Source organism: Carassius carassius, chromosome 8, assembly GCF_963082965.1.
Source record: "Carassius carassius chromosome 8, fCarCar2.1, whole genome shotgun sequence".
Taxonomy (NCBI): domain Eukaryota; kingdom Metazoa; phylum Chordata; class Actinopteri; order Cypriniformes; family Cyprinidae; genus Carassius; species Carassius carassius.
The window spans coordinates 2,459,359-2,603,537 of NC_081762.1; the positions used below are offsets into that span (position 1 = coordinate 2,459,359).

Consider the following 144,179-nt stretch of genomic DNA (forward strand, 5'->3'; position numbering starts at 1 on the left):
ATAGAAAATAAACGTTATTGCTCTCCTCTCAAAAAAAAGCTACTTTTTTTTCTTTTTTTTCACTGACATGTCTCTGGTGTTGAGGACCAGTGCATCTTTGAGCCTCTATTTAGAGCAACAAATCAAGGTTTTAGTATTTTGTTTCCGTAGATGTTGAAGAAGTTTAGATGTTGAATCCTCACTCACTACTAGAAAGTTCACACACATTTGGTAAAGTGACATTTCTGTTGTTTTACCTTCTTGCTAACTCTTAAATGTATTAATTCTGTATTAGTTCTGATTGTAACCAGCAGAAAGCAGCATTAACCTGTGCCTGGGAGTCTAGAACCTTTAAGACCTTTATAACCTTTTGTGTCCATGTCTGATCATGTGTGTTTTCTGTATTGCCATGTTAGAACAAAGTTGGATTCATGAAATTCTACATAAGGTCATTGTGCTGAATTCGTGGCATTAGACTAGAAATGTTCAATAATAAAATAAAACACACTGTGTCACCCTTCGTGTAGGCTTTGTGTTAACATCAATGATGCGTGCGTGGTGCTGTGATCCTGTTGTGATCTGCAAACACTGCTCACCCCTAATGCAGTTTATGATTATTAAGTGCTCGTCTCGGTTTACATGAAGCTGATCTCGCTACCGAACTTGCCCCCCTTCCCTCTTCTGCCCCAGGCAGCACATCTATGAACTTTACAGTATGTATGTACTGTACATGTGGAAGAATTGACAATAAATTTTCTTTCGATATTATTATTATTATTAAGTACTGCCCTGCAGAAGCTACATACACCCCTTGTTTCCTTCTGAAGCATCAGGAAACATCTTCTCCATTTGAAACAGTTGTATATGAATCCCTCAGTTGACATCAGTGTGAATAGATGGATCCCAAAAATCATACAGTCACTGCTGGAAAGGGTTCAAATATGACAAAGATGCTGGAAAACCAAAGAATCTGCTGGGTTTTTCTGAAGAACTGTGGACTGAACCAGACTGCTACGAACAAACATGGGAATTGTCATGAAATCATATAGAAACAGTCGTGAATCATCCAGGTATGGTAGATCCGGTATATCACACAGTGATGAGAACCAATAAAGGCTTTTGAGAAAAAGCCTTGGTCTGATATTTACAATGACAATCACATTTTACAATAAATCAGATCTTTTACCTTTTTAGCAAATAAATATTCCTTCCTGAAGAAAACTTTAGATGTTTTAATTGAGGATTTGAGGTTTAGTATTACTTATTGATTTGTTGATTTATGAATTTTTTTTTTTTTTTTTGCCTGTTTGGACCTGTGTGGTTATTAGTGTCTAAGAGCGTTTAAAGAAGATGTTGTTGACCATGACTTTAAATCTACAGATGGAAAACAAAAGTGTAATTTGATCAGCAGCCAGTGAGGGACAGTAATGCGCTCAGGTCACACCTGGAAGAAGAGTTATACACTTTCACTTCACTGTTTGATCTGTTCAGGGCGCGCGCGTCTGAGATAACGAGGACTAAAAATAGTTCACGCGCTCTGGTTTAAAACTGTCTGTGTGTGTGCGTGTGTGTAGACAGGAATGGTTTGGCTAATTTTATATTTTATTTTACTTTTAATTTCTCCTCAAAGCAATGCGAAAGAAGGTAAGTACAAAGTGTTCTGGTCAAATTGGGCACTTATACAGTTACGTAAATAATGTTGGCTACATAGATTTCTGATTGGAATAAAACAGAAGATTAACTGCGTCGATATACTTTAGTTTTACCTGACAGACTTAAGTCCTTTAGACAAATATAATTATGTTGACAAGTGCAATGCTAAAATGTACATTTTATGAGAGAGAACATTATGTGAATAAATGTTAGCTGTCTTTAACGCGAACCTGAGCTAAACAACACTCATCTCTTGCATATAGCAAAATCAATCATAATAATAAAAAAAAATTAAATCGTGTTTTTTTTTTTTTTTTAGTCTATTGATTTGTTGATCATTATTTATGTCAAATACAGTCAAAGAATGTTGCAGATTAAACCCATCATGTTGCTTGTTTCCATTACGTTGTCGTTGTTTTGTTGCTTAAGTTTCCGGTGTGGTTTTGATTCTGCTGCTAGTTTGCTTTTTGTGCACATTTGGCCCACATACACTCTCAAACAAAAAGGTACAAAAGATGCAACTGGCCCCGTACTCTTTCAAAAGTTACTAAATTCCACCATTTGGGTACTAAAATGTACTATATAGGTACTAAAATGCACCTTTAACATACTAATATGTACTTTGAGGGATAAATAAAGAACAAATATATACCTTTTGAAAAGCTAAGACTACAGTGACAGCTTTTTTATCCTTTTTCTTTCTGAGAGTGTAGCTAGCTATGTTTAGGTTTAAGAACAAACGGTGCAGCCAAAGAAAGTACAGAGTTAGTTTCAGACTAGCTAGTAGATAAGTCTCTAGTTTGGATTTTACATTCCAGTTTAAGAACTTACAAATGGCAGGTGCGACCCATTATTTTTTACATCTGGCAGGAGAAAAGTGTTTTTACGGCTTCTTTTATTGTGGTTTGTGCTTTCTATCTTCCTCAGAGAAACACTTCCTCTACTACACATATACAGGCTTAACCAAAGCAGGTCCATTCCCAGTGTTCAGTGCTGAGGCTGAATCTGATGACAAACAAATCGCTTACTACAGTAATGATAGACAAGCCTGGGAAAGATACAATCTGACTGACTGGAACAAAGCTCCTGCAGAACCGCCTGAAACTAGAGAAGCCCTCTTAAATCAACTACATGATCTGTCAAAGTGCACATTGACTGCGGAGTGTTCTGGTGAGTTTAGTGCTTTTCTCTTATATATAATATTGCAATTCATCTCAATCAAACTGCAGTTGGCTTATTCTGATTAAGTAAAAATAACTAGAAAAAAAAACATAACATAATAAACACATGATCAAAAAAATGAGTTTTTGCAAATAAACTCTTCAGATATATATAGAGAAGACTGGGGATGGTTGTAACATTTTGGATTTATTTTAAGGTTGTGTGTTCAAAATGTGACTCAAACTAGTTACAAGTGTCTGCTAATAAATAAAGCGCTTAGCCTTTATCTTTACAGCACAAACTAAAAATGCATGGTTTAGTTTCAAACACAGGGAGTGAAAATGTTACAATTAACCTCATTGTCCGTGTTAGTTGTAACACACCCTGGGCTGAGATGTAACATTAGGCAACAAGGATTATGACACAAAATTGATTCTGAAAGCTTCAACACTGACTTTTCAGCCCTATTGGGGTGTGTGTGTTACATTAGCATCATGATATTAAAACAGAATAAGATTCTTGTATGTGTGTGTGTGTTTAAGCATGTTTGTTAAAGTCAGACTTAGTAAATGGCCATAATACAACTTAGCTTGAACACTTGAACATTTAGAGACACCCCTCACATTGTCTTTTTCTTCCAAGACCTAGGCTTACTGAAGGTCAAAGAAAACATATAAACAAAACTAAAAATTAGCTTGGAGTATGTTATAACATGTTTGTTTCATTAATATTACAATTAACCCAGAGTCTTGTAGCCATGAACTAGCTCAACTTACAGCTAACAGCCAAAACATAAGCTCTAACAACTTGTATGGAAAATACAGACACACAATAAATGTAATTTAACTGAGTTTACTAATCAAGGACTGACATTTTTTATTTTTTAACCTCAAATGAGTTTTTCTCCTCTAAAATCTTAATTCCTGACATGTGGAATGAGGACTAAACTGAGAATGTTTGGCGTGATTTAGGTGATTTGTAACTTGTTCCTTATTTAAGATATTGGTAGTGTGACAGCTGACCCGTGTTACAATCATCCCCGCTCTGCTCTGTATGTACAGTTTAGGTCAAAAGATTACATCCCCCTCTGCAAAATCTTCTAAATGTTTATCAAAGGCATTACTAAATGAAAAAGCTCTTTGTGCATGCGTTATTATTAACTTTGTGTGTGATTTTAGAGTTTCATGTTCTTCAGAAAAGAATTGGCTGTGAAGTGGTGAAACTTCATGATGGAAAAGTGATGAGTCTGAAAGCCTCTGATGAGTCTGCATACGATGGAAAGGATTTTATTAGGCAAATGTACAACCAACCTCTTCCGGGGACCAAAATGGATCATCAAACTGGACAAGATTCCTTCCTCACAGATTTCCACAAAAACTGCATGGACTGGATCTCCACATTTAACAACACATTTAAAAGTAAGTTCGGATTGCAAATACTTTAATTAGCTCTTGTGTGTGTTTGTGTTTTTGACTCTTTCTCATTCTGTCTTGGTAGAGAGGTTATCATCATCATCACCACCATTGAGGACACTTCAAGCATTGTTTATATATTCAAACATATGACATTTCACTGTAAAAAAAAAAAAAATTCCACCTTAGTTAAAATATATAATTTGCAACTTTAGTTTTTAAATATAATCAAATTGTCCGTACAAGTCATAAAATGTATAGGCTGATCTATTTCGATCACATATACCTTAACAATGAAGTTTTCTGCTCAGCTGCACCAGATGTTCATGTGTTTGTGAGGAAATCTCCTGATGATCGCACCAAGCTGAATCTCAGCTGTCTGGCCACTGGTTTCTACCCCAGAGATATTGAGATGAAAATTAGATTGGACAAAATTAAACTTGAGGATCAAATATCGTCTGGAATCAGACCAAATGCTGATGAAACATTTCAGATGAGAACCAGTGTGAAGATCGACAGAAAACACAAAGGATCTTATGACTGTCAGATCATTCACAGCAGTCTGACAGAACCAGCTGTAGTAGAGTGGGGTAAATATCAGCATAAATACAGTCACTCTCATATTTGTAGCAGAAAACATGATAATACTGAAATAGATACATGTTGCTGCAGCCACAAACAATTAAGTGTCTTAATGCATTTCAGTAGTGTCTAATGTTTATTTTAAAACAGTGATTATAAAGTTATTGATTTATTATTTTCATTGTGCAGATGGAAGATGTTCTAACTGTGAACCAGATCATCCACCGTCTCCTAAAACAGGAGCAGTGATAGGAGGGGCAATTATCATGTTTCTCATTTTGATTGTTTACTGCTTCTGCATAAAAAGGAGAAGATCACATGGTGAGTTAGAAATATTCAGCATGATCCTTGTTGCATTAAACCTCTAAATATCCTTGATATGATATCTGTATGTGTTAGAGATGAAGAGTTGATAATATGCTGTATCTTTTCCAGGTCTGTGAAGTTATCAGTGGGATAAATACGATGAGTAGTTGGAGTAATTATTATTTTACATTTAGTGATTTAGCAGATGCTTTCAACAAACGCAATTTACAAATGAGGACAATAGAAGCAGTCAAGCCGACAAAAAAGCAATATTATGTAAATGCTGTGACAAGAAAGATGCAGTAAACACAGCAACAGTATTCTTCAATTCTTGCTCTATTATGGAAGGAAAAAAGGTTTGTGTTTGTTTTTGTTTGTTCAGAACATTTAATCAGAATAGAATATTTGTTTATTATCGTTATTATCTTTCTTTATGCTTAGTTGAAACGTGTTTCCACGTTTGAAAGGTTCTTGAAACATTTCATAAAATGTGTAACATGAAATGTAGTTCTCTATTCTCTGGCAAACTGACATGGTCAATTATGAAATGGTGTATAATAGCTTATAGTACCTGTATATATGCTTCTGAACAACTAATTACTGTACAGATGATGAAGAAATTCATGCTTAACCACTTCTGATCACTGAGCTGTATTTACAGTGATTGTAGTCTAGCTGATGTTCTTTGTAGTTTTAATAAAGTAAGGTATTTTATTTCTGAGGCTCTGAAAAAATAAAAATGACTTTTTCCTGAACACTCCTCTTTTCTGTAATTGGTTGGATGAAGACCTGTAGTCCCACCCCCAAACTCATGCCAACAGATCAATGTCAAACTGTTACAAAGTCAAACTCCCAAAGACTTCTAGTGTACTGCATATAAGTGAAATGATTTCTTATCTCATAAGATATTTTTATTTTGTCATTGCTACTTGAACAGCGTTTCTTTATCCTGGTCCTTGTGATGCCCCGCTTTGCACATTTTGTTTGTTCCATACATGTTCCATTCAAAGACAGTGTATAAAGTACCTGAAAAAGTCCTACTCAAGTAAAAGTACAGATATCTTACCAGAAAATGACTTTGGTAATTTGGTAAAGTAATTTTTTATTTGTAATTTGTTTTTTTTATCTTAAGTGTACGTACAAGTAAATGCAAAATCAAAAAGAAGCAAATATATATATATAATGTTTCATACACAGCTTGAGTAGCAAGATTGTGTTCGGTTTTAACTCTTTCTTCCATTTTGTATTTTTGGGTAAGAATGAGAAGCACTTTACCAGGTACTTAGTGTCTTTCATCCCAACATAAGAAATAACTTCTGGAATCTGCATCTGAAATAGCATTTAGATGTATTTACACAGTTTATGTATCTCAGAGGGGACATGGATGAATTTAACCTGCAATTACAGATGCATAAATAGACAATTTTGTTTTGTTTTTAACATAAAACATTGAATACTGATATTTGAAATAATTAAAAACTTGAAAGAAAATTGTCCAAATTTGAAATTAAAACTGCCAGCAAGTGACTTTTAATGAGTGAGTCATTGAGATTTTACCGATTCATTCAAATACTATATGAATTCACTGGAAACATCTATAAAAAAAATAAATAAATCTAATAATGTACAATTAATAACTGATTGTTGAAAGCTGTGATGAGCTTGGAATTTGTTTTATTATTATTGTCGTTTATGTTCTTAAATAAAGTGTGGGATTTCACCAAACAGGACTGAAAGTGTTAATGTTGTCTTCGGGAATTCTAGCAATGACTTCTTGTTGATTGTGAAAATGAATAAACAAAAATGTACAGTATATAATATATATTTTTTTAAATAGATTTGTAGCTTTTCTCATTTGTACTTGAATGAAACATTACATTTCAGTTCAAGATATATAGCCTTACTATTCTAGACAGTGGTTGAAACTTTATATTATATGTATTTCTTGTGTTTATTGCCTCAAGAAAAAAAAAGCACTTTTATTTCTCTCTATTGACAGTGAAATTAAATGGACTACATTTTTTACGATTTCACTTTTCCCATGACATAATGTGTCATAGCAATGAAGACTAATTTCATCGAGCGGCGAATGAGGAGCAGCAATGCGCTATATAAAGAGAACGAAGTCTTGCAATTTACCACAGAAAGTGTCAACTGGAAGAAATATTTAAGGTGCTTTTAATGTTGGCTTTTTCGCTTCCTTTTAATGTAGGCCAATGCTACAATGGCCCGCCTTGAACTTTTCCGTCTTTGACCTGCAGAGGCGCACTCTTCCATTAATAAAGCGCGCGCGCAACCAGAAACGAGTCAGAACGTGTCTAAAATGGCAAAATGGTTCACACGCGCTCTTCTCTTTATAGGCATAATAACGGTTTGGCTTACTTCTGACACTTGTCTAAGCTATGCGCATCAAGATAAACTAGGTAAGTTTATATGTGTACTTCTGATCTGCAACTGAGAAGTAATTATGTAACAGCCTACTCATTACTCTGTCCGCCGCAGTTTTATTATAAACCGAAAACATGTTTACAGTTTTTGTAAAAACAGGTCTGTGTTGTTTTGCTCTATTGCTTTCGCAAAGCGTGTCAAACGAAGTAAAATCGAAGGGCTTTGTGCCCTTAATGATGAGTGTTTGCACTAGTTGTTTTAAGGAGAAGCGCGCACTCTGCTCACGCGATCAGCTTGTGATGTGACGGTGTTTTCTGCGGCTCGCTTCAGTGAATGCAGTGAAGTCAATCTCTGCATGTGTTGTGAGTTTGGGAACACATCGGACACCAGCATTTTTAGATTCACATAATTTCAAAAGAAAAAGTGTGGACAAATAAGTACAGCGTTTGATTATTTAATGAGACGCGTTTGAAAGCTTCTTCAGCAGTTTCTGTTCGGATTTCATGAAAAGTCATGTTATTTTCTTTGCACTGGTTGCAGTTCGGTTACAGAATTGATTAGCTCTGTTTTCTTAAAAAAATAAAAAAATAAAAAAAATGAAGAAGAAAAAAGATAAAAAGAAGAAAAAAAATTTAGGCTAAGTTTAAGACTGAAACAAAAACAAAAATCTGCCAGTGGGGTTTGAGTTAATTATTCAAGTTTTCTTTGAATTTTTATTCAATTTCAATCAGTTTTTCTCACCACATATTTGTTCTTGTTTTAAGCTTAAACTCTCTTCAATTTTATTTATTTTTCCGAATCTAATATCTTAAGTCGTTTTGATCTCAAGTTAATGCATCTTGATTTAAGAATGTGTAGATAGTGTAGAACAAGACAGAAATATTGAGGGAAAAAAAGCTTTTTGCAGCATATCTGCTTTTGGTCTGAGGTATAATCTCTTATAATTGTTATGATTTCGGGTTTTTTTTTTTCGTTTTTTTTAATGCATTGCGGTCTATAGGCCTATAGTTTTTATGCATTTTCAAATGTTTATTTTTGTATGGTTGCTTTACAAAAGTGCTTTACAATAAGAAATATTGTGGAAAAGAAAATGCATGCATGCATACTCCATCGCCTCCCCATCCCTTGAATTGGCTGACTTGTAATGACTGTAAATTAATCAGTAAAATTACAGCTAACATATCTATTATCTAAACCTAAGCCAAAGGCAGCTTGATTATAAGCCTAAATAATATATTTTTACAATCTCGCCTAAACCCTTTGGAAGAAAAGCTCTGACTCTAAGAGTAACTAACCACGAGACTAACCAACAGCAGATTAACACAAACATGTCAATGAAACGTGGCAAACAAGACAGTGTTAATACATGAACACGGGGAATGTGTGGCAAGAGCAACCCACAAACAGATAAAACCAAGCAATAAAGAAGAACCAATGAGAACACGAGACACATGATGACCACAATAGACCAGGAACTTGAAACCTTTTTTGATTTATGTCTTTGTTTGGTTATGTTTATGTTGTGTTTGTTCATGTTTTGTTTAACAAACATGAAAGCATGACTGTGAAAAACATAAAACACATGTGACATGGTCACTTGACACTTAAACCACAGTTTTACTTACAAAAACTGTGGAAGCAGTGAAAGAAGAAGGGATAAGAGCTTGAGGTTAGCAGTTTTATGTTTTAGCGCCATGTCACATTGATTTTAAGGCTGGTCCGAATAACTTTTTTAAATACAAAACACAAGTCTGTTGAGAGCAATACTTTTAATATAGACAAGTTATTATTAGGCTGGGCTACTGTACATATTTTTTATGACTGCTGAATTCCCAAGTATTTTCCAAGCAAATTAATTGCTCATTTATATAATGTGTAAAATTACTGATTAACATGGCAGATAAAACTGGCTTGTTTGTTTTACACCAACAATATACTATAGGCTTGCTTTTGTCTTGTCCTCACTCAGTGAGATATAGATATAGACACAGATAGATAGATAGGTAAATAGATTTGGGTAGTTGACAAATAAAACAAAATGCTTTTTTGTAAAACAATGTTCCTGGTCCTTCAACTAATTACAATTGTCCATAGAGTTTAATAACAGGATATGGTGTCACACCAGAGGACAAAGATTTTAGTGTCATAATGTATCAATTTCATATGCTTTTAGAAATATAGGGATTAAACAAAAATCTTGAAAAATTATGCCTGAGGTATTTTTATTAACAATCGAATGCTTTTCTCTTAAATTTATAAAAGTTGTAAATTATAGAACATCCTTGAGACACACCATATGACAATTTTGAGATTTAGCAAAAATATTTAAATAATAATAATAATAATAAATCTAATAACAAATACGTTTTTATGACAATGGTTCCATGTAAGACAAAAAAAATTTAAATGGTGACAATATTATTTTTTTTTTGTGACAGTGAAATTTTATGTCATGCAACAACCCATTTAAGCAAACTTTTGAAACTTTTTAATATGTAAAATTAAAGAGTTTAAGAATTGCTTCAGAGAAATGTATAAAAATTTAGTGAGATTAATGCTTAAAACAAAAACACCTGGTTATGAAAATTAAATTAGAGAACATAATAATAATAATAATAATAATGATAATAATAATATTAATAATAATAATAATAATAATAATAATAATTATAATAAATGGGTTGGCATGAAAAGCCAGATTAAAATGCAAAAATAATCAAACATATGTGTAAACATGTTGAAGCAGATTTAAGCAACACCAAAGTGAAAGCAAAAATCTGAGATGAGACACGAAATTCACGAGACTAGACAAGAGTTTTACACTATTTAAAGAAATCTTCACTGATAAAAAAGCATGCCTGGAAAAATAGTCTGCAGGTGCATTCGGAATGTTTTAACTAATCTTGCAATAAATGCCATATCTGCTTTCTGAGAATGAATTATTATATGCAAATACTCAAGCACTGTGAAATATTTTGCCACAAAATCAACTCATGATTTCATGAGTCTCTTCAGACCTATTGTATAGATATTGTAAAAAAATCATAGTTGTCAAAGTATATTGGCAGACCAAAAATAATGTAATAGAAATTTTGAAAACATTCAGGAATGTTTACTAATCTGCCGTTTTTACACTACGATTTTGTATGATATCTGTGTCTCCAATGTTCCTGTAGCAGTTCATCATGATCACAGTGTTATCAATGCCGTTGTCATGCATTTGATTCCCAGAGAAAACATGTATTAAATTTATAAGCTTGAACGCATTGCCCTGTAAAACCCGACAAGTTAACTTAACTCAAACCGTTTGAGTAAACAGATTGCCTTGATTTAAACCCTGTAAGTTTTGAAACTTTGCATTCAAGTAATTAAGTGATTAACTAAGTGCTGATTGTGAATTAGTGATGAACAGCTGCTGTTAACAAACAGAATCACAGAAGAAAAGAGAAACACAAGAACTACTACAACTGACTTCAGACACAGCCTTAGATGAAATCAACTGAAATAAAATACATGAAATCTCTCAAGATCTGATTAAACAACCCCACAAACAGCATCACCAGCTCCACTTATTAATAACCAGACTGACTTTATTTCTGTCAGACGTCTACAGAAGATCTTATTGAGAATGAACTAAGGTTTAGATGTTGATTTATTGTTTCATTTGAAGTAACCATGTTAGAGATCAGTGTTTGCTTTAGTTGGGCTCTTGACCCTTGACTTCAGTCTTTGTGTTTTCTCTGGCTGTTATAACCATGTGTTTCTAAAACACATTTGTTGTATTCAAAAGCCCAGAAGAAATGCCATCAGGTGTTAACCTGTACCTAGGTGTAGGTTGTTATACTTTATATTGGCGATGGTAAACATCAATTATTGAACTCTACGGAGTCTGATGAAGTAGGCATTGTGTAATTTGATTGATTATAGTAAAAGTGATTCTAAGAGCCAGTGGCTCTGTGATAATCAGTTAATATAAAGACTTTCCAAACAGTTTGGACTTCTACAGTGTTAATTAGTCAAACACAGACATCAATAATCAGCATATGAACCTCAACAATGGTGACCATAAAAATGCTGCAGAGCATGCTGGGAGCCATGGATGAGTTTTGTACTACAGTATTACCCAGCATGCAATGCAGCATGTTTTTTTATGGTCACCATTGTTGAGGTTCATATTCTGATTATTGATGTCTGTGTTTGACTAATTGACATCGTAGAAGACAACTCTATTTGAAAAGTCATTCAGATTAACTGATTATCACAGAGCCACTGGCTCTTAGAATCACTTTTACTATAATCAATCAAATTACACGACACTTACTTCATCAGACTCCGTAGAGTTCAATAATTGATGATTACCGTCGCCAATATAAAGTATAACAACCTACATCTAGGTACAGGTTAACACCTGATGGCATTTCTTCTGGGCTTTTGAATACAACAAATGTGTTTTAGAAACACACAGTTATAACAGCCAGAGAAAACACAAAGACAGAAGTAAAGGGTCAAGAGCCCAACTAAAGCAAACACTGATCTCTAACATGGTTACTTCAAATGAAACAATAAATCAACATCTAAACCTTAGTTCATTCTCAATAAGATCTTCTGTAGACGTCTGACAGAAATAAAGTCAGTCTGGTTATTAATAAGTGGAGCTGGTGATGCTGTTTGTGGGGTTGTTTAATCAGATCTTGAGAGATTTCATGTATTTTATTTCAGTTGATTTCATCTAAGACTGTGTCTGAAGTCAGTTGTAGTAGTTCTTGTGTTTCTCTTTTCTTCAGTGATTCTGTTTGTTAACAGCAGCTGTTCATCACTAATTCTCAATTATCACTCAGTTAATCACTTAATTGCAATGTATATCTTCTTTCAGTGAACTCAACTGAATTAAGTTCAGAGTACTTATAACTGTAAGTTTTTTCAACTTAAACGGTTTAAGGCAATCGGTTTCCTCAAATGGTTTGAGTTAACATAACTTAAGGATATCTGTTTACTCAAACCGTTTGAGTTAAGTTTACTTGTCGGGTTTTACAGTGTGTAAATCTATTTCAATTGTTTCAGACAAATGCATAAATGTGCCTCTTTGGACAATTTGATGAGTTCAGTGTGCAATATCGGAAATAAATGTCTTAAGTGTGATTTTGTGTTTATTAAGTGGAAGTGGAGCAACATTATATACACGGTAGAAAGATCTTCACCGATTTACAACTCATTTTAATGCACTGAAAACATATATGAACAAAGAGTAAACCAATCAAATAACTGAAATAAATCATCAAAAAGAAGCTGCGATGAAATCTGTATGTTGTATCGTTATGTTCATGAAGTGTGTGATTTCACCAAACAGGACTTTCAGGTTTTACAATCTTCAGAAATTCGAGCAATGACTTCTTGTTAACTGTAGATTTGTTATTTTTTGTTAATTTCATTTCAATACATGCAGTATTGAATCTTGTGTGTTCTAATTCATATTAATCTAGAGTTTGAAACTTTATATGCATTTCTTGTGTTTATCGCTTCCTTAAATACAAATCACTTATATTTCTCTGAAATTAAATGGACTACTTTACGATTTCACTTTCCCCATAATATAATGTGTCGGGAATGAAGACAAAAGTGTAATGTCATCGAGCAGCCAATGAGGAGCAGCAATGCGTTATATGGAAAACGAAGGCTTGCATCTGAAAGTGTAAGCTATGAAATATTTAAGGTGCTTCATGTTGGATTTTTCGCTTCCTTTTAATTTGTTGGCCAATCGTATAACGGACCGCCTTAAACACTTACTTCTAAATAAAAACTTTTACGTCATTGACCTGCAGTGGCGAACTTTTGCAGAAATAAAGCGCGCACGCAACCAGAGACGCGTTCAGAGCGCGCGTCTAAAATGGCAAAATGGACACGCCCTATTTCCTTTATATGTGTATTAACGGTTTGGCTTACTTCTCACCCTTGTCCAAGCGATGCGCATCAGGATAAACTAGGTAAGTGTATTTGTTTACTTCTGATCCGCAAATGAAAATAAATGATATCCATTTAAAAATACTCCTTTCTCTAGCAGTTTCAGAATAAACTGACAATAGGCCTGTGTTTAGCCTACAGATTTCGTGATAACATAACAGGTCTCTAATGTTTTGCACTATTGCTTGGCAAAGCGTGTCAAACGAAGTAAAATCGAAAGAAAGGCTTTGTGCCCTTAATGATGAGTGTTTGCACTAGTTGTTTTAAGGAGAAGCGCGCACTCTGCTCACGCGATCAGCTTGTGATGTGACGGTGTTTTCTGCGGCTCGGTTCAGTGAATGCAGTGAAGTCAATCTCTGCATGTGTTGTGAGTTTGGGAACACATCGGACACCAGTTACGTATTTTCACATTCGCATAATTCTAAAAGAAAAAGTGTGAACAAATAAATACAGCGTTTCACTATTTAATGAGAAGTGTTTGAAAGCTTTTTCAGCAGTTTCTGTTCGGGGTTCACGGAAAGCCATGTAGCCTATTTTCATTGTACTGGTTGCCGTTTTGTTACAAAATTGATTAGCTCTGACAGGAGAGGCACCACACTATTTCTGTGAAAACAAAGTATAGTTACAACCGGATTTAAATCCAAGATAATAAAACTCTTTTATGAAAAACTGAACAAAATTCTGCAAGTGGGGTTTAAGTTTGTCGTTCAAGGTTTTTTTTATCATCACATTGATAGGCTATTTGTTCGTTTTAAGCTAAAACTTTTCTCGGAAACGAATACAATGTCCATTTTATTCTCATTTAAATGTTTTTTTTTTTTTAAATGGACAGTTTCAATTGTTGCATTAAATTAAGACCTTCTCATGTTGCTATTTTATTTTAGGCGTTTTTACAGTGTTGCGCATTTTAACCAATCACACACAGTTCTGTTGAGTTTAGGAATGCATTGGCCAATCAAAAGCGTTCAAATGAGTCTTCGCTAAAACTCATCAGTTTTGTTGAGCGTGTGGGCGTTTGCTGACTGAATTCCGGACCTTTTGCGAATTCCCTCATCATAAACAACAAAGCGCAGATGTATATACAAAGTAAGAGATTCATTTCACAGTTTATACAGCTTTAGTAATTATAAGGTTAGTTTTTTATTTTTTTGTTTTTTTAAGAGAGAGTGCTTAAACTCGCGATAGATCAATGTTAGTGATAATAGCACTCTCTCTATAATTTATTCTGTTTGAATAATTGTGGAAAGTAGGCTATATCAGTATAGAATTATACATTTCAGACGTTATTGTTAAATTTTAATCTCCTTAAATACAAATTCAGTGCCATTAAAAAAAGTATTTACCCTACACGACACCCATGTCTGGTTCTTGCCTAAAAGGACGTGTCATCTTGTGCCATATCCAGAATTGCAGAATATATTTTAGTACATGCATTTGAGAGACGTTCTTGTGTGCTGTGTACATACAGTTTGCAGTTTGCCTTTTTGGTGATTTCATGACTAAAGGCGGGCATACACTGTGCGATTTCTGTGCGATTTCGGCAAGGTACCAACTCACACTGTACGAGTAGATGGCATGCGATGTAAAGCCAAAGCTCACGATTTTTATGCGCTCACTGTACGGTCCGATCGTTGAGTTGCGATTTGACTGCTCACACTATACGTGAGGAATCAACCGAATCAACACGTAGGATCCCTCAGAACCCGGATGTTTGTGGCGGTTTCTGAATAAACATGCTTTCCCGGGATAAACGCACTGCTTTGGTGATATGCGCAATTCTGTGTGCTGAAACGTCCAAAAAAAAAAAAAAAGGCGTAGGCATATCTAGATGCGCAGGTGGCTCGGAGGCCGTGGCCAATATGGTTTATCCATTTTGCAACGTGAACTGGAGGTAAGCAGGCGTTTTCTTCCCTCTTTTTTTATTTTTCTTTGCCATAACTCCACAAGTTCTCCCTCCATCATTTCAGTCCACACTACACGTCGTGTCACCATGGTTTCGTTTATGGTTTCGCGCACGCGCAGTGAGGGAAACGCGGGAAATTGGTTCGTAGTCCTGCTTCAATAGTGTGATACCTCACGAGAGGCGACCAAAATTTCTGACATGTCAGAAATCCATCCGACCAACCGATTGCCGGTCGGGAGAGTTTAATCGCCTCTCGTTTCCCCTTGTACACTGCACGAACCCAGCACGACAAACGACGCACGAAAATGCTGAAAATCAGCCCGACCCGAAAAAGAGTTGCACGAGTCAGAACTCGGCTCAAAAATCAGATGAAAATCGCACAGTGTATGCCTGGCCTTAGCTGACGACAGAAAGGGGAAGTTGTGGCTAGAGAGTATAGAGATCGCTAACACATGTGACCTACTGGGCGGCAACGTCATCAGAACGCAAAGAATTATGGGTATGTTTGGCCAGTTAACATGGTCTGGCATAGCAGGCTAGTGTTCTGGCATGAAAATAATGAAAAATTAGCGTAAAAAACAGAATATAATCCTACAAAATGCAGCGTGCTAAAGAAAACATTGTCAGACCATACCGCCTAAAACTAAATCCTAATGCAAAGATAAGATATGACGAGAAAATAAAGAGAATCAAAGGACTCAATCCTTACGAACAGAGCGACTGGTCAAGGTAACACCCTCCAGCCCAAAAGAAGGGCATGTGAAAAGGCTGTGTTGTGGTGCTTTTGCAGACAGCCTGAAGAGCTTGATGACATGTTAGCTTGCGATAATCAGAACTGTCCTATACAGTGGTTCCATTTAGACTGCGTGGGACTCAGCAGCGCGGCTTGGGCCGGCAATACCATGATAGAGGTGCCAAATGCATTTCTTGTCAAGAAATAAAGGGAACAAAAATTGCAGTTTTGAGTGGGATGGCCAAAGGAGTGGCCACAATTTCATTAGTGGTGGTCATGGCCACCCCCTGGCTCCGCCAGAGCCTTACCCTGGAGTTGGTTCACCCTTCGCCTATGAGTGTGAGGTAGAATCTCTTATAATTGTTACGTCTCTTTTATCCATTGCACTGTAGTAAACTTGTAGTTTCTATGCACTGCCACTTACCCAAGTTTTTTTTTTTTTTTAAGTATGGTTATTTCACACAGTGGTCAACTACTGATGTTTTTACTGTGCTTTAAAAATAAAATCTGTTTTAAAATCATGTCAAACTATATTCATAGAGCCCATCTGCAGTTAAAGGCGCAATATGTAATTTTTCTGCTTTAAAAATAGCAGATATCACTATATCTATGTTATATATATTTTTTTTATATTTATTTGTTTGTTGTATATATATTATCCCGACAGTTTCCACGAACTTTCAAATCCGGAGAAAATTATAGTTTAATTAGAAGACACGGCATGTTTCTTTATTTCCGTTTTGTCGCCCGTCTATGGCGTCATATAAACTTTGACCCCTCTAGTTTATCTAACTTCCTGCGGAACCGCCAAATACAAAGGTGAACAGAAGTAAAGACGAGACGAAGAAGAAAAAGTAGTAGCTAGCCTTGATCGAGACTATTATATTTTATATTTATATTGTTTATATTCGTATTTATACCTCAATCAATAACTTAGTTATGGATCATGATTATGCTTTGCCTGCACGTTCTGTGAAGCGCAAACGTACGGGTGAAATAAATGACCTGAGAAGGTTTTGGGACGAAGAAGAAACGAGACACGGGTAAATATTGGAGTTGCATTTCCAAGATAGAGAGAGCTTCATGACAAGCTGAAACTACAGAGAGATTCTTGCATTCTAATAAACAGGTATGCATCCATTCAGCTAACTATATCTATCCGTATATTTTGTGAAACGATGATGTCTTGTGTAAAACGCAGACGGACTAGCTCTCATGTAGAGTATAATGTAAATCTACATGTGTTCTATTTCTAGCTGGATAAAGTAGCTTCAAATGCAGTTCACTATCTTGTTTGATATCATAGTATAAACGTAGCCTAATTATAATTATTAACGAAAGGCAACCGTGTTTTTTTTAACATATATTACTACTAGCTAGATGGAATATTGATTTGATAGGGGTCTGATAATTCATATATCTCTCCGTTCGAAAATACGTGATTGTCAAAATACTAAGGCCGGTGACACACTGGCTGCGTGGCGTCTCTGCTGCGTGCCAGAAGCGTGGCGCGCTGCTGCTGCTGTAGGTGACAGGGAGACTGCCGACAGACCAGGCTCTTGTCTTCATGACAACAATATCTATACTTCATGTTGAACATAAATATAAAGCCTACTGATAAAAGGACACCATCAACAGTATTGACGGCAAAATAGATGATGTTTGACAGGTGCAATATTTGAAAATCAATAATTATTTATTTATTTTTTAAATTACATTTGTATCTGAATTTATGTCAACCTATAGAATTTCAAACATCAAAATGTCATGAATTAATATGTATTTGTGTACAAAATTACATATAAACATATTTTCCTATTTTATTTTGCCTGGAAACGCTTCCAACACGCGCGCGTGTCGCGTGAAAAATAGGCGTCGGTTCTATTTCTAGCATGCACACGTTTTCCGAGCAGCTCGAGCCGCGCCTGAGACACGCGTCTCACACAGGCAGTCTGCAAGCTCTAACCTATTAACATGGGAGCCGAATTAAAAACTGACACGCCACGCAGCTGAGACGCTTGCGCCACGCATCCAGTGTGTCGCCGGCCTCAGTTAAAATGAGTGAGGAATGTGGGGAGCGACAGAGCGCGTGTTCCAATGAACAACAACTCCCATGAGCCTACGCTCTTTCCCGACGTCATCAAAGTACGTCTCATGTTATTGTTTTGATTGAGTGACCCCTGGTGGCCAAAAATTCCATACTGCACGTTTAACCCAAAGTACTTTACGGTAAGTAATATAGGAACAAAAAACACATACATGCATACTGCAGTGCCACCCGTCCCTTGAATTGGCTGATTTTAATGACTGTAGATTGCTTGAAATGTGAAAGTGTCTAGCATCTAAATCTAATCAAAATGCAACAACCAACCAACAGACAGAACTAATCAAAGAACCAACAAGAACACGACACATAAAAGTACATGATGATCACATGAGGGAAGAAGAACTTGAAAAAAGTGCTTTCATGTGCTTCAAATTGTTTATTCACATTTTGTTTTATAGGCATGAAAACAAGAACCATGACATGAAAACAAATGTGACAAATGTCACTTGACACTTAAACCACAGTTTTACTTATGCAGACATTGTAACATTGTATTTTGTGCCACAGATTTGGCACAAACCAGAACCGAAATCACAATATGGCTTAGTGCACAAACTTAGTATCAAATCACAAAAGGTCAAGTAATTATATTCAATATATCTGTCTCCCTTTATGACAAGAGTTTTTTGTCCCATTAAAAAGTGCTTTATTGTTTGTGTTGTTTATGTTCCTCAGAGAAGCATTACCTGCACTACATGTTTACAGTCCTGACCAAAGCAGATCTATTCCCAGAGTTCACTGTTGTGGGTGTTGTTGATGACAGACTGATCTCAGACTACAGTATTGAAGTTCCAGATTGGACAAGACTAATTCTGATGGAGGATTATGGGGTTATGACTCTTGTACAATCATGTGACTCTGCAGACTGGTTTATGGATCAGGTACACATTCTGTCAAACTGCACAAATTGTTCTGGTGAGTTTAATGATTTGTTCTTATTAATTATCAGACATGTTGTGACAAATTGTGTGTATGTCCTACTGTAAGCTTCTCATCACTGTTGTGACTCTGTGATTGTAGAGCTCCATACATTGCAGAGAATAGTTGGTTGTGAAGTGGAGAAGTTTCCTAATGGAACAGTGAAGAGTCTGAATGTCTTTGATGAATATGGATTTGATGGAGAGGATCTTATTGCCTTTGAAAATGACACAATGCAGTGGATTGTTAAAAGTCCCAAAGCCAAAGAAATGAAAAAGAAATGGGACCTTCAGATAGGACGAAACCAGTTCATCAAGGATTATTTTGGGAAATGCATGGACTGGATCTTAACATTTAACAACACATATAACAGTATGTTTTAATCAGATCACTTTATTTTGACCCTGTGTGTTGTTCGGGTATAACCTACTGTATGTTATAAGGACAAAATGTCGGCAATATCCAAAAACATGAGGAAAACGTCTTGCAAATCCAGATTAAAATGCAATATATATATATGCGCAAACAAACATGTAAATGAAAACATGTTAATACTGTTTTGACTTCCCTTCTCTGTGATAAGCTAGTAGACATGGAAAGGTGCTTCTCTTTGCTAGAGGGGTAACTATGGTAAACACTGTATTTCTGGGCTTTCATAAGCGCCACCTCCTGTCAGAGAATGAAGTTGCATTTTTATTCAGGTCTTTTAAAGTGACCTTGATAAAACCGTGCACTGTTGTGACACTGGCACAGCGTCATTGACTACGTTTACATGCAGCCAATAACCCGTTCAAAACCGGGATATTAGCAATAACCCGGTCACGCACAGCCAAGTAAACACCGGCAAAAACCCGGATATGCTCATATCCCGGTTTTTAAAAACCGGGATATTATACCTGGGGTACCCCTTTTCTAACCCGAATATTTGGTCTTGTAAACGCATTTTGGCATATCCCCATCAAAATGTGTGTTCTGCGCATGTTCTATTCGCAAGGAATCTTGGTCTTTTGAGTAGAGACGGCGCATAAAAAAACCCCGCGTGCAGTATAGAGGCACAGTAGTGTCAAGTGCTGCTGGTGGATCAGTACCAGCGCCAAAGCGCAAACAAAGACTATCGCTATCTGCCCCAAACTATTCAGTCTTTGGATACAGGAAGAAGAATCGGAAATGACGCATATTGCGTCTTTTTGTCCGTACGTCCAGACGCTAACCGTGCGTCGCCGTTTACATCGGGATTGGCGACTGATTACACATTCCATGCATACAGGAGTAACTCTCTCTGCTCACGCATGTAAACGGGTTATCCCGAATGTTTCAGAAACCCGAATAGTGACCTTAACCCGACCATAACCCGAATTTTAACAGCATGTAAACGTAGTCATTGAAACTCTCACAAAATGCTGAATCGATTCGACAAAACACGATGCAGCAGACACCATTTCTGCATCACTCTACCTTCATGAAATTTTAACCAAAGAATGTTATAGACTTTTCATTAACCCTTGTGCGTTGTTGGGGACGTTTTCGTCCACTAGGGGGTAAAGTTGAGTCTTATTTTGGCCACAACTTCCTCTGTGTTTGAGCTAATGGAATGATTTTTGGTGACAAATCTTATTTTGAAATTTTTCAAAAACTCAACGGTACACTGTGGGCAAATTCACTACCCTTTTGGGATGTTCGTGGATGAAAACATCCACTAAATTAAACTGCTGTAAAAATGTATCAGATAAATATTCTTTTCAATTTGTTTGCATAAATCTATTAATCAACCTCAGTCTTGATCAAAACTACCAATTTTTTAAAAAAAATTCCAAGATTTTAACTTTTTAATTACCAAGTTCATAAATGATGTCACTGATTTGGAAAAATAAAAACACAAAATTACATATTTTCAATATAAAAAGTGATTGTGGACTGGATTTTTTTAACCTTTTATCACAGTCTTGGGCATGTCAAAGATTAGTAACAAGATTGGCTTTGATGCATTGTTAGTTTTTGTGCAGCATTAGATTTAAATTTTTTCTCCCTAATTTGCTGTTGGTGGCTGTTTTTGCCCCATTGACTTCCATTATAACGACATTTTTTGATTGCAAAGCCATGACACCATATAATCATGCATTCTTGATTGTTTGTGGTTTTCACTTTTAGGAAGAGGTAAAAAAAATGTATTTTTACAGTTGATCACTAGGTGGGACCATTAACCCTTTAAATAGGCCTCTGCAAAAAAGGCTTGGTTTCTGGCTTGTATATGGAGTTATATGGAGTATAACAGCAAATTATAGTGTTTGTGTGTGTGTGAGATTCTTGATTGTTGGTGGTTTTTCCTGTTGGGAAGAGGTAAAATTTGTTATTTTTACAGTTGATCACTAGGTGGGACCATTAACCGTTTAGATAGGCCTCTGCAAAAAAAGGCTTGGTTTCTGGCTTGTATATGGAGTTATATGGAGTATAACAGCAAATTATAGTGTTTGTGTGTGTGTGAGATTCTTGATTGTTGGTGGTTTTTCCTGTTGGGAAGAGGTAACATTTGTTATTTTTTACAGTTGATCACTAGGTGGGACCATTAACCGTTTAGATAGGCCTGTGCAAAAAAAGGCATAGTTTCTGGCTTGTATGGAGTTATATGGAGTATAATAGCAAATTATAGTGTGTGTGTGTGTGTGTGTGTGTGATAGAGAGAGAGAGAGAGAGAGAGAGAAAGAGAGGGTGTGAGAGAGACCTTTGTGCACTTACCTTGATGTACAGTATTTGAAAAAAATCAAAATATGCACCTCATGCTCTCAGAACTACATGGAGTAAACAATAAAAAAAGAAGTGTGTTTATGCACCTGCTTCCTTTTGATGGTGAAAAGTACAGATGGCCTATATGTGAAATGCTCCTCTTTTCTTGATGGTAAAGCCAGTTTAAAACCTTAAAATCCTGTAAAAAAATCTACTTCGCATCAAATTTATGAACATAATGTATTATGAACCAAAATGCAATACTAACTTCAAATAAGCTGCAGCTCGCTGGAGGGGTCACGCTACATAATAATTTCTAAAACTTTGGTACAAGTCAAGCCCTTTCTCGTGTTGCTTGCTGCTCTTCTCACCATTAAATATCCAGCACGATGGCATGCAAGTGTTTAAATCCACGTACTTTGCTTTTGTTTAGTCTATTCGCTTGTTAAGTCTGACGTCATGTAGCAGCGCTTCCGTGTCCAAACGCTCTATCAGTTACCACGAGAAAACAACAAAAGGTGCTAATATAAACTCACAATGTGATAGAATACTAGCGAAAAAGTTATAATATTAACCTTTAACTCCATACCGAAGTACCAGATAGCTAGACAATGAAAATATAAATATAAAAAAAATATCTAAAATTTATTTGTGTTTGGGACGCTGTGAGCACGGAGACTGTAGTGTATATCGTAAGTTTGAAAGCGTTCGACTTAAATTATCAATATGAATAAACAGTGCTCATAAACGGCTGCTGAGGTCATATTCTCAAGTGAAGCGAGTTGAGGCCTGGACCCGGAAACAGTGCTTCTTACGTCATCACTTAACAACCGAATACTTTCACCACCATTAAAAGGCAGCAGGTGCATAAATACGCTTTTGTTTACTCCATGTAGTTCTAAGAGCTGAGGTGTACATTGTGATTTTCTGAAATACATTAAGGTAAGTGCGCAAAGGTCTCTCTCACACACTCTCTCTCTCTTTCTCACACACACACACACATACACACTCAATATAATATGCTGTTATACTCCATATAGCTTCATATACAAGTCAGAAACTAAGCTTTTGTTGCACAGGCCTATCTAAATGGTTAATGGTCCCACCTAGTGATCAACTGTAAAAATAACAAATGTTACCTCTTCCCAACAGGGAAAACCACCAACAATCAAGAATCTCACACACACACAAACACTATAATTTGCAGTTATACTCCATATAACTCCATATACAAGCCAGAAACCAAGCCTTTTTTTGCACAGGTTGATTAACAGATTTATGCAAAAAAAAAAATTAAAAAAATATGAATCTTGATACATTTTTACAGCAGTTTAATTGAGTGGATGTTTTCATCCCGAACAACTCAAAAGAGTAGTGAATTTGAACAATCCACAAGGGCTAAGACCTTAAAGAATCCTATCAACTTGGGCATCCGATGACACCTTTAATATGGCCGCTCAATCACAGGAAGCCCCGTCTTCTGAATGGAGCTAATCACTAATCTGTAAAGTTAGCGTATCACTGCAGCTGTCATTAGAAAACATGTTAATGCTATAGAAACAGTCAGTGTTCTGAGATGTGCGCATGCACACTGGCTGAAAAAAAACAGCTTTTAAACAGATTGCAAATGTTTTATTTAAAGTATAATTAATTAATGCAATAAAAATAATAACATATGAAGTGTCTGTATGATATGCTTTATATTAATTTTGAGAGCTTGTATATAGAAGCCAGTAAGAGACTATAAACTAGCCTACTTCTCACCCTTTGTATTACACGTCTCACTAAAAATGTCTACAAATTGATGAAACTTATCGGAGATCAAGCCATAGACGCTGGTTCAATGCTTTGCCACAGGGGCTATCTCAATTAATGAATTAATTGCATGATTCACAGGTTCACAGAGATTATTACCCCCCAATGGCGGAGATAGTATTAAAGAAAGAATTACAAAAGCAAAAATGCATAGGCTTACTCATGTCTTTCAGAATGCATTTGATGTGCAATCTTCTGTGGAATATAACCCGATTTCTTCACTGCATAAAAAAAAGGTTTGTTAATTGCATTACCTATTTCTCCAGATTCACCAGAGGTTTACATCTCTGCAAGGAGAGATCCTGATGATCACACAAAGCTGAATCTGAGCTGTCTGGCCACTGGTTTCTATCCCAGAGATATTGAGATGAACATCAGATTGAAGGAATCTGTTCTTGACAACCAAACATCTTCTGAAATCAGACCAAATGCTAATGAAACATTTCAGATGAGAACCAGTGTGAAGATCGACAAAAACTCTGAAGGATCTTATGACTGTTTTATCATTCACAGCAGTCTGACAGAACCAGCTTCAGTAGAATGGGGTAAATATCACCAGAAATAGAGTCAAGTACATACATTTGTAACAGGAAAATATAATTATGCTAAAATAGATTAATGTTGCTGATCACAAACACGTAAAGTGCCTCACCTCAGTTTAACAGTTTACGGTGATTATATGTAATGTGTATTTATTATCTTTATTTTCATTCTGCAGATGGAAAATGCTCTACATTTGAGACAGACTCTGATCAGACCTTAATAATAATACTTTCGGTTTCAGTTGTAGCTGTAGTTTTTGTCATGATCTGTTCTGTTGTGATTTTTTACCAGTGCAAGAACGAATCCAATGGTGAGTCATTCAGCATGATCACTGCAGCTTTAAATGGCTTGTTTTTAATATTTTAGTTTAAAAATAATTTTAAATACATGGACAGTGTATAATGGTAGAAATATGTAAACATTGTGATATAGATTTTTCATTACTGTTTTTTAATTTGACACGAGTATGGTTATCCATAATATTTATCAAACAAATGTGAAGTGTGGATAAATATATTTACATGAACATTTGATCTGTTTTAATACTGTAGAATCTTTCCCTCCTCTGCGGAGAAGTCGTCATCCCGATTATGGTTCAGTGAAGGAGCAGATATCGATGAGGACTGCTGCGAGTGCTGGTTCTTCTGAAGAAGAGCTCACTGTTGATGAATCTGCAAACTAGACTGGAGTGTGACCGAACAGGTGTTTCATTTCTGTTCATTCAGAATGGAAACTGTATTCTAGTTATCCAGCTCTGTTCAGAAAAACTGTTTTTGTGGGTTTTTTCTGTCAGCAGGTTGTAATCTGAGTCAGCTCTGATCACAGTTCTTGTTTATGAGGTTGTTTATGCTCACTCGAAGTATGACACTGCTTTTCATAGTTGAGTCTGCTGCAGCTGATCTCATGAGAATACGTGTGTATTTTTACGTTAAATGTGGTTCTACCACATGTACATTTACTTACGTTTTCACGCACATAAAAACGTACAACAGTGACGTATTTATAGCAGTAAAACGTACAAATACTTACGTAGCAGCTAAAAAACTTAAATAATCTAACGTTAAGTGTGAATGTATATGAATTCCCATGTATTAATATTAAAATCGTGGCTTTAATGATTTAAATCTGTTGTATTTAATTGTCATATCAATACATGTTTTTATTGAATTTATTGAAAGCATTTACTCATTTACTTAATAGGAAATAACATTTCTGTGCATGCTGCAAACTTGTTTCGGGGAATTACATAATGTTAAACGAGACTACACTTTGAAACCTTAAAATAAATACAATTTATGTAATTGTTTAACCATTTTGTAATATTTTGCTGTGCGATTTTCTTTCAATTCAATTCAATTCAAGTTTATTTGTATAGCGCTTTTTACAATACAAATCGTTACAAAGCAACTTTACAGAAAATTATGTTTCTACAATATTTAGTAGTAGCTAGTAGTTTGTGCACGTTTGACAGGATTTTAGAAAAATAAAAATAATAATAATAATAATACAAGACGTAGTCAGCTAGATGATGAACTATCAATATTATTAATTAATAGTAATTTATAGGATGCAGTCACACATGTAGCAATAATTGTTAGTTCTGTTTGTTGATTCAAGGTTAGGATCATCTGGGGTCCTCTGAGGGTCAGCATCATCTCTTCTCAGGTGTTCTGGATCCAGACTGGAGCTTGTGTAAATCCTAGTTACCACGGGATGTAAATCCCGTGGCAAAACATAGAAACAAAATAGAGACATCATTAGCATAGCTGCTGATCCAACAAAGTAAAATTAGTTTAACCCAAGCTAAAGAATAAAAATGCAGATGCAACTACACTCACAATTTAAGAGATACATTATTCGAATGCTTGGCGAAAGAGATGCGTTTTTAATCTAGATTTAAACAGAGAGAGTGTGTCTGAACCCCGAACATTATCAGGAAGGCTATTCCAGAGTTTGGGAGCCAAATGTGAAAAAGCTCTACCTCCTTAAGTGGACTTTGCTATCCTAGGAACTACCAAAAGTCCAGCGTTTTGTGACCTTAGGGTGCGTGATGGGTTGTAGCGTGGTAGAAGGCTAGTTAGGTACGCAGGAGCTAAACCATTTAGGGCCTTATAGGTAAGTAATGATAATTTGTAACTGATACGGAACTTAATAGGTAGCCAGTGCAGAGACTGTAAAATTGGGGTAATATGATCATATTTTCTTGACCTGGTAAGGACTCTAGCTGCTGCATTTTGGACGACCTGTAGCTTGTTTATTGACGAAGCAGGACAACCACCTAGAAGTGCATTACAATAGTCCAGTCTAGAGGTCATGAAAGCATGAACTAGCTTTTCTGCATCAGAAACAGATAACATGTTTCGTAGCTTGGCAATGTTTCTAAGATGGAAGAATGCGGTTTTTGTAACATTGGAAATATGATTTTCAAAAGACAAATTGCTGTCTAATATAACACCCAGATTTCTGACTGTAGAGGAAGTAACAGTACATCCGTCTAGTTGCAGATTGTAATCTACAAGATTCTGTGTGGTGTTTTTTGGTCCAATAATTAATATCTCTGTCTTATCCGAATTTAATTGGAGAAAATTATTTGTCATCCAATCTTTTACATTTTTAACACACTCTGTTAGCTTAGATAATTGGGAAGTTTCATCTGGTCTTGTTGAGATATATAGCTGAGTATCATCAGCATAACAGTGGAAGCTAATTCCGTATTTTCTAATAATATTACCAAGGGGCAACATGTATATTGAAAATAGAAGGGGACCTAGGACGGATCCTTGTGGCACTCCATATTTTACTGATGATAAATGAGATGACACCCCATTTAAGTAAACAAAATGGTAGCGATCGGACAGGTAGGATCTAAACCATCTTAGAGCCTGCCCTTGAATACCTGTATAGTTTTGTAATCGATCTTTGAGTATGTCATGATCTATGGTGTCGAACGCAGCACTAAGATCAAGTAAGACTAGAAATGAGATGCAGCCTTGATCTGACGCAAGAAGCAGGTCATTTGTAATTTTAACAAGTGCAGTTTCTGTGCTATGGTGGGGCCTAAAACCTGACTGAAATTCTTCATACAGATCATTTTTATGCAGGAAGGTGCTCAATTGAGCAGACACAACTTTTTCTAAAATTTTAGACATAAATGGAAGATTTGAAATAGGCCTATAATTTGCCAGTACACTAGGATCTAGTTTTGGTTTCTTAATAAGAGGCTTGATAACCGCCAGCTTGAATGGTTTTGGGACGTGACCTAAAGATAACGACGAGTTAATGATATTGAGAAGCGGTTCTTCGGCTACAGGTAACAGCTCTTTTAGTAATTTAGTGGGTACAGGATCTAATAAACATGTTGTTGGTTTAGATACAGTGATAAGTTTATTTAGCTCTTCCTGTCCTATATTTGTAAAGCACTGCAGTTTATCTTTGGGTGCGATGGATGAAACTGAAGTGTTAGACGCTGTAGAATCTACATTTGCTATTGTATTTCTAATGTTATCTATTTTATCAGTGAAGAAATTCATAAAGTCATTACTATTTAACGTTGGTGGAATATTTGAATCAGGTGGCGTCTGGTAATTTGTTAATTTAGCCACTGTGCTAAATAAAAACCTTGGATTGTTTTAGTTATTTTCAATGAGTTTGTGGATATGCTCTGCCCTAGCAGTTTTTAGAGCCTGTCTATACCTGGACATACTGTTTTTCCATGCAATTTTAAAAACTTCCAAGTTAGTTTTTCTCCATTTGCGTTCAAGACTACGAGTTACTTTCTTGAGAGAGTGAGTATTACTGTTATACCATGGCACAGTACGTTTTTCTCTAACCTTTTTCAATTTGATGGGGGCAACAGCTTCTAATGTATTAGAGAAAATAGTGCCCATGTTGTCAGTAATTTCGTCTAATTCATGTGTATTTTTGGGTACAAATAGCAGTTGAGATAGATCAGGCAGGTTATTTGCGAATCTGTCTTTGGTGGCTGGAACAATAGTTCTGCCCAGACGGTAACGCTGAGACATATAGTTAATATCAGTTATACGCAGCATGCATGATACAAGGAAATGGTCTGTAATATCATCACATTGGGGTACAATATCTATAGCAGTAAGATCGATTCCATGCGATATAATTAGATCTAGTGTATGATCAAAATGATGAGTGGGCCCGGTGACATTTTGCTTGACTCCAAAGGAGTTTATTAGGTCAGTAAACGCAAGTCCTAATGTATCATTTGCATTATCAACGTGAATATTAAAATCTCCCATGATTAGCGCCTTATCAACTGTAACTAGAAGGTCTGAGAGGAAATCTGCAAATTCTTTTAGGAATTCTGTATACGGCCCTGGTGGTCTATACACAGTAGCCAGAGCAAGAGATACATTAGATTTCTTTTGCATGTCTGACAGTGTAACATTAAGCAGAAGTATTTCGAATGTGTTAAACCTGTATCCTGTTTTCTGGGTAACATTGAGAATATCACTATATATTGTTGCAACACCTCCTCCACGACCAGTCTGACGGGGCTCATGTTTATAACAGTAGTTTGGTGGAGTAGACTCATTTAGACCAAAATAATCATTTGGTTTTAGCCAGGTTTCAGTCAAGCAGAGTACATCAAAACTATTTTCTGTGATCATTTCATTTACAATAACTGCTTTGGGTGTGAGTGATCTAATATTTATGAGCCCAAACTTTAAAAATTGTTTTTGTTCATTTACTTTACATTTTTCTGGTTTAATTACGATGAGATTTTTTCTAGATCCTACATTATATTTTGACCTCACTATTCGGGGAACAGACACAGTCTTAATAGTTTTTACAGCACAAGTACTTTTATCATTTAAGCGGGTGGAACAAAACTCATCATAATAGTTATTAGAGAATTGTCTTACTAGTCACATGGAGCGAAGTGTCCTGGAGATGTTGTCAGAGAGCAGCTCCGCTCCGATTCTGCTGGGGTGTAATCCATCAGCGCAAAACAGCCTAGGACGCTCCCAGAAAAGATTCCAGTTATTAACAAATAGCAGTTTCTGTTCTTTACACCATGATTTTCTCCTATCCAAAGACTGACAATACAACCATAGATACACAAAAGCACAGCATACAATTACAAATCACATCCATTTTATTTGTTTGCTGTACTCCATATCTTTAGAATCCAGATGTTTGCAAGGAACATATCCAAATTCAGCCCTTTATCAATCGATCTTCAATCTTCATTCTCAGCAACAGTGATTGTCACAGTCAAAGCCCGCGCTCGTTATAATTTGAATTTGAAAAAAATAGCGCCAGTGCGCCACCCTCGAGAAACGTTACGACATGGTTTATGGCACTGATATCGAAATCTCATTGGTTCTCACCTAATTCGTCACAGATTGCGACATGCTGTGTTTCAGTTGACAGACATTTGAAATCAGATTCAGTACTGCGCCAGTGCGCCTTCACGGAGAGAAGACAGATTCATAATTTCACGGATTAATAAATTAAATTTTGCTCTGTACCTTATAAAAACTATTACCTCCAGAGAGGACTGCGACTGGAACTCATTATCATTTGAACTACTTTTGGTACCACTTTTGATATTTTCGAAAAAATAAATGATTAACTTTACGTTTGTTTGTCTGTTATTCGTTTATTTATAACAGTAACGTTATGTAGTTTTAAGAAATGGTTATGGGTAGGTTTAGGGGTAGGTGTAGGATTAACGTTAGTGGCTCAAAATAACGTTTTAATGTTATATTTTTACTAAAATTGTCATTTTCCTACAAATTTCTGTACATGTTTTATTCTTTTAACATTCTGTATAAAATGGGTAGGTTTAGCTTCAGGTGGGGTTTAGGGATCTTACATTTATCAAAAAAAAATTATAAAAAGGGAAAATATACATAAGTATTAAACAAATTAATCAGATACGCATTGAAAAGCAGCTTCATGAGAAAATTTCTATGGATAACTGACTGGTCAGAGAACACGTTCTATCTGTACGTATTTGAGGTTGTTTTTACGTAAATTTAGATACGTATCGAACCTGTAATTACGTCCAGATAATGCGTAAACGACACTGTAAATACGTAAAGGCACATACGTATTGGACAGTTTTAATTTACGTCTAAATATGTACGTTTTGATTGTGAGATCAGGCTGAGTTGAGAGATTCTTGAAACATTTCATAAGGTCAATATCACATGATATGTGCTACATCAAACTCAGTTCTCTACTTGTTTCTATTGTTTATTTTTATTTAGATCATTACTGAAAAGCTAATCAAGAATTTGTGTTTTCTAATACTTATTGCTCTTAGATATGATAGTATTTTTATAACTGGATGGTCTTCTCCATTTACTGTATACTGCAATACATTATCTACTGTAAGTTATACTGTGATTTTGTTTTAACTTTCAGTGGTCATGAATAAAGTCTGAATTAAAGTTGGAATGTTTTTAAATCCAGTCAGAAGACAAGTTTTTTAGTTTTTAAAGTAAAACATGTTGTCTTGGGTAAAGATGCATTGATCAAATGTATGCACTGTAAAGGCTGAAATACACTACATGACTAATGCTCAGATTTGTGTCCCATTCTAAAGTTTGGAGAAGTCAGCGCTACCCAGGGGCGATTCTAGGATTTTGATTTTAGGGGGGCTCAGCCCCCAATAAGGGTATGATTAAAAAAATATTATTTGACTATTAGGGTAGGGTGGTATGCTACTAACCTTACTGCAATCCACTATTCCATTGTATTCCCTGTATTTCATATATGGGAGTAGGAGTACTGACTGAGCCATATACAACACTGTAATAAAAAAATTATTATTGGATGTGACCACTAGAAAATAGGGAATGTCGATTTTTTTTTTTTTTTTTTACAATGAAGACCTCCTGATTCATTCACTGTAGAAACACACGCACACATGTTTCCAGTACAAACACAACATTTTACTGTTTGCATTTCTATGCTCACATACAAACCTCAGATAGGAATTTTTTCCTTTGACGATACCACTGCTTTTTCTTATAAAATGTACAGGGAAATTGGCAGAAAATTAAAACAATGTCAGGGTTCAATGACTGAAATGAATCTTGGGAACACAGTGGTATTGTGTGTGTGAGAGGCTGTCTACGTTCTGTTCTCACCTGACTGTTGCTCATTTGCAGACCTACTCCCGCACGACAAGAAAAAATGTCATATATCCATCTACAATGAAATATAAATTATTTTAGTTTTTTAGCTTTTTAGCCTTTATAATCAACAATACGGTTGGATATTCATAAAGTCAACCCATGAAAATTGATGTCATTTTATGTATTTTAACTAACCAGCTAATATTCATTAAGAATATAGACAAACCATGTATTAATGTAATTGTCTATTGGCAATATGATTAATCTGTTCTATATTTATTTCTATTTATTAAAAATAACAACATGAATTATCAATTTGCCACTTCTATAAATCAAGTACAAATCTAGTATAAATCGTATAAATCAAGAAAATCAAAAATCCCTTTACTCTACGCTTACTCTAATTTATGTATCATGACACTCCTCCTGATTCATTATTACTTAATACAAAACTATATTTAATAATACAAAACAAAATAACTCCACATTCTCTCTATGGGCCATCTAGTGCTTTCAGACAATGATGTGTGTCTTTAATCATTTCTGTGTATGGCTGCATAATGTAATGTCAAAATACATAATAATATGTCTGTAATTTTAAAAAGTAAATGCAAATAAATCATGATCGTTTTCTGAATTTCCATGGGTGTTAATCACTTCATTTTTGTAGGAATAAAAAACAACTTTCACACAAGGGCTGAAGGTGAACGCAGCGAAACGTATTATTGGATGAGAAACCGAGCCGTCCCGTGTGCTCCCAATGCTCCAGTAACATTACATTATGTAAACTGCAATGCATTTATGACAAAGAACTGCACCGATGCAGATGTATTATCATAGCATTAGCAATCTATCAATAAATGCACGCGCACACGACACACACCTTGTGCTCTCTGATGTTAGCTCTGCTCGGCGCCCCTGCAGATTGAAAAATGCTAGTGATGTGTCGTTCGTGAACGAATCGTTCTTTTTGAACGAATCTTTTAGGCGAACGAATCGTTCTCGTTCACGTAATCCACTGACTCATATTTCTCGTTCAGTGAAGTTCCTCCCTCCACAACAGCGTGGCGCTATTAGCAACGCATGCGCAGCTCAGTGAACCGGGTAACAACCATTTCATCCTGTCAAAGAGTTACAACCTCGAGCCAATAGCCTTTGAGTATGAGATGTAACAGAGCATGTGATTTGTTGAATGTAGTGAACGAATACGCCCTTCAGAGAACGAGTTTCATATGAGTCTGAACTAGATCTAGAGATCTTATCGTTCGTGAACGAAATGACTGAACTGGTACCCATGTCTATGGAATGATATTGCGGACATTATTCAAAAGGCATTGCAAATTGTATTTGCAATTGCGTTTTCAATTTGTGGACGCATAAAATGTGACATAATCCAAACGCAAATGCAAATCGCGCATTACCGTTTTCATTTTCGATTAAGTGAACGCACAGTGTCTGCCAAATTTAAAATGGAAATGCAAAGTCCGTTTACAATTGTGTTTTCCATATCTTACGAGCTATGAGCCTGTCAAATTTAAATAGCAATATTAATTACCACATTTGCCTTTTCACTCTCTCTGCACTGTGCATGTAAACTGCCAAAACTCAAATGGAATCGCAATACCTTTTGCATTTAAATTCCAACGTCTACATGGAAACCTGTCAATCAAGTGACAGGGGTGGGGCCATTTTATTGGGCGTGTTTGCATTGGGAAGTGACGATCGTACTAAAATGTACCATGTTTTTACTAGGGTAAATATGAGTTAACGATAGTGTTTATAATTAAGCCACAGTAGCCACAAATGTACAGTTGTCTGAGACGTTATGAAATGTTCTTTAACATCATGAACCATAAAATGTAGTCAGTGTAGTTTGGTAGCTCAGTGGTTAGTGACTGTCATCTCTAATGACATACTATCTTTTAGCGCGTGTTCGAAACCCGGGCCAACACAGACGTTCTTTATTTTTTTGTTTATCCTACTAACTTCAGCCGCTGATTTCGGACTTGCATCCTCAGTAGTTCAGACTTTGTGCATTCGACTCGGGAGTGTGATGTCTGCGAGGACGCAGGTCCGGTAATTCTGCAAACAGCAGCGTACTTGATAACATGTCAGCTCGCCTTGACTACTGCAATTTTCCTCACTGTATGATCGCCCGTTTGGCGGCTGAAGTTAGTAGGATAAACAAAAAAGTAAAGAACGTCTGTGTTGGCCCGGGTTTCGAACACGCGCTAAAAGATGGTATGCCATTAGAGATGACAGTCACTAACCACTGAGCTACCAAGCTACACTGAAGTACCAGATCTGTGACCATCTTAAGGTGTGGCCTATTATGAAAATAAACAATAGCAGAACACTGACTACATTTTATGGTTCATGATATTAAAGAACATTTCATAACGTCTCAGACAACTGTACATTTGTGGCTACTGTGGCTTAATTATAAACACTATCGTTAACTTATATTTACCCTAGTAAAAACATGGTACATTTAAGTATGATCTTCACTTCCCAATGCAAACACGCCCAATAAAATGGCCCCACCCCTGTCACTTGATTGACAGGTTTCCGTGTAGACGTTGGAAATTCAAATGCAAAAGGTATTGCGATTCCATTTGAGTTTTGGCAGTTTACATGCACAGTGCAGAGAGAGTGAAAAGGCAAATGTGGTAATTAATATTGCTATTTAAATATGACAGGCTCATAGCTCGTAAGATATGGGAAACACAATTGCAAACTGACTTTGCTTTTCCATTTTAAATTTGGCAGACACCGTGCATTCACTTAATCGAAAATGAAAACGGTAATGCGCGATTTGCATTTGCGTTTGGATTATGTCACATTTTATGCGTCCACAAATTGAAAACGCAATTGCAAATACAATTTGCAATGCCTTTTGAATAAAGTCCGCAATATCATTCCATACGAGCTCGCGCATAAAGCAATCCCCTCAAAGCACCGGCAAAATGATTATGAACGTCTCAGGGGAAAAAAATACATTTAAATTATTTATTATAGTTTATAGTGCTTTGAGAAAAAGAACGGGTTACAAGTAACATTCAAGTTAATCAATTTCGTTTCCATATAAATAAGCAACGATAAAAGTTCATCAGCATGTATTGATTAACAGCATGTTGTAGCAAAAAAAAAAAAAAAAACCTCTTTGCTGAGAAAGTTAGTTGCAAAAGAGCTACCAGTGAGAAGGATGAATCTGGAGCCCTAAATTGCCCAGCTCCCCCTGTGAATGATCCCCCTTCAGCACCTGCGATCAAAATGCTCTGGAGCCAGTGTCCTGACATGTGATCCTACCAGGGTTTACTGCGCATGCGCACATCAATACTGCGTCCTTATTCTAATGCTGAACAACAATATTTAATGTATCTGCATTACTGTAAGGGTAGGTTTAGGGGAGCTGTAGACTTTAATAAAACACAATCTAATAGGTAGAAAAACATTATTTATTGTTGGTTTCCTGTAGCTGTATCCCACAACCGCGAATATATCACATAATTACTGTATTTGAATTACTGAAAGGGTTAATAAATTATAACTTTACAGTAGCATTTTTCATTGTTAAACTGTAGCTACTATATCCAATGTTTTAATGGGAGGTAGTAAAATCTGACAGAACACCGCACCTGGATCGATGTATTTTTGAAAAGCAAATTAAGCTTTTCCAACTCTAAACCCAGTCCAAAGTTAGGTTATTAATTAAAAACTAGCAAAACGAGTTGCGTGGTGTCTCCACCACTTTTCAAAGCTCACTGCCAGTAACAAGTATCCTGCACGTGTTCACACATGACACATGTACCCACTGAGACCTGAGGGGTGTGGTACTTTTCAGGGATCTTTCCTGTACCGAGTCTATTTTGTTATTGAAGTGACTAAGAATTAAATTGACAGCGCATTGTTCATGTTAAAAATTAGCATGGATTAATACGAAATGTATTAAATATTCCATAAATGCACATAATTAAAGTATGTCTTTCAGAGTCAACACATGGCTTTTTAGCTATGAGTAAAGAAAGGAAAAGTAGCCTACCCTTTTAGATAAACACGATTGCACTCGTGGAGTTAGAAAACAAAGTTATTTATGACCTGCGGGATTACTTGTATTAGTCCAACCGCCAGAAAAAAAAGAGAAAAAAACCATGCATTAAAGTCATAATTAATGACTTACCAGAATAAACGTAGCGTAGTACTATGTCTGCAAACAGTACAATGAGAGAGAACATCAAATCCATTTCAAGTTTAGAGGAAACTGCACCGAACACGCAACACCACATGGACATTAAAAGCTGCAAATATTTCCGGAAAATCGGTGTTCACAAAGGTGCGTGGTCTGGCAGCTGCCAACACAGCTGCACATTTGCCCTTGAACTCTCAAACTTGCGCTTCTGCTGGTGACATCCCCTGCAGTCTTTTTTATTTTTATTTATTTTTTTGTTCTATTTATTGATTATTTTTTGTTTGAATCTCTCGACATTTTACTGCAGTTGCCAGGTGGTGAAGATAAGAAAAAATAAACGGAACTACGAAGTCACTTGCAGTCGACATAAATCCCGCGTGTAACCATGGAGACAAGATCCTGTGGTGCTGATTAAACTATTGAAACTAGTACGCGGCCACAGAACTGCAGAATATGAATGCAAAGTCTTAAGCGTTTTTGTCCCCTTTTTTTTCTTGACAAGAAATGCTTTTATTAAAAAGCCGAACCAGCATATCTCATTATGACCACATTCAATTCATTCTGATGAGATGTGGTTAGACTAGCTATATGTCAGTAAAACACTCTCCTGTCCCATCTGCCATTTTACTGTGCTCACAGTGTAAAATACCAAAAGTAGCAGCCTCATGACATGGGGTTGTTTTTCGGTGGCAGGAAGTGTCTTACCACTCTGTAAATGTTAACAGCCCATAAGAACATATAACTCCATAAATACAAATAATTAAATTATTGCGCTAAACAAAGTGGCCCAGCCAGAGCCTGGGATTGAACCTGATCAAATATTTCTGGAGAAACCTGAAAATGTGTGTCCACCCCATCCATCCTGACAGAGCTTGAGAGCAGGGGCGGTTCCAGACCAAAGTAACTGGGAGGGCCAGACAGGGGCCACTTGTGCTTTTAGGGACACAATTTAAAAAATGTATCGTAATCTACTTGGAGTATTATTCACTCAGTCATTTGTCACCATGTAATGTATCACTGCAATCTCTAGAAGTAATCTATAACAATTTAAACTAAATGAATGTTTCATCAGGTTTCATTTATTTGACAAATAATGTTTTGTTGTGTCAGGGGCATCATGCACTCATTATTTTTGAGTGAAGTGTGTGTGGGGGTGGGTGGGGGTTCTCATGCTTGTCATGTGACACTCAGCAGCCACAATACCACTGTATAACCGATATAATGGTTAATATAATGGTTTCCACTACACATAACCACAACAACCATTACAAATCTTTAACTTTTAACCATTAACCAAATGTAGTGTGTTTTGGGACATATTGAATTAGGATTTATTGGTTTTAATAAGCCACCAAAAGAAGGCAACTACGAGTAGAGACCTACAGGGTCCATTACAGTTTTCAGTAAAGCTAATACAAGTCCCATTATAACCAGTAAAACCATTACACATTTTTTTTCAGTAAGGGTTTTATTTATTATTATTATTGTTTTATTCTAAATATTCCTAAAATATATCAAGGAATATCTTGATTATCAAATATGTGTAAGTAAATGCATTTTGCACCTTTATAGAATATGTTAGTTGATCTATAATGGGCGATGGGCAAAGTAGCTGTGACCGTATGAATGAGCTAAGAGATGGTGATTGACTCTTGAGATAACCGATGAGGGACAAGTGCTTCCTATTTTATTGCTGGTTGGTTGCAGCCTATGATGCGTCACATTCTGTTCCTCACCTTTGTTTAGTGTGTTGATGGTGGTTTCAGCCGGTCTTTTCATCTGTGTGCATGTCTCCTTTGGTTGCTTAAATAGATGACTGCCCACATTTTAGGTATGCAAGCTGAAGCTGTTTTGTAGAAAGCATATCGTCTGCCTTTGGTTAAAGTCTCGACGATTGGTGGGGGGTTTTAACAAGTAATATTACTTAAGTAATATTACCTATCACCATTGTGTCGTCAGCGAATTTGACGATGACGTTGGAGCTGTGTGTGGCTGCATGTCTGTACAGGGAGTACAGGAGTGGGCTGAGGACACAGCCCTGAGGAGCACCAGTGTTGAGGGTCAGCGGGGATGAAGTGTTGTTGCCCATTCTGACCACCTGACTTCTGTCTGTCAGGAAGTCCTGGATCCAGCTGCACAGAGATCTGTTTAGTCCCAGAGTCTGGAGCTTCGCAACAAGTGTGGCAGGCACTATGGTGCTGAATGCTGAGCTGTAGTCCACAAACAGCATTCTCACATAGGTGTTCTTACAACCCGAATTCCGGAAAAGTTGGGACGTTTTTTAAATTTGAATAAAATGAAAACTAAAAGACTTTCAAATCACATGAGCCAATATTTTATTCACAATAGAACATAGATAACATAGCAAATGTTTAAACTGAGAAAGTTTACAATTTTATGCACAAAATGAGCTCATTTCAATTTTGATTTCTGCTACAGGTCTCAAAATAGTTGGGACGGGGCATGTTTACCATGGTGTAGCATCTCCTTTTCTTTTCAAAACAGTTTGAAGATGTCTGGGCATTGAGGCTATGAGTTGCTGGAGTTTTGCTGTTGGAATTTGGTCCCATTCTTGCCTTACATAGATTTCCAGCTGCTGAAGAGTTCGTGGTCATCTTTGACGTATTTTTCGTTTAATGATGCGCCAAATGTTCTCTATAGGTGAAAGATCTGGACTGCAGGCAGGCCAGGTTAGCACCCGGACTCTTCTACGACGAAGCCACCCTGTTGTTATAGCTGCAGTATGTGGTTTTGCATTGTCCTGCTGAAATAAACAAGGCCTTCCCTGAAATAGACGTTGTTTGGAGGGAAGCATATGTTGCTCTAAAACCTTTATATACCTTTCAGCATTCACAGAGCCTTCCAAAACATGCAAGCTGCCCATACCGTATGCACTTATGCACCCCCATACCATCAGAGATGCTGGCTTTTGAACTGAATGCTGATAACATGCTGGAAGGTCTCCCTCCTCTTTAGCCCGGAGGACACGGCGTCCGTGATTTCCAACAAGAATGTCAAATTTGGACTCGTCTGACCATAAAACACTATTCCACTTTGAAATAGTCCATTTTAAATGAGCCTTGGCCCACAGGACACGACGGCGCTTCTGGACCATGTTCACATATGGCTTCCTTTTTGCATGATAGAGCTTTAGTTGGCATCTGCTGATGGCACGGCGGATTGTGTTTACCGACAGTGGTTTCTGAAAGTATTCCTGGGCCCATTTAGTAATGTCATTGACACAATCATGCCGATGAGTGATGCAGTGTCGTCTGAGAGCCCGAAGACCACGGGCATCCAATAAAGGTCTCCGGCCTTGTCCCTTACGCACAGAGATTTCTCCAGTTTCTCTGAATCTTTTGATGATGTTATGCACTGTAGATGATGAGATTTGCAAAGCCTTTGCAATTTGACGTTGAGGAACATTGTTTTTAAAGTTTTCCACAATTTTTTTACGCAGTCTTTCACAGATTGGAGAGCCTCTGCCCATCTTTACTTCTGAGAGACTCTGCTTCTCTAAGACAAAGCTTTTATAGCTAATCATGTTACAGACCTGATATCAATTAACTTAATTAATCACTAGATGTTATCCCAGCTGAATCTTTTCAAAACTGCTTGCTTTTTTAGCCATTTGTTGCCCCCGTGCCAACTTTTTTGAGACCTGTAGCAGGCATTAAATTTTAAATGAGCTAATTAAGTGGATAAAAGTGTAAAATTTCTCAGTTTAAACATTTGCTACGTTATCTATGTTCTATTGTGAATAAAATATTGGCTCATGTGATTTGAGATTCCTTTAGTTTTCATTTTATTAAAATTAAAAAAAACGTCCCAACTTTTCCGGAATTCGGGTTGTATTTTCAGGTGGGAGAGAGAAGTGTGTAGGGTGAAAGCAATAGCATTGTCTGTAGAACGTTGCTACAATATGAAAATTGTAGTGGATCCAGTGAGGCAGGCAGCACAAAGCAGATGTAATCTCTGCAAGTCTCTCAAAACACTTGCTGAAGATGGGTGTGAGAGCACTGGGCCTCCAGTCATTTAAGCATGTGATTTTGTTTTTCTTTGGTATGGGCACAATGGTGGATTTTTTTGAAGCACGAGGGAACCACAGAAAGACAGACGAAGAGGTTGAAAATGTCTGTGAAAATACCGGCTAATTGTTGTTGAGTTGTTTGCGATCATCTGCAGTCCCGGATTTAAAAGCGGATGTCCGTGCTGACAAGGCTGCTCGAACATCGCTATTACAGTTTTTTTCGATTGCTACACGACAGTGAGCACAACTGGAGCTACATGTGCAAAACTCTAACTACAGTCTGCACTAGAGGTCTGCACTCCCGCGGGAGTTCAAATTTTGAAAGGTCATTGCGGGCGCGGGCGGGGTGATCCGGTGCACTTGCGGGTGCGGGCGGGAGGGATGATACGCTGCACTCCCGCAAATTAAATATTAGTGTAAAGTAAAATATATAAATGGTTAAAGTAGCGTTCATAATTTGTACTTGTGAGAGAGATTCTGTTTGTCAGCAATCAAAAGTTTTAAGCAATCTAAACTTGTGGATGTTGTCGTTTGGGGTAGAGGGGGCGTAATCTCGCGCACACTTGTTTAGAGACAATTCCTTCCCGCTGCTTCGTGTTCGAATACTTCATTCAAGTTCAAAATAGACATCATGGACGAGGAACAGACTCAGAGCACCTCTAGTGCTTCAGATATAGCCCTAAGCGCTTCAGATGTAAGTACTAATATAAAGAAAGGCACATTTACTACAAAAAAATCACGAAACCTCAAATCAGACATTTGGCAGTCTTTTTCGGTTGTGCACGATGGAGAGGGGAATCAACTACCTTTTGCCTGCTGCGATAAATGCCAAAAGGTGTTAACATACAACGGACACAAATCTGGAACATCAGGCCTGAAGCGTCATGTATGTACAGTCTTGAAAGGACAAAGATTGTTGGAGTTTAGAGGAAACACGCCGAAAGTGTCAAGTGCTCTAAAGGCGAAGACAATAGACAAATGTGTGGACTTTGTTTCTGCTGACCTCCGTCCATATGACAGCATTGCTGGTGAGGGATTCATTCAGTTGACACAACATTTGGTAGACACGGCAACCACAATAGGCAGATATGATGTGAGAGATATTCTGCCTCATCCAACAACTGTGTCACGCCATGTAGATGACAGGGCACACAGATTTAGAAGGGCTGTTGTCGATGACATGACTGAGACAATTATTAAATATGGATGTGCTGTGACAACTGATATTTGGACAGAGACATACCGCAAAACCTCTTTCCTGTCAGCCACCATACATTACGTCGATTCAGACTACAATTTAGAATCTCGAGTGCTATTTTCTGCCCCATTTGATGAATGCACTCCAAAGACAGGTGAAAATATTTGTGCTTTATTATTTCAGAACTTAAGAGTCTTTGGAATTGATTGTTCACTTTTGGGAAAAAAAATTGTTTTTGTTACGGATAGAGGAGCTAACATGGTGGCCTCCTTACGTGGGTTCACTAGACTGAATTGTAGTGCCCATGTACTGAATTCAGTTCTCGCACATGCTCTCTCACCTGCTGTGATGAGCCAAGTCCCCGAAGCGGCCCAGCTTATCACCAACATGAAGAAACTGGTCAGCTATTTTAAACATTCTGGCCTGCAAGTCAAGCTGGGGAAGTCTCTCAAACAGTCAGTGGAGACACGATGGAATTCGACTGTGGACATACTGAATTCTGTCTCACAGCAGTATGATGAGGTCACAACAATACTGCTGGAAAATAAGCAGTATGACAAAGTAGGCTGCATCAATAAACACACTCTTGAATCCCTGGTGGCGTTTCTCAAACCCTTCAAAGACGCAACGAATGACCTAGAGTCGGACAATACGGCATTAAGTGCGGCGCTTGTTCTGCCTTGGTCCGTGAAGCAAAGAGAGCATTGCGAAGTGGCCAAGGTTGACCCCCTACTCAATGTTATCGCATCTGCTTGTGTACAACGTCTAGACGAACTGTTGTCACCGAGTAGCCTTGCTCCAAATGGAATTAACATGCTCTATAAAATAGCAACATTCCTGACTCCCAAACTGCGTCAGCTTAAGATGGTCGATGAAAATGAAAGAAAATATGTGACTGAAGCTGTGAAAGAGCAGATTGAGGACTTGGGGTTTGATGTCCAAGCTGAGGAAAATTCTGAGCCACCTCCACCTAAAAAGGTGACATTTCGTGATTTTGAAGAATGGGAAGATTAAGGTGCTACCTGTACTGACTCGCAGAAGTCTTTAGATTCCGAGATAGAGGCGTATTTGAAAGTAAAACTGGATGGATCCGAATCACACCAACCCAAAGATATCCTCCCGTGGTGGAAGAAACATTGCTTTGAATTTCCCAAACTTTCCAAACTGGCACGCCATGTACTATGTGTCCCAGCCTCCAGCGCACCGTCCGAACGGGCTTTCAGCATTTGTGGTCGCATACTGGAGCAAAGACGCAGTGTGCTGAAGCCCTCATCAGTAAACAACCTACTTTTCCTTCATGGTTATTCAAAGAACCCGATAGCCTAAGCAGCAGCTGATTCTTTTACCTTTATTTTTATCATTTTCATTTATGCTGGTAGCGACCTGCTGAGTTTTTATTTTTATTATTATTATTAAAAGGTAAGCCCAGGCTATTTTCAGTTTAACACCTGTACTCAAAGCCCAAATAGTTTTTTAGTCTCAATGTTTTACGAATGTTCATGGCTAGCCTATATTGTGACCAGAACGTTATCTAATATAATTATATATATTAGATAGATAATAATATTTCCTAATCGAACAGATTTTATATTTTTGTTTTTGGTTACGGTTCGCCTAGGCTACTATTGTGAATATTATGCTGTTCGTAATACGGGACCGTTTCGTGTTTTGTATGTTTTTAAATGTTTTTATGTTTAAATGTTTTAAATGTTATTTTGTTTTTCAAATGTTCGTGTAGGCCATGCCTTTTTTTAAGTTAGACTACATAATTAAGCCTATTGGAATCTGGGCCGATTGTGTATCTTTGTTGGCGTTGGTTACTGAGGCCTATTTAATGTTTTGTATGGTCATATGCAGGCTTACCAATAAATATGTTACCAAGGAATTATGTGTGCACGCATTTTTTTTTTTTTTTTTACAAGACCTTTCGTGAGACAGAAAGTGAACATCCATCCTGCCCAGGGGCAGTTCTAAGGTCATTGGATATTCGGGTCTTCAGCCCAAACTAAAATTGGGTATTTTTATTTAAAGGAATTAATTAATATAAATGCGATTTTAAGGGAATTAAGAAAAAGAAAGGCTTAAGTTGTGTTAGTGAAATAATTGTAACTATTTGCAAATAATATTTTATTTTTAATTATAAATGAATCAAGGAAATTATAGCATATTTTCAATTAAAAAAAGCAAAATTTAATAAATAAATTAAAAAGTTGAGTAATTTGCGTCACCGGATAAGCTACTGTCGGTAGTTGATCATTTCTATTGTAAAACAGTCAAATATTACATTTTTATCTACTTGCATTTTACCAGGCATTCGTTCGCTTCTTTAATCATTTTGACATTGATGAGCTAGACCGCTGAACTTTTAGTCATCCTAACAACAAACAGAGCATTGCGTAATGTAGTGCATCAGAGCAGCATCAAGAATATCAAGTGCGCAACGCTGCTCAACGCTGCAAAAAAGCACATCGCTTTAATGCAAAATGGAAAAATATAAATAAAACTGTAATATGCACATGATTAGGTAATCACGGCTGCTGCAATCTTATTCACATTTCTTTTTCTGATTAATTGTTTTGCTCTATGAGAGACACAATTTAACAAAATTATTCGGGGCTGAAAACGTCCTAGCGCTGCCCCTGATCCTGCCTGCCGTCTTGCGGGCATTTGCGGGCGGGAGCGGGACATAATATCACAGATGCGGGCGGGAGCGGGACTAAAAATGACAAATCTTTGCGGGAGCGGTACTAAACACTGCGGGTGCGGGCGGGAGCGGGACTGAAAATTGTGTCCCGCGCAGGTCTCTAGTCTGCACTAGCAACAGTCACCTGAGCTAAACAGTTAACATCACCTGCAAAACTCATTCAAAGCAACACAACTCTTAACACATGGCTCAAAACAGGCTCAGTGCAGCCAAACACTACAGACGACCCTCGCTGAGATAACACACACCGTCACTCAGAACACACCGAGAGGAGAAACACTACACACGGAGATAACACACACCGTCACTCAGAACACACCGAGAGGAGAAACACCACACACAACCCTCACTGTGATAACACACACCGTCACTCGGAACACACCGAGAGGAGAAACACTACACACAACCCTCACTGAGATAACACACACCGTCACTCCGAACACACAGAGAGGAGAAACACCACACACAACCCTCGCTGAGATAACACACACCGTCACTCCGAACACACCGAGAGGAGAAACACCACACCACACACAACCCTCACTGAGATAACACACACCGTCACTCAGAACACACCGAGAGGAGAAACACCACACCACACACAACCCTCACTGAGATAACACACACCGTCACTCAGAACACACCGAGAGGAGAAACACTACACACGGAGATAACACACACCGTCACTCAGAACACACCGAGAGGAGAAACACTACACACAACCCTCACTGAGATAACACACACCGTCACTCAGAACACACCGAGAGGAGAAACACCACACACAACCCTCACTGAGATAACACACACCGTCACTCCGAACACACACACGACCCTCACTGAGATAACACACACCATCACTCCGAACACACCGAGAGGAGAAACACTACACACAACCCTCACTGAGATAACACACACCATCACTCAGAACACACACACGACCCTCACTGAGATAACACACACCGTCACTCCGAACACACCGAGAGGAGAAACACTACACACAACCCTCACTGAGATAACACACACAGTCACTCCGAACACACAGAGGAGAAACACTACACACAACCCTCACTGAGATAACACACACCGTCACTCAGAACACACCGAGAGGAGAAACACTACACACGGAGATAACACACACCGTCACTCAGAACACACCGAGAAGAGAAACACTACACACAACCCTCACGGAGATAACACACACCGTCACTCCGAACACACCGGGAGGAGAAACACCACACACAACCCTCACTGAGATAACACACACCGTCAGTCAGAACACACCTAGAGGAGAAACACCACACACAACCCTCACTGAGATAACACACACCGTCACTCCGAACACACCGAGAGGAGAAACACCACACACAACCCTCACTGAGATAACACACACCGTCACTCCGAACACACCGAGAGGAGAAACACTACACACGACCCTCACTGAGATAACACACACCGTCACTCCGAACACACAGAGAGGAGAAACACCACACACGACCCTCGCTGAGATAACACACACTGTCACTCAGAACACACCGAGAGGAGAAACACCACACACAACCCTCACTGAGATAACACACACCGTCACTCCGAACACACCGAGAGGAGAAACACCACACACAACCCTCACTGAGATAACACACACCGTCACTCCGAACACACAGAGAGGAGAAACACCACACACGACCCTCGCTGAGATAACACACACCGTCACTCCGAACACACAGAGAGGAGAAACACTACACACAACCTTCACTGAGATAACACACACCGTCACTCCGAACACACAGAGAGGAGAAACACTACACACAACCCTCACTGAGATAACACACACAGTCACTCCGAACACACAGAGGAGAAACACTACACACAACCCTCACTGAGATAACACACACCGTCACTCAGAACACACCGAGAGGAGAAACACTACACACGGAGATAACACACACCGTCACTCAGAACACACCGAAAGGAGAAACACCACACACAACCCACGCTGAGATAACACACACCGTCACTCCGAACACACCGAGAAGAGAAACACCACACACAACCCTCGCTGAGATAACACACACCGTCAGTCAGAACACACCGAGAGGAAAAACACTACACACAACCCTCGCTGAGATAACACACACCTTCACTCAGAACACACCGAGAGGAGAAACACCACACACAACCCTCACTGAGATAACACACACCGTCACTCCGAACACACAGAGAGGAGAAACACCACACACAACCCTCACTGAGATAACACACACCGTCACTCCGAACACACAGAGAGGAGAAACACCACACACAACCCTCACTGAGATAACACACACCGTCACTCGGAACACACAGAGAGGAGAAACACTACACACAACCCTCACTGAGATAACACACACCGTCACTCCGAACACACAGAGAGGAGAAACACCACACACAACCCTCACTGAGGTAACACACACCGTCACTCCGAACACACAGAGAGGAGAAACACCACACACAACCCTCACTGCGATAACACACACCGTCACTCCGAACACACCGAGAGGAGAAACACCACACACAACCCTCACTGAGATAACACACACCGTCACTCCGAACACACAGAGAGGAGAAACACCACACACAACCCTCACTGAGATAACACACACCGTCACTCGGAACACACAGAGAGGAGAAACACCACACACAACCCTCACTGAGATAACACACACCGTCACTCGGAACACACAGAGAGGAGAAACACCACACACAACCCTCACTGAGATAACACACACCGTCACTCCGAACACACCGAGAGGAGAAACACCACACACAACCCTCACTGAGATAACACACACCGTCACTCCGAACACACCGAGAGGAGAAACACCACACACAACCCTCACTGAGATAACACACACCGTCACTCCGAACACACCGAGAGGAGAAACACCACACACAACCCTCACTGAGATAACACACACCGTCACTCCGAACACACCGAGAGGAGAAACACCACACACAACCCTCACTGAGATAACACACACCGTCACTCAGAACACACAGAGAGGAGAAACACTACACACAACCCTCACTGAGATAACACACACCGTCACTCAGAACACACCATGAGGAGAAACACCACACACAACCCTCGCTGAGATAACACACACAGTCACTCCGAACACACAGAGGAGAAACACTACGCACAACCCTCACTGAGATAACACACACCGTCACTCAGAACACACCGAGAGGAGAAACACCACACACAACCCTCACTGAGATAACACACACCGTCACTCCGAACACACAGAGCTGAAACACTACACACAACCCTCACTGAGATAACACACACCGTCACTCAGAACACACAGAGAGGAGAAACACCACACACGACCCTCGCTGAGATAACACACACCGTCACTCCGAACACACCGAGAGGAGAAACACCACACACAACCCTCACTGAGATAACACACACCGTCACTCCGAACACACCGAGAGGAGAAACACCACACACAACCCTCACTGAGATAACACACACCGTCACTCGGAACACACAGAGAGGAGAAACACCACACACAACCCTCGCTGAGATAACACACACCGTCACTCAGAACACACCGAGAGGAGAAACACCACACACGACCCTCGCTGAGATAACACACACCGTCACTCCGAACACACCGAGAGGAGAAACACCACACACAACCCTCACTGAGATAACACACACCGTCACTCCGAACACACCGAGAGGAGAAACACCACACACAACCCTCACTGAGATAACACACACCGTCACTCGGAACACACAGAGAGGAGAAACACCACACACAACCCTCGCTGAGATAACACACACCGTCACTCAGAACACACCGAGAGGAGAAACACCACACACGACCCTCGCTGAGATAACACACACCGTCACTCAGAACACACCATGAGGAGAAACACCACACACAACCCTCGCTGAGATAACACACACAGTCACTCCGAACACACAGAGGAGAAACACTACGCACAACCCTCACTGAGATAACACACACCGTCACTCAGAACACACCGAGAGGAGAAACACCACACACAACCCTCACTGAGATAACACACACCGTCACTCCGAACACACAGAGCTGAAACACTACACACAACCCTCACTGAGATAACACACACCGTCACTCAGAACACACAGAGAGGAGAAACACCACACACGACCCTCGCTGAGATAACACACACCGTCACTCCGAACACACCGAGAGGAGAAACACCACACACAACCCTCACTGAGATAACACACACCGTCACTCCGAACACACCGAGAGGAGAAACACCACACACAACCCTCGCTGAGATAACACACACCGTCACTCAGAACACACAGAGAGGAGAAACACTACACACAACCCTCACTGAGATAACACACACCGTCACTCCGAACACACAGAGAGGAGAAACACCAAACACAACCCTCACTGAGATAACACACACCGTCACTCAGAACACACAGAGAGGAGAAACACCAAACACAACCCTCACTGAGATAACACACACCGTCACTCAGAACACACCGAGAGGAGAAACACCACACACGACCCTCGCTGAGATAACACACACCGTCACTCCGAACACACAGAGAGGAGAAACACCACACACGACCCTCGCTGAGATAACACACACCGTCACTCCGAACACACCGAGAGGAGAAACACTACACACAACCCTCACTGAGATAACACACACCGTCACTCCGAACACACAGAGAGGAGAAACACCACACACAACCCTCACTGAGGTAACACACACCGTCACTCCGAACACACCGAGAGGAAAAACACTACACACAACTCTCACTGAGATAACACACACCGTCACTCCGAACACACAGAGAGGAGAAACACCACACACGACCCTCGCTGAGATAACACACACCGTCACTCCGAACACACCGAGAGGAAAAACACTACACACAACCCTCACTGAGATAACACACACCGTCACTCAGAACACCGAGAGGAAAAACACTACACACAACCCTCGCTGAGATATTTTACTTTTCAAGAGTGTAAAAAGCTTCTTTTTTTTTTTTTTTTTTTACAAACAAGGTACAATTTAGATTTGTATTTAACTGGTTATTTGATTAAGTTAATCCAAATAGATTTATACTGATAATTTGTGATACAATCATGTATAGTTTAATTTGAATTAAGAAATTTGATTTGGTCAAACATATTATCTTTTTTTTCAGTTGAGAAAAAGTAAACTGATTAGAGAGAAAAAAAAACATCTGGAGTTTCAAAGATATACGTTTATTACAAAATATAAGTATAATAACTTAATCTTTTAAAATAAAGAATCTCAGTATAATTGTACGTTTAAGCGAGGGAAGTCCATTAAAAAGAATAATACAAATGAGGAAAAGTAAAACCATAGTAGATGAAGATGATGAAGACACTTTAGGAAAAGTTAGGACTCTTCCATATTGCAATATTAAATATAAATGTAACAATATAGATACAATACAGATTATATAATTAGATTGCTTCAAAACAACTTTATAGTGATAAATATAAAAGAAAAAAACATTGATGCAAATTATGCAAACAAACTTCAATATTTCAGACATATGTTGACAGAATCCTTTGCAGATCTGTTGATCTGGGCTGTGTCGTGGCTGTACAGATAGCGATGACGATGCTTTTTGGAAATACACGATCACCCAAAGCAATTTCCGAGTAACCAGTGACTAGCGTGGAGTTAGAATTACTTAATTCCAAATCAAATGTACAAATTTTACATTCACAAATAAATAGAATGAGATCCACAAATATATGTTAGGAGCTTCACAAAAATAAATTGTTCACAAATAAAATTTGATTCTCAAATAAAAACATTCACAGATATTCACAGTTTAATGGTCTAAAGAAATTAAATTAAAATAAATAATCGGTTACACTTCGCTTAAAGGGATACTCCACCCTATTAGGCCTATTCTGATAATTTCTTTTATACTTTTATGGACCATGACACTGTTATTTACTTGTCAGTCTATGGGACAGCATAGCAGCAGCCCCGTAGCTAAATGTGAAGCAATAGGGCATGATTTAGAAATGAGCATCCCTCCAAAAACATCAATAATAAGGGGGTTATTATAGAAACCTGGGGGTAAGTGAATGACAAAATTTTCATTTTGGGGTGGAGTATCCCTTTAAAGCCTGTTTTTTATACTTAATGCATTATAAAATTCTAATTATCAATAATGTGTGTTGCAATACATTATATCTTATCTGTAATCATAACCAAATTTAAAATACATATAGCGAAATATTCTGTGATTCCTGGTCAAAATTAAAATCAGAGTCAGACAAAGCACAACCAGAGAAAAACCCATTCCATTAGGAATCATCCAACCAAGTACAGCTGGAAGAGAGAAATTGGGAAGATAAAACATTTTTTAATGTTCTTTAAACTCACTACTCAAATAATCTGTAAAGCTCTCAATGTGTGGGATTAATTTTCCAGCAAAAGTGTTCAGTCACAGATAAAAAATCAGATCATTAAATGAAATATTTTAATACACACCTAAATATATATTGCAAAAACTGTAAAACAAATGCAAAACTGAATAGCAAAAATAAATGAATCAATTGTGAATGACGCCTTTGACAATGCATTTTAAGGGTGAATATAAGGTTTGGATGCCTTTGAATAAAAAAGTCTGAGAACCCCTGCCTTAGTCCAAACATTCACATGTCATTATACAGAGTTGTGTCCTGATATGTCACAAAAACAAGAGCACACACACACACACACACACACACACACACACAGACACAGACACAGACACAAACACACACACCCGCGCACACACACACACACGCGCACACACACACACACGCGCACACACACACACACGCACACACACACACACACACACACTCGAATGCTCAAATATTAGAATAGTTCTCTTGTTTCAGGTTTCTTGATTCTATGTTTATGTTTATCAGTATATGTCATATACATTTTTTATAAATAAAATAATATAATAATATAATAATAATATAAAAATAATATAATAATAATAAAATATATATATTTTCAATCACTATTGGTTTTGTGGTGTTATCTGCCATAAATGCGATGTATTGACTGTTGTAATATACAGTGAGATATTAGTGGCTGGTGTATTTGTGGTGAGGTCTATTTGGGGGGAAATCCAGGGCCATATTTACTCTGAGTCAGTCCCTATTCAGATGCTACATGTTTCAAAGACAACAAAAGTTAAATTAACCCTGATCTTCAAATTCAACATTTCACCCCCAGCTCTTAAAACATTGTGTTTTCTTCTGGATCATCAGCAGTGAGTGTTTGAATCTTCTGTAAAAGTTGCATTTGAGTCCCTCAGTTGTCTTCAGTGTGAAAAGATGGATCTCAAAATCATACAGTTATTGTTGGAAAGGGTTCAAATACACAAAAATGCTGGAAAACAAAATTATTTGTGAGACCTCAATGATTTTTCAGGTCCCACAAATTAGTTAGAAAACCAGAAATCAGGTTTTCTGAAGAACAGCAGACAGTTTAATTGTTCAGGACAAACAAGGAACTCATGAACAACTATCACTAAACACAAACACACAGCTGCGGATCATTCAGCTATCAACTCAGTATTAAGAGTCTTGAATGGGGTTATTTTAATAAATTCAACTATTATTCTATCTTGTGGACTATATGTAAATGTATTTTATGTGTAATCTCTTTTTCAGGTGAGTACTAATTAAAAAAATAACATTTTGTATGATCTCTCTTATTTTGGTAAAATAATGAATATTTTGCAGATTCTGCAGGGTGTATGTTAACTTTTGACTGCAACAGTATGAAGATATATCAATCTTCTTTATTGAAAAATTATATTGAAAACACTAGCTTTTAGCTTTTTACCTCAAAATAAAATCAACAGATATCGCTGTTAATTTTGTAATTGTGGCAAGGGGGGCGTGGTTTAGCGAACCCTGCAGCGGGGGAGAGCGTCAGGAGACGCCCGGTGACTGAGTGGGTTAAGCGCAAATAACAAACACCTGTCTCTTGTTGCAGTAATTGGCGTTGAGAGAGTATAAAACACCAGAAGAAACAGGAGCAGGGGAGAGAGAGAAGGACTACTGGCTGCTACCTGTGGACTGGATTTATGTTGATTGTTTTGTCTTTTGTTGGTGCATGTTTTGCCCACTTTTTGTTTGAAAATTTATAAACAGTCAGTAGTCACAACCGACCCTGCTGTCTTCCTTCCTACATAACGAACATTGTTACAGTAATGCTGTTAACACTTTTTCTGACGAGCGGAAGTAATGAGTTTCTCATGGTTAAGTGCAGACCTTTTAACAGTATCTGCCACTGGAGATAACTTCCATCAATATAACTGCAGTCTATATTCCACCGGATACTAATGCCATTGATATCTACACCTCCTCTGTACTGAATTACATCAACACCACCATAATGTCACAACACAGAAACAGATCACAACATACCCTAATCAGAAGCCATGGATGAACAAGGAGGTGCGACTTCTGCTGAAAGCCCGCAACACTGCCTTCAGGTCAGATGATGCTCAGGCCTACAGCAAATCCAGGGCTAACCTGAAAAGACCAAGTACTGCTACAAGCTGAAGGTAGAGGAACACTTTCCAATTTAGACCCCCAAAGCATGTGGCAGGGCATCCAGAACATCAGTGACTACAAATCAAGAAACTCCACTCCAATGGTCACGGACGTCTCCTTCCTTAACGAGCTAAATGACTTATATGCATGTTTCGACAGCGACAGCAAGGAGACAGCTACCAAAATCAAACCCTCAGCAATTTGCCTACCGCAGAAATAGCAGCACAGAGGATGCAGTATGCACAGAGCTGCACTCTGCACTCACACACATGGACCATAACAACATGTATGTTAGGATGTTGTTTGTTGACTTCAGTTCAGCATTTAACACTGTCATTCCCTCCAAGCTGACCACAAAACTTGGAGACCTGGACATTAACACCTCCCTTTGCAACTGGATTATGGACTTTTTGACCAACAGACCTCAGCATATTCGGTCAGGTCACACCCACTCCACCACCATCACACTTAACACTGGCGTACCACAGGGCTGTGTGCTGAGCCCATTCCTTTACTCCCTTTACACCCACAACTGCAAGCCTGTGCATGGATCCAACTCCATCATCAAGTTTGCAGACGACACCACTGTGATTGGCCTCATCAGTGACAATGATGAAACTGCCTACAGGGAGGAGGTACAGCACCTGGCCGCATGGTGCGCTGACAACAACCTGGTCTTTAACACCAGTAAGACTAAGGAGCTCATTGTGGACTTCAGGAAGAAGAAAGGAAGCACGCATGACCCCATCCACATTAACGGGATGGTTGTTGAATTTGTCTCCAGCTTCAATTTCCTGGGAACCACCATCTCGGAGGGCCTGTCCTGGGCCACAAACACCTCCAGCCTGGTCAAGAAGGCTCACCAGCAACTTTTCTTCTTCAGGACACTGAAGAAGAACCAGCTGTCTCCAGCCATCCTGGTGATCTTTTACCGGTGTGCAATTGAGAGCATCCTGACCAGTTGCATCACAGTCTGGTATGGGAACTGCTCAGCAGATAACCGCAAAGCACTGCAGAGGGTGGTGAAAACTGCCCAGCGCATCACAGGGAGACTACTTCCTGCCATTGAGGACATCCAGAGGAAACGCTGTCTACAACGAGCTCGCAGCATTCTCAAGGACTTCTCTCACCCTGACCATAGACTGGCATTTCAGGAGCCTCCGGACAAGGACCAGCAGATTCAGGAACAGCTTTTTCCCTACAGCTGTCTCCTTGCTGACCTCTGCCCTCTGAGCTTATTCTTTTTTCAGTCATTTAATTTAGATGTGTATTTCTATTTTTCTGCCCTTTTTAATTATTTAATTTATAAATTAATAAAAAGATAAAGAAAACGAGTTATAAAGTGTAAAATAAAGCACAATCAAATCCTTATTCAACTTTGTTTGAAGTATATCGGGACCTACAGTTTGAAAAGAATATCACAGCAATGATCTTGTAATATGGAAATTATAATGAACTGTAATAGAGACCATCTGAGACCATTTTTTCTTATTCAGCTGGATTCATGACCTCATTCATACCAGCAAGGCCAAGTAAAGGAAGTAAAAGAATGGATATGTAAAATTAATGTGGATAACAGCTGAGATAATGTGGTCTTAGATGAACTGAATAAGAATTACATTTTTATATTAGTATTTGCAAAGATGGCGCCGCACATGGCTGCTTCAGTGCTTGGCTCTCCAGTGTTTGTACTGTTTTTGTTCGTTTTTCCTGTTTTTTGTTTAACAAACACGATCAGTTTCACCAGGGATGAACTGCTGAACATTCGGCAGAACACACCACATGATATTTTTCCGGATTTCTATTATACAGACGTTTTACTGAACATTGTTATCGGAGGAGCAGCGGCGCTGATCAAGCGCTTCAGGACGCGCAGACGGGGAAAGCGAGCGGGAGCGCTCGTCAGACTCAGGAAGCGCGGATTTCGAACGCCGTTGCCTAGCATCCATCTCGCAAATCTCCGCTCTCTACCCAACAATACGGACGAACTCCTTCTGCTCTCTCGGACAAATAAGGATTTCTCTCACTCTGCTGCTCTGTGTATACATCTCTCACTCTGCTGCTCTGTGTATACATGTGTATACATGTAAAAGCATGTCCCGCGCGGCGGCGGGACATGCTTTTACATCAATGAACGGTGGTGTACAGATGTAACTGTATTAAAGAAGATGTGCTGTCCTGATCTAGAAACGCAGTTTATCAACTGCAAGCCGTTCTATTCGCCGCGGGAGTTTCACTCGTTCATTCTGGTTAGTGTTTACATCCCTCCTCAAGCGCAAGTAAGTCTGGCTTTACAGAAACTCGCTGATCAGATCACAGAAACAGAACAACGACACCCGGACTCTGTTTTAATCATTCTTGGGGACTTTAATAAAGCCAATCTCTCCCGTGAACTGCCAAAATACAGACAGCATGTTACCTGTCCCACCAGAGACAGTAATATACTGGATCACTGTTACACCACAATAAAGGATGCATATCACTCTGTTCCACGAGCAGCTTTGGGACGTTCTGATCACTGTCTGGTTCATCTTATACCGACCTACAAGCAGAAACTTAAATCTGCTAAACCTGTAGTAAAGACTGTGAAGAGATGGACCAGCGAAACAGAGCAGGATTTACAATCTTGTTTTGACATCACAGACTGGAGCGTTTTTGAAGCTGCTACCACCGATCTGGACGAACTCACAGAGACCGTAACATCCTATATTAGTTTCTGTGAGGATATATGCATTCCTACCAGGACTTATTTAACATTCAACAATGATAAGCCATGGTTTACAGTAAAACTCAGACACCTTCGTCAGGCCAAAGAGGATGCCTACAGAAATGGGGACAGGGTCTTGTACAATCAGGCCAGGAACACACTGAACAAAGAGATTAGAGCGGCTAAAAAGACCTACGCTAAAAAGTTGGAAGACCAGTTTACTTCCAACGACTCTACTTCAGTTTGGAGAGGACTGAGAGCCATCACAAACTACAAGACACCATCCCCTTGCACTGAGGCTAATCAACGACTTGCTAACGACCTGAATGAGTTTTATTGTAGATTTGAAACCCCCAACACCCACTCTGACCATCTCCCTACACAACCATTAACACCTCCTGCAATCCCCCTCTCCATACCTCCTGCTCTTCAAATCTGTGAAGATGATGTGCGCCAGGTCTTCAAGAAAAACAAAAGAAGAAAAGCACCAGCCTGTCTGAAAACCTGTGCTGACCAGCTGGCCCCCATCTTTTCACAGATCTTCAACAGATCTCTGGAGTTGTGTGAAGTGCCTTCCTGCTTCAAACGCTCAACCATAATCCCCATTCCAAAGAAACCCAAGATAACAGGACTTAACGACTACAGACCTGTGGCTCTAACGTCTGTCGTCATGAAGTCGTTTGAAAAACTGGTTCTGGCTTATCTGAAGGACATCACTGGACCCTTACTGGACCCCCTGCAGTTTGCGTACCGAGCAAACAGGTCCGTGGATGATGCAATCAACATGGCATTGCACTTCATCCTGCAACATCTGGACAAAACAGGGACTTATGTGAGGATCCTGTTTGTGGACTTTAGTTCGGCTTTCAACACCATCATCCCAACAACCCTCCAGACCAAACTGACCCAGCTCTCTGTTCCTAGCTCTATCTGTCAGTGGATCACCAGCTTTCTGACTGATAGGCAACAGTTAGTGAGACTGGGGAAATTCATGTCAAACAGCTGCTCCACCAACACTGGTGCCCCTCAGGGATGTGTTCTCTCCCCTCTGCTCTTCTCCCTGTACACCAACGACTGCACCTCTAAAGACCCCTCTGTCAAGCTCCTGAAGTTTGCAGACGACACTACAGTCATCGGCCTCATCCAGGACGGTGACGAGTCTGCTTACAGACAGGAGGTTGAGCAGCTGGCTGTCTGGTGCAGTCTTAACAACCTGGAGCTGAACACGCTCAAAACAGTGGAGATGACTGTGGACTTTAGGAGAAACCCCCCTGCACTTTCCCCACTCACCATCATGAACAGCACTGTGACTGCAGTGGAGTCATTCAGATTCCTGGGAACCACCATCTCTCAGGACCTGAAGTGGGACAATCACATTGGCTCCATTGTGAAAAAAGCCCAACAAAGGTTGTACTTCCTTCGCCAGCTGAGGAAGTTTAACCTGCCACAGGAGCTGCTGAAACAGTTCTACTCAGCCATCATTGAGTCAGTCCTGTGTACCTCAATTACTGTCTGGTTTGGTTCAGCAACAAAATCAGATATCAGAAGACTACAGAGAACTGTTCGGACTGCTGAAAGGATTATTGGTGCTCCCCTGCCCACCCTCCAAGAACTGTACACATCCAGAGTGAGGAAAAGGACTCAGAAAATCACTCTGGATCCCTCACATCCAAGTCACCCCATCTTTGAACTTTTGCCATCTGGCCGGCGCCTCAGAGCCACAAATACAAGAACAGCAAGGCACAAGAATAGTTTCTTCCCCCAGGCAATCTACCTCATGAACAGTTAAATGTTTCCCACTTAAACTTATGTAAAAATGTGCAATATCCTTATATTTATTTGTTACCCCTCCATCCTAGAACATTCCTGCATCTCACTCAATCCTATTCCATTATCATTTATAGCACAATTGTTTATACACTTATTTATTTGCCAATTTGTAAATCTCCTGTAAATTTTTTTTTTTTTTTTTTTTTTGTCTGTGTGTTGTTGTCTCTGTTTACTGGAAGCTTATGTCACTAAAACAAATTCCTTGTATGCGCAAGCATACTTGGCAATAAAGCTCTTTCTGATTCTGATTCTGATTTCTGATTCTGATTCTGATTCTGATTCTGATTATAATCACATTGAACTTAAAGGTGTAATCTGCTGATTGTCCTGCAGGTGACCGCATTAATCTGTCTTCTTGCGATGGATTTAGGGCTTCACGATTAGTCCAGAGCACTCATAGAGCTACGATGATTTTCAAGTGCTACTTAAGTTACGATGCTTTTGGGAAACAGACCGTAATATTAAGATCAGTGGTACGATCATTTTTGTGAACTTCTTAGGCTTATGAAGCTTTTGGGAAACTTAGCCCTGGTTTTGTGAAATATAATTTCAAATCTGTTTGAAGTTTTGATTCACATCTATTGTTTTTTTTATCTGTGACCATAAAACATTTGTCAGAAAATGAATCCCTGATTACCGTCTCCTGTTTTACTTACAAACTTGTTTAGTGTCATCAGTTTTGTCATCTGTGTGGTTTTCCTTTGAGTCTGTACCAGATCCTGTGAGAATATCAAAGATTAGTTATACATTATCAGTTTTCTGTTCAAATCATGAATTAACCTCAGCTGTCCACTTTAAGAATAATATTTCTTAACATCTACTGTCACCTGTGACTGTCACTGTGATCAAGATTTCATCATCAAAGTCCAGAACTCTGTATGTTCCTGCATCAGTGACTGTTAATGCATTAATGTTCAGGTTTCCATCTCTGACAGTCAGTCGATCGCTCATGACCCCAGCTCTTCTCTTCCAGACCACCGTCCACTCTGTGCTGATTTTGTTCTGATGCACAACTTTTTCAGTATTGGTCAACAGAACATCCAACTTCAGCTCCTCACCCATTTTCACAGAAATCTCATCTGAGGACAAACAGACAGTTCATCATTAACCATTATTATTATTATGGTGGAATCAATCAAGACTATAATATTAGGGGACACAATGTAATCATTTAAAAATCAGCCATTGAACAGCCTATTTAAATGAACTAATCTGAATATTGGATTAGATGCATCACTTTAAATGTCTTAGATGGTTATGGCTCTGCATGCAACACCAACATTATTACACTGTTGTTAGGAAAACCAGAAGACACATGCTTTGATGAGTTTTGACTTTACCCTGAATATGAAGATAGTACTCCAGGGTTAATCGCTCCAGCATTGACTGTGCATTATTGTAATCGACTCTCAAAACATATTTCCCTGCGTCACTGAAATTCAGATCCTTGATGACGACGTCACAGTTTCCTGGTTTAAATACTCGTCCATTTTCACTTTCACATTCTTCATTCTGACAAACATAGGTAGTTTTTGACCAACTGCTTAAATGATAATGAGAAATCTGTCTGGCCTCAGATTCACACGGCAGGATGACGCTGTCTCCCTTTTTTCCTGTCACATGGAGAAGTTTAGTTCCTGCACGAGCGGTTCCTGCAATTACAGACAGTATAAAATTATTTTAATACAAAGTATCAATACTGAAAAATTAATGAATCTCTGTTTATTATTTGTTATCAAGGTCAACTAAATATTTTAGTTAGCTGGTTTAAAAAATTATATAAATAAAAGTAATAGGGAGCCACCAATATTAACTCTCCCACATTTCAAAAGCTGCAAATGTTGATGACAAATACTAAACTGTATCAGATGTGTCAGTGCAGCTGTAGTGAAATCCTGCAATAATAATTATAACAATATACCATGGTGGTACATTTTCATAATCAATCTCCCACAGTCACTTGACTAAATGACATGAAAGTGAAACAATCAACTACAACATCTCAACATGCAACTGAAAACAAAACAACAATTGTAAACCGAGCTGATACTTACCACTGTAATATATAAAGCAGAACAGCAGCAGAAGATTTGAAAACCTGACGAGAAAACAGAAGAGATGTTTTATGTGACAGATACATCAATACATCACAGACATATTTATAAAACGCCCCCTGATTGGTCAAATATCTAAACATTCACTTTCGTTCTATCTGAATATTTAACACATGGATATTGATGTGACATGATTAAAAAAAGTCGAATAAACATTTACATTTACATTTAATCATTTAGCAGACACTTTTATCCAAAGTGACTTACAAATAATAGAAGCAATCAATAAGAGCAATGTACAGTTCACGTAGCAAGGGCTTCATAAAAAGAAAACAGATAGAATAGAAAATAATAGCGCAAGCTAGTGTTAGAGGTCTTTTTTATTGTTGTTAATTGTATAATGAATTAAAAGAAAACTGATAAAATGATAAATACAGAAAGATAAGAACGCTAGGGTTAGTTTTTTTAAGGAAAAAAAGCTGCAAATTAATAGGGTGCACGTCTCAAAGGGACAATAAGCATCAAACTATAATCTTAATCGTTGGTATAATTAATGAAAATTAATTATACCTTTCTCAAAATGATTAGTCAAATTTATTATAGCTACACAAAAAAACCTAGTTACTAAGATAATATAATAATAAATAAATAAATAAAACATCGTCATAATCATACATTTAGTGTAAACATGTTGAATCATTTCCGGTTAGTTCCCTACAAATAAACAACAATATAGTATAATATAATAGCACAAAAACACACAGCTGTGTTTATATTTTAAAACATGAACACTTACATGGTTAAAATCATGAACGATTCCTCCGTTCAGGTTTGAAAAGCACTGCGTGTTTATCCAGCTTTAAACAACAACAAACCGAAAGTATTCACCTGGTGAGCTATTTTCATAAACCTATTGAACATTTTCATTTTGACGTTTGTTTACTGAACATTGTTGAGCTAAAAAGGGAGTGTCTCCAAATGTAATGTATTGATGTAAACGAATCGTAATATAAAAGAATCAGTGTAAAGACGTAAATGGCAAATTAATTATGAATTGTAGCATTGTAAAAACATTGCAACATTTTGTTCAGAAAATGTCCTTTTCATAGAGACACGATCACACCAACTACAATGTTTGACAAACACCTGCCGCATATCTTACAAGGTCTTTCTTTCTTTGCCTTTCTTTTTTGAAGACTACATGAATGCAAATAGAATATATATATATATATATATATATATATATATATATATTTATATATATTTATATTTATATATTTATTTATTTATTTATGTCCCTATTATGCCAATTTCTTTCGCACAGTTTTGTTTGTATAAATCGCGTATTATTTATTATTTATTCAGATGTCACCTGTACCACTTGTGCTCTCTGAACAGACTCATTACAGTTGGTTTGATCACTTCATTAGAAACAAGTGTGAAAATTTTTGAACGGTTGTGTGCAAACGATAACAACATGTGTTTTAGTTGTGTTTAACTTTTTAAGTGTTTAAATCGACATTGTGTTCCTATAGTGCAATGCGTGTGGGTTCGATTCCCAGGGACCACATGTTCGGTAAAAAATGTTAGCCCGGATGCACTGTAAATCGCTTTGGACAAAACCGTCTGCTAAATGCATACCTTTAATTTAATTTTAAATGAATGAAAATGTGTTTAGAGATTAGCAAATAGAGCTGAACTGCCTGAACGTGTTTAAGGTTTATCAGAAAGAGTGCTTTATTTTACAAATTGGTTTAAACTTGTGAGAATTTGGTTCAGAGGTTTTGTGTTTTAGCAATTCAGAAAAACTGTAATGTCTCTTATTCCGTTCAATTTCTGATCATTATCGCCCGTGATTTTTGTGCCCAATGCTCCCATAGACATTATATTATTGCATATATTTTTGGCACATTAGGGAGCAGCTGTCAATATGCAGAGTATTTACATTTCTTTTGAACGAGCGCTCGTGGTTCACTTTCACTTTCGATTTAACGATCACGCGCTCTGTGTAAAGGAAGATCAGATATCTGTCAGTGAGCTCAGTATCTGTTGTGCACGATCTGTCTGCTATCTCTCCTCTCAACCTGTGATCAGTCAAATCTGTTGTGTTCTTTGATGGAATGTGGCTGCTTTTAAACTCTTACCGTCGGTTTATTTTCCCCGTTTGAAGTGTTCCATTAATTACATTTAACTGAAATGCTTGTATTGAAACATTTTGAATTCTGGGTTAAAACTGTGCTAGATGTTCAGTTTTGTGAAGGATGGCCGCTGATATTAAGCTTTTAATCTGTGTGTATGATAAATATAACAGTGACTGTATAAAATGTGTAGGCCTATTTTAGGTATGGAAAAGACATATTTTGAGTTTTGATATTTGGGATATGATCATTGCGCTACTTTAGGCATTACTTTAACCACCAGCCAACCACACATTAGTGTCAGGGAATTCTGGGAATGTCAGTTCACAGTTTTTCACTGTAAATTATACAATTACTTTCTCTTTTTCACTTCCAATTTTAGCATTGAAGCTCTGAGCTACGAGTTCAAGTTCAGATTTCTGACAGAACTGATCGAAATCTGATTCTGATTCTGATCTGATTCTGAGCTAACAAAACAAGAGAAAGGAAGAAATAAAAATATGTGTAACTGAATTATGAATTACAGTTCTGAAAAAGAGTAAAGGAAATTCAGAGAGACAGAGAGAGAGAGAGAGAAAGAGAGAGAGAGAGACAGAGAGAGAGAGAGAGAGAGAGAGACAGAGAGAGAGAAAGAGAGAGAGAGAGAGAGCTTCATAAAGAGCTGCTGGACACTGAATGTTGTTGTAGGAGCTGGAGATGTATGTGATGAAGAAACTGCTAAACAGAAAAAGAAACTTTAAATTACAATTATATTTCACAAAGTTATTAAGGACATGGCGTTGTGATTAATGTGCTTTAATTACAAAAACCACAGTAAAACAGTTATTATGGTAAAAAAAAAAAGTGTTGTTGTTACTGCTTACTCGAGCTAACGTTACAGCACTGTGGTAAAATCACATTCGTTCAGGCATTCACAACACATTTGTAAAGAAAACGTCAAACTGCACTTACTTTCACTTTAATAGCATACAATCAGAACAGTACCCTAAAAACCAAACCATAAAATAGAAGTTTACACACCTGGACAACGACACTCGACACTGAATTGCTTGGTCAGTCCTCCTTTTTTGACTGGTAACAATGGTAACGACAGTCAAAGGTCAGATGATGACGCCACACCTGACAAACGAGACGAGTGCTGTGTCCCAAACCTAAGTGCATGGACTCCGAAGTGCGCATTTGAAGTGCGAATGCGTCACAGGAGCGCGACGAAGGCTGACGAATTTCGAAAGCGACTTCAAATGCTCGCTTCAGTTCCCATGAAAATGAAGTGTACATCTATGGACTCTTCGCACCCTTCCATATCCCAGAATCACTTGCGTGCATATGACGACGGAGTTCTGTGGAGGACTTCACATTGATATGTAAGTAGGCTATTGTATTTTCATTCACACAAATACCTAGCGAAAGTTTATAAAGCCAGGGTTTTTTTATTTATTTATTTTTTTACATAAAGCCCACAAACAATAAGACAGCCGCTATATAATACAATGGTCTTTCTCTTTGTTGTGTTTTTGAAGTGCTGTCATGCAAGAGATGTCTACAAATGTTTTAACCAAACTTTAGCACTGCAGTATTTTGTATGCATGGCCTGCTGTGTCATATTTTCTATTGTTAAGATTACAAACCTGTCTTTATATTTTTCATAAGTGTTTCCATTTTCTCTTGTTTTATTACTATTCGGAAGCAAGTGAGCCTGCTGGGAAAGACTTAAAAATACAAAGTTAATAGTACATTTTTAGCTGAAATTCCTTGTGCTGTCGTTGTTAACAGGTACAGTTTATTTGCTAAGTGTCCTGGGACAGGTGAGGGAGCGAGTGGAGCTGCTCAGGGAGCACATCAAACTCCAGAGAGAGAGAAGAGCGCAAGTTTTCTCTTCTTAAGAGAATGCATAACAAATACATTCTTCATTAGCCAAGAGATAACAGTAGGAAAAAATGCGTATATAACAGTTTTTCAATATCTTTTTTTAAATATCATATTGTCAATGGAAAAACCTAATTTCTCTAGTTTATTTTTGTGATGCAAGTTAAAAATGAAATGCATAAGTTGTATACATTTTTCTTTTTTAGTGTGTAATTACTTTCTGTACATTTTGTATTTTTGTTTTTCATATTCACGTGTAAATAAAAGAGAAGTACTCATGTACATTGTAATTTTTTTTAATGCAGCTTAATTTTTTTTTCTTCAAAAAACATTCTTTTATGTGTTTATTTTTTTGGCCTGTAAATTTTTTTTACACATTAAAACTAATTGTTCTATGCATAACTGAAAGTACTTTTTACAACCATTTACAGCATAGCTTAGGTTTAACATCAGAAAAACACCATCAGTTTGAGCCCAGCACTGCCTTCATGTGTTCTGGGGTCTTCAGGAGGTCAATCTCTTGGTGAATGGCCAGCAGCTCCTCAGAGACTCGGAGGACAATGGGGTGACAGTGGAACGAGGCACATGTCAAACACTGGAGAGCATCTTTATGATGTACCACTGGCAACAGATAGAAGACAAACACCAGGGTCTGAATTGTGGCACTTCTCTGAAGATCCAGCAGCTCTGTCAGGGCCTCGCTGCTCAGAACAAAACCAACTATGTTTGTAAGTTTGTGAAGACTATAGCCATTATAAAAATCTGTTCAGAGCCTGGACAGATGTATACTATAAAAGCCTAATTAAACAATGTGCAATATTAGACTAAGAAATAAATGAGTCTTGACTAAGTGTGATTGTGTGATATTAAATATTATATATATTATATTATTAAGATATTAAATAATATATATATATATATATATATATATATATATATATATATATATATATATATATATATATATATATAATATTGTTTAATATCTTTTAATATCACTTTTAATAACACGTATATTCGTCCCCCACACTTTTTCGGGCAAGTGTGTTTTCAAGTGCTAGCTTGAATAAATATAGATTTCAATTAAAAGATACAGGATAGTCTGCGCATGACCTGATGTTTTTTTCGGACCCAGAATAAAGGCGAGATGAACAACACAGCGCGCTAAACTCTCCTGCAGAGTGTGTTTCATTCATACTCGAAGCCAGAGGGCGCTCTCGCGCAGAAAGTCGTTAACTAGGAATTTCCTAATATGGGCAACAGCGTCCGGCTATCGCTGTATTTTCACAGACACCATAAACGTTTGGAAACACGAAGACATTCGATTGTGACAAGATATGGTTTATTTGTTTTTCAAGTCATATCCAGGTAGCCTAATAAATAAAGTAGCCTACGGTATATGAACAATGCAGTGCTAATTGACATAGGCCTAGCATTTATTACATTATAGAAACTATTCTGCTTTATGTGATTGTAGAAAAAAGTGTTTGTAGTATATAAACAAATCATTAGCCTATTATTGGTTATTGTCCAGCAGTTATAGATTTCTAAGCCAATTAAAAGCTAGAAGTTAGAGAAAAATGAAAGTTGCCCATAATAGCCACTAGCACTTTTTAAACAGTAAGATTGTTAGTTTTTTTACGAAGTCTGTTCTATCCACCAAGCCTGCATTTATTTGATCCAAATTACAGCAAAACTTTAACATTTAGAAATATTTTCACTTAGGCCATTTAAATTAACGGTTTTCTATTTGAATCATAGGCGGAAATCGCGGGGGGGTCGGGGGGTCCGGACCCCCCCCCCCCCCCCCCCTATCTGAGGGTTGTACCCCCCTAAAATATAATTGAAATATGTGTATTGTAAATAATGTAATGATATATAGTTAAACTAATTCTGTAAGTAGTAAAACAATATAAATGCAAACGGAGCAACAACAAAAAAAGTTTTAAACATCTCGAGTTCCCCCTGCTTTGCCTCACATTGCTTTGGTCCACTTCCTGCTCCCATTTTTAGCTCACCTCACCACCGACACACACGTTAGATTAGATTAGCGCGGGTGCGCATTTAGATTTTCCCGCGTTCATTATGATTTATTCGGTTTCAGTGCGGGTCGTCGGTTGAGGCAGGGGAGACAAAGTTTTCCCCCAAATTTTGAGGTGAAAATGAGGAAGATTTAATGTTAAAAAAATTCACTATTCATTTCAGTTCATGTCTCAGAATGTATATAATTTTGTTAGTAATTTCACAGTTGTAATACCATTACATGAAAGCTCCGCTTTTCTATCGCGAATGTGGCGAATCTGCTGATGTAATTACAACCGCTAAGTGAAACAGAAGGGGAGGGGGAGGCCAGGGGAACCAATCAGCATCGAGTGTTCACTTTCAGCGCTGAGGAGTGCTGAGAAAAGTAACATAGAGGATGCTAGCCTCCCTTCTGGAATATCAACCCACCATCATAGAGACACAAATTACGTGCTATTCGTTTGAACGTCTCCCGGAGCGGCTGGGCTGATAGAATATATATTTATAGAATATATTTTCTTTACGGTTTCTGACTAAAAGCCACCAAAAAGGCATTTTAAAGTGGTTAAGCAAATAATAATAATAATAATAATAACAATCGGCAGGGATCCCCAGACCAATACAATTAGTTTGCCTCCTCTATTTTAAAATCCACGAGCCGCCACTGGTCGGTTTACTTCATTTAATATAGTCAATCTAATGTAACATCATACTAAGAGTGCAGTTGTTCTCCAGATATTAGCATAACAAATGTGATTTATTTTTTATAAAAATTGAATAATCAAGAAGTTAATATTAAGTGCATTTTAGGCACCATATTGCCTGTTTTAGCACTATTTCACCAACGAAAAAAGTTGAAAACTTATCTACAGCAGTAACAGCACTAATTTTGAGAAACACAACGAGGAGGTGTTTCCTAACTGAGTGAATCCACTTTTTGAACAAATCAGTCATTGATTTAATAAATTATTATTTTTTGTTTTTTCCCCTCTCTTTCACATCTATACCGATCTCACTATACAGTTGTGTGAGGGTGTATGTCTAAGAGTGTGTATGCCTTCATTTTGCTAGGCATGGCAAATGTTTTTATATATGCATGTTTTAATTATAACTGTGAAGCAACAACATCGCTATTAAATGTGCTATACATATTAATAAAAGTTGAAGTTAAGTTCAAATTCCATTGTATTTTGGTGGCTTGATTTTGTAAACAACTTCAAAAACATTGCAAAAAAAAAATGTTTTGCAGAATGTTTTGGTCAATTTAGTCAGCTTTTTCATTGAACCAGAAAGAAACTTTGAGAAGAAGGATAATGGAACGGTCTCCATGCAATAGTAAGGCTTTCCTCTCTGTACACATATCCTTAAGTACAATTTTGCCTGTTTTATTGGTGTACCCTTCAAAACTTGCTCGTGAGAAATGTTATGTTTATTGTCCCCCCCAACATTTAGATGAGATTTTTGCCCCTGATTTGAATATATTTTAAAATATAATTTATTGTGATTTCAAAGCTACATTTTTCCAGTCACACAGTCCCACACAGAAGAGAATTTATAAAACATAAAAAAATCTTACTGTTCAGAAACTGTTGACTGGTAAGGTTATATAGACTACAGAAATGTTGTGTAGTATTTTAATGTTAATATATATCATTCCTGCCCCCTCACTTCTGAAATGATGGCTACGCCCCTGGCTCCGCGTAGCATATGTCATCAAAATATAATAAAAATATAATAATGATTTTTGTTCGGGAGCTTCTATAAAAATAGAGAGTCAGCGCTGCGGATCATCTCAGAAAGCTAATAGCTATAACACCAGCATTAAACACTTTTTTTTTGCTCAAAACTCACTTTCAGTCAGCAGCGAGTGTTTGAAATAACGAGATCCGATCCGATGTGGATTATAATCACTAAACAAGGCAGAAATATTTTAAGCGATGTAAAAGACTATGCACGCTAAACATGTTACCATAGTAAACATGGTAAATATGACCGCTTAAAGAAATCAGATGTCAGCTTCTTATTCTCCATCACAATAGTGTATTTATTTAGTAACTTACCGTATTTTCCGGACTATAAGTCGCACTTTTTTTCATAGTTTGGCTGGTCCTGCGACTTATAGTCAGGTGTGACTTATTTATCAAAATTTATTTGACATGAACCAAGAGAAATGAACCAGGAGAAATGAACTAACAGAAAACATTATCATCATTCATTCTAAATGTGGCTATATACTGTGGCTACAAATAAACAGAAACAGACTCGACTGATTGAGCAGGCTATTTTCATAAGCGTTAAAAATTAATAAATAAAATAGAAATAAGTGTGTGAATTTGTAAATGTCTGAGTGATTAATTTTGAGTCCTGATTAATTAATTCATTGTGATCAATGTATCACTTATTCTATAGTAAAACATCAATGCTTTTGAATTTGAATATTTACCAAAGCATGCAAACAAACGGACACTTTTATCATGTTCGTGTGTGATCCCGCATGTTCCAGTGATTTATTTCTTATTAGTTTTCTGATAACTTGTCTTTGTTGGTGAAATGATGGGGTTTCGTGACGTTGTTCCTGAGAGGCGTGTAAAGGGCGTGTTTTAGTGACGAGCACCGGATCTTCAGGCCCTGACTGTGGAAACCCTGCACTATTAGCCCCGTCCTGCCCGGTTTAAGCCCTGGCTCGCACTGGCCCGACAGTGGAAATGCGGCTAATGACGCGTGTTGGCACGATGCTGTTGTGATCTGCAAACACTGCTCACCCCTGGTGGAGTTTATGATTATTACGTGCCGGCCATTCTATCTGACGAAGAATTATATAGTGCCATAATGGTCGTCTCGGTTTATGAAGCTGAACTCGCTACCGAAACTTTTTTAATTCAAATTAATAAATGGATGCCACCTTATTGGGACAATAAAGCCCTCCCTCACAACCTTTTGATTATTTCCTTAATTTGTAATGAAGATAAATGCTGTTCTGATGTGATATGAAATTTAAAAAGGGAGAAAAAATATTTTAACCCAGGTGGATCACATCAAATTGTGAACAAAACACGTTTTACCATCTGTGCCCCTAGAGTTGACAACTGCTCTTTATCTGTTGTAATGTTGACTAGCCCAATAAGAAATATATAAGGTGCCATTAAAGTGTAATATTACAATATACACAGTGAAGTAAAGTGCAACAGAATGTCAATATATTGTACATAAAATACTACACATGTACTACAGAATAAACTACTGTTCTGTATAATTTTACCTTAGATTAAACCATTTGCTATATTACACTTTACTGTTGTTTTTCCCTCTTCTGTTTTCCACCTTAGCGTTCTTTAATACTTTTACATTTTATAAGAGTATGCGCATTCTTTTTAATGACGTGTTACTTCACGCACAATGTGAAAAAAAAACAGAATGTCAAAATGCAAATTAACCAAGTGCCAAGTGTTCGCGCATGCGCAGTACAGACCACAGAGACATTTTCGACTCTGAATGCTGCAAATAAACTATTGGTGAGAATGCACGCAGTCCCGTTGGGTGCTGACAACAGTACAGTACGGTTACAGACTGCAGTTTGCCACTTCTCCACCGCAGTTCAAAGGAATAATTTATTCTCAGGTGCGGGAAGCATTAGTAGGCCTACATGTTCTTCAGGACGAGATTACCTCCCTGTTGAAAAAAAAGGCAATAAGAGTGGTCCCACCCGAGGAAAGTCACAGTGGGTTTTACTCGAGATATTTCCTGAAAAAAAGGGACTCAAGCTCTCCAACCCTTATTAGATCTCTGTGCACTGAACAAATACCTAAGCAAGTACAAGTTCAGAATGCTCACCAATTGTACACTTCTGAAACTGGTGAGCCCAGGCAATTGGTTTACATCAATCGACCTGAAGGATGCATATTTTCAATTGAGAATATATTCACCCCACAGAAAATTTCCGAGGTTTGCATTTCCAAACGGTGTACATACTGTCTCTCTCTCTCTCCCTCCCTCTCTCTCTCTCTCTATATACAAGTATTTACACACAAACACATTTGTAGAGAGTATTCTGTATTCAAATTCTGTAAAAACAACAAAATCACTCAGTTATTTATACATTTTTGTTACTTTATTTTGGTACATTCATTTAAAATTAATTAAATTAAAAATTAATTTACTATACAAATACTGTGATTTGAGTGTTAACATTTAATATACGAAACAATGGCTGCGTTCTAATCGTTCTAATAGTTTCAAACTTAATTTGTAATAATATTTAAAAAGGCGAATTATGTAATAAACCTAAACCACAACTCTAAGTCTTTTAAATCACTCAAAGTGGATGGTGAAATCTTCTAAAGGAATAGGGCATAGGGTCGATAACTCTGAATAGAACACAGCCCAGGTGCGGCGCAGTCAGTGACGTCGACACAGCAAACTAACGACGAACTATGTTTCTAAACCACAAGTTTGCGATGCAGTTTGCGAACTATGGTTTCGGGAAACACCGAATAGTTGAACTACGTTGGTAACGACGGAACTTGAGACCATAGTTGGCTAACGATGCTTTTGGGAAACGCACCTCTGGTCGTTTTTTATATATTTTCTAGCGCAGTATTTTTGTTTATGTGTGTTTCTTTGTGTGTGCTGTTGCGCTGATAGTGTTGATTCCTCCGTGAGTCAAACCGGCTCACGAGCCTCAACTGACGTCACCTTGATACTGTCAATACGTTATCCGTTATTAGTCACCATTAACACTGAAAGTAATAAAATCAGAATCATATCTCGCCAAAGTTTCGGTGCTGCCTTAGTTATTGTTTGTTATTAACATTTTGATCCAGTTACTCGTCCAGTCGAGCAAATAGAATTCTCTTTCACTTGCCCCTTCACAAAATCGTTAATGTCGAGCCCTGGAATATAATAATTTTCATATGTGATAAATGACTTGAGCTTCAGGTAGAGCAGACGTAGCACTATAAGTCATAAATTTTAGAGGTGGATGCTGCTGTTTGGAAACGCAGTCATGTAGCCTAAAACAATTATACAGAAATAATTGATGAAAGACTCCTCATATATTTCAGAATGACCAAAACAACATATAGGTCATCTACGCAATTCGGAAAAAGAGACGGCTTTTCTGCATTAGGTGTTATTAAGTGTTTTTAAAGTCATACAAGTGAAACACCGCCAGCCTTGATTCCCTTCACCGTCCGCGTTTCCATTTAGCCAATTCAGTTTGGACGAATGCAAACATCATGAGCGCAACATCCAGCAAAACATTCAATCTACCTGAGGGAAGACGTCTTTCACTATTGTAAGTTAATGCCGTGAAATAAAGAAAAAAATATATACATTTTAAAAGATTAACTTCACGCGTATTCTTAAATTTGGACCTTATTATTGGAGTACAAATGAAAGTTTTTTAATTGAAAAAATATGCATTTTTATTTATTGATATGCTATAATGTTGTAATGAAATTTTTGTGAAAAAAAAATAAGTGCCATTGTGTGTGTGTGTGTGTACAAATATTTTGAGCGTCCCTTTATGCTGTCCCTTTATTATTTCCTTTAAAAAAAACTCTTAATTTAAAAGTCACTTAATTTCCATTTCTGAAGTTTTTTTATGTTGCAGACTTATATAGCCTACTGATGTTTTAATTACATTATTTTAATATAGTCAGTCATGAAGTCGGCTGGTCTAAGGCATGAAACGCAGGGCTGAAAATGAGTCCCACTCCGGCCCTGTTTAGTGATACAAGTGATTGATTATTTATTGTTAGGCTATGGCCTATTGGTCTTTTTTTAATTTATGCAATATACTGGAGCCAAACCTGAAAAAGTAGACCAGAATATTGATTATAAGAGGAGTTATTAAGGCAGTGATAATATTCTTTAATCTGAATGTTCTTTTTCCGCTTTTTCTCAAATTTACGCACTGTTTGAATAACCGTGAAAATTAAAGCATTATAATTAGTGACTTAGTATTATAATTAGTAATTATAACTAAGAATGTTTTGATTAAATTGTGATCACTTTAAATAGCCTACAAATTCAGTTATATTAAAATATTTCACTAGAACTTATCTGGTACACTCCATAAGGTTCTTTACTCAACTCCAAAGAACCTTTTATGCTAAAAAGGTTCTATAATGACAAGAAAGAACCCTTTTGGCACAAAGGTTCTTTAGGCTATTATTCATTCATATATTACATTATTCTGCAACATTTTGTATTTGTAATTAAATTATTGTTTGTAGTAACTTAATATCACATTTTAATCATGTTCATTTTTGGAGAAAAACTGTAATGGCACTCTTTGTGTGATATTGATTAACTACATAAAATGATATAAATATATACATTTTCTAACCCTCATATCTTGAATTTTGTGATCATTCACATGCATTCATAAATGCATTTGAATACACCGAATAATGCAGTGAAAGAACGCACTCAAAATGCACACGCGCACTAGTATGACTTCATCATGTAACTTTACATTAGCCTAGATGCGTGCACTTTTTAGGCGCGATTTGTTTAGTTTTTGAATATACTTGATACTGTTAAAAGGCACATCATTAAAACAAAAAATACAGTTCACATATCACACCTAAACACGCTTGGAAAACGTAATTAGAACTAGCTACTAAATTAGTTAAAAATGCCTATCCATATACAGCTATGATGCGCGAACCCCAAACTCCCGATCCCGCTCCGAACTCCCGAACTGACTCAAATGATTCGCAAACCCGCTACGAACTCCCGAACGGATTCAAATGATTCGCGATCCCCAAACTGACTCAAATGATTCGCGAACCCGCTCCGACCTCCCAAACTGACTCAAATGATTCACGAACCCCAAACTGACTCAAATGATTCGTGAACCCACTCTGAACCCCCAAAATGACACAAATGATTCGCAATCCCCAAACAGACTCAAATGATTCGCGAACCCGCTCCGAACTCCCGAACTGACTCAAATGATTCGCGAACTCGCTCCGAACTCCCGAGCTAACTCAAATGATTCGCGAACCGGCTCCGAACTCCCAAACTGACTCAAATGATTCGCGAACTTGCTTTGAACTCCAGAACTGACTCAAATGATTCGCGAACCCGCTCCGAACTCCCGAACTGACTCAAATGATTCGCGAACCCGCTCCGAACTCCCGAACTGACTCAAATGATTCGCGATCCCCAAACTGACTCAAATGATTCGCGAACCCCGAGCAGACTCGCGAACTGACTCAAATGATTGAAAGAAAGTATGCAAGATTGTAAGTTATTTCACAAATAATTTATATGTTTTTCCAACTTGCAGGACTCAGTAAAGCCAACTCCGACTATAGTTTTTCATGAAGCTTCAAACCCCCTCCATGCAAAAAGAGCCAGCATCAATATGGAGGGTGTCAACATTGTGAGCGCAGAAATGGATGTGATGGAGGCAATGGAGTGCCTCTTTGCTACTTACTCACATGATGAATTTTGTTGAGCAATACCGGTTTAAACTCTCCATTGAAGTACTTGATGTTCTGAAATGTTGATCTGAATTTTAATCTATGTATTCACATTCTTCATGAGTGATATTAATATGAATTTGTAGATTTGAAGTACCTCTATATCTGTATATTTCCATTGTGAGTTATATTAATATGGATTTGTAGTTTTGAGGTACTTGATGTTGTTCTAACCCTGATGGGAATTTAGATGAATCTGTATATTTGCATTATTTATTAGTGATAGATTAATATAATTTTATAATGGACTTATTTTGTAATATGCAGATGTAGGTGAAACTATATTTTCATCATTTATGAGATTTTTTAAATGGTTGGTGTTTTAAGGTTGATTTGTACATTTAAAGCCTTGAATATTTGAAATTACAGTAGCATTCTAATAGTAATTATTTTTGTTAATATAAATAAATGACTAGTTCTATGCACTTTGGGAGTGCTTTTTTCAGTATTCATGGGTGTATTTTCATGTAAATTACATTTTTACATTTTAGGGTCTTGATGTTTGTCAATTATATGAAATATTTAATCCGGAAAGGACCCTAAAGGGTTCTTTTGATTGAACCCTTAAAAAAGGTTCTATATAGAACCTTTTAGGGGTTCCAAATACGTAGCGCCTGATAGAACCTTTTAAGGTTCTCTATAGAACCTTTTCTTCTAAGAGTGTACTTGTCTAAATAAACGGGTTTATGATATGAATAGATTACAGTAACATTAGATATTTAATTCTTCTTAGTTTAGTGATTGTTTGGTACACCTATGATATTGAATAAGCTTTTATTTTAGAATCAAGTTTTCTCAATGATAACCAGGACAAGACAAAATATTATTAATCATCACATGATTGAAACTGATAAATAAAATTAAACCTGTTAAACAAGTGGCGCAACTACAACTAAGATAGATCGCTCCCATTTTAAGCAATATAGCTGTATAAATAGCACTGGGAAGGTAGGTATGTTGGTGCTTTTGGCATTTCATCTGAACATATGAACATCTCCTGAAATATCGAACACCCTGGGAGAACAGGTGTAGTAACATTTTAATTGCTCTATTTAATTGTACAGCTCTTTAACTACAATATCTTACAGTAGTAAATAGACATCTAACATTCAAAACCAAATACAGAGACCCATGACCGGTAAAAATGAATTATTAGACATAATCCTGGAATTTTCACTAATCAAAATTGCCTTTGATTTATTAAAACATTGTAAACATTCAATGTGGGTGAGACTTAGATTAAACATTAAACAGCAAATAAAGGGGACAGCAAACAGACATTTTCAGAGACTGTTATCACACCTTAATTCATATTCTAAAACTAGCAAATATTTTTTCCTTTTCTTTAATTATTCAATGTACCCCTGGTATATAGATTACTTCCATGTTCCAAATCCAGAAATATGAAAAACGTAGCGTAGGTACATTAGAGCACTGTAAATACAGAAGACTTGAGAAATAAACAAGACACACATTTTCACAGAAAAGGCTGGTCACGGTCGAACCATTGAAAGCATGCACAAAGATGAAGGTTCCTGTTAAAATATGTTCATTATGTCCTCAGTTGTATGTTGATGCTGTACTGTTCTGTGTTATGTATATGTGTGTGTCACAACTAGGGCACTAAAGTTTTAGCTACAGAAGACACGTTTGTGTTATGTTTGTCCCGGTTGATTTACGGTTCTCTCTTACTGAAGGCTGTCTGACCGTGAGACTGATGTGTTGGCAGCTAGAAAAACAAATATGCCAAGAACGGTTAAAGATGATCCATCTCTATCGTCCACTTTTCCTCCGAATGCAACGCTAACTGAAACTATGAGTGTAGCACAACTCAACAGTTCAGAAACTCTTTATTAAAACACACAGGACATTCAAACACGTGGGTATGGTTTCAGCAAAGCACTGACAAGACTGGACAGCTTGAATTGAAAATACAAAGACTGAAATACACAAGCAAACAAGGTGACACAGCTGAACATGCCAAGAAATCATGTTGGTAATCATAGTAACAGACAGGTACAAACACAAACCAAGTCCAAACTGAACTAAAACCATGACAGAATGTAGCCTTACCACATTCCATTCCTTGTATTAAATAATGACTTCGATTTAAATGAAAGAACCTGCGGGATTAGACTGCTGAACGCTGACAGTTTGGTCAAACAGGTTCTTAACAGAAACATTCTTGTCACAACTAGTGAGACAAAATAAATATCAAAAATAAGATATTAGATTTAGTCAGAGGATTTTAGGGGTCATTCTTATCTACATCTGAAACACTCTTGTCAATCAAACAATCATGGGAGGTGCCTGAGATTGGCTCATTTGAGAAAGAGAAAAACATTTAATGAGATAAAAAAAACACTGTGTGGATCTTTATCATTATAGGATGGTTGTGTACTACACACACTGCCAACACACATTACAGTTTAAACAGCTTGTAAAAGTGCACGTCGCATCTGATGACCCTTTAATCATTATGCTTTACTGGAGAAATTATTTCAGTGCCATACATAGTCCACATGCAATTAGTAAGGGGAACTGGCATACACACACATTGAGATCCTACAGTGTTTCCTCTACATTCCCCCAGTGTCCCCACAAGATTTTCTGAGACTGTGATGGATGCACATTTGGTTCCTCTAGTTAAGAGGGTTCTGCAGGCAGGCCCTATAAGAAAATGTTGTTAATTTTAAATTTTAATGCATAAATCTGGTGAATTCTGAGAGCAGAATCAAGTGACTATATAAATTAAGAAATTTAGTGCGAACAATACTCTCTCTATATGAAAATTAAAGTGCAAATAGAGACCCATTTTTTTCTAGCATGTTGCAAAGCTATAGACAACTACAAAACCTGTTATAGCCTTCATACTAATAACAGCCTATATATGTTATGAAGCCTAATTTGTGCGTGTGAGGGAGTCGCTCTCAGAACATGGTGTATTCAAAGCACTTTTTAGTGCCAGCCCCATAGTTGTCACAATCACCAACTGACATCCCTGAGCTTTGCCATTCAACCTGGACTACATTTCCTTTTGCCGGACGCATCATCTATTGCATCACCTGTCTCTCATTAGGTCTCATTATCAGTTTACATCCGTCTCACATTAGAATGACTTTAAACGATGCACACACACTCGGACACTTTGCTGTTGTCACTGGGTTGTGAATGAAGCAGAGATTGGCGAAAGTGGATTAGAGTCCGGCAGTGATCTGGAAATGGAAGATGAATTAGATATTGGGGAAGATAAAAGAATCATATGTAGTAAGTGGACTTTAGTAGAAAAGTGGAAAAGAAAGTTCAGGAACTGAAAGTTAGCGAGAGTGCCATCAGGTTATCAGCGTAAAGGAAGAGTACTTGTTATTAGTTTAAGTTTATGTTTAAGTTTAAGTTAAGTATATTTTTCTGCAAAGATAGTAAACAACAAAAGGGATTAAGTCCATAGGGAAAAAGTCACAAGTCAGGTTATGGGTGGTGTGTGTTCATTGTGTGTTCACTGCTCACTGCTGTGTGTGTGCACTTGGATGGGTTAAAGTCAAGTCACCTTTATTTATATAGCGCTTTAAATTAAAAGGATTGCGTCAAAGCAACTGAACAACATTAATTAGAAAGACAGTGTGTCAATAATCCAGAATGACAGTTAAAGGCAGTCCATCGTTAAATTCAGTGATGTCATCGTCACAGTTCAGTTTAAATGGTATCTGTATAATCATCTGAAATCAATTCAATGATATCACTGTAAATGAAGTGTCCCCAACTAAGCAAGCCAGAGGTGACAGTGACAAGAAACCAAAACTTGATCGGTGACATACTGGAGAAAAAACCTGCATTTTGGACTAGTTTTTTTCTTTTTGCAGAACAACCACCCAATAAAGCATTACAATAAATGATGTTTTTATTAACAAGATTCGGGAGGAGCGCGTCAGATACTTAGCCTAATCAACACAGGTGGACCATAATCAAGTAATCAATACCATAGTATAAATATCGCTGACTTCCCTCTATCCATTGACGGTTTATCAGCATCCCTCCTCCACCCCATCTCCTCACTTTGAGTTCACTTTATAAAGGGGGGGGGGGGATACTCTGGGTTCGGGCCATTCCCGAGCTCGGAGCCCTTCCCCGGACAGCACGGCAAATATGCGTACCATACCTCAGCTAATTATATATAAGCGTGAACTCATGAATCTAACCTTGAAGTCATAAACTCATGGATTAACATTTCTGCATTTGACATTGAGAGCATTGGCCGTAATTTAGACATATTTTTGAGATGGAAAAATGCTAAACAAAGTTAAACAAATTAGTTTTCTAAGGGAAGATTGCTATCAAACAGCACACCTAGGTTCCTAACTGATGACGAAGAATTGACAGAGCAGCCATCAAGTCTTAGACCGTGTTCTAGGTTATTATATGCAGAGTTTTTAGGTCCTATAATTAACACCTTTGTTTGTTTGTTTTTTTCAGAATTTAGCAGTAAGAAATTACTTGTCATCCAGTTTTTAATATTGACTATTCATTCCGTTAGTTTTTCAAATTGGTATGTTTCGCCGGGCCGCAAAGAAACATAGAGCTGAGTATCATCAGCATGACAGTGAAAGCTAACAGCATGTTTCCTGATGATATCTCCCAAGGGTAACATATAAAGCGTGAAGAGTAGTGGCCCTAGTACTGAGCTTTGAGGTACTACTGCACTTGTGAGCAATATGATACCTCTTCATTCACTGCTATGAACTGATGGCAGTCATATAAGTATGATTTAAACAATGCTAATGCACTTCCATTAATGCCAACTAAGTGTTCAAGTCTATGCAAAAGAATGCTGTGGTCAATAGTGCCGAACACAGCACTAATATCCAATAGAACTAATAGAGAGATACACCCACGATCAGATGATAAGAGCAGATCATTTGTAACTCTAAGGAGAGTAGTCTCAGTACTATGATACGGTCTAAATCCTGACTGGAAATCCTCACATATACCATTTTTCTCTAAGAAGGAATATAATTGTGAGGATACCACCTTTTCTAGTATCTTGGACAGAAAAGGGAGATTCGGGATTGGTCTATAATTAACTAGTTCTTTGGGGTCAAGTTGTGGTTTTTTGATGAGAGGCTTAATAACAGCCAGTTTGAAGGTTTCAGGGACATATCCTAATGACAATGAGGAATTAATAATAGTTAATAATAAAATTAATTAATAATAAAAGAGGATCTTTGACTTCTGGAAGCACTTCTTTTAGGAGCTTGGATGGTATAGGGTCTAACATACATGTTGTTGGTTTAGATGATTTAACACCTGTTGATGCTTTATTTTTCATTAATTTAAGCTAAATATGGTTAACTCCCCTGGCTGTAAAGCTTTTGCAAAATAAAGAAAACTACTTACTACCATCTCACATCACAATAAACCGAAACTCAGCACGTTTTGATAATCTGTCAATGATTTAAGTGAAATGTAATTTGTGTATAGACCTATGTATTCCTATTTTATGTAAGTCTAGTTTTATTCTGTATTATCCATCCACAGAAGCCCTGCAGGTGCTGTGATCTGTTGAATCCATCTTACACTATCCTTGGATAAACTCTTACTCTGGTGCATTGCCATTGCGACTAACCTATGATGAGTTCACAGCTGATTGAGGGCATTTCACTCATTGGATGTGTCAGAGTCACATTTGCATAGGTAATACTACTTGAATTTGTGATTGGATGACAGCAAATTTCAGATGTTAAATGTAACAAAATAATGTTATTAACTGGTTCATGACCATTTCAAATGTTTGATTCTCTTGTTCATTTCTGTTTTTCCGTATTCGTTCCTTAAGCCTTAGAGCCCTGTACAGCAGTACATCTAACCTAATGATTTGTTTGTATAAGCCCAATACTGTTGTGATGAATTATGTATTTATTTTTATATTTTATTTACTTCACTTTAAAGGAGGTATCCAAAATAACAGAGCAATCTAAAGTTTCATAGAAGACAGGTAAGAATTTTTACAACTTTTTAATTTCAAATTTATCTAAGGTAACTTTATAAATAATACAAATAATGAGAGTCTGAACAAATGTTTGGACCTTTGTTTATTGTGTCTACAGATAATTTAAAAGACAAAAAGAAATGTACACCACTGCGCAAGAAAATCAAGCTCGGCTCAATGTCATCTCTTGGAATATCAATGGACTGAAAGAAAAAACAATTACTGAACATTTTTGGTAAATATGACATTGTCCTGCTCCAAGAGACCCACTTAGGTCCAAAAACAAAGACAGTGGATTCAGAAAACCAGGATGAGCAAATCAGCATTTTTTTAAAAAATAGTGGTTATATTGTAAAAGTGCTACAAAATCAGAGATGCATAAAACCTAGGAAAATAGTTGAGCGCACAATCTATCGAACAAAATTCAGTTCAAAGAGCAAGGGTGTTGCCATTCTGGTGAATAAGCAGCATAAATGTCTAAAAGCATTTTGCGACGGAGGAGACTATGCTTGGGTTTATGTTGAGATTGATCAAAAGAAGTACACATTTGTGAGTGCTTATAACCATCCCGAAGAAAGGTCTAATCTCATGTTGAGGATTATCTGCAGCTTCGTAAAACAGGAATCAAAAGCTTGTAAATGGCCTGTCATTGGTGGAGACTTTAACACAACACTTAATCACAAATTGGACAAAGGTAGCACAACAGATAGCAAAAAGCACAAATCACACAGAAAGAAAATCCTGGAAATCATGAAAATGACAGAGCTAAAAGATGTCTGGAGAGAGAAACATCCAACTGAAAAGATCTACACATATTCATGTAAAACGCCTGTGTCAAGATTAGACTATGTGTTCATGTTTCAGAAACACATGTCTTGTGTGCAACATTGTGATATATGGCTGGATAAAGACATGGTTTCAAAACTGTCTGACCACTACCCTGTGAGTCTCACTCTGACTAGGAAGAGTGTTTGGAGACCATATATCAGATAATTATTCTAGAACACTTATTCAATTAATATGAAATGCCGAAATACTGTGCAAACTGTGATCATATACATTGTATGTAACCAACTGTCATTTTTCAAATACCAATTTTTATCATGTGTATTATAATAGAAGGATTATTTATGTAGTGTTTTGGTGATGTGATTTACCTTTTCTTCATTAAATTCTATTGGTCATTTTATAATCTAAAAAAATAAATGAACAATGAACAAAAAAGTTGTTCAGTGTTAGTTCATGATATCTTATTAATGATCATCAATAAATTGAATCTTGTTGTAAATATGTAAATGAGTTAAATGTTGCATAAAAAATAAGAATCAAATAAAATATTCTGTATTTAGAACTGTATTCAACCAAAATAAAATAATTTGCATATAAACAGTACTTGTGTAGTGCATAAGGTTACGAAAAATCTAAACATAACCACTAAACCCAAAATCATTATGATCCACAGCAAACCCAGTATGGTCCCTATTTAATCTGATCCCCATCTACAAATTGAACCAGCAACTCCCGGCACCTATAGGAAAAGCCACGGTCAAAACGAGAGAAGAGCAAAAGAAACAAAACATCTGAATTAGCTGCAAAGAATCTCACACGGGGCACGAGATAAGGCATCAGCCAGTACATTCTCCACACCCCCTTATGTGTCGAATGTCCAAAGGATAGGGTCGTAGAAAGAGAGACATTCGAATAAGATGCTGGTTTGGGCTCTGCAAAGAATGCAAAAAAGTGGATTGTGGTCCAAGTATACCACAACTGGAAAAATACCACTTGCTAGATAAACTTAAAAAAACAAAACTGCAAAGCCCAAATCAATGCTGATGATTTTTTTACATGTCTATGAAATCAACACGTATTCATCAGCAAGGACCACCGCCGCCGTTACAGAAACTAACTCGTATGCCTTCAGCACCACGTCTTTTACCCTACTATAAACTTGACTGTGGCGAACACTAAGCGTCAAGTAGGCTTCTTGAGCTTTACCACAAAACACACACTAAGTAGCAGCGTTCTCTCACAGTCTTCCCATCTCATAAGATCAGCCAACCATTCAAACAGAGTAAAGAAAGTATCTAAATCGTCCTCATCAAATTTTGGCATGAGGTTAAGAGAACGAGAAACATCAAGAGCTTTTGGAGCTGTACTAACTATTGAGGCCTGCAAATTCCCTGAATGACATCTTAACTTACCTTCTCTAATCGGAGCAAACCTTTGAGATTCAATATCCAACTTATGCAGCTCAACTTCTTGACTTATTCTACTCTTCTCCATTTCCAAGAGCAACAATTCCTTCTGCTCTTCAAACAAGAGATAAAAGTGTACAAACAGGAACATCCTTTCTTCCTTGATCTCCAGTCACCCCTGATTCAGATACAACAGGAATACCCAAATCAATAAGAGCAGTTTTAACAACAAATACCACTCCCTCTTTTAAACTCTTTTCTTTAGTGGTAAGGCTGATTTCATACTTTTCTGCTACTTCCAATAACTTTCTTAGAAAGTTTATAAAAGCTCTCCTCAGGGATGCTAAAAAAACGCATCTAATAACATAGTCATCTTAAAAAGCTCAAACAACCTCTAGAACATGAAGTTCAACATCAACTCTTTTCAAACTTCTCAGACTTAGTGACTTTCCCCACTACCTACACACAACACTACCTCAAGCCTAAGCTTCGTGCTTCCACCAAGAGCTAAGTGACTTTAAGCACTGGAATACCGTCAGTACAGACTACTCTCAGATAAACCAGAGAGAGACTGGTACAGCGGCAGTGCCCTCAGCCCAGCGTCAGCACAAAAACAACAAACTAAAATAATAAAGAATCAACGCAAGCGTTGCTTCAACCTAACAAGGGAAAAGCCACTAATATGAGAATTTATATGTAATAGGTAAAAATAATCACAGCTTTTTAAATTTGGAAATATTTTTATTGTTTTTAAACAAGAGTTCTAACAGTGGATGGGTCAATGACATGACGTCTAAATTTACGGTCCGATTGCATTTTTTTTTAAAGATGCCATATATAAGACCCTTATCACCCTGCAGCCCAAGACTGGTCCCCCACTGAAGCCTGGTCAGTACCTGGATGGGAGACCTCCTGGGAAAACTAGGTTGCTGCTGGAAGAGGTGCTAGTGAGGCCAGCAGGGGGCGCTCACTCTGTGGTCTGTGTGGGTCCTAATGCCCCAGTGTAGTGATGGGGACACTATACTGTCAAAAAAGCACCATCTTTCAGATAAGACGTTAAACCGAGTTCCTGACTCTCTGTGGTCATTAAAAATCCCATGGCACTTCTCATAAAGAGTAGGGGTGTAACCCTGGTGTCCTGACCAAATTCCCCCCTTGACCTTTGTCAATCATGGCCTCCTAATAATCCCCAACCACTTGATTGGCTCTGTGTCTCTTTCTCCTCTCCAGTTGTAGCTGGTGTGTGGTGAACGCACTGGTGCCGGTGTCCTGTGGCTGCCGTCAGACCGTCCAGGTGGATACTGCACACTGCTGGTGGTTGAGGAGAGACCCCCCACATGATTGAAAAGCACTTTGGTGTACACCAATACACAATAAAGTGCTATATAAATGCATCATTCATTCATTCATTCATTCAAGTAAATGTACCTATTAAGCTCACAAAAAAATATAAATTGAGTTTTTTTTAGTGCACAAGATATTGGTTTCAGTACAAAAAGATGTTACAAAATATTAATCTCTCACACAAACATATTCATTTAAAAGCATTTAAATTAAGATATACATCATTAAATGCAAAAAGTTTGTCTGTGCTCAATGAGTAAATTTTTGTATCCTTTAAGCTTACCCCTGTTCCCATTAAACTCACATCACAATTTATCAAAAACTGTTTATTTTAAGATATAACTTTCACCCCTTCAAGCGAGTGAACAACGTGGATCAAGTTGGGAATTTTACATCACTATTCAAGATAGCCCATCGGGCAGCAAAAGATTGACTCAGAAGAATCATCTGTTCACGAAACGGATCATGAACTTGTTTTAAAGAGTCAAAGGTGATTTATTGAACATTTCGAATAAATTAAGACTTGAAGTTCATCTGTAAAGCACATAAAGCTATCGTTTGAGTTTATAAACTTCTATTTCATGCATGATTCATATGGATCTGTTAACTGAATGCAAAGTGTGAGTTCTAGGAGAATGTTTGTGTCTTGATGAGCATTTATGATGCTAGGAGTTGCTAAATGTACAGCTGCTGCACGCTTTTTTTTTTTGTTGTTGTTGTTTGTTTCAACGGAGAATCAGTTGCCCTATTGGTTAAAATCCCCAAACTGTTTACTTAGATATTAAATTAATAAATTACATCAAAACAGGAGCGGATGTGTTATGATGTGGTGGGCTGCTGTGGGTCAGAAAGACCAGGGCCACTTTTTGTTCCCAGTCCGCCGCTGTTGTGAGCAATGAACTGCTGCGTAACTAATTAAACAAAGATAAAAATACAATAGCATCTTTACAGCAGAAACTGACCTGCACCTGAAACCCTGAACAGTAGTTTTCTGCTCCAGCTGTGCGCTTCAAGAGTCCACTTCATTCTCTCTCACATTGATTACTCGGAGTCTGATCCAAACCGTTTGACGGAGCGCTCGAGCCAAAGCATCGACGGTCACGACTAACCGATTCATGATTGATTAGAGATTTAATTATCGAATGACGGACTCTGAAATTATCATGTTCTGTTTATGTGGGTTATAAAACATCAGAGGAGAGCACTGTGACTGTTGATCAGCTTTAATACCGCCACACACACAGACCGGAAGCAACAACTTCTCCACATCCACAACAAAACACACACTGCCCTCTAGCGGGACCTTAATGTAACTAGCATCAATGCTCACTGACTTGCGTTCTTTTAATTACTTATATGCAGCCGCATATACTACAGAAATAATCGCTTTAGTACATGTGATATGCAATTATACAATAATAATATTAAAATAGTGAGCCAAATCGGCTTCCAGTCCACCGGGAATTGTCCCTGTTCTCCCGATGTTCAGCCCGCGCCTGATTTCCGGATTTACATATAAAGTCACATTTATTTTGTAATTAAATTATGTTAACGCCTTAAAACAAAAATGCTTTATCCATCTCTGATCCAATGTTATATGATCATGCAGGTTGTTTATGCATGATTTACATTAGAATCAGAAAGAGTTTGATTGGCAAGTATGTTATTGTAGCAAGGCTAGGATGAAAAGGCAACTAAGAAATAAGAGCTGAACTACACTCTGATATACTTTCAGATGAAGCTGTTTATTAATGTGAAAATACTATCTGAATATACTGAGTCTATTGATTCACAGATGAATGTTGATATCATTATTTGTTTATGTGGAAGCATTTCTTCAGAATATTAAAGATCAATACCCATGTTCTGCATCCCATTGTGTAAGTCATTATATCATAAACCTGTCATAAAATGATGAATGTTTGTAAGTGTTGTATTTTCATTGACTGCTTACAAAAAGAATATGGTGTGTAAGTTCATTAAGCTTTGGTGTGTTGTGTTATTAAATTATACATTATTTTGCTTTTGCTTGGGATGAAGACAGATTTAACATGTAGAGAAAACTGTTGCTGGCTTGTTAACCAGCAAACCAACCAAGAGATCACAAAATTAGGAAATTAATCATGTTGTGGATGTGATTTTCCCCCATTTTACACTTAAGTCTGTAAAACAAAAGATGTTTATTTGAATTTGTCTGCACTCAAAAACTGTTCATATACTGCAATCAAAACCCTTTTTTTTCTTCAGGTCAAGTCAATGTATCCAAAATCAGACCAGCAGGAAATGAAAGCAATGTGTAATTTCAGACAGGAGTAGTTCTAATCCACAATAAAGGATGCTTTTACAAATTTAGTTGTTTTGTTTGTAAAGAAAAAAGAAAAGAAAAAAAACACAAAACAAAAACAAAACAAATTTAACATCAGTGAAAGACAACAAACAGCATATTACACAATGTGCATATTTTATTCATTTTGTTAATGCTATCATTTTCAAAAATAACACTGATAAAACACTGATAAAATAAAAATGATACATGCCATGCATTCCCTGAAACAACTGTAAAGTGCATTATGTAACAAGGAACAACCATGGACATACAAAAAGGTAATTATCACATATTTTATACAAATAGATGCAAATTGATACAAAAGAATTTGATTAAATTAATTTAACACATTGCACAATTTACTTCAAGACCAGGGTTGTTAAACACTGGTTTAACGTCCAAAACAAAATCAAGAATGGGGGGGGGGGGGGGGGGGGGTTCTACTAATAATAAAAGCATAAAAATTAAAGTTAAAATGCACTAAGCCTTTATTATTAACTTATCTGCATATTTAAAGCTGAACTATTGCAGTTTTTCTCAATTGCTTTGGCATATTTTTCGAAAGCCTTAATCTCTAAGTGCAATTGTCACAACGATTTGCTAAAACCACACAACTGCAACGTCTGCAAAAGGTAGTAACTCACCCAAAACATTTAATTCATGCTTTAAAATCTAGTTATTGTTTCAGTAACTTGACCAATGCCACCAAAAATAAGAAGAGTTTTTATCATTGTTTGATCCATGGTGGACAAAATGTTTAGATGTCTATTCACCATGGAAATATTTGTTATATACAATTTTAATTTTATAATCTAAAACACTTTCAGCCGGTGTCCATTATAACACACTCTTGCCTTTAGGCCAAATAATTGACTGACATCTGGACATAAGTCACTATTCTCTGTATTAGTGCTGTTTTGAACGTATTACTTGAATTTGTTTACTGGATCCTGGACTTTCCATGAGTTTACTGGTTAAAAATGATCCGACTGCAAAAACCTGCTTCTTTTCATTTGTGTTGTTTTTGTTATAATGTAGAACGATAATTAACTGTTATGCCTTCGTAGCCCACACATTGACAACCCTGAGGTAAACCGACTACGGTTACATTCATTCACGTGGTTTGTCAAGATGAGAGGTGACTCCTTCTGGTAGTTTGATTTATATAATGTAGTGTCATTTCTAACTTTGGTAATTTCACTGGGAATCTACTTGTCAGTTTTCATCAAAAAACCCTGTGCATTTAGTAATTCTGTGAATTTTAGACAATAGCACTTACCCATTTGCACACCTGCCAAAATATGTGCAATCTGCTTAAATCAATAAGAAATTCAAATCTGATGTGAACAAGAAACTATTTGTTTAGACTTCTGAACTTACGGTTTTGAAGAAAAAAACTCTCATTTGAGGACTGAGCCACAGCGACTGAGAAAAACTGTAGGTAGTTTGAGGTAACAATTAGTTTGAGGCTGTCATGTAATCCCAATTAAAAAGCTAATACAATACTGCAAAAAGCAATTAAAAATTAATGAGCTTAATGAACTGTGTTTGTACAGTATCTAGAGTAAGTGAGTAACATACTCACTCATCATGACATGATATGATCGTAGATGTCACATCCAGGATCCTGCTTGTCAGTGTGTATCTAGTTTAATACTCTCATATGAATCACTTCCAGTGAGGGGATCCGCTGATCTTGAGGTATAATGTTTTCATGATGTTCTGTGGTAGAACTATTGGGCTTCATCTGGCCTAGAGATGATACAATATATTATCAGAAAACTTTAGAATTAGCATCAGATAGATTTAAAAAAAAAAAACACTCTAAACTAACCCAACCGTTGGGTTGTAACACCCAGCATTTTTAGTGTGTGTGCATATTAAACTCATAAGCCTTTATGGTACCAGACTTTACAGCATGGTCTCCATATTTAAATGCTGAATAAATATTAAATTAAATAATTAATCTCAGGTTAAAGACAATTGAGAATGAGGAAAATTAAATTTGAAACATGCTGTTATAGTGTTTGTCCTGTTTGGAGTTGATGGATGGTCATTTTTGTGTATGATATGAATAATATGGAATAATATTGTGGGTGAGTAAATAATGGGTCAATTCTGATTTTCTGATTCTGAATTAGTCCTTGAATTAATATGAACTCACCGTTGAACCTTCTGTTTTTGTAGAGTAAACACATGATGTATAGAACTGCAATCACAAGAGCACCTGCAGCTACTTCTGCCCAGTGATGACTTCTAGATCCCAGACTTCCATCTGCAGGAAAAAAAAAACAATGTTCTAAACATTCTATAAAGTCATGCAACAAGTAAATACAGTTTCTTGACTAATTCTGAGCTGCAGCTGGAGTAGAAAGCTACTGTAAAACAATTTTGAACACAATTTTGCTCGGTGTTCATCTTCAGTTCTCTCTTCACAGCAGTTCAGTCAGTGTACTGTTTGAGTAAATGAATTACTCCGGGATATTGGTTTGTTTGAACTCAGAGGGAGTGTCAGCCACATTAAAAAAGTTAACAGCTTAAGTCATTTGTGGATTAATGCGTATTGGAGACGTGAACCGTTTAAAACAATTCAGTTCGATTTGGTGAACTGGTTCAAAAAGATCCGGTTACATCGAGTGATTCGTTCGTGAATCGGATATCACAAACTGCTTTGTTTTGAACTCTCTCTCTTACAACAGACACAGAAGAGAAGACAATGCTGAATAAAGTCGTAGTTTTTGCTATTTTTGGACCAAAATGTATTTTCGATGCTTCAAAATATTCTAACTGACCCTCTGATGTCACATGGACTACTTTAAAGATGTTTTTCTTACCTTTCTGGACATGGACAGTAGACCGTACACACAGTTTCAATGGAGGGACTGAGAGCTCTCGGACTAAATCTAAAATATCTTAAACTGTGTTCTGAAGATAATCGGAGGTCTTACGGGTTCGAAACAACATGAGGGTGAGTTATTAATGACATAATTTTCATTTTTCGGTGAACTAACCCTTTAAAGTCTGACTGTTAATATGGTCATATTTACCCCATGATGTTGTAAATGTCTGACCGCTGTGAAGGACGTGACACTCATAACCCCGTTTCTCATCTCTGTGTATCTTCACACTGGTTCTCATCTGAAAGGTCTGGTTATCGTTGGGTCTGACTCCAGAAGAGCTGAAGGGTTGGACTGTGATGTTGTTTAGCGTGATCTTCATCTCTATGTGTTTGGGGTAGAAGCCAGTGGCCAGACAGGTCAGATTCAGCTCGCTTTGGTCATGAGGAGCTGCAGATCCAAACATGTGAAGAACTGGAGGAGCTGCAATAAGAAGCAGATGATAGAGGAACTGATTCTGAACAAAAAGACATAAATGATTGAGTTTGAAACACTGAAGTCATTAGAGAAACACATACTGTTAATCGAAGCATTATATGTGGAGATCCAGTCCATGCAGTCTTTGAGGTAGAACTGGAGATAATGATTGTGAAATCTGTCAGCGTCCCATTTCATTTTGGTTTCTTTTGCATTTGGATTTTTTTCAATCCACTTCATTGTGTCATAATTAAAGAAAATAAAATCCTCTCCATCATATCCGTACTCGTCAAGTGCGTTCACATTCATCACTGCTCCATCTGGATGTTTCTCCACCTCACAGCCGACTCTCCTCTGTAGTGTATGGAGGCCTAAACATGTCAATTCATAAATAAATAAATAACAACAACTAATTATTACAAGTTTAAAAATATGTTGTAACTGAATAAATACAATGGCCCATAAACCTCATACACGGTTTACCTCATACACTTAAAAATATATCAATGTCATTCCAGTAAAACCCAATGAATTCACCTTCACATCTGGAGCTTGTGCAGTTTGCCAGAGAGTTAACCAGATTTATGAACCAGTCTCTAGATTCATGAGGTTCTCTGGTATATCTCCAGATTTCTGCAAACAAACGATATCTTTTCCAGGTTCCTTCTTTAATACTGTAGTGAGAGATCCATCGGTCGTCATACACACACACTGCACTGAACACAGGACCAGAGACTCCATCAGGTTTGCTGAGGACGGAGTAAACAAACAGGAGATGGTGTCTCTCTGAGGAAAGATAAAGATAAATGCAAGAGAATAAAAGTGTTAAGGTCATGTCAACATTACATATAGTCAAACTGCCTGAGAGTCCTCCAGTTAATATCTTTATTTCTCTCTTGAATAATTCAGATGCATCTCTAAGACAGGTCAGTTCACTCAAGCTTATTAACACTAATATTATTTACATACCACAGATTTATTTTATAATATGTAGTACTATAGTAACTGTAACCATGGTATTGTTGCAGAAATGTGAGTCATTCACATCAAATTTTATTATGTTATCAACATACACTAGGCTTGAATTAAACATTAAGGCAGTAATGGGTTTGAACTGCAATGTTTTTAACCTCTTCACTGTCACCCACCCTTTTTAAACATAGAGAAGTGAAAGTACACAATTCAAAGTTAAATTGTTATAATTCATAAACGCTTTTGAATACAGAATAAAACGCTCCAACACTCATATTACAAAATAAGAGCAAGAATATTAGCTTGCTGCATCATTTAAAAATCTATTAAAATGAAAGTTCTGGATTGCACAAGACTAGTTCCACCTCAGATTGAGAGTATACCTTCCCACAGTGTCAGAAGCTTTCAACATCAGACGGTCCTGAAACAATTACAAAATTTAGAGCCCCTTCAACTTTCATATACGTGTTGTTTTGTTTCTACTTTCAGAAAGCTATAAAAATAAAAGTTGTGAAAGTTGTGACATTTGCCAAGTATGGTAGCACATACTCGGAATTGGTGCTCTGCATTTATCCCATCCAAGTGCACACACACAGCAGTGAGAAGTGAACACACCGTGAGCACACACCCAGAGCAGTGGGCAGCTATATATCCAGCGCCTGGGGAGCAGTGTCTTGCTCAAGGGCACTTCAGTCATGGGTATTGAGGCTGAAAGAGAGCGCTGTTCATTCACTCCCTCCCACCTACAGTACAACTCCTGCCAGCACAGAGACTTGAACCAGTGACCTTCTGGTAAGTAGTTCAACTCTCTAACTATTAGACCACAGTTGCCCCAAGTTATAGATTGTTCCACATCATATTGAGAATACAACTTCCCACAGCGTCAGCTGCATTGTTTCAGGAATGTCTGATGTGGAATTACAAAATAAGAGCCCCTCAACTTTCATATAAAGGTGAATCTCAATAATTTAGAATGTTGTGGGAAAGTTCATTTCAGTAATTCAACTCAAATTGTGAAACTCGTGTATTAAATAAATTCATTGCACACAGACTGAAATAGTTGAAGTCTTTGGTTCTTCTAATCTTGATGATTTATGCTGCGGTGCCCGGGGAGCAGTTGGTGATTCGGTGCTTTGCTCAAGGAAACCTCAGTCATGGTATTGAGGGTGGAGAGAGCACTGTACGTGCACTCCCCCAACCTACAATTACTGCCGGCCCGAGACTTGAACTCACAACCCTTGGATTGTGAGTCCGACTCTATAACCATTAGGCCACGACTTCCACGATTTTGCTTGACAATCCTCATAAGGCTGTGGTTTTCTTGGTCAGTTGTGCATTTTTTCTTCCACACTTTTTCCTTCCACTCAACTGTCTGTTAACATGCTTGGATACAGCACTCTGTGAACAGCCAGCTTCTTTGGCAATGAATGTTTGTGGCTTACCCTCCTTGTGGAGGGTGACAATGATTGTCTTCTGTAAAACTGTCAGATCAGCATTCTTCCCCATGATTGTGTAGACTAGTGAACCTAACTGAATGACAATTTTGAAGGCTCAGGAAACCTTTGCAGGTGTTTTGAGTTGTTTAGCTGATTGGCATGTCACTTTATTCTAATTGGTTGAGATTTGGAGGGTTTTTGTGAAATGTAAGCCAAAATAGTCACATTAAAAGAATCAAAGACTTAAACTACTTCAGTCTGTGTGCATTGAATTTATTTAATACACGAGTTTAACAATTTGAGTTAAATTACTAAAATAAACTTTTCCACATCATTCTAATATATTGAGATGCACCTGTACATAAAAGTTAGGGGTCTCATATTTTGTAATTCCACGTCGGAAAGTCCTGAAACGACACAGCTGACACTGTAACAAGGTGTACTCTCAATCTGAAGTGGAATGGGTTAGTGCAATCTATAATGAAATCTATAACTTATTTTTATATATATTTTTGTATAAATGCAGCAGCATATTTTTGAGATTTGGAAAGCTCTTACTTTGTAATTCAACATCAGAATTACAGAACATAATACGCAGTTTATGCGCGATCCTCGAAATAACATGGCGGGTAGATTGACCGCATCTTTCCTGCACCATTTATTTTGTTGTTAAAGTGACTTAACATTAAATTGACAGTGCATTGTTCGATCATACTGATGCTGATACGAAATGTATTAAATATAAATACACACAATTAAAGTATGTCTTTCAGATCACAATAAATGCACATAATTAAAGTATGTCTTTCAGAGTCAACACGTGGCTTTTTAGCTATTAGTAAAGAAAGGAAAAGTAGCCTACACTTTTAGATAAACATGACTGCACTCATGGAGTTAGAAAAACAAAGTTCTTTTTAACCAGCAGGATTACTTGTATTAGTCCAACCGCCGGAAAAAATACATTAATACATATTGAATACCTTACCGGAATAAACGCAGCGTAGCCTGATGTACACAAACAGTACAATGAGAGAGAACATTAAATCCATTTAAAGTTTAGAGGACTCAGCACCGAACAAGTGTAGCAAACACCATAGACATGTCTATGACAAACAGCACATGGTGACCAACTTCCTGGTTCAGGTCTCCTGCTTGTAAGATGTTTCCTGTCAGATGTCAAACAGACATTTATTAGAATGCATGTAAAACTGCTTCTAAGACCTTTATCAGAGTACACAGCAGATGATTCCCAGATCTTGGCCTATAAGTACTTCTCTGCCGCCATAGTGGTCATTTAATTATTTTTTTTTATTTTTAAATAATTTTTTACTTTACTATATTATGAAACTTTTAGTTTTATACATGGGGGAAAAGCTATGAAGGATGAACAAATATCGTCACATTAAAAATATCTTTCAAATTCGGTAATACTTAAAGCATTAAAGTGCTGGGAAAAGTTGTGTGAAGCATTTAAAATCACTCGAAAACATTAGAGCATTTCTGCCACAAGTTGCCCCTGTAGATTTGTTTATTGAACAATGTTTTTCCTGGTTTCCACATCAGGGGCGTTTGTTCTGATATCAGCTTTAACCGAATTCTTGTACATCGGTCATGATGAGAACACAAGGCTCTTCATTCAATTTTTGGATCAGAGAACTTCCATTCATTGCAAAGATCACTACTTCCATTCATTGCAAAGACACTTGAGTGAGCTGTGTTCAACCAGCTTTCTATGTTCCTTGTACAGAACAACCTCCTGGACAGCAACCAATCTGGCTTCAAAAGTGGCCACTCAACTGAGACTGCCCTGCTCGCGGTTACTGAAGCCCTGCGACTGACAAGAGCAGCTTCAAAATCCTCAGTACTCCTCTTACTGGACCAGTCTGCTGCTTTTGACACCGTTAATCACCAGGTTCTTCTGTCCACCCTCAGAAAGATGGGCATCTCTGGAACCGCACTCCTGTGGGTTAAGTCCTACCTCTCTGACAGATCCTTCAGTGTGTCTTGGAGGGGTGATGTTTCTAAGTCACAACACCTTGCTACTGGGGTTCCTCAAGGCTCAGTACTTGGACCACTTCTCTTCTCAATCTACATGACATCATTAGGATCTGTCATTCAGAAGCATGGATTTTCTTATCACTGCTACGCTGATGACATCCAACTCTACTTCTTATTCCAACCAGATGACCCGACGGTAGCTGCTCGCATTTCAGCCTGTCTGAGTGACATTTCTAGCTGGATGAATGACCATCACCTTCAGCTTAACCTTACGAAGACAGAACTCCTGGTGATTCCAGCTAACCCATTGCTTCATCACAACTTCTCTATAACACTGGGTTCGTCAACCATTACTCATTCAAGGACAGCCAGAAGCCCAGAAGTTGTGATGGATCATCAGTTAAGCTTCTCAGACCACATTGCTACAACGACCCGGTCCTGCAGATTTGCCTTATACAACATTAGGAAGATTAGACACTTCCTGTCAGAGCAAGCCACCCAACTTCTTGTCCAAGCTCTTGTTCTCTCCAGACTGGACTATTGTAATGCTCTCCTGGCGGGCTTACTGTATGTACTATCAAGCCTCTGCAACTGATCCAGAATGCAGCAGAGAGGGTTGTCTTCAATGAGCCAAAAAAAGCTCACGTTACTCCTCTCTTCATCAGGTTACACTGGCTACCAGTAGCCGCTCGCATCAAATTCAAGGTACTGATGCTTGCCTACAAGACGACCACTGGCACGGCACCAACATACCTAAACTCACTGGTTAAATCTTATGTGCCCTCCAGAAGTTTGCGCTCTGCAAGTGAACGACGCCTTGTGGTGCCATCCCAAAGAAGTTCAAAATCACTCTCACGGACCTTTTCCTGGACTGTGCCCAGCTGGTGGAATGACCTCCCAATCTCAATTCGTACAGCTGAGTCTTTACTAGGGATGGGTATAGTTAAGGTTTTAACGGTATTACTACTCTAACCGATACTGCTTAACGGTCCGGTACTTTAACGGTATTCTTATCGGTACTTTGTGTTGTGTTACTTTGTGTTGTGTTAGGCAGTCAAAAACTTTGCATTTCTCTGTCTGCACATAATGCACTTTTGAAAGATGCTTTGGCCGATTGCTTGTGTTTCCGCCCTTACATGCAAAAATGTTGTTGCACTTATGACAACCAGCATTGTCTGCATCAACTCTAGTGAAGTATAACCACACTTTGGAACGTTTTACTGTCTCCGCCATCGTCACTCTTTGTATTAAGCTGGAGTTTTCGTAATGTAAGGGGCTGTTCACATATCGCGTCTAAAAACTTGTGGAAAATGCTAGGCACGCCGCTTTCAGATTTTTTTCCCCAAAGCCTTCGGGCACTTGCACTCCTGAGGAGTCTGCCATTGCTAAGCAACCATGACCTGCTCTCTCCATGAAGACGCGGACATTTCAGCAATAGATAAATGGATTTGCAGCACTAAAAACTGCTTGCAGTAGCTCTGCTACTAAATTAATTTAAAGATCCACATACAGCTATCAGCTGTTCCTTCATCTTGGCTGAGCTTTCAACGTTGTTACGGAAAAGGTGAGGAAGCTACATGACCTGCGGTTCGCTTGCGGCATTCTGAAAAGTTGAGATGTTTTTAACTCAATGCGGTGCGGATGCGCCTGGAAAAAACGAGTTCGTCGCACCGCATGCACGTCGCGAACAGGTCGCTTCCATTACCGTGCGCCTACATTTGAAATAAAGCACTTGAGCGTGCAAAAGATGTGATATGTTAACGGCCCCTTATCCGTGTGTGTGCGCCACGCTCGTTCTTGTTGTGTGTGTGTGTGACTGACAGACAGCCTCCGCGGCGCGCATGAGAGATCTCGCAGATCTCACAGACAAACGTCTTAATAATATCGCAAATTAGAAATGTTTGGTAAGACAAAATGTGCACGATAACATTATTAAGCAAATCTCTTCGCCATTGTCACTCTTTATTATTAAGCGGGAGTTTTCATACTGTTATGTCTGTGCATGCGCCGTGCTCGTTTTGGTGTGTGTGTGTGACTGACAGACAGCCTCCGCGGCACGCATGAAAGATCTCGCAGATCTCACAGACAAACGTCTTAATATGATCGCATATTAGAAATGTCTGGTGAGTTATAATGTGCACGATAACATTATTAAGCAAAAATACATAGTACTTTCATTTTTTTTCCTCCAGTACCGAAAGCAGAACCGGTAGCGTCAGATCTTACTGATACTACGGTCTTTCATAATTTAGCCCCGGGGCCATTTTAATATAGGACTTTGGTTTGTTTTATCCCAAGTTTGGGTTGAAAATTGGTCTCGAAATTGGAGCGCGGACGGGAAGGAGAGCACGCACGTCACGTTAAGATCGTACGTCTCCAGTGCGAGCAGCCGCTATTTTCTCAGTGAGAAAGAAGCGAGAAGCGAGTGAAAGTTTACGGTAAGTAAAGATTCAAAATGTAAAGTTGTCGTCTATTTTTTACCCAGTTATATGAATAGCGGAAGGTTTTATGAAAGGTGAACCTACCGAGTCCGGCAGCCCGGAAGACGGAGGGAAGATCAGATATACCACGTGAATCTCCTGAAGCGCTGGGTCGGGACCGGGTTCCCAGCTCTCTGCCCTTGCTCATCTACCTCCCGTGGCTGTCGACATGAACCCCCGCCTCTCGGACGCCCAAAATTCGGAGCTGCAACACCTGGTCTGTCAGTTTACTGATGTGTTCTCTCCCCAGCCTGGACGGACCCACGTACTCAAGCACGACATCCACACAGCACCTGGAGTTATTGTCCGGTAGCGGCCCTATCGTGTCCCAGAGGCTCTGCGCCACGCCATCGAGGAAGAGGTACAGGTGATGCTGAGTTTAGGGACAATTGAGCCATCACGCAGCCCGTGGTCCAGCCCCATTGTCATGGTCCCGAAGCCCGACGACACCTTCCGCTTCTGCAATGACTTCCGCCACCTAAACGAAGTCTCTGAGTTTGATAGCTACCCGATGCCACAGGTTGACAAGCTGTTGGATCGCCTGGGAAGTGCCTGGTTCATCTCAACCATCGACCTCACCAAGGGCTACTGGCAGGTCCCCTTAACCGAGCAGGCCTAGCTGAATACAGCTTTCTCAACCCCAAGTGGCCACTGGCAGTACCGGGTCCTTCCCATCGACCTGCATGGGGCCCCCGCCACCTTCCAACGCCTCATGGACGTCCTCCTGTGGCCCCACCAGCTCTATTTGGCCGCCTACCTCGATGACGTCATCGTTCACTCAGAGACTTGGCAGGACCACCTTGAGCTGCTGCAGAAGGTGCTGTTGGAACTCCGCCAGGCTGGGCTGACCGCCAACCCCCGTAAGTGTCACCTGGCCCTCGCTGAAGCCAAGTACCTGGGCTATCAAGTGGGCCGCGGCCTCATCCGACCCCAGGAGAAGAAGGTGGCAGCTATCCTCTCTGCGCCGCGGCCCTCCACCAAGACACAGGTACGGGCCTTTTTGGGGTTGGCAGGATACTACCGCTGTTTTATCCCTAACTTTTCCTCCTCAGCCTCTCCCCTGACAGACCTGACCAGGAAGGGGCAACCGGAGAAGGTCCCTTGGAACCCGGAGACAATGAACGCGTTTCAGCGGATAAAAACAGCACTCACGTTGGCGCCCGTGCTCAGAGCCCCCGACTTCAACCGCCCCTTCCTGTTGCAGACAGATGCATCCAATACCGGGCTGGGAGCTGTCCTCTCCCAGGCCCTCGACAGCGAGTAACACCCGGTAATTTATATCAACCGAAAGCTGTCCCCAGCGGAGCGACGGTATGGGACTGTAAAGAGGGAGGCATTGGCCGTCAAGTGGGCAGTCCTAGAGCTCCGCTATTACCTCCTCGGCCACCAGTTCACCCTGGTCACTGACCACGCCCCTCTAAAATGGATGGCCCGAGCCAAGGACACAAATGCCAGGGTGACTTGGTGGTTCCTTGCGCTCCAGGATTTCCACTTCACCGTAAAACACCGAGTGGGGACGGCCAATGCGAACGCCGACGGTCTCTCAAGGATATGGGCAGCTTTCGCAGGTCTGTCAGACTCCACTCCCCGCCCTCCCCCAATCTCCCCGCTTCTCCACAGGGATAGGACGACGCTTGGGGGGGGGTGTGACACGTGTCCTGAGCTCTCGTCAGCATCGCCCTGGAAACAGAGGAGGCACACCTGCACCTGCTCATCACGGGCTGAGCAGCCACGCCTGCGCCTCATCAAACGCTGGCTTCATAAGCCTCACCAATGAACACAGAGGTGAGAGATGTCTCCAAAGACTCGGCTAACCTACCTCTGTATTTCCCTAGACAGCAGTGTGTGACCGCCAGCCCTCACTACGCACGGACTTCACGGACCCACACAGCACTGTGCACGGAGAGAGAGAGAGAACCGAGCACCGGAAAACCACACACGTTGGCTATTTCCCCCACTAACTTGTTCCAGATAACGAACAAAAGACTGACTCTTTCTCGAGTCAAGAACCGTTTCTGTCAGACGCGTCCGATTCGAGAACCGAGGAGCTGATGATACTGTGCATGTGTGATTTAGTGTGAAGCAGACTGACACACAGAGCGTCTGAACCGAACTGATTCTTTTGGTGATAAATTCTGAACTGATTCTGTGCTAATTTTATGAGCCCAGGTAAACCGAAGGCTTGAATCAAGGGCAATCATCGCCAATGATGCCATTACATCGAGCGCAAAACAACCGGTGAACCGTTTTCTTCAACCGGTTTATTGAATCGAACTGTCCGAAAGAACTACTGGTGATCCGAAAACTGATGCAACCTGTTCTTGACTCGTGAACGAGTCAATGTTTTGTTCATTATCTGGCTCAGCTCTGTGTTCATCTTCAGTTCTCTCTTCACAGCAGTTCAGTCAGTGTACTGTTTGAGTAAATGAATTACTCCAGGATATTGGTTTGTTTTAGCTCAGAGGGAGTGTCAGCCACATTAAAAAAGTTAACAGTTTAAGTCATTTGTGGGTTAATGCTCATGGAGACGCGAACCATTTAAAACGATTCAGTTTAATTTGGTGAACTGGTTCAAAAAGATCCGGTAACATCGAATGATTCGTTACTGAACCGGATATCACAAACTGCTTTGTTTTGTACTCTCTCACAACAGACACGGAAGAGAAGACAATGCTGAATAAAGTTTATAGTTTTTGCTATTTTTGAACCAAAATGTATTTTCGATGCTTCAAAAAATTCTAATTGACCCTCTGATGTCACATGGACTACTTTGAAGATGTTTTTAGTACCTTTCTGGACATGGACAGTATACCATGCACAGTTTCAATGGAGTTGGATTTTTGAAGGCACATTAGCAATTTGCATGTTCTAAACAAAAATCTTCAAATTGCCAGCAGGCGGTGCATTTGGACCAGTACAAACAGTTTGTATGAATGTCCTTACATTTGAATGTCCTTAGACTTTAGTTACAATGACGATTAATGTTGATTATATTTTTGGTGGGGGGATGACACGTCATATTCATACATCCTTCAACAGGTAATTTTACTAGCATGAAACAAGATTGTAATTGAGGTTTCAAATTGTTTAACTGATTCAGGTGGATTCGAACCCCTGCAGACAGTCGGTCAGAACTGTTTAAATATCTTCTAACTTGAGGAAATCACCCCAGACTTTTGAGTCTCATTAAGGAGTTTACTGATGGCAAAGTTGTGGTTTTTATATGCACGCACAACTATATTGCATCAGTATGTTTGAGATATTGCAGACGAATGTGAGATAAAATGGATTGCTCACGGAAGAAGTTCGCGTTCTGCATGTCTGCTCAGCGCACCTGGTCAACTTCCTCATGGCACATGATACACATGATGGTGACGTTGCATATGTTCATTGGTCACAGGAAGAAGCCTTTTGAACAAAGATGTTTATTCAAAATATCAAAGAAAAAATTGTTTGCCGTTATATGCTCAAAGCGCACGCTCTCCCTTAACAAAACCAAGCAGACTTAATAGGGGGTTACTCAAGTATTTAGTTCTTGGTTTACCATAATTTGTCATTTTCGAGCCATCGCTAACTGAAACAGCAACCTCCGGCAAGGAGGGTTTTTTTCTTCTTCCCTCTCCTCTATTGGAGGGCGCGCATAAATAAAGAGCACACTACAGCCACAAGCGCAAACTCGAGCAGAGCTGCTTATTTTATGGAACCATGATTAACCATTCAGTAAGAAAGCAAATTATTATGACCCAATGCACTGCATTTTCAAGCACTTTATTTAAATTCAATCCAGGGTTTTTAATTAAACCTTGAACACACTGCATTAAATTTCAAGCAATTTCAAGGATTTCAAGCACCCGTATGACCCTGTACGAGGGTGCAGTCAGCAGAGGCTCGCAGTGGAGCCAGCAAAAGCATAAATCCCAGGATTTCACCAGCAGTTAGGGAGAGCAGGGTGCTCAGGGAGAGGAAATCAATGTGTTCAGCAGTTTAGCTCAGCCCCACAGTGAACATGGTAGTGCTCTGAGCTGTCCTAAGTGCACAACATTTTATGATGCCTTCATTAAACTGAACCCAGATCACGTAGTTGAACTGGAGAGAAACGCAAGAAAACAGAGCATAGAACCACTCTGGCATGATGCACGCAAGCTGCGAATAACAGCAAGCACAGCCAGCAAAGTGGCTCAGCATGAGACAACTGACCTGGGGAGCGTTTCCCAAAACCATAGTTGCTAACTAAGTTAGCAACTTTTTTGGTTGCAATACAATTTCCCATTGCCAGCCAACTAAGTTGCTAACAGGTTAGCAACTATGCTTTTGGGAAACGCACCCCTGGTTAAGTTTTTCAATGAACACCTATACCCAAAGTTCCAGAGCAGTGTGGCCACAAGGTATGGGAAAGAATGTGAGGGTCTTGCAAAAGAGCAGATTAAAGAAAGGGGCTGTATAGTGATGGACAGAGGGTTGGTGGTATGTGCAGGAGACCCATGGCTGGCAGCAAGCCCTGATGGTATCGCTGATAACAAGCTGCTAGAAGTAAAATGCCTCATCACACTCAGTGCTTGCACAACCCTTCATGATGCACTCACTGCAACAAACCAAGACATCAGAGTAGAGGGTGGGCAGTACATTTTGAATCCAAAAGGCCCCAGAGGTTACTATAAGCAGGTACAGTAAGGGATGCGCTGTATTGGGCTGAAAACATCCTGTCTTGTTATTTGGACCCCAAAACAGCACCTGGAGCTTGATATGCCTTATGACAAGGGTTTTGTCAAAACATATACGCAAAGGCTACGTGTAACGACTGTGTAAGGAGTGGCAGGAAGCAAGTGCGAGGTTAATGAGATTTAATGAGAATAATGAGACAATACAAAACGGAGACACAAATAACGCTGGGAGGAATGCACAGTCCAAGATGGTGGTGAGGAATGATGAATCCGGAAGGCGGAGGGGAGTTGGCAGCAGGAGAGGGTGACACAGGAACTGCAGGGAAGCGAGCCGAAGGTAAGTGGTGTTGCTTGATGGTGGTTGCGTAGAGTGGACGGGGTTCTGGGGAAACACGGACATCCCACGCAGAAACACACAAGAAAGCAAAGCACAGGTCACAAACATGAAACAACGCTCTCACAAACACAAGAAGACAAGCCATATATATAGGGATGAGTAATGAGTGACAGCTGTTGCTGATGACAATTAACGGAGACGCCCACAAACTAATCAGTGCTGACGCGTAACACACAGACTTCACCCACAAAGTGCAAAACCCAGAGATCACGGTTTACCAACCGTGACACTACGTAGCACTTACTTTAAACACATGCTGCCAAAACTTGTGGATGAATTTGTAGAGGGAAGACTGCAGTTGAGTGACAGCTACATGAAAATGATTTCAAAAGCAGCTCAGTAGTGCTGATCTAAAATCAGTCTAGCAAGAAAGGGGTGTTGTCTAAAAGAAAAGAAAAAAATGCTTTTTCACTTTTTACATTATATAAATACATTAAAAACAGCAGAAATCGAATTCTACAGTACTTTATTCATCAGTCAATAAATCAGTTAATCAGTATTTGTTAGTGTTCATTACTTAGTAGTATATAATTTCATTTTTTATTTAAAATCCAAGTGCAACATTAGAAATATTATAATTAAATTTTATTTTGGTACAAGTGGTTTCTCCAAATTTGAAAGTGCTGCACAAACAATAAATATTTTATCTATTGTGCAAAGACTGTTATCATTTAGAAGGTCGATCAATCCAGAATTTTTTGTTATAACTTTGTCACTAGCACGACCACCCCAGACTTTTGACAAAAATGGAATAGTTCCTGTTAAACTAATACCAACAAGGAACTTCACAGTATTATGTGATTTGTAGTGGGAGTATGTGATTGCTCATGTTTGCAAACTAGTTGGCCTCTCAGAGAACATTTTCACTACAGTCTATTATACATCTAACTTTATTGAAACATGTAGCCTAGTCTTGAAGAGGGTGAGGATATTTCTTCTGATTTCTTTTCTGGATGGGCACCGGACAAGGCATTGTAATTCTTTAGCCATCACATTGAGCCACTCATGAAAGATGTTTGAGACAGGTCCACAACTCACTTTGAAGCGAAAAGCTAGGTCTTGATGAGTTAAGCCTAGCCTATTGCAGCAATGTTTCTTTTACGCGGCTGCAATGTTTCTTTTTTGTGCTTTCTGTTACTGAGCCTGTGTCTGTCACTCGTCCTCTTAAAAGTGGAAGCTTGTGCGTAGCTTTGTTGCATTATATTGAAACTTTGTTGATGTTTTATTGTCATGCGTGTTCTGGTTATTTGCGCATGATTAAACATGACTCTTTATATGGCGATAAAAGAAAGCTTTGTTGCGTTTTTTTTAAAAGTGGGGTTTTGGGGGTGCGCCAACCCGGTTGGGACATAGAAGGGGGTGTGCAGGAAAAAAAGTTTGGGAAACGCTGCTCTAGCAGTTTCAGAATAAACCGAAAATAGGCCTGTGTTTAGCCTACAGATTTCGTGATTACATAACAGGTCTCTAATGTTTTGCTCTATTGTTTTGGCAAAGCGTGTCAAACGAAGTAAAATCGAAAGAAAGGCTTTGTGCCCTTAATGATGAGTGTTTGCACTAGTTGTTTTAAGGAGAAGCGATTTTTGGGGGCCGATGCCGATATTAACTCGAAAAAAGCCGATTTATAAGCCGATATTTTGATTTTAAAAATAATCTGGATATTAGACCCATTTCCTATAAACTGCATTTACACAACATTCAATAGCAAAATATCTGCCTGTTCTATGTATGTGGGCTGTATAAACCATTTTCCAGAATGGATTATGTTAAAAAAAAAAAGCCTTAGATTACAGTCTCAATGACTAAACAATTGCACATCAAAAGTATATATTTTTTAATGATCAAAAAACAGTCTGGTTTTAAACATTTAACACTTTTACTTTCTTCCAGTTGAAGCTGGTTTTAACAGTCTGTGTGTTTACTGTAAATAAATTATAATACTAAAGTTAAAGTATTTGCAGAAGTAGTCCCACACTTTGCTGCTACAGCATTCACCTTTTTCAGCCATCTGTAGGCAGAAAGAGAGACGGAGAAAGAATAAGCATGTGTATTAATAATATCACCATGTATCATGACTCATGTCATCATTAGAATTATAATAATAATAAACTGGGATCTCCTACATAGGCAAAAATGAGAAATATATATTTTGTTTTATTTGTCAAGCAATAGGTATTACCTACTTATATTTAACAATATTATTTCAACATTTTCCTGTTATGTCTGTAAAGCTGCTTTGAAACAATATGTAAAAAAAAAAAAAAGCGCTTGTTCAGCTCACATTTATTTACATGTCCCCTCTGGTTTAATCATTTCTGACGCACCTACTGTAGTTACTGTAACTACACTATATTTGCTCTCACAGACACATTCACAACAGACCCGTATATCTTCTCCTCTTCTCTTTGTGCAGTCTGAATCAAAACATCGTCTTGCCTACTATTACCGGAAGATTACGGAATCAATTTGAAGTTGAATGGTTAACGTTAGTGTCATGAACACACCGCTGTCAATTTTGAGAAGAACCACCTTCAAACAAGTTAATAGCAAGCATTTAAGGGGCCTGCTAAAAAGGAAGCTATTAGCGTTAGAGTAACGTAACCAGCCTGAATTCACCAAATTGTTCTCTGGACCTGAGAGTAGCCTCTTCTTCCTTGCTTCTCTCTTAATTCTCATCAGCAGGACTAGCGCTATCGCTCGCTTCTTACAACGGGACAGATACATGTTTCCTGCTGACCGAAAGGAGGAGGAACAGACTATGAAAGAGCTCCCGCTAAACGTTTTTAAAACTCCGCCTATGCCATAGCGCAGCGCAAATCGCGTTGTATCTGAAGGGCAACGCTGAGCCCAGCGGCAAGCGCCGTGCATACCGCGTACTGTGTGAAAGGCCCAATTACGCGGTCATTATGTGGGAAACACACCGCAATAGAATAAGAATAAGTTAAACGCTAACGTTATAGTTTGACCTCCTATTAACGTTCGCGCTCTTCCACTGATAAACATGGTATTAGCTTTGTGGCTAATCTAATATAGCAATGCATTAGCGGCTGTAAGTGATGTTACAGAATATTTAGAAGTAATAATGATAGGACCGTTAGCTAGAACTACCACACAGTTTTTATATACAGGGTATGAACTAAATCTACAATCATTTCACATGACGAACGACAGACTCACCGTCAAAACAGTTGATCGCTTTCTTCTGTAGTGGACTTCTGGCGCTGTTGTTAACTCTGGAGCTGCAGAGCTCCCTCTGGTGGGCACACTATGCAACACTCATAACATGAGTGAAGCATGAGACTCTGTTTCTCATGTTTCATCGGCCGTTATAAATGCCGATGCCGATTTAAATGCAATTAGCTTATATCGGCCGATAATATCGGCCGGCCGATATATCGGTCGGGCTCTACTGCTTACAGTAGTGATGAGATGCATAGCAGATTGTCATCACTCAATGGCTGGATGTCTAAGTGGTGCCCACAGAATAACATAGGTTTCATAGACAATTGGATGAGCTTTTGGGGGAGACCTGACCTGTTTAAAAGAGATGGTCTTCATCCCTCCTGGGGTGGCGCCACTCTTCTCTCTAGAAATATGGCAAATAGTCTTAGTGTTTATACTTGACTAACTGGGGCCCAGGTCAGGAAGCAGACAGACTGGCTAAACCGACCATCTGCTAGCTGCCTCCCGTCACAGAGGTCAGTTAATTCTCAGCACATAGAGACTCTTTCACCTAGATATCACACTATAGAGACTGTGTCTGTTCCCCGAACTAGAAAATACAAAAAAACGTCCAAACCAAGTTAAGATTAACAATTTAATTGAGGTTCAACAAATAAAAAACAGAAGCAATATGGATAAACAAATGATAAAGCTTGGCTTATTGAATATTAGATCCCTTTCTACGAAAACACTTTTTGTAAATAATATGATCACTTATCATAATATAGATGTACTCTGTTTGACAGAAACCTGGCTAAAACCTGATGATTACATTATTTTAAATGAGTCCACCCCCCAAGATTACTGTTATAAACATGAGCCACGTCTAAAAGGCAAAGGTGGAGGTGTTGCTTCAATTTATAACAACGTTTTCAGGATTTCTCAGAGGGCAGGCTACAAGTATAACTCGTTTGAAGTAATGGTACTTCATATAACATTATCCAAAGAAACAAATGTTAATGATAAATCCCCTGTTATGTTTGTACTGGCTACTGTATACAGGCCACCAGGGCACCATACAGACTTTATTAAAGAGTTTGGTGATTTTACATCCGAGTTAGTTCTGGCTGCAGATAAAGTTTTAATAGTTGGTGATTTTAATATCCATGTTGATAATGAAAAAGATGCATTGGGATCAACATTTATAGACATTCTGAACTCTATTGGTGTTAGACAACACGTTTCAGGACCTACTCATTGTCGAAATCATACTCTAGATTTAATACTGTCACATGGAATTGATGTTGATGGTGTTGAAATTATTCAGCCAAGTGATGATATCTCAGATCATTATTTAGTTCTTTGCAAAATTCATATAGCCAAAATTGTAAATTCTACTTCTTGTTACAAGTATGGAAGAACCATCACTTCTAACACAAAAGACTGCTTTTTAAGTTATCTTCCTGATGTATCCAAGTTCCTTAGCATATCCAAAACCTCAGAACAACTTGATGATGTAACAGAAACTATGGACTCTCTCTTTTCTAGCACTTTAAATAAAGTTGCTCCTTTACGCTTAAGGAAGGTTAAGGAAAACCGTTTGACACCATGGTATAATGAGCATACTCGCACCCTAAAGAGAGCAGCCCGAAAAATGGAGCGCAGCTGGAGGAAAACAAAACTAGAGGTATTTCGTATTGCTTGGCGGGAAAGTAACATATCCTACAGAAAAGCATTAAAAACTGCTAGATCCGATTACTTTTCTTCTCTTTTAGAAGAAAACAAACATAACCCCAGGTATTTATTCAATACAGTGGCTAAATTAACGAAAAATAAAGCCTCAACAAGTGTTGACATTTCCCAACACCACAGCAGTAATGACTTTATGAACTTCTTTACTTCTAAAATCGATACTATTAGAGATAAAATTGCAACCATTCAGCCGTCAGCTACAGTATCACATCAGACAGTGCACTATAGACCCCCTGAGGAACAGTTCCACTCATTCTCTACCATAGGAAAGGAAGAATTGTATAAACTTGTTAAATCATCTAAACCAACAACATGTATGTTAGACCCTATACCATCTAAGCTCCTGAAAGAGGTGCTTCCAGAAGTCATAGATCCTCTTCTGACTATTATTAATTCCTCATTCTCATTAGGACATGTCCCCAAAACCTTCAAACTGGCTGTTATTAAGCCTCTCATCAAAAAACCACAACTTGACCCCAAAGAACTAGTTAATTATAGACCAATCTCGAATCTCCCTTTTCTGTCCAAGATACTAGAAAAGGTGGTATCCACACAATTATATTCCTTCTTAGAGAAAAATGGTATATGTGAGGATTTCCAGTCAGGATTTAGACCGTATCATAGTACTGAGACTACTCTCCTTAGAGTTACAAATGATCTGCTCTTGTCATCTGATCGTGGGTGTATCTCTCTATTAGTTTTATTGGATCTTAGTGCTGCGTTTGACACAATTGACCACAACATTCTTTTGCATAGACTTGAATACTTTGTTGGCATCAATGGAAGTGCATTAGCATGGTTTAAATCGTACTTATATGACCGCCATCAGTTCGTAGCAGTGAATGAAGATGTATCCTATCGATCACAAGTGCAGTATGGAGTACCTCAAGGCTCAGTACTAGGGCCGCTACTCTTCACGCTTTATATGTTACCCTTGGGAGATATCATCAGGAAACATGGTGTTAGCTTTCACTGTTATGCTGATGATACTCAGCTCTATATTTCTTCGCAGCCCGGTGAAACACACCAATTTGAAAAACTAATGGATTGCATAGTCGATATAAAAAACTGGATGACGAGTAATTTCTTACTGCTAAATTCTGAAAAAAAAGAGGTGTTAATTATAGGACCTAAAAACTCTGCTTGTAATAACCTAGAACACTGTCTAAGACTTGATGGTTGCTCTGTCAATTCTTCGTCATCAGTTAGGAACCTAGGTGTGCTATTTGATCGCAATCTTTCCTTAGAAAGCCACGTTTCTAGCATTTGTAAAACTGCATTTTTCCATCTCAAAAATATATCTAAATTACGGCCTATGCTCTCAATGTCAAATGCAGAAATGTTAATCCATGCATTTATGACCTCAAGGTTAGATTATTGTAATGCTTTATTGGGTGGTTGTTCTGCACGCTTAGTAAACAAACTACAGCTAGTCCAAAATGCAGCAGCAAGAGTTCTTACTAGAACCAGGAAGAATGACCATATTAGCCCGGTCCTGTCAACACTGCACTGGCTCCCTATCAAGCATCGCATAGATTTTAAAATATTGCTTATTACTTATAAAGCCCTGAATGGTTTAGCACCTCAGTATTTGAATGAGCTCCTTTTACATTATAATCCTCTACGTCTGCTACGTTCTCAAAACTCAGGCAATTTGATAATACCTAGAATATCAAAATCAACTGCAGGCGGCAGATCCTTTTCCTATTTGGCGCCCAAACTCTGGAATAACCTACCTAACATTGTTCGGGAGGCAGACACACTCTTGCAGTTTAAATCTAGATTAAAGACCCATCTCTTTAACCTGGCATACACATAACATACTAATATGCTTTTATTATCCAAATCCGTTAAAGGATTTTTAGGCTGCATTAATTAGGTAAACCGGAACCGGAAACACTTCCCATAACAACCTATGTACTTGCTACATCATTAGAAGAATGGCATCTACGCTAATATTTGTCTGTTTCTCTCTTGTTCCGAGGTCACCGTGGCCACCAGATCCAGTCTGTGTCCAGATCAGAGGGTCACTGCAGTCACCCGGATCCAGTACGTATCCAGACCAGATGGTGGATCAGCACCTAGAAAGGACCTCTACATCCCTGAAAGACAGCGGAGACCAGGACAACTAGAGCCCCAGATACAGATCCCCTGAAAAGACCTTGTCTCAGAGGAGCACCAGGACAAGACCACAGGAAACAGATGATTCTTCTGCACAATCCGACTTTGCTGCAGCCTGGAATTGAACTACTGGATTCGTCTGGTCAGAGGAGAACTGGCCCCCCAACTGAGCCTGGTCACCGATGGAGTTTCGGTTCCTTGCCGCTGTCGCCTCTGGCTTGCTTAGTTGGGGACACTTCATCTACAGCGATATCGTTGACTTGATTGCAAATAAATGCACAGACACTATTTAACTGAACAGAGATGACATAACTGAATCCAATGATGAACTGCCTTTAACTATCATTTTTGTATTATTGACACTGTTTTCCTAATGAATGTTGTTCAGTTGCTTTGACGCAATGTATTTTGTTTAAAGCGCTATATAAATAAAGGTGACATTGACATTGACTGGTTGCCGTTTTGTTACAAAATTGATTAGCTCTGAAAGGAGAGGCGCCTCACTATTTCTGTGAAATGAGTGCAAATTGGTTTAATTCAGGGTAATTGTGACTTTCCCCCAGTTTTCTCAATGGCACAAGTGTCCCAATTAACTCGAATTCACCACATCTGTTCGAAGTACACAGTATGGAGTCATCTGAACAGAGATTATTGGTCCGAGACCTTCTACATTGCTTGAAACTTGACAGAACTGGAATAGTCTTCTAGCTTCTCTCAAAGTATAGTTACAACCGGATTTAAATCCAAGATAATAAAACTCTTTTATGAAAAACTGATTAAAATTAGCTTAAATCAGGAACAAAATTCTGCAAGTGGGGTTTAAATTTGTCGTTCAAGATTATTTTTATCACCACATTATTTGTTCGTTTTAAGCTAAAACTTGTTCGGAAACTAATACAATATGTCTATTTTTCTCATTTAAATGCTTGTTTGATTAAAGAATTTGTAGATATTTGTACTCGAAATCAAGACCGAAATACTGAGGAAGAAATTCATATTTACAGTGTAACAGTTTTTGGTGTGAGCATAGGGGGAGCGTTGGCCATAGGGACTTGGGTAAATAATGGCACTTAATTGGACAAAAATGCCCCTGCACAAACAAATATAATTACGTCTGTTGCTTACAAATAGAATATAAATAGACATTAAATCAAGATCTTTTCATGTTGCGTCGTATTTTATTTTAGGCGTTTTTACAGAGTTGCACCTTTTAACCAATCACACACAATTCTGTTGAGTTTAGGAATGTAATGGCCAATCAGAAGCGTTCAGATGAGTCCTTGCTGAAACTCATCAGTTTTGTTGAGCGTGTGCGCGTTCGCTGAGTGAATTCCGGACTCTTGCGAATTCCCTCATCATAAACAACAAAGCGCAGATGTATGTACAAAGTAAGAGATCTGATTTGATATAATTTATACATAAAGGTGACTTGACAGACATTGTTACCACAGATTTGGCACAAACTAGAACTGAAATCACAATATGGCTTAGTGCACTTCCACGTCCACGACTTCATGGGGAAGAGAGTCGGACTCGCAATCAAAGGGTTGTGAGTTCGAGTCTCGGGCCGGCAGGAATTGTGGGTGGGGGGAGTGCATGTACAGTGCTCTCTCCACCCTCAATACCACGACTGATGTGCCCTTGAGCAAGGCACTGAACCCCCAACTGCTCCCCGGGCGCCGCAGCATAAATGATGCCCACTGCTCCGGGTGTGTGTTCACAGTGTGTGTGTGTGTGTGTTTACAGTTCACTTATCACTTAAACTTAGTATCAAATCACAAAAGGTCAAGTAATTATATTCAATATATCTGTCTCCCTTTATGACAAGAGTTTTTTGTCCCATTAAAAAGTGCTTTATTGTTTGTGTTGTTTATGTTCCTCAGAGAAGCATTACCTGCACTACATGTTTACAGTCCTGACCAAAGCAGATCTATTCCCAGAGTTCACTGTTGTGGGTGTTGTTGATGACAGACTGATCTCAGACTACAGTATTGAAGTTCCAGATTGGACAAGACTAATTCTGATGGAAGATTATGGGGTTATGACTCTTGTACAATCATGTGACTCTGCAGACTGGTTTATGGATCAGGTACACATTCTGTCAAACTGCACAAATTGTTCTGGTGAGTTTAATGATTTGTTCTTATTAATTATCAGACATGTTATGAAATTGTGTGTATGTCCTACTGTAAGCTTCTCATCACTGTTGTGACTCTGTGATTGTAGAGCTCCATACATTGCAGAGAATAGTTGGTTGTGAAGTGGAGAAGTTTCCTAATGGAACAGTGAAGAGTCTGAATGTCTTTGATGAATATGGATTTGATGGAGAGGATCTTATTGCCTTTGAAAATGACACAATGCTGTGGATTGTTAAAAGTCCCAAAGCCAAAGAAATGAAAAAGAAATGGGACCTTCAGATAGGACGAAACCAGTTCATCAAGGATTATTTTGGGAAATGCATGGAATGGATCTTAACATTTAACAACACACATAAGGGTATGTTTTAATCAGATTACTTTACTGAAGATTCTTGTAAATCCAGATTAAAATGCAATATATATATATATATATATATATATATATATATATATATATATGCGCAAACAAACATGTAAATGAAAACATGTTAATCCTGTTTTGACTTCCCTTTTTCTCTGAGATAAGCAAGTAGACATGGAAAGGTGCTTCTCTTTTCTAGAGGGTACTATGGTAAGCGCGGTATTTCTGGGCTTTCATAAGCGCCACCTCCTGTCAGAGAATGAAGTTGCATTTTTATTCAGGTCTTTAAAAGTGACCTTTATAAAACTGGCACAGCGTCATTGAAACTCTCACAAAATGCTGAATCGATTCGACAAAACACGATGCAGCAGACACCATTTCTGCATCACTCTACCTTCGAGAAATTTTAACCAAAGAATGTTATAGACTTTTCATTAAGACCCTAAAGAATCCTATCAACTTGGGCATCCAATGACAACGATGACAAGTATAGCGTGTCACTGCAGCTGTCATTAGAAAACATTTTAATGCTATAGAAACAGTCAGTGTTCTGAGATGTGCGCATGCACACTGGCTGATCTGGTCAAAAGTGTGTAAATGAAATGAAAACTCAAACTAAAACATGCAAAAAAAAAAAAAAAAAACAGCTTTTAAACAGATCGCAAATGTTTTATTTAAAGTATAATTCATTAATTCAATAAAAATAATAACATATGAAGTGTCTGTATATGCTTTATATTAATTTTGAGAGCTTGTATATAGAAGCCAGTAAGAGACTATTAACTAGTTTACTTATCACCCTTTTTATTACACGTCTCAATAAAAATGTCTACAAATTGATGAAACTGATCCGAGATTAAGCCATAGACGCTGGTTCAATGCTTTGCCACAGGGGCTATCTCAATTAATGAATTAATTGCATGATTCACAGATTCACAGAGATTATTACCCCCCAATGGCGGAGATAGTATTAAAGAAAGAATTACAAAAGCAAAAATGCATAGGCTTACTCATGTCTTTCAGAATGCATTTGATGTGCAATCTTCTGTGGAATATAACCCGATTTCTTCACTGCATTAAAAAAAGGTTTGTTAATTGCATTACCTATTTCTCCAGATTCACCAGAGGTTTACATCTCTGCAAGGAGAGATCCTGATGATCACACAAAGCTGAATCTGAGCTGTCTGACCACTAGTTTCTACCCCAGAGATATTGAGATGAACATCAGATTGAATGAATCTGTTCTTGACAACCAAACATCTTCTGAAATCAGACCAAATGCTAATAAAACATTTCAGATGAGAACCAGTGTGAAGATCGACATAAACTCTCAAGGATATTATGACTGTTTTGTCATTCACAGCAGTCTGACAGAACCAGCTTCAGTAGAATGGGGTAAATATCACCAGAAATACAGTCAAGTACATACTTGTAGCAGGTAAATATAATGATGCTGCAATAGATTAATGTTGTTGATCACAAACACGTAAAGTGCCTCAACTCAGTTTAACAGTTTACGGTGATCATGTGCAATGGGTATTTATTATCTTTATTTTCATTCTGCAGATGGAACATGCTCTACATTTGAGACCGAATCTGATCAGACCTTTATAGTAATACTTTCGGTTTCAGCTAGCTGAAACCGAACTAGCTGTAGTTTTTGGTATTTGGTAAAAACTAGCTGTAGTTTTTGGTATCTGCTCGATGGCACCGCGGATTCACCACAGCGGCTAGGGATCTTCAGCAGCGCGTCCCTCCTTCTCCCGGGTTTTGGCACCACTGTAACAATAAAACCTTCATATTCATCCGGAAGGAGGAGGCGGGAACCGGCGGACAATCAAACAAATACTTTAATAACAAAATAAACACAAAACAGCGCATCAGCCCCTCACGGACGACTGATGCGCACAAATAAAAAACAAAACATAAAATAAAGCCCAGGCCTGGTCCTCTCTCATCCTTCACTGTCGTCGCTCCAGTTTTATATCCTTCCATCTCCTCTGTGGGACTCGAGACCGGTGGTGGGTCGCAGGTGTCGCTGATTTCCCAATCAATCCACCGGCCTCGCTCGTGTTCCCACATTCCTTGGACCCGCCCCACTCGTCACATACGTGGACAGTGTATAATGGTAGAAATATGTAAACATTGTGATATAGATTTTTCATTATTGTGTTTAAATTTGACATGAGTATGGTTATCTATAATATTTATCAAACAAATGTGAACTGTGGATAAATATACATTTAAACCTATTTACATGAACATTTGATCTGTTTTAAAACTGTAGAATCTTTCCCTCCTCTGCGGAGAAGTCGTCATCCCGATTATGGTTCAGTGAGTGAGCAGATATCGATGAGGACTGCTGCGAGTGCTGGTTCTTCTGAAGAAGAGCTCACTGTTGATGAATCTGCAAACTAGACTGGAGTGTGAACGAACAGGTGTTTCATTTCTGTTCATTCAGAATGGAAACTGTATTCTAGTTATCCAGCTCTGTTCAGAAAAAGGTTAGCAGGTTCTAATCTGAGTCAGCTCTTATCACAGATCTTGTTTATGCTCACTTAAAGTATGACACTGCTTTTCATAGTTGAGAGATTCTTGAAACAATTCATAAGGTCAAGATTATATGATATGTGCTACATCAAACTCCGTTCTCTACTTGTTTCTATTGTTTGCTTTTATTTATATCATTACTGAAAAGCTAATCAAGAATTTGTTTTCTAATACTTATTGCAATTAGATATGATAGTATTTTTATCACTGTATAGTCTTCTCCATTTACTGTACACTGCAATACATTATCTACTGTAAGTTATACTGTGATTTTGTTTTAACTTTAACGTCTGAATTAAAGTTGGAATGTTTTTAAAGTAAAACATGTTGTCTTGGGTAAAGATGCATTGATCAAATGTATGCACTGTAAAGGCTGGAATACACTACATGATTAATGCTCAGATTTGTGTCCCAATCTAAAGTCTGGAGAAGTCAGAGCTAGTTGCCTAAAGTCTGATCCAGTTTGCAGATTTGAGATTTCATATAGAGTCACGTAGTGCATGATGGTCACAGACTGATTTTTTTGCTTCAGACTGTGATTCTATCCAGTCGGAGGGTATCAGATATGTTTAAAATTTAACTGATTTTAGAGCACACATTGTTTTCACGTTTTATGTGAGTTTGTTGTGACTGGAACAACTTAAAAGTCTGTGTGATCCTGAGTCGTTTAGTGTATGATTGTCAGTTTTAACTATGTTTGTAAATTTGTGAAGAATAAAAATCTGTTCAGAGCCTGGACAGATGTATACTATAAAAGCCTAACTATATATTCAAAGAGACAGAATAGTCTGCGCATGACCGGATGTTTTTTTCGGACCCAGAATAAAGGCGAGATGAACATCACGGAGCGCTAAACTCTCCTGCAGAGTGTGTTTCATTTATACTCGAAGCCAGAGGGCGCTCTCGCGCAGAAAGTCGTAAACTAGGAATTTCCTAATATGGGCAACAGCGTCCGGCTATCGCTGTATTTTCACAGACACCATAACATTTACATTTACATTTAATCATTTAGCAGACGCTTTTATCCAAAGCGACTTACAAATGAGAACAACAGAAGCAGTCAGGTCAACAAGAGAACAACAACAGTATACAAGTGCCATGACAAGTCTCAGTTAGTCTAGTATAGAACGCATAGGTAGGTTTTTTTTTTTTTTTTTTTTTAATTAAAAAGACAAGAAAAGGAAAAGTGCTAGTGTTAGTTGGTTAAGTGCAGGCGAAAAAGATGAGTCTTTAGCTGTTTCTTGAAAATGAGTAAAGACTCAGCTGTACGAATTGAGATTGGGAGGTCATTCCACCAGCTGGGGACAGTCCAGGAAAAGGTCCTTGAGAGTGATTTTGAACTTCTTTGGGATGGTACCACAAGGCGTCGATCACTTGCAGAGCGCAAACTTCTGGAGGGCACATAAGATTTAACCAATGAGTTTAGGTAAGTTGGTGCCGTGCCAGTGGTCGTCTTGTAGGCTAGCATCAGTACCTAGAATTTGATGCGAGCAGCTACTGGTAGCCAGTGTAACCTGATGAGGAGCGGAGTAACGTGAGCTTTTTTTGGCTCATTGAAGACAACCCTCGCTGCTGCATTCTGAATCAATTGCAGAGGCTTGACAGTACATGCAGGAAGGCCCGCCAGGAGAGCATTACAATAGTCCAGTCTGGAGAGAACAAGAGCTTGGACAAGAAGTTGGGTTGCTTGCTCTGACAGGAAGGGTCTAATCTTCCTAATGTTGTATAAGGCAAACCTGCAGGACCGGGTAGTTGTAGCAATGTGGTCTGTGAAGCTTAACTGATGATCCATCACAACTCCTAGGTTTCTAGCTGTCCTCGAAGGAGTAATGGTTGATGAGCCCAGCTGTATAGAGAAGTTGTGATGAAGCAATGGGTTAGCTGGAATCACCAGGAGTTCTGTCTTCGTAAGGTTAAGCTGAAGGTGATGGTCATTCATCCAGCTAGAGATGTCACTCAGACAGGCTGAAATGCGTTAAACGTTTGGAAACACGAAGACATTCGATTGTGACAAGATATGGTTTATTTGTTTTTCAAGTCATATCCAGGTAGCAGTGGCGGATCTAGAAAATTTTGCATGGGGGGGCAAAGGGGTGGCAAGAGGTCTTGGCAGGGTGGCAGGGGTACATGGAATCCCTATATATGAATTGCTTTAAAAAAACACTTTTAAACTACAGTAGTTATTGTTTAATCATGCCCTTACACACTACAACGTTTTTTAATTCACAACACACACACCAGTTATGTTTAGACTACTTAATTCTATTGTATTTGTTATTTCCCCAGTTGTAACCTGGTTTCATTGCTGTGATATCTGAGAGGAATTGGATTTAATAGGACTGCTAACACGGCATTAATCAGTTTTTGTGTTTAATTTTGGAGGGAAGATCGGGCGGTAACGACTATATTACAGAATTTTCCGGGCAAATATTAACGCGTATGAACTGATTACTATGTTTACTACACTTAAAGTGTGTTCTCTTTTCCTAAATACGATCCATAACATTACCGTTAACGGGATTCATTTCAGTATGGTTAACTCCTTCATCCTTCCCTAAACATAGGCTAAACCTTCCCGAAACATAAGTGTACTGTTAATATTAACCTACAGTATGTCTGTATACTAATAATATATACACATCCAAAAAAAAAAGTTATCCTAAGAACTAATTTGTCCTAATAAGAAGGTTTTAGGACAACTTTAAATTAATTTCAAATGATATATATATATATATATATATATATATATATATATATATATATATATATATATATATATATATATATATATATATAGATAGATAGATAGATAGATAGATATACACACACCCACACATGCATATAGATATATGTACATAAACACACATACTTTACTAATGAGTTTGTGTGTACACACACACACACACACACAGATAAACACTATATGTAATGTGTTTATTATACACACACACACACACACACATACATATATATATATATATATATATATATATATATATATATATATATATATATATATATATATATATATATAATTAAATAAATGTATATATAATATAGAGTAGTCAAAATTAGAAATGGATCAAAAAAGTGAATCAAAGTTGTCTTAAAACCTGCTTCTTAGGAATTGGTCAGCCACTTCGGACCAGACTTCTCCAGACGATAGATGGATGTACTAGGGTCCAACAGTTTTCTGCAGCTCGGAGCTGATGGTACTGCTGGACATCTTCTAATTGCAGGGCAGGTAAGCATGATGTGCCTTTCATCTGCTGCAGTAAGTTTCTTTGGGTGACACTGCTGACCAGTCCTCCATTTCTTTGTGCTTCTTCAACAGAGCTTGGGCAGCACATCTGAAGCAGCGCATCCGTCTTGTGTCTTGTTGCTGCGTCTTGCCATGGTATATGTTTGTTTTTTTTAGCTGAGTTTGGCTGTTCCTCACCCAGTTCTGTTAATGTTAATATTACTGTATATATTGTGTGTATTTAAAATTTTATTTTGATGCTTTGGAAATGTTCTTATAACGTTTATGCCAATAAAATTGAATTAATTTTTGTGTGTGTTTAATTTTGAAGGGAAAAGGGGACTGCTCCGATAAGGTATAATAATTTACAGTATATGCTATATATATTTTTCTTGTGCTTCTATGGTCATAATTACTAACATCCTAAAGTTATGTTAAGACACATTCACATAAATATATACACATGCACAACAAGTGAATATCAATGAATGCCAGAAGCTGCTCAGATTAAGTCAAGAAAAAATGTCAACAGTGAAAAATATACAAGGCAACCAATTGCATTCAACAAAACGTTTAATTAAACATTACATCCTGTGAGAGGGTAGATACATTTTCCTTGAATGTTCAGTCTTCAAAGAGACTCGCTTGATTTCCAACAAGGAAGCTGTAAGTAATGCATTAGTTACTTGAATTTATATTTACAAAGATGTATTCTGCTTTCATGTGTATACATTCCATTACACAAACGGGACTGTTAGATTAAAGTTCAATGTGTTACCAGAGCAGCAGTGTACATGTGCTTCTTTCATCAAAAATTTTAAGAGCCATGAACATGAGTTATGCAGCTGAAATTCTTCACTGTATTCTAAATAACTATTAAAATCATGACTTCAGTTTTTTGGTCAAAAGTCAGTCTCAAATGGTTTCACATGTCATCCTCTTCAATTTAAAAATAGATTAATAATCTTTCTTTTTGCAATTATACTTTTTATTTGCTGGGATCATCCACATTTATGCTACATATCCTATCATCACAATGCACTGTCTAACAAACGGTGTGTGTAACTTTAATTACTAAATAAACCAAAGAACAACCTTGCAATATACAAGTTAGCTATGTTATCTAGTTGAGCTAGTAAAAATAAATACAAAACAAAAATTCTAGTTAAACTAGCTAAAGTTAATTGTAATCAGGTGTACTAATACAGTCGCAAACAAGTGTTAATCACTTTAACAACAAATCTAATAACCGACGATAAACGTTGTATGCCAACGAACTTGAAGAAAATTTGAGGTAAATGTAGCCCATCATCAGATTATGGTAGCTAATATTAGTTAAGTGTTTGTTACTTAAGCAGCGATTAATAAGAGTCTACCTACCTCAGGCTTCAATAAACATTAATAAAGCTGGCAACATGAAATACAACTATTATATAGATTCATGAGAGGTCGGCTAATGCGTTCAAATGTCGAAAATACAGTGATTTCATCAATTTACCAGCGAGCGTACTTCAGAAACATTGAAAATGTGTGGAGTTCAGCGCTGGAACTATCAGTGTTTGGAACTATTGGCGGCTCCACGACACGCGTTACTTCCGCATTCCAAAGTTCCTATGGCAGTCTATGGGAGTGTCGCAACTCTGTTTTTCAACGGCTCTGGGCTTAGCTAATCAAATGATCGATCTCCTAACTGGCACTGTATTGTGTGTTGTAACGTAACAGCCCAAACTAAAATTGGGTATTTTTATTTAAAGTAATTAATTAATTATTAAAGCGATTTAAGGGAATAAAGAAAAAGAAAGGCTTGTTGTATTAGTGAAATAATTGTAACTATTTGCAACTAATATTTTATTTTTAATTTACATAAATTAATCAAGGAAATTATAGCATATTTTCAATTCAAAAAGGCAAAATTTAATAAATAAATAAAAAAAGTTGAACTTTTCTATTGTAAAACAGTCAAATATTAAATTATCTACTTACATTTACCAGGCATTTGTTAACTTATTTAATAATTTTGACATTGATGAGCTAGACTGCTGAACTTTTAGTCTTCCTAACAACAAACAGAGCGTTGCGTAATGTAGTGCATCAGAGCAGCATTAATAATAATATCAAGTGAATCTCTTATCTGCATCTTAAGTTTATTGCCAATAATAATGACAGGTTTGCGAACGTGAACTCGGTGAGCTCGCGCAAAACACATCTTCAGCACAGCGACTCATTTAAACGCCTCTGATTGGCCGATGTGATCAACAGACATGTCTGTGATTGGCTACAATGCTCAACGTTGCAAAAGCACGTCAAAGTACCTTTAATGCAAAGGGAAAAATATAAATAAAAATGTAATATGCACTGTTCATGATTAGTTAATCGCGGCCGCTGTAATCTTATTCACATTTGTTTTTCTGATGAATTGTTTTGCTCTGTGAGAAAGACAATTTAACAAAATATTCGGGGCTTTACTAAAAACTTTCGGGGCTTAAGCCCCATTAGCCCAGCCCTAGCGCTGCCCCTCAATATTTTATATTTTTTATTAAGCTGTTCTTGTCTTTACTAAAATCAAAATCAGGCTAATCAAAGAGAAGAGTGCTCTTACAAATCACGAGGGAGCGATTTGACCGCTTATTTTGCCTAACGTAATAGACTCGCTGTTTTTGCTGATGCTGAATCGTCTTTAGCATACAATACATTCATTACAAATGTAACTTCAAGTTAAACGTGTGTTTAAACTACACCTGGGGAAACTCACTTCACCTTCATATACATAGGGGAGTCGTGGCCTAATGGTTAGAGAGTCGGACTGCCAATCGAAAGGTTGTGAGTTCGAGTCCCGGGCCAGCAGGAATTGTGGGTGGGAGGAGTGCATGTACAGTTCTCTCTCCACCTTCAATACCACGACTTAGGTGCCCTTGAGCAAGGCATTGAACCCCCAACTGCTCCCCGGGCGCCGCAGCATAAATGGCTGCCCACTGCTCCGGGTGTGTGCTCACAGTGTGTGTGTGTGTGTTCACTGCTCTGTGTGTGTGCACTTCGGATGGGTTAAATGCAGAGCACAAATTCTGAGTATGGGTCACCATAGTTGGCTGAATGTCACTTCACTCACTCACTTCAGAGGATCTGTCCGGGGCAGCTCAGTCTCTGGTTGCAGGGCCACCGCACCGAAGCAGACTCGCTGTGTATGAGCCAGACTGAGCGTACGCCGCTCTGCACGTTTGAATCAGGGACGTAACTTAGTATTTGAGGGGCAGGGGGGAAGGGCGAATAATACATTTAAAATTAAAAATTAAATTGTTCACTTTTGGTAAATGTATTGGACATAGTGGTGGGTTGTTTTTGTAAGTACAGTTTTTGGATCATTAAAGTTAGGGGGGCAGCTGGGGGGGCAAGGCTCTAGATCCGCCCCCCTGTAAATCCGCCCATGCCAGGTAGCCTAATAAATAAAGTAGCCTATGGTATATGAACAGGGGGGCAGGGTTTCATATTTTTTTGAAGCACCCCTGGGTGCCACCATTGGCTAGCGTTAGCTGTTAGCATTCCATTGACTCCCATTCATTTTGGTGTCACTTTGACAGCGAATAATTTTACATCTGAGGCATTTAAATACTCCATTTGTCCATTAATTATTTCTAAAGAAACACGAAAATGTATAAAAGGCTCCATTACCTTGTATCTTACGTTATGGTCCTGTATAAGCAGTTTTTGTAAAAATTAAGCTAACGATTGCGTCATAACCAGCGACTCTCTGTCCCATAGTAGAGAAATTACCGTATGGACAGGAGGAGAAGCTCGCAGGCAATCTTTTACTGTCTATGAGGCTATCGGGTGGACGTGGAGGCATAAAGTCAAGGAAGATAATTAATCAGAATACTTACCAAAATGTGCTCCTGTTCACGCTCGCCTTCTCTGCAAGATTCGGTGGGTGATTCAGATTTCTCTTGGCACAGCGGTTAGAAGACTTACAGGTTGCTCACATGACTTCTACGTCATCAAGCTCAGTTTGAGTCTGCGCAGTACACCCGACCCCCAGGAAGTGCGTGCTTCTAATTGACTTCATTTTTCTCCGTTGAATCCAATGGGGTCGCTGTGTCCATTTCTTTTACTGTCTATGTATATGAACAATGCAGTGCTAATTGACATAGGCCTATAGCATTCATTACCGTATAGAAACTATTCTGCTTTATGTGATTGTAGAAAAAAAGTGTTTGTAGTATATAAACAAATCATTAGCCTATTATTGGTTATAGTCCAGCAGTTATAGATTTCTAAGCCAATTAAAAGCTAGAAAGTTAGAGAAAAATGATTTGCTGCTCAAAAAACATTATGATATGAGTATATTTTTTTCTGGTTTTTGTGATAAATAGAGAGTTCAGAAGAACAGCATTTATCTGAAATATAAAAAAAAATTGTAACATGTCTTTATCATCACTTTTGATCAATTTAAAGCATCCTTTCTAAATAAAAGTATTAATTTCTATAATCTCTTTAAAAAAAAAAAAATTCTAGCTTTTGAATGGTGTAGTATATAATGTTATAAAAGCTTTTAATTTCAGATAAATTCTGATCTTTGGATCTTTCTGTTCATCAGAGAATCCTGAAAAATGTACTCAACTGTTTTAAATATTGATGATAATAATTTAAAAAGGTTTCTTGAGCAGTAAATCATCATATTAGAATAATTTCTGAAGATCATGTGACACTGAAGACTGCAGTAATGATGCTAAAAATTCAGCTTTGATCACAGAAATAAATTACATTTTAAAAGACATTCAAATAGAAAGCAGTTAATAGTAAAACTATTTCACAACATTACTGTTTATGCTGTACTTTGGATCAAATAAATGCAGGTCTGGTGAGCAGAAGATAATTTATAAAACATTAAAAATCTTACTGTTCAAAAACTGTTGACTTGGTAAGGTTATATAGATTACAGAAATGTTGTATTGTAATACATATATATATATATATATATATATATATATATATATATATATATCATTCCTGTCCCCCTCACTTCTGAAATGATACGCCCCTGGCTCAACGTAGCAAATGTCATCAAAATATAGTAATTTATGATTTTTGTTCGGGAGCTTCTATAAAAATAGAGAGTCAGCTCTGCGGATCATCTCAGAAAGCTAACAGCTATAACACCAGCATTGAAAACTTTTTTAAAGAAGTTGCTCAAAACTCACTTTCAGTCAGCAGCGAGTGTTTGAAATAACGAGATCCGATCCGATGTCGATTATAATTACCATACAAGGCAGAAATATTTTAAGCGATGTAAAAGACTATGCATGCTAAACATGTTACCATAGTAAACATGGTAAATATGACCGCTAAAAGAAATCAGATGTCAGCTTCTTATTCTCCATCACAATCGTGTATTTCTTTAGTAACTTATATTATCTCTCATAAGTCTCGTCTCGAGAGTTTAGCTCCACGTAGCATATCATAAAAATATAATATGCTATTATTTGTTTTGTTTTCTTTTTCTTCCTTAAAAACTATCTTTCTTTAATGTATGGGCACATGGATGTAACTTTGCAATGGGAGAATCATTTGGCTGCGGCTCCATTGTTTACACACGGGAACAGCTGTTAGCACTGAGGCACACTAGGATATCTTCTACTGAAAGACAGGAGATCCCTGAGGATTTATTTAAAAGAAGAAGAAGGGGATGCAGAGGTGGAGTTAAACGTCGAGAAAGGAAAAGACGGTACAAACCATGCATCCCATCTGTTATTATGGGGAATGTGAGATCTCTCCCCAATAAGATGGAAGAGCTAACGGCCCTAACCCGGCTGCAGAGGGAATACAGGGAGTGCAGTGTCATGTGCTTCACGGAGACGTGGCTGAATGAACTCATTACGGACTCACTGGTTACACTGGATGGCTTACAACTTGTGAGAGCGGACAGGAGAGCAAAGGAGAGCGGTAAGAGGAGGGGTGGGGGAATTGCGATGTTTGTGAACAATAGATGGTGTAACCCTGGGCACATCAGTGTTAAGGAACAGCTCTGCACTAAAGACATTGAGTTGCTAGCGGTTAGCATGCGGCCATATTACATTCCGAGGGAGTTTTCACACATTATTGTGATAACGGTCTACATCCCCCCCTCGGCTGATGCTTCAGCTGCATGTGAGCTACTTCACTTACTTGTGTCGCAACTGCAGACATCAAACCCACAGTCCTTCTTCCTCATCTCCGGAGACTTTAATCATGCTCTCTTGTCTTCAACACTTCCTACCTTCACCCAGTATGTTAAATGCCACACAAGGGAAAATAAAACTTTGGATCTGCTGTATGCCAATATTAAAGAGGCATATAACTCTTTACCCCTTCCCCCGCTGGGCCGCTCAGATCATAACCTGGTCCATCTTCTGTCTAATTACATACCTTTGGTGAGTAAACAACCTCCCACCACTAAGTATGTGAGGAAATGGTCTGAGGAGGCCAGTGAAGCACTGAGAGACTGCTTTGAGACCACAGACTGGGAAATGCTCTGTGATTCTCATGGGGAGGACATTGACACTCTTACTCATTGTGTTACTGACTACTTAAATTTCTGTGTGGAGAACACCATACCTAAGAAGAAGGTTCGGTGTTTCTCCAACAACAAACCTTGGGTGACTTCAGAACTCAAAGCCCTGCTGAATGAAAAGAAAATACTTTTTAAATCTGGGGGAAAAGAAGAGTTGAAGACGGTCCAAAAACAACTAAGATGGGAGATTAGGAAAGGAAAAGACAGTTACAGGAAGAAGTCGGAGTCATGCCTCCAACAAAACAACATAAGGGAGGTTTGGAGGGGTCTGAAAACCATCTCTGGTCAGAACAAAGTCAGTGGCAGAGGCTTTGTTTCTGGTGACTGTGACAGGGCAAATGAATTAAATCTTTTTTTCAATAGATTTGATTCTAGCCCCTCTCCTCCCACCTCCAACCAGACTTCAGACTTGTCGGGAGCTTCTATACCTCCCTCTAGCAGCCTCTCTCTGACAGTCAATCAGGTGAGGATGGAGCTAAAAAATATCAAGGCAAGAAAGGCACCAGGCCCGGATGGAATCTGCCCCAGAATGCTTAAAGATTGTGCAGATCAGCTCAGCGAAGTCATCTTCACATCTTCAACTTGAGCCTGAGTCTGGAGCGAGTTCCAGTTCTTTGGGAGACTTCGTGTGTTGTTCCAGTTCCAAAAACTGCACATCCCAGGGAGCCCAATCACTTCAGACCAGTTGCCTTAACTTCACACCTGATGAAGACCTTGGAGAGGATTGTACTACAACATCTGAGAACCGTGGTGAGTTCAGAACTGGATCCCCTACAGTTCGCTTACCAACCAGGCATAGGGGTGGAGGATGCCATCATCTATCTTTCACACAGAGCACTGTCACATCTGGAGAGCACTGGGAGCACTGTGAGGGTCATGTTTTTTTGATTTTTCCAGTGCTTTCAATACAATTCAACCATCACTGCTCTGGGAGAAGCTATTGGGGGCTGGTGTTGACCAACACCTGTCTGCATGGACCATCAGTTACCTCACGGACAGACCACAGTATGTGAGGCTCCAGGACTGTGTGTCTGATGTGGTGATGAGCAGCACAGGAGCACCACAGGGGACAGTGCTTGCTCCTTTTCTCTACACCCTGTATACAGCAGACTTCAGGTATAACACAAGCAGCTGTCACATGCAGAAGTTCTCAGATGATACTGCCATTGTTGGGAGGGTTGCAGAGGAGAATGACCAGGAGTACCGGGAGGTCATCGGGGACTTTGTCAACTGGTGTGAGTTAAACCACCTTCACATCAACGCCAGCAAGACTAAGGAGATGGTAGTTGACTTTCGCCGGAGGCCACCTGGTGCTACACCGGTGAACATCCAGGGTGTTGACATTGAGATGGTGGAGACATACAAATACCTGGGTGTTCACCTTAACAAGAAACTAGACTGGTCCACAAACACAGATGTCCTGTACAAGAAGGGCCAAAGCCGTCTCCACCTGCTGAGGAGGCTGAGTTCTTTCGGTGTGTGCAGGTCTCTGTTAAAAACTTTTTATGACTCTGTGGTGGCATCTGCAATATTTTATGCAGTAGTATGCTGGGGAGCTGGGAGTACAGAAAGGGACAGGAAAAAGCTTAATAAACTGGTGAAGAAGGCTAGCTCTGTTCTGGTCTGCCCTCTGGACACCATAGAGGAGGTGGGGGAGAGGAGGATGTTAGCCAGGTTGACATCTATTATGGGCAACACTTCTCACCCCCTGCATGAGACTGTGAGCTCCTTGAGCAGCTCCTTCAGTAGCAGACTGCTGCACCCTCAGTGTAAGAACGAGCGCTTCCGCAGGTCCTTCGTTCCAGCAGCAGTCAGACTTTTTAATGCAACATCATAATGCAGCACTGCAAGCTGCTTCTGAACTTTAAGTAGCACCGGACAATTATTCTGCATTATGTGTATTTCTTTATCTATTTATTACGTGTGTCACCTACAAATTAATAAAATAAAATGTCCAAAGTTCTCCTCGTTCCTTGGAAAATGAGTGTGTGTGTGTGTGTAAAGTTAATTATGTTTAAGGCCTTTTTTCTACTACTACCCGGGTAGTGTGTGTATAAAGCAACAGCTTAGCTGTAATTTCACAGAATCCCACGATGCAAACAGATGCAAACTGGTCCGGGTTGGACGTCAAGTGGAATGCAGTAGGGCCTTCTCTAAATCACGGGACTGGCTCGCCTTGGCTCACTTCACAGATCTTTTCACAGGATCGAATCAGGCAACAAAAAAAACAGTCTACACTAAACACAATTTACAGTTCACAGTTAACATCTCTCAAAAATTCAAATATGTTTTCTCTTCTTTTCTCATTCAATAAACTCCTTACGAGATCGCAACAGCACACTCACATGTTTATACACGTGTTAGCTCAGCTAATTAACATCAGTACACGTGAGATTAACGTCAGTACACGTGAGCGGAGGTGGGTAGAGTACCCAAAAACAATACTCAAGTAAAAGTAAAAGTACTTCTAGAAATATTTACTCAAGTAAAAGTAAAAGAACTAGTCTTGAATAGTTACTTGAGTAAGAGTAAAAGAGTATCAGATAAAAAATCTACTCAAGTAGTTAGTTACTAGTTACTTTGGGTCATATATACTGAGCCTATTTTTATTTAGATATATAGATAAAATGTATGTAATATATGTGTGTGTGTATAAATGTATATATTTCATCAGCCTTTACTCCAATTTATGTAATTTATTATAAAACCCTGTCTGTTTACTTAAGTAACAGATATAGGTGTCATGCCATAACATTTTTAATACGACTGACTTTATATTAAATGTGAATTTAACATTGAAAGTTAATGTGATATAAATATTGCTACTAATCTTTCATTGTTCAGAAAGAGAGCAAATAACATTTACATTATTAAAGATCATGTTCACTGACGGTCTAGATTTCAATCACTCTCAGAAACTCCCATTAAAATCACTGAAACTGTTAACACTGTGAAATCAATATCTTAATTAAAGATTCGTACACACATATGCACTTTGTTGTTTCTGACGAGAGAATTCGCCAGAAAGAGGTATTCAGTCAGTGAGCGAGTGAAGGAAGCACCGGAATTTCAGCGATGACTCATCGGAACACCTCTGATTGGCCAATGCTTTAATAAGCTCAAAGGAATCATGTGTGATTGGTTATAATGCGCAGCGCTGTAAAAACGCATCTATCTCTGGCTCAGCGCCAGCAAGCAATCACAGATCTGAATTTAGCAACTGATGACATGACTTGCTGAACGTCCTCGCGCCGGTGTGATTGTATTAAAATTAATAAAATCTTAATCGGCTATGTTTTGTCTTTTGGAAGCTGCATTCAACTTGACTCCCCTCTGTTATAAGCCACACACGTACAACAAACTAATGTCACAGTGGTATCGTGTACTGTAATCGAATGTAGCCCAAGTTATTACCTGTTAAACAGTAGACAGCACACGCGGTGTTCATCTAATACAGATCTTCATCGCAAGCAAATAATAGCCTTTGCAGATTTGCTTTCAATTCAGTGCAGTTCCATAGCCACGTTTTCAACGCTGCTGATGTTAAACGTTACAACTCTGAGTGAACCGCTTCAGACGCTCAGCGCGTGCGGCAGGGAACTGAACGACTCATTCAAACTGATTCATGAACCAATTCACTCGTTAGCCAATTGGTTTGATCAAGCCTTTGAACAGAGTTGACTCAAAAGAATGAATCATTCGCGAATGGGCATTGCTGATTGTCCAGAGAAAAGTAGACTGCGGGTTTGGAATAAACTGAAGCATTTATAACATTTATTGCATTAAGATAAAGTAACGAGAGGAGTGTCGCCCACAGTAATGAAGTAAAAGTACAGATTTTTCCCCAAAAATTTACTCAAGTAAGAGTATAAAGTACCCATCTTTAAATATACTCCGAAAAGTATTAGTTACCCCAAAAAATTACTCAAGTAAATGTAACGAAGTAAATGTAACTCGTTACTACCCACCTCTGCACGTGAGCATACTAATTAAGCACAAATAAGTCTACTCAACGCACAGATTTATCATCTGCAACTTCAAAATACACTTTCATGTATAAATACAATATTTGTCCTCCATATGTGTACAGGAAACATCATAAAATAAATGCATCAAGAATCAAATCTATCAGTTTTCCCTATCTCCGTTTGTATAATGTGAATTCAAATACAAAAAACCTTTTGACTTTCAATAAACATCACATTTTAACTCTGACTGTTTTTTTTTCTATTCAGTATAACATATATACAATTCTGATCATTAATCAGTTAAAGCACATCAACTAAACATTTCTTTAAACACAGAAACTCACCAGAGTTCGCAGAAAATTCTCACTAGAATCAAATGGAATTCCTTTTGGACTCACGAACATACTTCACAAGACTTATGGAAAGTTTAAACTCTTTTTGTTCAGAAAAATACACTTTTTTTCAGTAATTCAAAAGCAGCGCTTGATCACCTCATGCTCATAAGCTATTCAACAGTCTCCTTCTCTCTATATTTTCTTCTCAGTCTACTCATTTGTATAGCGGCCCCTACAGGGAAACTACGGTACTGCATACAACTAAACAGATTGAAACAGTGTTAAACTCTAGGGGGTTACATCCTCCCCTCCTGAACCTGCATGCGTCTCTGCATGTAGTGCATTTATAAGAGTTCAGATGTATCAGGCGTTAGTGCTCTAACTTGAGGGAAAGTATCAGCTTCAAGAGCTCGTGTGAAAGCTTGGTTTAGACCTTCAAATAGGGAATGCATAACTAATACTAAAGGGTTTCCTAATGACTTATAGTTCAGTCTATCAGGTTGTTCCCTATGTTGTGTAGAACGTCTGAGCTCTGGCATCTCTTGAACAGGTATTTCTTCATTTCCTACATCACAATCCTCATTCACAGTTTCGCTGTTGTTTTGTTTATTTTCTCTTGCTTCATTCTTTTTCTCTACAGGTTCAGTGTCATTAACAAGCAACTCCTGATCGGACTCATCATCACTGCGATCCATGGACTTTGAATCCAGTTCCTTGACAGGTGAGTTATTCATCATCACTTCCAAGGACTTTCCAGGTAAGATTTCCTCTGTCAGGGTTTCTCCAGGTAAGAGCACATCCTCCTTACTACCAGAAGGTTCAAATGGCCTTGCATTAGGATCCAATGTGGTACCACTTGCATTCTCAATCATGGGTTTGTTGTAAGGCACTTCTCTGATAATGGTTACGGTAGGATATGTGTCTTGTGTGGTTTGAGGGAAATAATAATAATCTACCTCTGCTCCATGGTCAGTGACAGGTTCTTGAATAACATCTGGGTTAAGACATTCATTCACTAAAAAGGTTTCCCTGGGACAAGAGATCTTCTCCTTTCTCTCCTCCTTGTCACTTTCATCAGTGGAATTGGTGGAAGTCAAGAATCCACAGGGCAAAAGCAAATCTCGATGAAGAGTTTTCTCTGGACCATTTGTCTTAAGAGGCTTCACTACATAAACAGGAGATTCATTTATCTGTTTGACCACTTGATAGATTGTGTTGCTCCATCGATCTGCTAGCTTATGTTTACCTCTTATTCCCACATTTTTGACAAGGACACGGTCCCCAACATGCAGGGTAGACTCTCTCACTCTCATATCGTACCTTTGTTTGTTACGTAGAGCTGTCTTCTCACTGTGTTCAACAGCAATCTTGTAACTCTCTTGCAAACTCTCTTGCAACCTTTTTGACGTACTCTGTGTGGGTAACTTCCTTCTCCCCTTCTGGTTTGATACCAAAAGCCACGTCTATTGGGAGGCTTGCCTGTCTCCCAAACATTAACTGATACGGAGAGAACCCAGTTGTATCGTTCTTGGTACAATTATACACACGGCTCTACCACAAGGGGAGAATCACTGGCTGTAGACACGCCTCTAACATATCCATCCAGGACTATCTTTTGGCCTGCAGGTATTCTGATGTTCTGTTTCCCTTTCAACTTGACATGACCCACTTTACCATTTTGTTGCTCAATGGTGTATCTGTGCAAAAGACTTTGGACTAGAGGCGAGTATGGACAACGCCTGTTAAGAACGGCATGGCCATTACTGCTTGTGACACAGGACTTGAACAAGATGTCTAGGGTGTTTGTACCAATAAGTACCGGGATTTCAAGATTGAATTTGTAGTCTGGAATCACGAGTGCCAGCGTGGTGACAGTTTCAGCTTTTCCAGTAATATCTTCAGGAAAATGCATGCTCACTTCGATGTACCCCAAATAGGGCACAGTCTGCCCTCCAGCTCCTTCGACTTCAATGAGATTGTTCATGGAGAGGATCGGATGGAATGACAAGTGAGTGTCATAGAAAGACTTGGACACAGTTGTCACCTGTGATCCTGAATCGAGAAGGGAGATACAGGGCTTTCCTTCAATGACAATTTGGGGCCTACAATACTAGGATTTAACTCACTGTCATTTCCTAGAAGACTGGAATGAGCTTGACTCTCTTTTCTTTCCTCATTTAATCCATTGGGACGATTATTTCTGCAAAGGGCCCCAGTATGTCCCATTACTGAAACCCGACCAGGTTTAAAGGCATCCCGTTTCTCTTTGTCCAATCATCCTGTTTGACTTTAAGCTCTTTGTATTTCTGGTCTACTAGGGCTTTGTTAATGGAGCCTTCACATAGTCTGGCTATGTGGCCATCTTCGCCGCATCTGAAACAAAACCAGGGTTTTGGTGATTTAGCTGTTACCTGTTGAGCTTGCATCTCCACTTTAGGTGCCACTGTGTTTGGGTATTCTGTCAATTTGGACTCGGTTTTCTTCTTTTTTTCAGATTTGGAGGATCTAAGCTGCATCTGGAGATCAGCCACCTGTTTTCTCAAAGCCTCTGTTTCCGAAATGTAGGTCTGCAACACACTTGAATCACTGTAAGGAGACATGTCAACAACAGATTGTTTGTGAATTGCAGCTTTGTGTTTTGAACTGCCCAAGTGTCGTTGCATCCTGTCCAGTTTTGCTGCACGTCTGTCCTCCTCAGTCCTGAGCAGCAGCAAAAGCTCTGCAAAGTCAGGTGGTGTCTTGGCTTTGGCTTCCAGCTGAAGGGTAAGTATTAACGAGTGATCCCAGCAGCCACGCTGAAATTTTTTCAGCAACTGACGATCCGCAGATGCCTGCTTTAGACCATTTCTCCTAACCGCAGTACTGAGCAGTTTTTGTAATCTTTGTAAGTAATCAGATGGTTTCTCACCAGGATCTTGGTTGGTGTTCAGGAAACGGGCGAAGATCTCATCACCATCTTCAACTAAGCCATATGCAGAGTCTAGGAGTTTCACGTAGTCTCTAGGAGGAGCTGTAGAACCAAGCTGTTTAACCACATCAGAAGCAGGTGGCAAGAGGCTTTCTAAGATTTTCCTTCGCTGGATATCTATTGGAAGAGAATCCTGCAACAGAAGGTCAACATGAAGACACCAGGTATCAAAATCAGCTTCACCTGGGGGCTTTGGTACTTTTCCTGAGAAGGAACGCAGCCATTTGGAGTGTGTCTGGGCAGAAAAAGCATCATTTTTGATGACGTGCTCGACTACAATTCGCTGAATCTCAGGAGGGTTTAGGTCGTCATTGGTAAGTGTGTTAAAGGCAGGTTTTGGTGTTTTTTTCCTCACAGCAGGATCAGGCTGGCTGTCTGAGATAAGGACACGTGACATTGACTTTGGCTTCTTAAGTGGTTGTCTTTTTATGTACCTCTTTGGAATAAAGTCACTGTTGTCAGAAGAGACCTCTTTGGGAACAACATTATCACTGTCATCACTTGACTCAAAGGATAACCTTTGTGCTTGGGCATGGGGCTGTGCTGATGGCTGTGCTAGCAATTTGATGTTATGTAAGGGTTTCGCACACTCTTAATTTCTAGGGGGAAATTAGGCTCAAGAAGTGTGACAGGAGTGTGTGCATCAAACTCAACTATAATGATGGGCTGTCCTGTCTGCTTAGTAGGGGGGGCTACTCTCACTACTTTCACAATAACCCCATAATTCTCAAAAGTTGCAATAATGTCGTCATCTGTGTCATTATCAGTAATGCCTAATACACATAATGAATGCCGTGCTTTCACATTGTAACACTTTTCGATGTCTGACATACTCATTGTGCTCTATCAAAAAAAAATTCTTCAGAGACTAAAGTTTAGAACTTCACCACTCTCAAAATGTGCTTGTAACCGGCTAATTTAAATAAATCCTCCTCGCCACAAAAAGGTTATGTAACACTTGTTAAAGTCAACCCAATACCATAAGGGTTGTATCACTGAATATTTAGGACTAGATTCGACTCTTGGGAGGATAGAAATTAAGTTAGGCCAAATAGTGTAAATCAGCAACAGCCAGCACATTTATTGTACATAGAACAAATTAAATAAAAATATATATATATATATTGAGGACTCGTCACAACACTCTGAAAAGGGGAAAAGCAGTATTTAGTCCAGGTTGTGTACACAAAGTCTGAGAATAAAAGGAAAAATAAAAAAATAATAAAATAAAATGTCCAAAGTTCTCCTCGTTCCTTGGAAAATGAGTGTGTGTGTGTGTGTAAAGTTAATTATGTTTAAGGCCTTTTTTCTACTACTACCCGGGTAGTGTGTGTATAAAGCAACAGCTTAGCTGTAATTTCACAGAATCCCACGATGCAAACAGATGCAAACTGGTCCGGGTTGGACGTCAAGTGGAATGCAGTAGGGCCTTCTCTAAATCACGGGACTGGCTCGCCTTGGCTCACTTCACAGATCTTTTCACAGGATCGAATCAGGCAACAAAAAAAAACAGTCTACACAAAACACAATTTACAGTTCACAGTTAACATCTCTCAAAAATTCAAATATGTTTTCTCTTCTTTTCTCATTCAATAAACTCCTTACGAGATCGCAACAGCACACTCACATGTTTATACACGTGTTAGCTCAGCTAATTAACATCAGTACACGTGAGATTAACGTCAGTACACGTGAGCATACTAATTAAGCACAAATAAGTCTACTCAACGCACAGATTTATCATCTGCAACTTCAAAATACACTTTCATGTATAAATACATTATTTGTCCTCCATATGTGTACAGGAAACATCATAAAATAAATGCATCAAGAATCAAATCTATTAGTTTCCCCTATCTCCGTTTGTATAATGTGAATTCAAATACAAAAAACCTTTTGACTTTCAATAAACATCACATTTTAACTCTGACTGTTTTTTTTTCTATTCAGTATAACATATATACAATTCTGATCATTAATCAGTTAAAGCACATCAACTAAACATTTCTTTAAACACAGAAACTCACCAGAGTTCGCAGAAAATTCTCACTAGAATCAAATGGAATTCCTTTTGGACTCACGAACATACTTCACAAGACTTATGGAAAGTTTAAACTCTTTTTGTTCAGAAAAATACACTTTTTTTCAGTAATTCAAAAGCAGCGCTTGATCACCTCATGCTCATAAGCTATTCAACAGTCTTCTTCTCTCTATATTTTCTTCTCAGTCTACTCATTTGCCCCTACAGGGAAACTACGGTACTGCACACAACTAAACAGATTGAAACAGTGTTAAACTCTAGGGGGTTACAATTCATTCTAAATGTGGCTATATACTGTGTATATACTGTGTATATACTGCTACAAATAAACAGAAACATACTCGACTGAATAAGCAGGCTATGTTCATAAGCGTTAAAAATGAATAAATAAAATAGAAATAAGTGTATTTATTTGTGATTAATTTTGAGTCTTGATAAATTAATTCATTATGATCAATTTATCACTTTAGTAAAACCTCAATGCTTTTGAATTTGAATATTTAACAAAGCATGCAAACAAACGGACGCTTTTATCATGTTCGTGAGTGATCGCGCATGTTCCATTAGTTTTCTGATAACTTGTCTTTGTCGGTGAAATGATGGGGTTTCGTGACGTTGTTTCTTCTGCCCCAGGCACCACAGAACTACTGTCTACATTGAACTTAAAACTACTTTTTTGGCTTAAATATTTCACATACATAATTGCCAAGGCAAAAGAAAAATGTCCAAAAATTATACTTAATAAATAAATAAACAAGAACCATGGCAGAGGAAAGATTAAAATAAGAAAGGCAGTGGCTATTTACACTTACTGAGTGTTAATTATCATTTAAATTCAAATTAATAAATAGATGCCACCTTATTGGGACAATAAAGCCCTCCCTCGCAACCTTTTGATTATTTTCTTCATTTTTAATGAAAATAAATGCTTTTCTGGTGTGATTTGAAATTTAAAAAGGGAGAAAAAATATTTGAACCCAGGTGGATCACATCAAATTGTGAACAACACGCGTTTTACCATCTGTGCCCCTAGAGTTGACAACTGCTCTTTATCTGTTGTAATGTTGACTATAGCAATAGGAAATATATAAGGTTAAAGTGAAATATTACAATATACACAGTGAAGTAAAGTGCAACAGAATGTTAATATATTGTAAATAAAACACTACACAGGTATTACAGAATAAACTATTGTTAATTTTACCTTAGATTAAACCATTTGCTGTTTTACATTTTACTGTTGTTTTTCCCTTCTTCTTTTTTCCACCTTAGCGTTCTTTAATACTTTTACATTTTATAAGAGTATGCGCATTCTTTTTAATGACGTGTTACTTCACGCACAATGTGAAAAAAACAGAACGTCATCATTCAATGCAAATTAACCAAGTGCTAAGTGTTCGCGCATGCGCAGTATTTTGAGAGCCCTTTTCGACTCTGAATGCTGCAAATAAACTATTGGTGAGAATGCACGCAGTCCCGTTGGGTGCTGACAACAGTACAGTACGGTTACAGACTGCAGTTTGCCACTTCTCCACCGCAGTTCAAAGGAATAATTTATTCTCAGGTGCGGGAAGCATTAGTAGGCCTACATGTTCTTCAGGACGAGATTACCTCCCTGTTGAACAAAAAGGCAATAAGAGTGGTCCCAACCGAGGAAAGTCACAGTGGGTTTTACTCGAGATATTTCCTTGTCCTGAAAAAAAGGGACTCAAGCTCTCCACCCCATTTTAGATCTCTGTGCACTGAACAGGTACCTAAGCAAGTACAAGTTCAGAATGCTCACCCATTCTAGACTTCTGAAACTGGTGAGCCCAGGCAATTGGTTTACATCAATCGACCTGAAGGATTCACCTCTACGCAATTCGGAAAAAGAGACGGCTTTTCTGCATTAGGTGTTATTAAGTGTTTTTTAAGGCATACAAGTGAAACACCGCCAGCCTTGATTCCCTTCACCGTCCGCGTTTCCATTTAGCCAATTCAGTTTGGACGAATGCAAACATCATGAGCGCAACATCCAGCAAAACATTCAATCTACTTGAGGGAAGACGTCTTTCACTATTGTAAGTTAATGCCATGAAATAAAGAAAAAAATTTATACATTTTAAAATATTAACTTCATACGTATTCTTAAACTTGGACCTTATTATTGGAGTACAAATGAAACATTTTTAATTGAAAAAATATGCATTTTTATTTATTGATATGCTATAATGTTGTAATGAATTTTTTGTGAAAAAAAAATATAAGTGCCATTGTGTGTGTGTGTGTGTGTGTACAAATATTTTGAGCGTCCCTTTATGCTGTCCCTTTATTATTTCCTTTAAAAAAAACAGTGGTCACTTAATTTCCATTTCTGAAGTTTTTTTTTTTTTATGTTGCACTGTAAAACCCGACAAGTAAACTTAACTCAAACCGTTTGAGTAAACAGATTGCCTTGATTTAAACCATGTACGTTTTAAAACTTTGCATTCAAGTAATTAAGTAATTAACTAAGAGCTGATTGTGAATTAGTGATGAACAGCTGCTGTTAACAAACATAATCACAGAAGAAAAGAGAAACACAAGAACTACTACAACTGACTTCAGACACAGTCTTAGATGAAATCATACTGAAATAAAATACATGAAATCTCTCAAGATCTGATTAAACAACCCCACAAACAGCATCACCAGCTCCACTTATTAATAACCAGACTGACTTTATTTCTGTCAGACGTCTACAGAAGATCTTATTGAGAATGAACTAAGGTTTAGATGTTGATTTATTGTTTCATTTGAAGTAACCATGTTAGAGATCAGTGTTTGCTTTAGTTGGGCTCTTGACCCTTGACTTCTGTCTTAGTGTTTTCTCTGGCTGTTATAACCGTGTGTTTCTAAAACACATTTGTTGTATTCAAAAGCCCAGAAGAAATGCCATCAGGTGTTAACCTGTGTCTAGATGTAGGTTGTTATACTTTATATTGGCGATGGTAATCATCAATTATTGAACTCTACGGAGTCTGATGAAGTAGGTATCGTGTAATTTGATTGATTATAGTAAAAGTGATTCTAAGAGCCAGTGGCTCTGTAATAATCAGTTAATCTGAATGACTTTTCAAATAGTGTGGTCTTCTACGATGTCAAACAGTCACACAAACACATCAATAATCAGAATATGAACCTCAACAATAGGCTATTATTCATTCATATATTACATTATTCTGCAACATTTTGTATTTGTAATTAAATTATTGTTTTAGTCACATTTTAATCATGCTGATTTTTGGAGGAAAACTGAAATGGCACTATTTGTTAGATATTAATTAACTACATAAAATGAAATATATACATTTTTTAACCCCCATATCTTGAATTTTGTGATCATTCACATGCATTCATAAATGCATTTGAATACACCGAATAATGCAGTGAAAGAACACACTCAAAACGCACACCCGCACTATGACTTCATCATGTTACTTTACATTAGCCATGCTTGCACTTTTTAGGCACGATTTGTTTAGTTTTTGAATATACTTGATACTGTTAAAAGGCACATCATTAAAACAAAAAATACAAGTTCACATATCACACCTAAACACGCGTGGAAAACGTAATTAGAACTAAATTAGTTAAAAATGCCTATCCATATACAGCTATGATATGAGAACCCCAAACTGACTCAAATGATTCGCGATCCCGCTCCGAACTCCCGAACTGACTCAAATAATTCGCGAACCCCAAACGAACTAAAATGATTCGCGAACCCGCTCCGAACTCCCGAACTGATTCAAATTATTTGCGATCCCCAAACTTACTCAAATGATTTGCGATCCCACTCCGAACTCCCGAACTGACTCAAATGATTCACGATTACCAAACTGACTCAAATGATTTGCGATCCCGCTACGAACTCCCGAACTGATTCAAATGATTCGCGAAGCCACTCCGAACTCCCAAACTGACTCAAATGATACGCGAACCCCAAACTAACTCAAATGATTCGCGAAACCCGCTCCGAACTCCCCAACTGATTCAAATTATTTGCGATCCCCAAACTGACTCAAATGATTTGCGATCCCGCTCTGAACTCCCAAACTGATTCAAATGATTCTCGATCACCAAACTGACTCAAATGATTTGCAATCCCGCTCCGAATTCCCGAACTGATTAAAATTATTCACGATCCGAACTCCCGAACTGACTCAAATGATTCGCGAACCCGCTCCAAACTCCCGAACAGACTCAAATAATTTGCGATCCCGCTCCGAATTCCCGAACTGATTAAAATGATTCACGCTCCGATCTCCCAAAATGACACAAATGATTCGTTTAACGGGTACTGTGGCAACGGCACCGTGGTGAACAGATTGACTCCTGTACAACAGGAGAGAAACGAGGAGACAGTTTATCAGTTTCGAGCTCTCTGCAGTAATTTATTTTAAGAATTTTCTTCAGCAAACACATCTCTATGAGAGTCATTTTATGTCTCACATATTACATATTCGGTGTCTTTTTTTAACATTACAATGAATTTTCAGTGTCCATGTCAATACAAAATACATAATAAAATAAACCTCTCAGTACACAAATGCATGTTCACTTACTTTTCGTGCTTGTATTTTACACTAATTATCAAAATGAAATGTAAAGACAATGGTAATATTCACCAGCTATTTTTTAAGATGCTTAGAAACTTCCATTCACAGTATTTTATCAGTATCATGTCAATATAGTACTGCAAAATCATGCTCAGAACTAATAAAGTGCTTCAAATATAACTTTAAACTTCATTTTAAACTGAGACCATTTTTTATACACTCATTGAGCAAAAACATTTCCAACCAATGGTGGGGAACTAACATACAGTGAGCTAAATATCTCTGTTAACATTTGCAATCTCAAAAAAATATATTCATGTAACGCTACATCTGTGCATGGGAAAGTGTGTGTGTTGAGCTAACTTGCTCTCTAACGTAATGTGCACGTTATCAGTCGGCCATTACTCTGTCGGACTTTGCCTCTCATCTCAAACTCGTTTCAAACAAAATCATATATATATATATATATATATATATTTCTACTGTCTGATCAGCCTCACATTCTGTTCCTGTCAATCATACATGAGGTGTCAACCAATTATACGGCATGAGGGAATGGACCGAGCCATCACACACACACACACCACAAACACCGTGTCAAACTCGGAGGAGAGGAGAGGAAAAACAAAACAAAAGCAGGAAAATGAGTCGGAAGCACAGCAGCATTTGGAATCATTTTAATGATCATCAGCCCCTCGAAGGTAAGGCAGCTTGCATTTCTGAATGCAAATCTCTCATAAAATAAAAATATGATCACCATTGTGTGTGTGTGTTTATGGCTAGTTATACAAAACCTAACTAGTGAGATAGTTCATGCTGACTATATAACATGCCAAAAAAGAGAGGACCAGATTAATCCTTTCTGTTATTTATTTGTCTTTAATATGGGTGTTGTTCAGATTCAGATTGTATTTGTTTTGTAATGTTGTTGTTTCTATACATTCAAAAGTTGTAATTTAAATGCAAATGTTTAATAGGTAGTATTCTTTTTTCATAACAATCAATGCATTTTTAAAGAAATTGTGAGAAATTGTGAGTATGATTTCATTTAATAATTTAATTAGAATTGTTTTCACACCTATAGTCAAAACATTATTGTTTTTTAAAGAGCCGTTTGTGAGCCAAAAGAGCCGGCTCTTTTCAGTGAGCTGAGTCAAACGAGCGGGCTCACGAAAAAGAGCCGAAATGCCCATCACTAATGAGAAACTCAAAACTCACACAGCTAGAGTAAACCCGTCACCCGACCCTGCCCCTGCTGGCCTGGAGCAAACACTACACAATTAAATTTGAAGTAGGAAAATCACATAAAAATAGAAACCATACTTGTTTTAACAAAATACAATAACTTGTGTTCAAATAAAAGACAATAATTGTGAATGTACTTAAAACACAAATACAACACTTTTGTGGTCCTCACATTCGCGATCCCCAAACAGACTCAAATGATTCGCGAACCCCAAACAGACTAAAAACCCTTACGAAAATTAACCATGGTTTTACTACAAATAAAACCAAAAAACCATGGTTACCATAGTCAGGGCCGGCTTTGCCGACAGGCGACACAGGCAGCCGCCTGGGGCGCCATCTGCTGGACGGGGCGCAAAATTGCAGAATTAAAAAAAAAAAGTTAATTAAATGTATGTATCATATTATGAAAGCTGAGTCACTCTGACAGGCAGCTGTCAAACTCAGCTGCTCAGCAACCGGGAGTGGCGCGAACACTTCTGACAGCTGGTTTTAGCGCTTTAAATGATGGGGTACATGAAAACACGTAATAAAATGAAAACACTAACTGCTTTTCCTTGAGGTTAGATCTAAATGCTTCTCTATTGTTTTCTACTGTATCCTTCAGGTTGTTGCTTTTAAAGAGTTGTTGTGTGAACATTTAAAATAAAAAAGGAATAACTATGGAATAACTGAGGAGTTTCGGGGGGGGGGGGGGGGGGGGGGGGGTGTTCTCTCTCCTTGGGCACCTAATAACCTAGAGCCGGCCCTGACTATAGTTAAACCATGGTAACCACAAATTAACCATGGTTTTGCTATATTAACCATGGTTTAACCATGGTATTTGTAGTAAATCTGTGGTTATACAAATGGTAGTCAACACGCCAAAAAACCATGGGTTACTACAGTTTTACTATAATAAAATTTTTCGACCCGCTCCGAACTCCCGAACTGATTCAAATGATTCACACTCCGAACTCCCAAACTGACTAAAATTATTCATGCTCCGAACTCCCAAACTGAGCAAGTGATTCGCGAACCCGCTCCGAACTCCCGAACTGACTCAAATGATTTGCGAACCCACTCCGAACTCCCGAACTGATTAAAATGATTCACGCTCCGAACTGCCAAACTGACTAAAATTATTCATGCTCCGAACTCCCAAACTGAGCAAGTGATTTGCGAACCCGCTCCGAACTCCCGAACTGACTCAAATGATTCACTCTCTGAACTGCCAAACTGACTCAAATGATTCATGCTCCGAACAAATGATTCGCGATCCCCTAACTGACTCAAATGATTAGCGAACCCCCGAACAGACTCAAATAATTCGCGAGCCCGCTCCGAACTCCCAAACTGATTAAAATGATTCACGCTCCGAACTCCCAAACTGACTCAAATGATTCGCGAACCCGCTTTGAACTCCAGAAATGACTCAAATGATTCGCGAACCCGCTCCGAACTCCCAAAATGACACAAATGATTCGCGATCCCCAAACAGACTCAAATGATTCGCGAAGCCCGAACAGACTCAAATGATTCGCGGACCCGCTCCGAACTCCCGAACTGACTCAAATGATTCGCGAACCCGATTTGAACTCCAGAAATGACTCAAAGGATTCGCGAACCCGCTCCGAACTCCCAAAATGACACAAATGATTTGCGATCCCCGAACAGACTCAAATGATTCGCGGACCCGCTCCGAACTCCCGAACTGACTCAAATGATTCGCGAACCCGATTTGAACTCCAGAAATGACTCAAATGATTCGCGGACCCGCTCCGAGCTCCCGAACTGACTCAAATGATTCGCGAACCCGATTTGAACTCCAGAAATGACTCAAATGATTCGCAGACCCGCTCCGAACTCCCGAACTGACTCAAATGATTTGCGAACCCGATTTGAACTCCAGAAATGACTCAAATGATTCGCGGACCCGCTCCGAACTGCCGAACAGACTCAAATGATTTGCGAACCCGATTTGAACTCCAGAAATGACTCAAATGATTCGCAGACCCGCTCCGAACTCCCGAACAGACTCAAATGATTCGCGGACCCGCTCCGAACTCCCGAACTGACTCAAATGATTCGCGAACCCGATTTGAACTCCAGAAATGACTCAAATGATTCGCGGACCCGCTCCGAACTCCCGAACTGACTCAAATGATTTGCGAACCCGATTTGAACTCCAGAAATGACTCAAATGATTCGCAGACCCGCTCCAAACTCCCGAACTGACTCAAATGATTCGCGAACCCGCTCCAAACTACTCGGAAATATTGTTGTGGTAAGTCAGAGAAATATATTTTTTTTTAAGTAGCTAATTTACTTTTTATAAGCTTTAAACCCATTAGTAATTAAGTTGTCAATGTTTCTACAGCGGATTTACACTAAAACACGAAAGAGCCTGTACCCCGACAGTGTCACAAGTTTCCTTACATCTGTAAATTTTGTTGTGCTTGTTGCAAACTGTTAAATTTTGTGATTTCTGATCCTAAGCTTAGTTTTTAACTGCAGATAGTGCTCTAAGCTAGTTTTTGACCGCACACTCAAATGGTAATGAAGAACAGAACAGAACAGCCATACAATGAGACATACGACCAAATCAAGTTTTTTATTATTCTCGACATCCATGAATAAAAGTCATGTGGGTTTGGAACAACAAAGGTAAATAAGTAAATGGTGACAGATTTGTTTGGGGGGTGAATGAATGCTTTAATTCTACTGATAATTGATTTTCAGTTATTTGTGCTATGTCACTTCTAAATATTTTTCCTTATATGAAGTGTCTTTTGCTCATTTCAGCAAACAAAAAGATGCAAGATTGCAAACTTTCCAGTACTCCTGTGAACTGATAATCCGGTTTCCACCCAGTCCCAGGAGGTTTGTCTGTTTTATCCTTCTTCACTAAAATGTCTTAAAATTGCTTGGTTATTGACCAGTAATGCTAGGAGATTGTAGATATACAATAGGAATTTTGTTATTTACTACTTTTTTTCAGATTATATTTAACCTGGAAAATATTGGAGAAGATCAATTAAGTTTTCAGGAGCACATTACTGTGATAAACGCTGAACTACGTAAAAGACAACCTGACTACACCAACATATCAAAAATCTAATGAGATGCGCTCTTTTTAAAAGAGTTGATTTAATGACAAAAATAACATGAGAGGTCATGGACATGTTCCCATTTCTTCAGGTTCCACAACTTGTGAGTATTTGGTTTTAGTGTTGTTTCCTTTGAGTTTAGTATTTCCACTGCATTTAATTTTTTTTTTGTATGAATAAAAAGTCAAAATTGTTTTAATGAATTTTTCTTTCTATTTTCTTTATTTCTTTTTTTGTTAGCTGCTGCATGAAGTGAAGATGCGGTTTGGGAAGGACCTTCATCTTAATCTAGAGACTGCTCTTCAAGTTCTGAATAGTTTAAATTAAATTAAATTTATGCATTTAGCAGACGCTTTTATCCGAAGCGACTTACAGTGCATTCAGGCTATCAATTTTTTTACATGAGTTCCCGGGGAATCGAACCCCCAACCTTGTGCTTGATAGCGCAATGATCTGCCAGTTGAGCTACAGGAACACTACTGTCTACTTCAGCAAATTGACACAAACACAAAAAGTGTTATTTTTTTCCTTAACACCATTAGTTGCTTGGTTAGTTGAATGGTTACTCTAATAAATCGATTTATTTTTCACAGGTAGTTCCAGTCAGTTTAATTACAATTAAAGTTTAATGTGCTTCTACAATGACATACATGCAAACAAAACACTTGCACACGGAGATCGGAGATTAAAGTAATGTGAACTGAGACATTTTGCATTTAATTATTTTTTAATTTTTTACAACCTCAGTTGCATTGCTTCACTGCTAGAAAATGATCTGAACTTGAGTTCCAAACTGTATGACGTTCATTGTGATGAGCAGATATTTGAGATGCCATCATTTTAAAGAATTGAAAGCCACGATCACTTGATTGCATGTAGCTCTGTGAATGTGATAACAAAATTAAATAAAAATGTCTTTCTCTTGTAGAATAACATAAGAGTGTACTTGTCTAAATAAACGGGTTTATGATATGAATAGATTACAGTAACATTAGATATTTAATTCTTCTTAGTTTAGTGATTGTTTGGTACACCCATGATATTGAATAAGCTTTTATTTTAGACTCAAGTTTTCTCAATGATAACCAGGACAAGACAAAATATTATTAATCATCACATGATTGAAACTGATAAATAAAATTAAACCTATTAAACAAGTGGCGCAACTACAACTAAGATAGATCGCTCCCATTTTAAGCAATATAGCTGTATAAATAGCACTGGGAAGGTAGGTATGTTGGTGCTTTTGGCATTTCATCTGAACATATGAACATCTCCTGAAATATCGAACACCCTGGGAGAACAGGTGTAGTAACATTTTAATTGCTCTATTTAATTGTACAGCTCTTTAACTACAATATCTTACAGTAGTAAATAGACATCTAACATTCAAAACCAAATACAGAGACCCATGACCGGTAAAAATGAATTATTAGACATAATCCTGGAATTTTCACTAATCAAAATTGCCTTTGATTTATTAAACCATTGTAAACATTCAATGCGGGTGAGACTTAGATTAAACATTAAACAGCAAATAAAGGGGACAGCAAACAGACATTTTCAGAGACTGTTATCACACCTTAATTCATATTCTAAAACTAGCAAATATTTTTTCCTTTTCTTTAATTATTCAATGTACCCCTGGTATATAGATTACTTCCATGTTCCAAATCCAGAAATGTGAAAAACGTAGCGTAGGTACATTAGAGCACTGTAAATACAGAAGACTTGAGAAATAAACAAGACACACATTTTCACAGAAAAGGCTGGTCACGGTCGAACCATTGAAAGCATGCACAAAGATGAAGGTTCCTGTTAAAATATGTTCATTATGTCCTCAGTTGTATGTTGATGCTGTACTGTTCTGTGTTATGTATATGTGTGTGTCACAACTAGGGCACTAAAGTGTAAGCTACAGAAGACACGTTTGTGTTATGTTTGTCCCGGTTGATTTACGGTTCTCTCTTACTGAAGGCTGTCTGACCGTGAGACTGATGTGTTGGCAGCTAGAAAAACAAATATGCCAAGAACGGTTAAAGATGATCCATCTCTATCGTCCACTTTTCCTCCGAATGTAACGCTAACTGAAACTATGAGTGTAGCACAACTCAACAGTTCAGAAACTCTTTATTAAAACACCCAGGACATTCAAACACGTGGGTATGGTTTCAGCAAAGCACTGACAAGACTGGACAGCTTGAATTGAAAATACAGGGACTGAAATACACAAGCAAACAAGGTGACACAGCTGAACATGCCAAGAAATCATGTTGGTAATCATAGTAACAGACAGGTACAAACACAAACCAAGTCCAAACTGAACTAAAACTATGACAGAATGTAGCCTTACCACATTCCATTCCTTGTATTAAATAATGACTTCGATTTAAATGAAAGAACCTGCGGGATTAGACTGCTGAACGCTGACAGTTTGGTCAAACAGGTTCTTAACAGAAACATTCTTGTCACAACTACTGAGACAAAAGAAATATCTAAAATAAGACATTACATTTATATTTAGTCAGAGGATGTTAGGAGTCATTCTTATCTACATTTGCTCCAGCAGTGAAACAATGGCGGACTGATGACAGCTCACTCAGAGCAGGTCAAATGTAAGACACAAGTCCAGTCTGTACTGAAACACTATTGTCAATCAAACAATCATGGGAGGTGCCTGAGATTGGCTCATTTGAGAAAGAGAAAAACATTTAATGAGATAAAAAAAAAACACTGCGTGGATCTTTATCATTATAGGATGGTTGTGTACTACACACACTGCCAACACACATTACAGTTTAAACAGCTTGTAAAAGTGCACGTCGCATCTGATGACCCTTAAATCATTATGCTTTACTGGAGAAATTATTTCAGTGCCATACATAGTCCACATGCAATTAGTAAGGGGAACTGGCATACACACACATTGAGATCCTACAGTGTTTCCTCTACATTCCCCCAGTGTCCCCACAAGATTTTCTGAGACTGTGATGGATGCACATTTGGTTCCTCTAGTTAAGAGGGTTCTGCAGGCAGGCCCTATAAGAAAATGTTGTTCATTTAAATTTTTAATGCATAAATCTGGTGCATTCTGAGAGCAGAATCAAGTGACTAGATAAATTAAGAAATTTAGTGCGAACAATAAGTGCTCTCTCTATATGAAAATTAAAGTGCAAATAGAGACCAAATTTTTTCAAGCATTATGCAAAGCTATAGACAACTACAAAACCTGTTATAGCCTTCATACTAATAACAGCCTATATATGTTATGAAGCCTAATTTGTGCATGTGAGGGAGTCGCTCTCAGAACATGGTGTATTCAAAGCACTTTTTAGTGCCAGCCCCATAGTTGTCACAATCACCAACTGACATCCCTGACCTTTGCCATTCACCCTAGACTACATTTCCCTTTGCCGGACGCATCATCTATTGCATCACCTGTCTCTCATTAGGTCTCATTATCAGTTTACATCCGTCTCACATTAGAATGACTTTAAACGATGCACACACACTCGGACACTTCTCGGTTTCCTGCTTTGAGCTCAAGCTGTGAGGCAACACTGGGTTGTGAATGAAGCAGAGATGGGCGAAAGTGGATTAGAGTCCGGCAGTGATCTGGAAATGGAAGATGAATTAGATATTGGGGAAGAGCAAAGAATCAAAGGTAGTAAGTGGACTTTAGTAGAAAAGTAGAAAAGAAAATTCAGGAACTGAAAGTGAGCGAGAGTGGCATCAGGTGAGGAGCGTAAAGGAAGAGTACAAGGTATTAGTTTAAGTTTATGTCCGAGCAAGCAAGTAATTTGAATCCTTTGAAACTGACTAAATCAATGAGGGAAATGGTTGGAAATATTGAAAGTGCTAAAATGTTACCCTTTTTCTGAGAGTTATCCTTTTCTGCAAAGATAGTAAACAACAAAAGGGATTAAGTGCATATTAGGGAAAAAGTCACATATCAGGTTATGGGTGGTGTGTATTCATTGTGTGTTCACTTCTCACTTCTGTGTGTGTGCACTTGGATGGGTTAAAGTCAAGTCACCTTTATTTATATAGCGCTTTAAATTAAAAGGATTACGTCAAAGCAACTGAACAACATTAATTAGAAAGACTATGGGCCCTATCTTGCACCCAGCGCAATTGGCTTTGTACACCGACGCATGTGTCATTCCTATTTTGCACCCGCGCAAAGCGCGCTTTTCCCTCCACAGAAGCACGTCGCTAAACTAGTGAATGAACTTGCGCTCCCTGGGCGGTTCAGCGCAAAAAAGGAGGCGTGTTTTGGCGCAAACAATCCCTGGTGCTATTTTGCTGTTCCATTAAACAATTGCGCCACTGACCAGAAAAAAACTAGTCTAAAGTCAGTGGCGCGTTGCGCGTTGTTCATTATGCTATTTTAAGGGCGCATGCTTGACCACAATGTATAGCGTGCACAACGCGCATACAATTTGCTCATGTAATCTACACAGATGCAACAGTTATTTTTGCAAATCATAAATTGTTACAATAAAAAAAATATTAACACATGCGATGACGGAAATCATTGTGGTGTGCCACGAAGATGTGAAAAAATAGGCCTAAATCTAGCTTACAAATTATTCAGGCTAATTGTAATTCTCCCATCCCCATACAACACAACTTCTCTGTCTTTCACTGCTCTTACAAGAAAATCAGTCTCCTCGGCTGTGAACCGCTCCTGGCGTGCGCCTGGTAAATACGCCATAATAATAGCAATCCACAATGGAACTTGCGCACCTGCTTTTTAAGGGAATGTTGGATGACGCTCTGATTGGTTTATTTCACGTTACGCCCAAACCACACCTATGAATAATGAAGCT

The 144,179-nt window shown here is 38.4% G+C and overlaps 4 protein-coding genes across 5 annotated transcripts; 3 read left to right on the top strand and 1 right to left on the bottom strand.

Annotated features, from left to right (window-relative positions):
* Positions 1 to 1,292: 1,292 nt before the first annotated feature.
* Positions 1,293 to 6,080, top strand: LOC132144966 (H-2 class I histocompatibility antigen, D-37 alpha chain-like). The gene is made up of 6 exons (XM_059555587.1): positions 1,293 to 1,623; positions 2,560 to 2,802; positions 3,972 to 4,211; positions 4,517 to 4,795; positions 4,977 to 5,108; positions 5,223 to 6,080. Exons 1-6 carry the CDS (start codon positions 1,560 to 1,562, stop codon positions 5,228 to 5,230), a joined length of 966 nt encoding a protein of 321 aa, XP_059411570.1. The 5' UTR covers positions 1,293 to 1,559; the 3' UTR covers positions 5,231 to 6,080.
* A 1,332-nt stretch (positions 6,081 to 7,412) lies between these two features.
* LOC132144965 (zinc-alpha-2-glycoprotein-like) lies at positions 7,413 to 111,269 on the top strand. 2 transcript variants are annotated; one of them, XM_059555586.1, is made up of 6 exons: positions 7,413 to 7,516; positions 18,858 to 19,097; positions 19,203 to 19,472; positions 23,903 to 24,181; positions 24,355 to 24,489; positions 111,077 to 111,269. In XM_059555586.1, exons 1-6 carry the CDS (start codon positions 7,417 to 7,419, stop codon positions 111,205 to 111,207), a joined length of 1,155 nt encoding a protein of 384 aa, XP_059411569.1. In that variant the 5' UTR covers positions 7,413 to 7,416; the 3' UTR covers positions 111,208 to 111,269. The 2 variants fall into 2 exon arrangements, with proteins under 2 accessions (XP_059411569.1, XP_059411568.1); XM_059555585.1 differs by lacking the exon at positions 111,077 to 111,269 and adding an exon at positions 24,731 to 25,058.
* LOC132144602 (zinc-alpha-2-glycoprotein-like) lies at positions 85,595 to 90,834 on the bottom strand. Its single transcript, XM_059555166.1, has 6 exons — positions 90,708 to 90,834; positions 87,852 to 88,100; positions 87,416 to 87,685; positions 87,048 to 87,320; positions 86,165 to 86,275; positions 85,595 to 85,752 (listed from the first exon to the last, which is right to left on the bottom strand). Exons 1-6 carry the CDS (start codon positions 90,769 to 90,771, stop codon positions 85,646 to 85,648), a joined length of 1,074 nt encoding a protein of 357 aa, XP_059411149.1. The 5' UTR covers positions 90,772 to 90,834; the 3' UTR covers positions 85,595 to 85,645.
* Positions 95,623 to 110,429, top strand: LOC132144825 (zinc-alpha-2-glycoprotein-like). Its single transcript, XM_059555391.1, has 6 exons — positions 95,623 to 95,768; positions 95,891 to 95,985; positions 108,141 to 108,413; positions 108,517 to 108,786; positions 109,906 to 110,184; positions 110,356 to 110,429. Exons 1-6 carry the CDS (start codon positions 95,623 to 95,625, stop codon positions 110,427 to 110,429), a joined length of 1,137 nt encoding a protein of 378 aa, XP_059411374.1.
* Positions 111,270 to 144,179: the final 32,910 nt, after the last annotated feature.

Coding starts and splice junctions, on each gene's coding strand:
- LOC132144602 (XM_059555166.1), bottom strand. CDS start 90,771: ATGGATTTAATGTTCTCTCTCATTGTACTGTTTGTGTACATCAGGCTA. Junction 86,276..87,047: donor GACATTTACAACATCATGGG/GTAAATATGACC, acceptor TTTTTCCTGCAG/ATGGAAGTCTGGGATCTAGA. Junction 85,753..86,164: donor CAAAAACAGAAGGTTCAACG/GTGAGTTCATAT, acceptor TATCATCTCTAG/GCCAGATGAAGCCCAATAGT.
- LOC132144825 (XM_059555391.1), top strand. CDS start 95,623: ATGGATGGCCCGAGCCAAGGACACAAATGCCAGGGTGACTTGGTGGTT. Junction 95,769..95,890: donor GATATGGGCAGCTTTCGCAG/GTCTGTCAGACT, acceptor CCCTGGAAACAG/AGGAGGCACACCTGCACCTG. Junction 95,986..108,140: donor CCTCACCAATGAACACAGAG/GTGAGAGATGTC, acceptor CCCATTAAAAAG/TGCTTTATTGTTTGTGTTGT.
- LOC132144966 (XM_059555587.1), top strand. CDS start 1,560: ATGGTTTGGCTAATTTTATATTTTATTTTACTTTTAATTTCTCCTCAA. Junction 4,212..4,516: donor ATTTAACAACACATTTAAAA/GTAAGTTCGGAT, acceptor TTTTCTGCTCAG/CTGCACCAGATGTTCATGTG. Junction 4,796..4,976: donor ACCAGCTGTAGTAGAGTGGG/GTAAATATCAGC, acceptor TTCATTGTGCAG/ATGGAAGATGTTCTAACTGT.
- LOC132144965 (XM_059555586.1), top strand. CDS start 7,417: ATGGCAAAATGGTTCACACGCGCTCTTCTCTTTATAGGCATAATAACG. Junction 19,098..19,202: donor AAACTGCACAAATTGTTCTG/GTGAGTTTAATG, acceptor CTGTGATTGTAG/AGCTCCATACATTGCAGAGA. Junction 24,490..111,076: donor GTGCAAGAACGAATCCAATG/GTGAGTCATTCA, acceptor TTAAAACTGTAG/AATCTTTCCCTCCTCTGCGG.